This window comes from Heloderma suspectum, chromosome 1, assembly GCF_057233095.1.
Source record: "Heloderma suspectum isolate Gila_16-S chromosome 1, 16-S_ref, whole genome shotgun sequence".
NCBI lineage: Eukaryota > Metazoa > Chordata > Lepidosauria > Squamata > Helodermatidae > Heloderma > Heloderma suspectum.
Window position 1 is genome coordinate 326,951,718 of NC_139458.1, and position 144,179 is coordinate 327,095,896.

A 144,179-nucleotide genomic window follows, 5' to 3' on the forward strand; every position below is an offset into this window, starting at 1 on the left:
GGGATAGTGTTATAGAACGGTACTACATACACACACACGCCCACAATTTCTATGAGAGACATGAAGAAAAAATCATGTGTACACCCATTCCTGTTGAAAGCAGGAACCTAAGAAAGAATACATTAACAAACATAATAAGCAGATCAAACCACCTTTAAGGCAGCTTTTCTTACTTATGGCTAAGCTGTTTATTCTTAAGTGACACCATCTGTTCCCATATACAGTTTTGTGGTGAATTAGCTAACATGAACAAACACCGTAACTCAGTTTTGTGCACGTGTAAAAGTCATACTGAGCTGAGAATATCAGGAAATGGATAAATTAATTTAATAGTGTTCCTTATTCTCCATTAGCAATTTCTTTGCTCAAAATCAGGACTACTACCTGGCCATTGAAAAAGATGCTGAAATGTATGCACGCAGTAGTATATCACACTGCATATTACAAAGAACATTTAACTGAAAGGTTTTTCAGCCTTGTACTAGCATGCTCCTGTAAATTCTAGGGTGTTTTGTTGTTAATAAACCCCGGGCAAAACAAATTTGTTCTGAATTTCATGTGGCAAGAAAATAATGTTAAGTAACTTTCAACATAACTTTACAACCTAATTAGACTGAAGAGTTTTGATTTATGCTAGCTTATATCTCATAGTTCAGTGGGAGCATCAATCATAATGTTGCAATAATCATTATATTCCAACCTTCTCCACACCACAGCAAGCAACAAAAACTGGTTTCAGTCAGTATGACAACAGGTTATTGAACCATTTGCCTTTGCAAGAGCTCATTTTGAAGCCCAAATGAGGTCACAGAGAAGCAGATAGGATTCTATCGTCCCTATGGTGATACATCCCAGAATCAAGCTCAGATAGCTATGCTTCAAAAGAGATCTCTGGCCTTGGAAGACTAAAGAAGGAGCTGCACTAACAAAAGGTTCATAGAGGGTTGCTCTCCACTCTCCTGCTTTGTAACGGTAGCGTCTACTACTTTAATGCAGCCTTTGATGGTACAACACTCAGACAGGGCCTGGGGGGGGGGGGGATAGGATAATTCGGATTCCTGGATCCAAGGTCAGAGACAGGGCTCTGACCACAGATCCAGGAATCCGTGCTCCTTGCCTCTTCCCCCTCGCAGCTGGTGCAGAGAGAACTGCACCAGCTTCCTCTCCAAGGTCGCAAAGGTGACCTCGGAAAGGGGGTAAAGGGGGCGTGCCAGTGAGCAGGGAGGGGAGAGGACTGAGGAAAACCAGGATACAATGTATCCCAAGGCCTCCCCAGCGCCCTTCCCTCCCACCCCAAAGCGCCCTAGCCAGATGAATGAAAAGGCCTGTCTAGCCAAACTGCGGAGCAAGAGGAGTGTGGAGGTGAAGACTGCCTCCAATGCTCCTCTAGCTCTGCATAGGATGCCCATAAGCCTCTGAGTTCAGAGGCTTATGGGCATCACCATAGGATTGCGCCCTTAATGTATTGATGCCTAAAGACATGATTGAGAAGTAAGTCAAAAGTAAGAGAGAACTTTCACTGTCGTTAATACAGTGCTAACAGCACAATCCTACACACGTCTTCTCAGAAGTTAAGTTCCGCTGAATTCACTGGGGCTTATGCCCGGGTAAGTGAGTACAGGGTTGCAGAATAAGTGTTCCATTTGAACAGTTGTAGCATGTTTACTCAGAAGTCCCACTGCAGATGTACTAAAGTGTAAATCTCATTGATTATAGCTCAACTTTGGCGGTGCAATACGCAGACAGCAGTAATTCAATGATCCCCAAGATCACTCCTATAATAAATAGCCAAACAAGTGCACAGTAAATTCTTCAAAACCAGATATATTTTAGCTATTCTAGATGCAAGACATCATGAATTATGTCCCAGCTTCCTAATAGCCCTGTAAGGATGGCTTCAAATATCAATCCTTTCAGACACAGAAAGCACACCAATCTGATACATTGACCACCGCACACTAAATTATAGACACAAGCTCCCAGCACGCACACACACACACACACACACAGAGCGAAGGACACATGGACCATGGTCACCATCAGGCCACGTTGCACAGGGCCTCATGTGTGCGTGCCCAAAGTACTTCCACACGCAAATGGGGGACTCTGCCAGTTTTCACATCTGCCAGTGGCTCCTCCTGCTACACTGCATGCCACTCCAGGTCTCCGGACTATCAGAAGCAGCTTTTCAAGGGCTGTGGAAAGAGAAGTACCTCGGATCTGGCTCAGGATTTGCATGCTTTTCCCTACAAGTGTTTCAGTGGAGGAAATTGGTAACATTTGCTGCCCCCTTCTGACAAATCTCTAAACATATTCAGACTTTGCATTATCTGGAATTTGGAGTCCGCATGGTAACCTAGAAAAGACAATTTTATTTACTATCAGCATCGATATCTTTGCTCTTGCTCCCCAAAAAGTTTCACAAATGTTTTGTTTGCTGCTTCGATCCACTAAGTACTTAGTTTAACCCATCAGCACTAATGGGGTTGCTGTAGACCACAGCAGCTGTTTAAAATATTTGTAAAGCTTTTTTAAAAAATCAAACCTGACTCATTTCATACTTCATGTACTCCTCAACAATTACGGGGTCAATTGCCCTGTAGTGTTACATTTAACTTACTAAACTATCAGGGGTAGGAGGGGGGCGCTTATGCATCGTTAAAAGAGGACGCAGCCATGCATAAAAGGTGCAGCCACTCATTTATATGTGTAGGTGCACATTTAGAAATAATTGCTATATTTTGAATAGAAGTAGAATAATCTTACCCTAGCAGGGAAGACTGACCAAGTGACCTGAGTGCTTGCTCAGGCTGCTGTCCGGGAGGTGCTAACTCTTGCTGGGCAACTTCAAGGACCCTCTTCTTCTTCCTTACAGTTCTTTAAACCAGGCATGGACCAGGCAGACCATCCAGCTGAGGACACCCTCAAATAGGGGACTGCCCTCTGACCACCCTTCAAACAGAAGTAGGACACCTGGCTCTCCTCAGGAGTCTGATGTTCCTCCACTGAAATGAATGGGGAAGTGAAACTGCTAAATGCCTGGCTAAGCTATTTGGGTACATTCTATCCCCAGGACCTTCTCAAAATAGGATAGGCAAAATAACACTTTGCCAGTATCCAAAAATCATTGTTGTGGTTATACTACAAGAGCACTGGAGTATCTTTGTTTTTGTATTTCAAAAAGTGTAAGGGTGTGTGTGTGTGCGCACGCGCGCAGATTCTTGTCTGTTCCTACAGCAAAAAATAAAATAAAAGCAAATGACTGGAAGAGTTCATTGTACCCCAGGAGTAAATAATTACTTTAGGAGGTCAATTCTGCTCCAAGTTGAATTTATCTTGACACAGGAGTTGACACCGTCATAATGTGATCTTGCAACACTGATTTATTTCTAATATTCTTTGCGGAGTGGGGGGATTAGGCTGTTTTGGTGCATTGGAGCCCTCCAATTTACTATCAGTCCAGCATTTTAGATTACTGTTTTATTTTATCTTCTGTTTTGTCCTCTGGAGCTTCCTGATAGCCCAATGAGGATTGCTTAATTGGCAGGTGATGTCTTTTCCCCAGTCACGCCACAGGTTTGCTTGCCCCTAACAAAACAAATAGATTCTCATCTCCAGAGTGGTAATGCCTCACAGTTGCTCAGCACATACTGCCTTCTGTACATGCTTTTGTTGAAGCTGAAATAAGGCAAAAAAACAAATTTCTTTAGAAGAACTCAAGACCTTTAAAGTCTGGTGCTATCACATTTCTTTACTTCTAGGGATTCAGTGATGAGGATGGACCCCAATAATTTGTATTAATCTGCATAAATGGAATGTGAAATCAATACAATCTATTTTTATGTTAAACTGGAGTCATTTTGAAATGAATCTTTTATTTCTCAGCTAGGACTTCAAAGGACCCATTGGACCCCAAGAGCAGGCTGATTCTACCAAAACATGGTGGTGAAACAAGGCTAAGAAGATACCTTAATGAAAATATTTCGTTGTTGTTGTTAAGTTTCCCTACCCCAAAGGATGAAGTTCATTTTCCCCAATAGGTTTTGCTTAGAGAGGCCCATAGATTTTCTTTGTTTAAAAAGACTCACTACCACATCAGACAGTAACTAAGATGCAATTCAGGGAGAGGGAGAAGGATGAGAACTCCAGAGTTGTCCAGCAGTCATAGTAATGTATTTCAATGTGCCCTTATCACACATGTGGTGCATAGCTAGTGTACTCCATTAGTGCTCGGATGGTCTTGCAAAGCCTTCCTCAACCTGGTGCCCTCCTGATAAGTTGGAGTACAACTCCCATCAGTCCAACCACATCTGGGGGGGGGGGTTGGAGGGTACCAGACTGTAGAAGGCAGATCTTGAGAAATAGTGACAATTGCAAGTGAACACTGCTTCTGAGCATGCTGTTGTCTAAACAAAATGCTAGCTTCAGATCCCAGATTTTATCACAAAGGCTTACTTCATCAGCATTATCAAGTGTGTGTGTGTGTGGGCAGGGGGGAGGTTGGACAGGCCAAAAGATTGAACTCTCCTTACAGCTCAGCTTTTATTCAAATCCTATCATAGGTAAAGGCAATTTTCTAATTCTATCCTAGGCATGGACATCTCACTTAATTAGAGTCCACCTTTTGCTAGACTAGCTGATCTGTACTTGTGTTCTTTGTGGGGGGACCTACACTGGAGGAAGAGGATTTTACACCACCTGAAGCTGGGACTTTATTCTCTGAGGGTTCATCATCCCCAGCAACTACGAGGTAAAGCTACCACACCTTTGTTTCAGTTATTATTATTATTTTTTTAACCTAGGAGAACATCTACAATTACCTCCTGCTTGGTTAATATACAGACTGCCTAGTTTCTCTCTGTGATTCACTGGTGAATGGGGCACATTCCTGAATTGACACCTGGCCTTTGTATTTCCAAAATGTGGGATCCAATATTTTTTCCTTTGTTGTTCCCACCTTGTAACCAGCAAATGACCCACAAAGCCAAACGTGAATGTCTGCAGACCCCTCCTTCCCCACTTCATCCTGGGACTCTGGACATGCAGACACCGTGATTTCACCACCAAGTCAGGTTTTTTCCCTCCCCATCCCCACCAAACTTGCTTTTGGTAACATCTTGCCTGATGAAGAGATCTCAAAAGCTTGCACATTTTTAAAAGATCTTTTGGTTAGCCTAACAAAGGTATTACACCAATATGGATTTTGGAATGAATAGAAACTGTTACGAAGGGCCTCAACTCTCTTGCTGATCTCTGTGACTAAAACAGTATTTTATATTGCTTCAGTTTAGAGGCATGGAGTAAATGGATGCCCAGATTTTGTCAACTCTAGTTCCCCCTGTCTATTCACTCAGTTTGCTCTTATATGTCAACAAGCTAATGAACTTTAAGGAGTTTCACAGCAGTATCATCAGCAAAAGCATTATCCATGGCAGGAATAGCTAGCTTCTGTATTATTGGCTGCTACTCTATTCTCCAGTTGCTAGTCCAAGGGCCAGACAATACAACTACCTAAGCCAGGTGTCCCCTACCATTTTGGACCCATGGGCACATTGGGAATTTGGCACACCACAAAATGGCTCCCATGGAAGATGTGGCTAATCACAAAATGGCTGCTGTGGGGGCCCGACTAGTCAAAAGACAAATAATTCACCCAAGAAATAAAGTACAAGCAGAGGAAGGGTCTGTACTCCAAAGCCAATCCACATATTTGACCCCATAGAAGCACAACCAAATACTCATTAAAAGTTGCAATCTTATGCATGCTTACATGCAACCCAGTGGGAATTATGTTTGAGTAGGCCTAGATAGGATTGTTCTGCTCATCCTAACCCCCCCCCCCCCACACACACCCCTTCTCCCAGAACCAAAAAGAAAGGTTTCCCCTACCTTGACCCCAGGCTCAACCACTTCATTCCCAACCTGGAGCTCTAATCTCTTCCTCTGCCACCACAGCCAATACACAGGAAGGCGTGTTGTGTGTGTGGGGGGGGGGGGGCGTGCACATAGAATGAGAGGAAGGGCTGAGAAGGAGAGAAAACGAGCAAGACTAGGGGCTGGAAGAAATAGTGAGATAAGGGTGAAAGGGAGCACGGCTAGGGACTGGGAGGGGGGAGAAGCGTGTGTGTGTTGGGGGGAGAAATAGCAAGGCTAGAGCCTGGGAGGGAGGGGGAAATAGCAAGGCAAAGGGGTAGAAGGAAGACAGAAAGCAAAGCTAGGGGCTGGGAGTGCAGAGGAACAGCAGAATAAAAGGATAAGTGGGAGAAAAAGAGCAAGGCTAAGGGCTTGGAAGAGAGAGATGTAGTGAAGAAAGGGTTAGGAGGGAGGAAAATAGAGAAGCCAGAGGCTGAGAGTGGAGAGAGAGCAAAGGGGAAGATTGTGTGGGTGAAGATTGTGTGGGGTCAGGAAGCAACTCTTTCCTTCTCTTCCTGACCAGCCGCTCAGCAGCAGGTTCAGGAACAGGAAGAAGAACGTAGCACCTTAACATTTTCCAAAGTTTTTTTTTTTAAATTTAAAATTAAAAATACATTTTTGAAGGGGGCAGGATATGGAGAGCTTTGCAGGTGTTGTTGGGAGGTCCCCGCAGTGCCATGATGGGCACCCCTGACCTAACGGATGTTCAGGCTCTATAACCAAGCTGGTATAATCAGCAGTAAGCCTTTCATAGCTTCAGTATACACACACTTAGGTGGTTTGAAGTCATCAACTGATGTACTAAAGAACGATTCTGCTTCTCAGAAGGTCCTCTCAAGAGGCATACTGGCAGTGACCCTTTATCTTTCAAGAATGCAAATGTGATAGCAATACAGAGATTTGTTGCTTCATTTCCAGAGAACTAAACTTGTAAGTTGTCTTTTGTAGCCAAATCCAGCAGCAACAGCTGCCCATAGCCAATACACAGCACTAAGATGTACAGTTATGTTAGATGCCATCCAGGAGCAATGAGGTACTTTAAAGAATTTCACCAAAGTAAAACGCATTAATTTGTAAACATAAAGGAACTCTGAAATGTTTGGTGTAAATTAATGGTTCCAAACCATAGTAATGCAAACCTCTTTATTTACAGGCTAATTAAAAAAACAAACAAACTCAGCTTAAGTAGTATATGTTGAGAAGCTGTTACATCTCCTGCAGGTCTGAAACTGATAGAAGAGTACTTGCAAAGATTACACAAACAAAATCTGGATACTGCATAATGTACAGGTCTATCAGTACATCTGTGACATGTTGGTGCGCATGCAACATAAAACAACCACACTGGAGAAAATGCATTTCTGTTAAACGAAATGCCAACTCCAGGTTCAGCCTCACATTCCTCCAAGACTCAATTATTACTGTCAGGCATCTGAAATCTAGTTTCCGAATGTTGCAGGGGTGTTCTGTCACCTTTAAAAATGGTAACGAATTGCACAAATGGGTTAGATTGATCCTGGAAAACACACTGATGTATGCTTACAATGTAAAATACAAATACGGTTTTTCTATGATAAACTTAAAACTGAATGAAGAATTTATATTGGCTTTTCCTGCAAGCCCCACAAGTGTTCACTTATCCATCCCTTGGAAGCCACAAGATGAATATTTAATTTTATTAGAAGGAAAAATATACAGAATTTACAAACCACAGCTAACAAGCCCAGGATGTTACCAATGACAGTCTTGCAGGTCCACATGGTTAATGAAGTAGTTGTGCAATCACATCCACTCACAAAAGCATCAGAGCAACATTTCAAAAGTTCAGGGCTTCCCTAAGCGTGTCTAGAAAAACTAAGGGTGGTGGTATCAGAGCAAGCCTCTTTCTCTGCTGCTCTTTGTCAGTGCTGATTGTAACCCAATTACTTGCTTGCGCTAATACCGTCACATAAAGAACAAAGTAGCACCAACAAGAAGCATTCAGCAGAAGCCTGATTTTAATAAATACTGCAGTTGTGCAAATGCAATGAAGGAGAAATGACTTCTGCATTTTTGTCACTTCAGACAGAACAACAGCATATGATGTGAAAGAGCACATGCTTCTGGTGCTTCAGAGCAGACAATGATCTGTTCTCTCACATACACCCATATGTAGAATCTCTGGAAAACTATTAACAGAGCGGAGGAAAAATACAGGGCTCTCTTTGGACAGTCAAAAGTTCAACGTCCCAGGAATTAGCCCCCAGATGGAAAGAATATTGAAAGGTTTCATTCTGAAGCCAGAGAGACTAAGGTAATTTACACTGCACACAAAGAGGAGTGTGGAGCAATGTACTCCTATTTAAGTCCCACTTGGAGACAACCCTCTTTCAGAAATCACCCGATTGCCCTATTCAGGAGTTTGAGTGAATGCGTGAAGGCTTCAGCAATGCTTATGCCAGCCCTGCCCCCAACATCCCAACATGCACTGGCTTTACTTCAGACCTTCACACATTTGGCAAAAAGATCTGAAGAGGGGTTCTAAGCACATTCACCTAAGCCAGACACATGTGGCGACTTCAAAAGCAGTACCACCATCCCCTCCCCACTTTAATACATTCCCTCACCTGCATTCACTAAAATTCCTGAAGAGGGGTTCTGTTCCTTCCCATATCAAGGCCCAAGATAAGGGAATGACTAGATTCTGTATTGAAAAAATAAAAGGATACCTGGAAAAACATTACACAGTGAATATTATTTACAAAATACTCCAGAAGATCTCATGCACTGCTTTATAACCTCAGACAGTGGGCAAAGGCACATTCATGAGCAATGGACAATGCGTTGTTTCCAAATTCATTGCTTGCTTCAAATACTTGGTTTTCCTTGGAGGCAGTATTATAGTTAAGATTACTTTAATATACAGTATTAAAGGAGCAGCTATAAAAATTTACTGCAAATGAAATACAGTTCCATCAGCAAGTGAGTGGAATGACACACAGAAATTATCTTATGAGCAACAGTTAAAGAATTTATAAATAGCAAAATCTTTGCATAAAGTATTTACATTTTAAAGATCTTATAAACATATATATAGTGCACCTAGAAGAGACAAGTTGAACTGTGTTCTACAACACAACATTTTTAGCATTAAACGTTAGGTTAACTGACATTACACTAAAGGGCTTTCACTCTTTCTCCATTAATGTACATTCTATAGAAAAAAAACACCTTACAAAGTTTCATTTTACATTATTTCCACTCTCAAAATACATCTTTACATGTTACAGTTTAATGGCCTGCAGAACGGTGAATGGGGGGCAGGCATTTCATGCTTTATCCTATAATAATAAAAGCTATTACATGGTTTTAACTGTTTGCGAATGGACAGTGTGCGTTCTAAGATACATATGTGTATACATATTATACACACACACACACACACACACACACACGTAACAGTAGAAGAACCTAGGCAAGACAATCCCCTTATTATCATTGTATTCTAAAAATGCCTTGGGCCTTCAAGATGAACAATTTTGTAACATTTAGGTGTTGTTGTTTTTTTAATGAATATATAGTTCTGTAAAATACTAGGGTTGTTATGCTGTAACAAATTTGCTGCCTGATACTGCACAGTACTGAAAATGTCCTGGCGCACTTTTACAGGATGCACTTGACTCCCTCTTATGTTGAGCCAATTCACATGACTCTCTTAATATAGCATGGTGAGGGTTGCTGACAACATGGTGAGCATTGAATTTATGGCTGGAAACAACGATAAGTAACTCACGATCATAACCAGAGAATTCTTCCCACAACGGCAACACCCACTTGGAATGCTCATGGTCTATAGGCTCCTAACACATGAAACCAAAATATTGCTACGTCCTTGTTCCCAGTGTTTGATCGTCCGAACCCAGCCTCTCTCGTGCCATGTTGCCAGAAGTCTTCAAAAAGTAGATGAACTATAGGCTGAAGCAGTCAGATGACTACTTAACCACAAATTCAGTGCTTATCATGTGTCCAATAGCTCCCTCCCATCTTACCAAGCTAAGAATCTCATCTGAACCTGCTGTTCTAATAGAATTTTAATAAAAAGCCTGAATTGTTATTCTTAGAACCTCTCATAAAACCATGCCTACAAAAGAATATTCCCCCAAATGTACAGTTAAGAACACATTCAGATGGACATTTCTATCCCAATGCACAGCAACCTCTGCTGTCATCCATAAAGTGGATGGGATATATGTGAAACTCAATTGCTGACAGAGCCTAATGCCATCATATTTTGAATGAGTCAGATTTTTCAGATTGTCAGGAGTGCAGTTGAATCGCAAATCTACTGGGCTTCTTCAGACAACCAGGGTTATATAGATGGCACCATATGATATCTATAACATACACTGTGCAGTGGGAAGAAGAACTGCCTGAATCCAACCCAAATCAGCGTAGAGAGAATGGTACCTACCGAATGATACCAATTGTATGCTTGCCTCATACAACACTAAAAGGACAGACGTAATTCCAACTGGCCAATTTTACATATATTTTGCATTTTAAAATTAATAAACAGAATACTGTTTAATATGTTTGGAGAATATTTCAGATCCAGCACTGATTAGCAAGGAAGTATATATATTTGAATGACACACACTGCATTAAATAATGCTGAAGGAAATCTCAAGAATGAACAGATCACGGAGACCCAATTCAAAGATTTAACTTCACAATAGTTAGCAATCAAAATGTTTTGCATGTGTATTTAAAAGCAAAACTTAGCCCTCCTTATATATGATAGTTGAAGGCTATTTCACTAGGCAATGGATGCCATTTTTTTTGCTTTTGCTATTTGTCAGGAGAAACAAGTATCAACGTTCTTCCACATCATTCTATACCTTTGATCATAAACACAATCCAAAGTAAAATTCAAGAAAAGCCTTTGGAAACAATATGCTTTGGTGCTTATAGTTCAATGGGAAATTCATTTGACATGCAACTTCTTAGAAAAGTGGGAAATTTACACATTTTGATTTGCTCATAATGAAGCCCTGAGGTAACCAATAGAACAGTTTTTTCGGATAATAGTTACACAGCTTCCCTTTACCTTTTAGTCCTTCTTTAGAACTTTCTGTGGCATGTATAATTTAGAACAGTCTACACAACCCATCTTGAGGAAAGGATCAGTTCTGTTGATAATTTAGGGGCTGGATTTTTTTAGGCTAAGCTCTCAGCAGACTGGGCTAATTTAGAGACAGTCTCTTCTGCTTCAATTGAATTTCCTAGGTCTCCATTTTCATGACTATCAATACTTGCTTTCTTATCAAACACTGCAAAGGAGAAAAGACACATTTATTTATTACATTTCTACACTGCCCAATAGCAGTAGAATTTTAACATTTACAAACAAGAGGTACATCCCACATTTTTGTTGGCAAGAAGGACGTTCCCATCATACACAAAGAGCTAAGAACAGGAGCTAGAACAGGAATAACTACAGGCCAAATCACCTATTCCACATCCACACCTGCCCTTGCAGAGACTTAGGAATTAATCTGCTTCCTCTCTAACAAGACCTTCCAACTGGCACAGGGGCTTTTGTGAAGCCCCATGTAAGTTAGAGCACCCCACTAACCAGCAAAGCAAGGCAGTGCTGATGCGATGCAAAAGCACCGTCTTGCCGTGGTGTGTGGAGGGGAGGAGATTTGGCACATTTAGGTTTTGACAATTGTGTTATCCTTATACCTAGATGAACTTCATAAATCTTGAGAATGTCTTTAATTACCTCAGAGAAATAGTGACATGCCCCCTACCCAGCACCCAAAAAAGATAGAAAAAGTCTACCAACATAGAATAAATCAGAGATATGCACCATTTGCCAAGTCAGAGTAGTTCAAATTCAAGACCAGAATCTGCTTCATCAATGCATAGGAAAGGATGGCAATATACTGGCAAAACAGAGGAAACCTACCACTGCCACCCTGATCCTAAATATGGGAAGCGTTTTATTTGTCAATGACATATAAGGCTTAACCTTGTGTTTGATGACACTGAGGTGGCACAATTGTTGGTCCATTCCATCCTAAGGACAGACCATCCATCCTAAGCACACTGGAAAAGCGAGTCTAGGGATAGTACTGCAGGATGCATTTTAAAATGTAACATAAAATGTAAAATTGAAGTGTGAAATGAGACTAATTTAATTTACAAAGCCTTTATGTAAAAGTGTATCTTGAATTTTTATCTTAATTACTTTTCAAGGTTTTACCTTGCATTGGTTTGACATCTCCACTTCCATCTTTTCTACTGGAAGCAGAATTTCCACCTTCTTCCAATTCATCAAGATACAAACGATAACGATGTCCACTCTCATCCTCGTACTCTACATTTTCATCATCTGAGTCTACTTCTGGAGCAACATACACAACTTCAAATTCAATTTCCCCTCTCTAGAATATAAAATGAACATTATGTTGTTTTTAAGAATGAACCATCCAGTGTGGAAAGCAAAAATGGGAGATGAATAATCACTATAAAATAGTAATGAAATGCAGCCTATTTATACCAGTCCTAAAACAAACATACGGGCAACGGAGCCCTAAATTCTCATTTGCACTGTACCGAACAGGCCACAAAGCTCAGGGGAAGTGGCTCATCAACAGCTCAATAGGAGCTTCCTTTTCGTCTTCATCCATAGCCTCTGCCTACTTGCTTTATAACAGGTAAGGTTTAAAAAGATTGAGCAATGAGTGTTGAGAACTATACAAAGTAAATAACAGAATAGAGAAAAAATATTCTAATATAAAAGAAAAACTGCATCAAAGGATATCTTCTAAACTATGCCTGTAAGGCCTTCTTTGAACAGCTTGAACCAAGGCCTAAAATGCATGGACTATGCTCAGCTTTAGTTTCTGTTTTGTATGAATACTTTCAGGATGTGCTTTATAAGTACGAAAACTTTATTTTAGAAAATGGTAACCAAGACAATTTTAAGAGACTCTAAGATTATCATCTAATGAAATTTTCATCTGCAATAACTGAACAAGGCCTTCAGTCAGAATGTTTGTCATATCTTGCCTCAGAATGATCCCAATGACAAATAAAGCCACTCTCTTAGTGTGTGGTTTCTATAAAATTTGAAGAATGGAGCATAACATCTAGTCAAATGATGAAATGGATATCCCAAAGAATAAGGAAATAGCCACCAGATGCATTTTGTTGTTGTTCAGTCGTTCAGTCGTATCCGACTCTTCGTGACCCCATGGACCATAGCACGCCAGGCCTTCCTGTCCTGCGCTCTCTCCCAGAGTGTGCTCAAGTTCATATTCATTGCATACATGTATATTAACAGTCCAGTATAAATAGATTAAAAAAATACCTGCTGGGAAAGAATAGTTACAGCTTCTTTATGTTTGGCATCTCTCAAATTAACTCCATTTACTGCCAGAATGGCATCTCCAACATGTAGACCTCCACATCTATCAGCAGGCTGACCCGGGTGAATTTCAGAGATTAGGATGGGAACACCATGCTCCTTTCCACCCTATTGTAACAATATTTAACAATCAGAGGTTTTGGAAATTTCAAGATATTCTATAGCTGAACACTATAGATCAGTCTTCCCCAACCTAGGGCCTTCCATACTGGCTGAGGAATGCTGGGAGTTGTAGTCCTACACATGAGGTGGGCACCAGGTTGGGGAAAGCTGCTGTAGATGTTCTTCACATTAAGTTTTAAAATGAATTCATGATGATATCCAACAAACACGGAGAAAAAATATTTGCCATTCCGTATAATTTATGCATAGCACAGTTTGTAGTCTTTACCGTGTAATTAAAGATATACTTCTTTCAGTGGCTTTTGTAAGTGTACAACGAGTAAACATTATACAGATAATGTGGGTCAATGTGACACAGAAAATACAAAAGAAAATGTAAGCATCTTGGGAGCACACGATGGGCCAGTTTGCACAATCAAAATAAGCCATGGCGTAACCTACAGCAGCCCATGGGTTATTGGCGGGTTGTTTCCCTCTCCAGAAAGCCATGCCACCTGGGTTCGTATGACAGGACAAGCTACATCCCGGTGGTTATTATGGAAATTGTGCCCCTACACATACTGCGATTTAAATAAGCCACTGTGGTTTAAATAAACAGCGGCTTATTTTGATCATGCAAACCAGGTCAATGAATACTGGGAATAAAAAGAGGAAAATAAATCCAAATATTACCGTTATTGAAATGCCCAGTCCTTCATGATCTTCTTTAACCAAGAGAACTTTTCTGATTGGACCAACACCTTGACTCTTCTTTAAGGAATCTGGATTCTAGTTTTTAAAAAATTATATATGAAAACACTTTCTCAAGGTTTTCAGAAGAGTCATAGGACAGCAGGTAAGATTTATTCTTACAAATCTGTCAGAACTCTTCTCCTGACCTGCTTTTATTTGGATCAGCCGAAACCCAAGACCTATCTTAGGAGTTGAGATACCACTCCTCTAACTAATTAGCATAACCACAAACAAAATAACTTATCTCAAAACACGAATTTAATAAATATACACCTCAATCCTATCCAAGGCTGTAGTTGTTGTAGCAAAACTTTGTACTGCAACAGCTACCAGCACTTCAAGATAAGCAGTTTTAAACAGGCCTGGGGCACTAAAAAACAAGTAAGGAAGCCCCTTGCTACATTAACAGTAGTCACAAGACTGTTCTGAGAGCTCAGGGATAAGCAGTTCCATCCACTCTTCAGACTGGGCATGAGAGGCTGGCAGTGGTCCCACCACCATCTCCCCTTTCCACATCACCCTTGCATTGGCACAGGAATGGGCATCACAAATTCCACCAACACAATCGTATTTTAACTGGAAATTTTAAAATCACATTGGGAGTCTAGTTTCAGGGACAAGTAAGTTACAAATAAATTAAACAGAATACAAGGTGTCCCTTTGTGCCAGCACTAGGAGCTCCAAGAGGAATCCTACACTCTAGTGCCTCAGCACAGCAGCTTTTAAGTTCAGGATACTAGAAAGGGTCAGTAGGAATGTTAGACTGGGACAGGGGACAAGGATTCAAAGCTCTGCTAAGCCATGAAGCTCACTGGTAACCTTACTTTGGACACTAGATCTCAGCCTAGCTTATTTCACAGAGTTGTTGTGAGGATAAAATAGAACTATCTGCACTATCCTGAGCTCCTTAGAGGCAGAGTAGAATATACATGTATAACACCACTTCCAGAATAAATTGGAGATGTTGGTACATGTATTACATTCAAGAATTTTAAAGTGGGATGCCTAATTAATATTCTGACATCTATAAAATGAGACTGATGCAGGAAGTAACCTACTCTGAAGAGATGGCAAGTACCCTGAAGGTTCAGGGAAGGTGATGGTGAATACAGATGCTTTGCACCTTTCAATGCTGGATAAATTTTACTACATCACTAACCAGGGTTCATCTTTTCCATATTCCAATAGAGAATATCAATTATTCCTGAGGTTCCAAATGTGTGCAACATCAACATTTCAGCAGGTTAGCCCATGAGCGTTGCGTCGGCTCGGGGACAAAAAAGAAAAATGCACTCATTGTGGTCAAACATTACTGTAATTTAACCTATAAAAAGGGAGGTACTGTTTTGGCTAAAGTGCCCCAAGCCAAAACAAGATATCACCATTATATGGAAACAGATGTATGAATACATCCAATATAGCTCTCTAAGGTACAAACTGTATGCTGACAAATGCTAAGATCAGCAAACTTACGTGTCCTGGGGGTGCTTGCGTGGGCCGCTTTAGGTCATTGCGACCACGGCATGCCCTTATCACAGTTTTGTGCCGGTGCAGATGGATTTCAGCTTCTAGCTGGTTCCAGAGTTTATCATGTGCAGGTCCTTTCATATCTCTGCCTAGCAACTGAATTTGCTGAACCCTACAAAATGAGAAGAGAACACGATACATATGGACTGATAAAATTCCTCAACTCTTTTGCCTTCTCAGTCTTATATTCTCAAGTCCTATAAAGAGGTAATTGTGTACCTAAGGCCCCATTGTAACAGTAGCAAGAAAATCATTCTGCACCCTTCCACAGCCAGACCATATACAAGTTCTATCTCTCTAAAGACACCCTTGTGAATCATGGTTATCCTCTCCTACCAGTGGCACTGTTCAGAGCAGCCCAGAACTATATCGATAAGAATCTTATATTATACTTTCCCACATTCTCCTCAGAAATACCATCATGTAAGATCAGGCATGCTTTAAGTTGTATACACCAATTCTGACTCAAAATTCCACTGCAAGTAAGTGATTTTTTAAATTTTACACACCTTCCTGCTAGCTCTTTATCTAAGTATTTGGCTGCAAGTCGTGCCCCGTATACTTCAGCCTGGAGCACAGCTATGTGTCGACGAAGTGCCTCATTTTCCTTTCTAAGCAGCTTCACCTCAGCTTCAAGTTGGGCTTCTTTCACCTTTTCTTTTTTGTTGGCTTCAAGTTCTCTCTCCTGGCATATTAAATACATTCGTTATTGTAGTCACAAGCCAAACATTCCTATTATGTGGACATCCAAGCATATTAATAAATATTTACTTTAACAGAAAAAGTATTAACATAACATCTTATTTGATGTTATGTTTTCTACATCAGAAGTACTTAGCTAAGAAATATTCATATTTACAAAACAGTCCTGAGAGTACAGAAATGTACAAGCCCACAAAGAATGTTTTATCAGTCCAAATGCCTACATCTCTCTCTGCATCACAAGGCAATTTGAGTACCAAGTCTGGAAAGCTACTTGTTCACAAAGAGTTAGCTACCTGCAAGCTACAATCTTGTGAAAGTATTATGATGACACAGCAGCTTATTGATAATACAGCATAGCATTAGTTATTAAAAGTACATTAAATAAGAGGAACAAAAGCCAAATAAACAACCAAATGTGAACAGAAAAACAGACCGGATATTTTTAGAAGGTACGACAAGCATTTTAAATGTGCTGATCAAATTAAAATATAACTTTCCTTTAAAAAAAATTTCACACAGAAAAATCATATCCTGTTGCTGGTCCAAGATTGTAGCTAACTTTCTAAGCTCAATTGCTAGAGGAAAACAGTGACAGAGAAAGACTTAAGAATTTGGGGCCTTTTTATTTAGAATAACAACAACAACACCAGAAGGTAGGGTGCTTTATAGGGTGCTTTATAAAGTATGAATGGAAGACAGAATGGAGAGCAACTAGAGCACCTAGGAGGTGGAAAGTAAGGAGAAGGGTTTTTTTCCTGATCAAACATAAATACAGTAGAAAATCTCAACTATGCATAATCACGCATCTCATATTTAAAAGGCATTTGAAAAAGGGACCATAGATTCTTACCAAGTTTGATTTGTTGATTATTTTCAAGTGATATTTAAATACCTATATCCTTGGTTTTAACTGTTAACTTTGATATCCTTCTTTTTATCATTGTTTCATTATGTTTTGTGATTTTTAAATTCTGATGTACACTGCCTTGGGAGGGTTTACCCTAAAAGGCAGGTAATACATTGTTGGAATAAATTAATTTTAAAAAGAAATTGCAGAATTTGAGTTCATGTAGGCATCCAGAACATACATACATACATACATACATATATATATCACTGCGCAACTGGCTTTAGGCATGGAGTCAATGAAGGAATGCTAGGAATACTACCAACCATAGTATCAAATGACAAAACACAGGGCAGTTTTAAACATGATACTTCACACAAAGTATAGGAAAGCTTATAGACTGTAGATATTGGACACAATCCAGACAGCTATTTTAGGATTCACTGCAGCTTGCGTAACGTTTTGGATTTTGAACAGCTGACTGCCATACCATATCGTAACTACTTTTGTTCAAAGTCTGAGTGCATTGTGGAGTTAGTTGCCTGGTTCTCTGGATTGTGACCACTGTCAATTTTAATAACCTGTAAAGTTTAGATACAATTCCAACCATCACTTCAACATTCTCAAGTTAGTCATAGCAATTAACAGCAGCAATTCAGACATGCATGTTGACTGGAAAAGAATCTAATAAAATCTAATAGAAGCACTGAACAAACACAAGTACTTGGCTAAAAAACTGTGGAAAAGAAATAATCTAGCTAAGATTCACTGGCATTAAACATCCAGGCCAAAATGTGCAACTTTGTATAGATCTACTGCACTGTTCTGAACTTATACACAGGTAAAGGCAGCCAGTGAACTTACCATATCCTCCACAGAAGTGGCAGACTTTGGACGGGAGAAAAAAAGTTTCATGATTAGAAATATTGACACAAATATCAAACTTATCAAAAAAGGCCATGCATTAGGTCAAGCTGCAGTAGCTTAGACTCTGCCAAATCTAGTGTGTAAAATCTAGTGAGGCAACTGATAACTTGGAATTTAAGTTATTACTTACTTCACTAGATAAATAAAGAAGTACAATTTCTGGACAAACACCTGGAAAGCTATTATCCAAATGTTCAGTATTTACAGTCTTCATCCCCACAATAAAATTGAATCCAAACCATTCCAATAAGAAATGCAAAAACCATACTTTCAGCCTTGATGGTTACTCAGAAGTGAGTCCCACTTACTAGACTCAGAAGTAAGCCCCACCAAGTTCAGTGGGACATACTCCCATGTAAGTGTGTATAGGATTGAAGCCTTAGTCTCCTTATTGCTTTCTTCTGTTATTTTTTATGGCTGCATCCAAGTACAAACACAACATGATTAATAAAAACTAGAGATGGGCAAGTCCTTTGATACTCTCGTCAGACTGGCTTGGGATTTGAGTTCTCCAGAAAGACACTTCGGAAAACCCGAGCAAATGTTCCTGAGCCAATCTGGGGGCCTGGAAAATGTTGCCCCTACTTCCACCTGGCTCTGCCACCGTTTTCCAGCCCCCAAACATAGTTCCCCCCCTTTTCCCCTTAATTTGGCAGCAGCACAGAAGAGACAAGAGAGAAAAAATAGAGGCTCCCTTCTCCCTTTGACTCTCCATCCCCTGCCTCTATTCCATCAGCTAGCACCCCATCATGCTGTTAGCCAGGTTGCACAGACAGAACAGGTTGGGGCAGAGGTAAAATGGGGGGAAAACCTCTGTTGCTGAGATGGGTGGGAGGAAGCCAGGAATTTCTCTGCTGTTCAGATTTTGATCCAAGTGGTGGAAGTAGTTCAAGGCTTTGAAAACTTTTCTTTCCTTTTGAGGTGCATTTTCCCAGCCCCTGAAGTTCTCCAAGTCAGAGCTTAGAGGATTTTTCTAGCATCCCTAATAAAATTCCTTCTATATCTTTCTTATGTTATTGTAAAACAAAGGAGATAGGGATACTGTAAAACACTGTTGATATTTGCATATCAATTCTAACTTCCTTGAAATCAAGTTCTTGTTAAAGTTCCCCATTTTGCATGCTGAATCTAAGTTGTGGAACTCTACTTGTTTTCCATCCCAGATAGTTGCTTTAACAGTCTCTTAATAAGAAAGCAGACAAACCACATACAGGTGTGTGTGTGTGTGTGTGTAATATTCTATGTCCTAGATACTAGAATGGAAAGGTGGAAGACAAGTTCTATGAACACACACATGTTGGAATAAAAATACTAGAGTTAAAAATACACATATTCACTTTAACAAGAATTCTCACCAATTTTGCCTTTATTGCCCCCGAGTCAACACTCTGACCAGTTTTGGCATGGAGCTGAAGCTGAATAGCATGGAGTTGCAGTAGCTGATCATGCACCTCTTTTTCTAATACTGCTTTTTCAGCCCGTGTTTCCGTCAGTTCCGATTTCAGATCCACTAGCTGCGCCTGGAAGATAGAACGTAGTTCAATAATCTTAATAATACAGTATTTCATGTCACTCAAATTTGTCTAAAACACCAGTATCCATTATGCAGCCCTTAGACTGAAGAATAAATACCACTTGCCTTAAACAAAAATACATTAAAGTTTAGTGCTAGACAGCAATCCACCTAAGTGCCAGATAGTAATCCTTAGGTCTTAAGGAGCAGTAGGGATTCCTCGAAAAGGTATATTCACAAAACCACTTTAGGAGAAGTCTTTTGTGTAAGCTCGCCTATCCTAAACACAGATTGAATCTGTTCAGTATTGATCACATGAATCAGCCACCATTAGAACGAAACAATAGTATGTAAGCAATTGATTGAGAAATGTATACAATCGGTTTGGCATCTTTTTCTTGCCTTGGTAATTCCACACTGTACTAAGCATGCACAGTCTCAGTATGCCACCTTGATTTATTTGGAATAAATTACAACTCCTGGTTCAATCCTTAGTAACACGTTAGAATCTACACTAAGCAATAAACTAAAAGGATGAGAAAATTCCACCCTTTTAAAAACATAAGAGCAGCCATGCTGGATCAGACCAAAAGTCCATCTAGTCCAACATTCCGTTCACACAGTGGCCAACCAGCTGTCAACCGGGAACCCACAAGCAGGGCATGAGCACAACAGCACCCTCTCATCCACGTTCTCCAGCAACTGATGTACATAGGCTCACTGCCTCTGGTACTGGAGGTAGCACATAGCCGTCAAGACTAGTAGCCATTGACAGCCTTTTCCTCCAGGAATTTGTCCAACCCCCTTTTAAAGCCATCCAAATTGGTGGCCATCACTACATCCTGTGGTAGCAAATTCCATAGTTTAACTATGCACTGTGTGAAAAAGTACTTCCTTTTATCTGTCCTGAATCTCCCACCAATCAGCTTCATAGGATGACCCCTCGTTCTAGTATTTTCAGAAAGGGAGAAAGATGTCTCCCTATCCACATTCTCCATACCTCGCATAATTCTGTAGACCTCTATCATGTCTCTCCTTATGCTCCTTTTTTCCAAGCTAAACAATCCCAGCTGTTGTAACCTTCTCTCATAGGGGAAATGCTCCAGCCCCTTGATAATTTTAGTTGCCCTTTTCTGCACTTTTTCCAGCTCTACAATATCTTCTTTTAGGTGTGGTGACCAGAACTGTACACAGTATTCCAAGTGTGGTCGCACCATAGATTTGTATAGGGGCAATATGATATTGGCAGTTTTATTCTCAATTCCTTTTCTAATTATGCCTAACATGGAGTTTGCCTTTTTTACAGTGGCCACACACCCTTTTACAAAACTTTTTCACTATGACAGGGGATTTTAAACTGTCAAGGGATATTTACTTCATGTTAATTGATTTTGGGTATGCACACAAAGATTTTATGGATATGAGAGAAACAGACCTACTGAATCATAGTACAAACCATATAACCAATCAGAAACATCAACAAGAGAAATATATGACATACCAGAAGAGAAAAAGAATGTTTATGTTTAAGTTCCAAACAAGTTTGGCAAATCATATTCCAACAGTTAGAACCATAGAATTCTAAGGCTATGAACTGTTACAGTTTCACCATAACCTCAAAAGCAGATAATCTGCTTCAGTAATGAAAGACCTCTGAGTTGGAATTCAGTTTACTGTCCTTCTGTGTAAAATGTAAATTATCCAATACCAGAGTCCTTGATATTGCCTTTTGTGTGTATATCTAGTAAGTCTCAATATTCAGTTGGATGGTAGGGTCATATGATCAGGCTCACAGCCTGTAATCTTTTAACCCAGCCTATTCTGATTGGCTACTCTTAAAATATATTTCTGGAAATTGTATGATTTCACTGTTTGTATGACCACAGTTTATAGAAGTTTCCCTGTTTGCTTATTGTTACTGGCATGTCAGACTACAGATCTGTGGTGGCTTACCCTACACCTTATTATGCTTTTGGAAAGACTGGAGGTTTGTACTGAACTGTACCTTAACTCTTTACTGACATTTTGGTTACTGCTGAAGGGGGTGGATGGGGAGACTAACTTCCAATTACGCTGGTGCACAAAACATTTACAGTTTATTACTATGAAAGATGAAAGGCCTCCCACAATCTAAACAATGGGCAATTTATTATCACTATTTTCTTTTATGTTGAATACTCTTCTGCAGCTGTAAGAGTTTAGAGGAGACACTCCTACAATTACAAAGAATGACTGAGCATGAATTGCTGTTATAATTGCTATCTTAGACAAACACACTGCCTACGTATATGATTAGCTAACAGGAAGTCAAAATGCTAAGAAAATGACTTCTTACTTTGAACTGCTTAGCAGGGCTGATTTCTTCTCAACGAAAAGCTATTGTAAATATGACATACATATATTCTTCATTACAGAAATCACAGATGGAACACAATCATTTATTTTAACATTGTATTTTATTTAAAATATTATCATGCATTTCAACTCAAAGGTTTCCAAGGCAACCATGTGGATTGTTGGGGGACTGTTGCCTAGTGTTTTTAGAAGTACTCAAGCTCTGAATGAAAATCAGGATATCAGACTTAGCCAGTATCTGGTTCCTGTGGAAAAAAATGATTGTGATTCATTGTAAGTTTTACTGTTCATTAGCACTGGTATATTGCTAAAGACCTGCTCTGAAGTAAAAATTTTAAGTCAACTTAAAAATCTAGACTTCAACAAACTTTGGATTAGAATGCTCCCAACTTCCCCAGGAACTAATAAGGCTTAGTTAGGCTTTTTTTTTTTTTTTTACCATGTATTTGGATGAGCTGCTTTGGATGGCCATTGGCCATGCTGGCTGGGGATTATGGGAGTTGTAGTCTGACACATCTTGTCTACATAAGTTGGGAAGGCTGCCATTTTGTACAGACAATTTCTCAACAGAACTTCACCACTATGCCAACATAGAAATGCCTCAACTTATCACTATTTAGTCTTTCAGTTTCTGTTGCTTTAACTCTGTTACTATATTTTAAATTGTTGCACTGCTGCTAGGTTTCATTTGGTTATTATTTTTATTTTATACTGTAGTTTTAAACTTTTATATTGTATTTTATTCTGTTGTATTTTATGGTTTTAGTTGTTGTGAACTTCCCAGAGAGCTTTGGCTATTGGCGACATAGAAATGTAATAAAGAAAGAAATAAGAGCAGATGGTAATGTGGAATACTTATGGAGAAGGGAGAAGAATATGTCTTATAAAGTATCACTCTCTCACACCGTTCTCAATCAATTTATTCTTAGATATCAGCTATTCTCAACAGGATCCCATCAACAGAATAACTGGAAAACACTTTGTCTAATCTCAGTAAGATAAGTGTCAACTGAAGGTAACTTTACTATTCTCTTACTGCAATGATTTTCACATTTTCTACCCCAAATGTTTAAAGTGATATACATTAGAATAATCAGTCCTAATGCCACATGAATAACATCTGAACTAGCCATGATTATCCAAGAACAAGTTAAGGTTATGATAGATAACTAACTGAAAATGTAAAGTCGATATATAATGGCAGTAAAAAGTAACATTTGCTCTCAGGAATTGAAAATAAAATTGCCAATGATTATACTGGCTAAGGATGATAGGAGTCCAACACATCTGGAGGGCACCAGGTTGAGGAGGGCTGGACTAAAGCATTCAGTGCTCTTCTAAATTTTTGAAGACCACTACAGGGAGACAATATAAAGGTCTATAATATGAATGGAGCAGAAAGTGAGTATTCTTTCACTGCGCTCATCATACTAAAACTCATGGTCATCCAATTGATTGATTGGATGTAGGCTGGCAGTAGGTTCAGGACAATCAGAAGAACATACTTCTTCACAGAACACATAATTTACTTATAGAAGTCACCACAAGATTTAGTTGTCGTCTCTTTAACTGATGACAAATTTATGGAGGACAGACCTGTTAATGGCTGTTTAGCCATTACAACTAAATGGCCAGTTCACATGACACGGCCAGCTCGCTGTGTATTATTTAACTCATGTTGAGTGTAGCATGTGCCAGGTGATATTTTGAATATGAAACCCCAAGCGGAGTTTCTTACATTGTGTAAACCTGGCCATCGAGGGTTATTTGAGGGTTAAACAACTCTTGCATAACCTTACAACAAACTGAGGGTTCTTTGAGGGTTGACTCTCAAATAACAGCTCTGATAGCGCCCAATAATAGTCTTCAGACACATGTAGGAAGAAAGCCAGACTATGAAGCACATGGTCTTCGATGTCTATATACTAATGCCCAGAGTATGGGAAACAAACAGAACAAACTTGAACTCTTAATACAAGAGGGAAATTATGACCTGATAGGTATAACTGAGACTTGGTGGGATGACTCTCATGACTGGAATACAGCAATTGAAGGATATAACTTGTTCAAAAACAACAGGAGGAACAGAAAGGGAGGTGGGGTTGCACTGTATGTGAAAAATACATATCGCTGCACAGAAATACAGGAGGAGGAGCTTGGTAGCCCCATCGAGAGCATCTGGGTTGAAATAAATGGAGCAAAGAATAAAAGGAACCTGGTGGTCGGAGTCTACTACCGGCCACCCAATCAAGGAGAAGACAAGGATGAAATGTTTGAAAAGCAAATAAAGTGGATAAAGTAGCAGTTACAGGAACTCTGGGGGAAAGCGACCATGTTGTACTTGAGTTCTTGGTTCTAAGGGAAGCAAAAGCCGAGTGTAGTCAAACGCGTACCCTGGATTTTAGGAAAGCTGATTTTCATAAACTCAGAACAATGATCAGTAAGGTCCCATGGCAAGCGATGCTAGCGAGAAAAGGAGTCCAAGATGGGTGGGAGCTTTTAAAAAAGGAAATTCTCAAGGCACAATCACAAGCAATTCCAACAAGAAGAAAAGGTGGAAGACAACAGAAGAAGCCAATGTGGCTTCACAAAAAGCTTAGGGATGACCTGAAAACAAAAAAGGACACATATAGGAAGTGGAAAGACGGCCAAGTAACAAAGGAAGAGTACAGGCAGATAGCACAGAATTGCAGGGATGGCGTCAGGAAGGCTAAAGCTGAGAATGAGCTGAGGTTAGCAAGGGATGTTAAAAACAACAAAAAGGCTTTCTTCAGCTACGTGCATAGTAAAAGGCAGAGGAAAGAAATGGTGGTTCAGCTATTAAATAAGGATGGCAAAACGATAACAGATGACAAAGAAAAGGCAGAAGTGCTCAATTCCTATTTGGCTCAGTCTTCTCCCACAAGAAGGTCTATGACCCCCCTGGCAAAGTCGAAGTACAGGCTGAAGGGGCAGGATTGCAGCTTGAGATCGACAGGCGTATGGTCAAGGAACACCTCATTACTTTGAATGAGTTCAAATCTCCAGGGCCAGATGAACTGCATCCTAGAGTCATAAAGGAACTGGCAGAAGAACTCTCAGAACCGCTGTCTATTCTCTTTGAGAAATCATGGAGGACGGGGGAAGTGCCAGATGACTGGAGGAGGGCTAACGTTGTCCCTATCTTCAAAAAGGGTAAAAAGGAGGAACCTGGGAACTACAGACCAGTCAGTCTGACATCAATCCCTGGGAAAATTCTGGAGCAGATGATAAAGCAATCCATCTGGAAGCACCTTGAAAACAATGCCGTGATTACTCGAAGCCAACATGGATTTGTCAAAAACAAGTCCTGCCAGACAAATCTGATCTCATTTTTTGATCAAGTAACCTCCCTTGTAGACTGTGGGAATGCTGTAGACATCATATACTTCGACTTCAGCAAAGCTTTCGACAAAGTGCCCCATGATATCCTGATGAGCAAACTAGCTCGAAGTGGGCTAGATGAAACAACGATCCGGTGGATCCACAGTTGGCTACAGAATCGGACTCAAAGAGTGCTTATCAATAGGACCTTCTCAAACTGGGGAGAGGTAACGAGTGGGGTACCGCAGGGCTCAGTCCTGGGCCCAGTGCTCTTCAACATTTTTATTAATGACTTGGAGGAGGAGGTGCAGGGAATGCTGATCAAATTTGCAGATGACACAAAATTGGGCAGGATAGCTAATACTTTGGAAGACAGAAACAAAATTCAAAGTGATCTGGATAGACTGGAGCCCTGGGCAGAAAACAACAGAATGACATTTAATAGGGACAAATGCCAAGTTCTGCACCTAGGAAAAAGAAACCAAATGCACAGTTACAAGGTGGGGGATATGTGGCTCAACCACACTACAAGCGAGAAGGATCTTGGAATTGTTGTCAATCATAACCTGAATATGAGCCAACAATGTGATGTGGCTGCAAAAAAGGCAAATGCTCTTTTGGGCTGCATTCATAGAAGCATCGCTTCCAAATCCCGGGAAGTACTAGTTCCCCTCTACTCAGCACTGGTTAGGCCTCATCTGGAGTACTGTGTCCAGTTCTGGGCACCACACTTTAAGAAGGATGCAGACAAACTGGAGAGGGTTCAGAGGAGGGCAACAAAGATGATCAGGGGACTGGAAACAAAGCCCTATGAAGAGAGACTGAAAGAACTGGGCATGTTTAGCCTTGAGAAGAGAAGACTGAGGGGAGATATGATAGCACTCTTCAAGTACTTGAAAGGTTGTCACAGAGAAGAAGGCCAGGATCTCTTCTTGATCATCCCAGAGTGCAGGACATGGAATAATGGGCTCAAGTTACAGGAAGCCAGATTCCAGCTGAACGTCAGGAAAAACTTCCTGACTGTAAGAGCAATACGACAATGGAACCAATTATCTGGGGAGGTGGTGGGCTCTCCCACACTGGAGGCCTTCAAGACGAGGCTGGACAGCCATTTGTCAGGGATGCTCTGACTTAGATTCCTGCATTGAGCAGGGGGTTGGACTCGATGGCCTTGTAGGCCCCTTCCAACCCTACTATTCTATGATTCTATGATTCTATAATCCTTGGTGGCCAGGTTTGCATGACATGACAATCCCAGACCAAGGGCTGCATATTCAAAACGTTGCCTGCATGTGCCACAGCTCATTGTGGATTAAACAACCCCTGATGAGCCCACCATGTTGGACAAACTAGGTCATTGAAACCTTCATGATGACAGCCAGGTTAACTCTGATTAGCAGATGCTGGAGACAAACAACTGTGCATTCTTAGCAAGACATGTGTGGGGCAGTGGCTAGCCCTGTTGGGGCAAGCTGTTATCCCATACAGACTGAGATACTCAGCCCTGACCTATAGCTGTGTATTGCAGGAGAAGACTGACAATGGTAGATAAGCTATCTTCCTAGCAGTTTCCCCACCATTACTGATGAACCTAAGAAAAACCCTCAAGTTTCTTAAAAGCCTAGGGGCACAGTTTGAAACAACAATCTTAGGACCTTTTGAAATCATTGTGAAACGAATGTGCAGTTAATATTCCTGTAGCAGAATAGCGAACCATCTGTCCTCAACGTAGTATTTTGTTGTGGGGATATCACATAGTCCTAGCACTCAGTACACAATAACTGGGAAAACACAGTTTTCACAGTTATAGCATCCTCTGCAACAATGGCTGTGTGAGTAGCAGGCACCAATGCCAAAATAAGTGATCCAACTCTTGCCCTTTCTGTTTTTTAATCCCATACTATACCATCCAAACCTGAAAGCATTTATGTTGTCCTTAAAAGGATAAGAGATGAACAAACCTATCTTCTCCCTGTGCAGCTATGTTTCATACTTCTTTCAGGCTTTATTATTATTCCCTTCTCAGCATTTTTATTAAAAAAAAATCATTCCCCCCTCTACATACATTATGCATACATCTCCTGTTTCATTTTAAAGTGGTGAATCAGATCCCTACCACCCATCCCTGTTATAAACCTAACCCATTTTGTGGGAGATACCTCCACTCTTGTGCCAAACAAACAGTACCACAAGTATACTGCTATGAGATGTTTTCCAATAGTGAGGGGCATTTCCCTCTGCCCATGGCTGATTTTAAAAGGATCCATTAAAAACTATTTCAGTGTTTAAGAACTTGCATAAGGCAGTAGAAAGGTGAACTTCAAAGAAGGACAGATGGACAGCTCATACCAGTCTCCTAATCACTACCACATTCCCAAGCCACACACATTCACAACATTGCTCTGAATACTGACAAAATAAGAGAAAGTTTCTTTTCTACAACTTGCTACCAAATATAACATCTTTGTATCAAAATTTAGTTTCATGATGGCAACTCCCACTGGTATTTTTTTTTTTAATACAAAGAGCAGCCACACCAGGAAGGCAATTTGGATCACGACCACAACACAGTCTGGCTCTGTGCTGTGTCTCTGATCCAAATTGCCCACCCTCACCAAACTGGGAAGGGATTATGGGTGCTTCCAGACAAGGCTTTTATTGTGCCACTGCCCTGCCTTAACCACGGAATTTTATGGGGGATCCAGATGATGTTGTCTTGAAACCCTCTTGTGTTTTCCCACAGCTTCTTCAATCTTTTTTCTTATTGCTTAAAATCCATACAGAAAAGACAGAATGGCTGCACAATGCCTTCTCATCACTAGCACTAGGGGCCCTTCATCCTGAAGCACCCTATATCTCAGTAGCCAAGTACAGGCCCCTCCAATTAAAAGGATCAGTCTTTCAAATATGCTGCTACCTACTTGGAGAGCCACTGCCAGTCAGAACAAACAATACTAGCCTAGACGGACAAGTAGCCTGACCTGGTATAAGGCAGCTTCCTATGTTCAGTTATGACAGGGAGAGAAATCAAGCTGCTAGTGGCAACAGAGGGAGAAATATACTGACCTGGTTTGGATGACATGATAGCCCATCATGGATTAATTAACCCTTGAGGGGCCATGGCGCATGCTATCTGCCACTATGAATATGCAACCCCCAAGCAGGGGTTGCCGTATTGTGCGAACCCGGCCAGGGAGGGTTATTTGAGGGTTAAACAACCCTTGCATAACCATAGAACAGACTGTGGATTATGTAAAGGTTGTTTAACCCTCGAATAACCCAGCCAGGTTCACACGATACTACAAACCACAGTAACCCCCGGTCGAGGGTTGCATATTCATAAGGCAGACAGCATGTGCCACAGCCCCTTGAGGATTAATTAACCGAGAATGGGGTGTCATATTGTCTGAACTGGCCCATGGACTTCACAGGGTTAAATTAGCTTCAATATTAAGGCCTCCCACTTAACCATAATTTGAAGCTATTAAGATAAGGGCTCCATTACATGTGCATTGGTACCTGTAAGCAACTATGAATCTCACATAACTCTTTCAATATTAGTATGAGAATTACTGCACAAGTTTGGGAAAGGAACTGAAGGAGAGCACTATCCTGTGACCCAGTCCCAACCCTTTAATCTTACTGAACTGTCATCTAAGACTCCCTAGTCCTAACTAATTTTGTCTTTCCTCTACAGAGTTCTGGGAAAATTATTCCGGTGAAATATGAAGACTCTTTATCTGAAGAAATAAAACCATTTTTTCTTCTTCACCACAGTAAAATTCTGGAATTGTTTGTTGTTAGGATTTCAGAGTACATATACAGAACTACTCTGCAACTGTCACTGGATGATTGTAATCAACTCGCTACCCTTTTTCCCAACATGATGATACCCATGCCTGCTACTACTTATTATCGCTTTATGATTATGATAGTTTGCTTGTTGTTTGTAACCTCTGTCTTGTCCATAATTGTACTTATAATTTGGACTTAGCAGCATGATATTGTAAAGTTATAACTATTTCTTTAGTACACACATATAGTATTTTATGACATTAACACTTTGCTTTCTGCCCTAATAGTATACAGTAATTTTGCCATAGTATATTGCAATTGCTCTAATAGTATAGACTACTTCTAGATGATCAATGTAATTATAACGATACTGATAGTTATACAAAGCACGTAGCCAGAATAAATGTATAACATTAAAACAATGGCATTTCATCATTTATACTTAACATATCTATTATTTTTGTAAGAAGGCCAGTTTTTATTTTGGCATGAGATGGGTGAAGAATTAAGGAAAAACTAACCCAGATCTTACACTTTAAGAGGGTCACCAATATCAACATTCCAAAATTCTAGTGGTGCCTCACGAACAATGGATGCCTTATGACATGTTGCTTAATCCTATCTATGCTTAGTTGTAAGGTAGTTCCATTAAGTTCTATTGAACTTAAACTAACTTTTTCCTCTCCATGTTCTAATCTGTACACTTTGACTTTGGTAGTGTCTTTGCACCACCATGGCGAGATTTAAATATTTCTGGTTTCTCCTGGTCTGTCCAAAAAGGGGGATGCTCAAATATTGGAGATGGAATATTTGATTGAAAAGAGGCACTACCAATTATTTCTGTGGGGGAAGACAGAAGTAGGTACTCAATTCCAGAACTTTCCAGTTCCAGGTTGGGATTAAATTGGGTCCCAGGTCTGGAAAGTTTGAAGACCACTGCAGTGAACATACATGCATACACACAAGTTATAGTTGTCAAAATATATTTCAGCAGAGCACTGCCAGTCTTATCCTGAACTGTAAACCATTTGATAGCACCCATGTCTATAGCAGACCTCCTTTCTTTTTGGTTGTTTAGGTTCCTGGATTCCAGTTCCTTTCAACTGGCTTTTTATTTTTCAACTCTTGAAACACCATGTTTACTTGCTTTGGACATTTTCGAAAAGAAATATCTACCAAGTTAATGCCTATTTTCCTGAAATTCACTAAAGAAACTTGTACAGAGTTCCTAGGCTTGAAATTCGGGTTCATATATATGGATCAGACATGCACTCATTCATAACTTTTACAAAGGTAAGCATATCTTAGTATAGTAGAATTATCAATGCTACAGATGGCTATAAATAGTTCAAGAAGCTAAGAAAAGTAGTAAGAAGGGTAGCATTCAAGTTATAAAATGAGACTTGAAGGGCCTTGCTTTTCAGAAAGTAAAATCATGCTCCATAAATAAATCCTTTCTGCTTCAGTTTTAAAAAATATAGATGAATATTATTCTATAATTTATTGCATCTCTTTTCCATCTAGTCTTCATGTCTACAAAATAAGTCATTGTTTTTAAACCTCTCTCTAGAACCGCAATCACAAGCTTCTAAATTTCTCCCCTTGTGTATGGAGGAAGGGGAGAGTGCACGAGCCCAGGCCTGCTTGTGTCCATATCTAACATTCCCGACATTGTTGTTCAGTCGTTCAGTCGTGTCCGACTCTTCGTGACCCCATGGACCATAGCACGCCAGGCCTTCCTGTCCTGCGCTCTCTCCCGGAGCGTGCTCAAGTTCATATTCATTGCATCCGTGATGCTATCTAGCCATCTCATCCTCTGCCGTCCCCTTCTCCTTTTGCCTTCAGTCTTTCCCAGCATCAGGGTCTTTTCCAGGGAGTTTTCTCTTCGCATTAGGTGGCCAAAATATTGGAGCTTCAGCTTCATTATCTGTCCTTCCAATGAGCACTCAGGGTTGATTTCCTTTAGGATGGACTGATTTGACCTCCTTGCAGTCCAGGGCACTCGTAAGAGTCTTCTCCAGCACCACAGTTCGAAAGCATCAATTCTGCGGCGCTCAGCCTTCCTTATAGTCCAGCTCTCACAGCCATACATTACTACTGGGAAAACCATAGCTTTGATTAGACGGACCTTTGTCGGCAAGGTGATGTCTCTGCTTCTTACTATGCTGTCTAGGTTGGCCATAGCTTTCCTCCCAAGGAGCAAGCGTCTTTTAATTTCATGGCTACAGTCACCGTCTGCGGTGATCTTGGAGCCCAAGAAAGTAAAATCTGTCACTGCTTCCATTTCTTCCCCTTCTATATGCCAGGAAGTGATGGGGCCAGATGCCATGATCTTCGTTTTTTTAATGTTGAGTTTCAAACCAGCTTTTGCACTCTCCTCTTTCACCCTCAACAAGAGGCTCTTGAGATCCTCTTCGCTTTCTGCCATTAGGGTGGTATCGTCTGCATATCGGAGGTTGTTGATAATTCTCCCAGCAATCTTAATTCCGACCTCTGATTCATCCAACCCGGCATTTCTCATGATGTACTCTGCATATAAGTTAAATAAGCAGGGTGACAATATGCAGCCTTGTCGTACTCCTTTCCCAATTTTGAACCAATCGGTTGTTCCATGTCTGGTTCTTACTGTTGCTTCTTGACCCTCGTACAGGTTTCTCAGGAGACAGGTAAGGTGGTCTGGTACTCCCATCACTTTCAGAATTTGCCACAGTTTGTTGTGATCCACACAATCAAAGGCTTTAGCGTAGTCAATGAAGCAGAAATAGACGTTTTTCTGGAATTCCCTTGCTTTCTCCATGATGCAGCGAATGTTGGCGATTTGATCTCTAGTTCCTCTGCCTCTTCTAAACCCAGCTTGTACTTCCGGTAGTTCTCGGTTCGCATACTGCTGAAGCCTAGCTTGTAGGATTTTGAGCATCACCTTGCTAGCATGTGAAATGAGCGCAATTGTGCGGTAGTTTGAACACTCTTTGGCGCTGCCCTTCTTTGGAATTGGAATGTAAACTGACCTTTTCCAGTCTTGTGGCCACTGTTGAGTGTTCCAGATTTGTTGGCATATTGAATGCAGCACTTTAACAGCATCATCTTTTAGGATTTTAAATAGCTCGGCTGGAATACTGTCATCTCCGCTAGCTTTGTTGTTACTAATGCTTCCTAAGGCCCACTTGACTTCACTCTCTAGGATGTCCGGTTCAAGTTCAGTGACCGCACTATCATGGCTATCAGGGACATTCAGATCTTTCCTGTATAGTTCTTCTGTGTATTCTTTCCACCTCTTCTTAATCTCATCTGCTTCTGTTAGGTCCCTGCCTTCTTTGTCCTTGATCATGCCCGTCTTTGCACAAAACGTTCCCCTGAGATCTCCAATTTTCTTGAAGAGATCTCTAGTCTTTCCCATTCTGTTGTTTTCCTCGATTTCTTTGCATTGTTCATTTAAGAAGGCCTTCTTGTCCCTCCTTGCTATTCTCTGGAACTCTGCATTCAGTTGGGTATATCTTCCCCTTTCTCCCTTGCTTTTCGCTTCCCTTCTTTCCTCAGCTACTTGTAAAGCCTCATCAGACAGCCACTTGGCTTTCTTGCATTTCTTTTTCTTTGGGATGGATTTCGTTGCTGCCTCCTGAACAATGTTACGGACCTCCGTCCATAGTTCCTCAGGCACTCTGTCTATCAGGTCTAATCCCTGAAATCTATTCCTCACCTCCACTGTATATTCATCAGGGATATGATTTAGGTCATACCTGAACGGTTTAGTGGTTTTCCCGACGTTCTTCAATTTAAGCCGAAATTTGGCAAGAAGCAGCTCATGATCTGAGCCACAGTCAGCTCCAGGTCTTGTTTTTACTGACTGTATGGAGCTTCTCCACCTTTGGCTGCAAAGGACATAATCAATCTGATTTCGATATTGACCATCTGGTGACGTCCATGTGTAGAGTCGCCTCTTGTGCTGTTGGAAAAGAGTGTTTGCTATGATCAGCATGTTCTCTTGGCAAAACTCTATTAGCTTTTGTCCTGCTTCATTTTGTACACCAAGGCCATGCCTGCCTGTTATCCCGGTGATTTCTTGACTTCCTACTTTAGCATTCCAATCCCCTATGATGAAGAGGACATCTTTTTTTGGTGTTAGTTCTAGAAGGTGTTGTAGGTCTTCATAGAACCGATCAACCTCAGCTTCTTCGGCCTCAGTGGTTGGGGCATAGACTTGAATTACTGTGATGTTGAATGGTTTGCCTTGGATTCGTACTGAGATCATTCTATCATTTTTAAGATTGTACCCCAGTACTGCTTTTCCCACCCTTTTGTTGACTATGAGTGCTACTCCCTTTCTTCTAAGGGATTCTTGCCCACAGTAGTAGATATGATAGTCACCTGAATTAAATTCGCCCATGCCTGTCCATTTTAGTTCGCTGATTCCCAAGATGTCGATGTTCAGTCTTGCCATCTCATGTTTGACCACCTCCAGCTTACCTTGATTCATTGATCTGACATTCCAGGTTCCTAAACAATATTGTTCTTTACAGCATCGGATTTTCTTTTCACCACCAGACACATCCACAGCTGAGTGTCCTTTCGGGTTTGGCCCAGCCGCTTCACTCTTTCTGGCGCTACTTGGAAATACCCTCTGCTCTTCCCCAGTAGCATATTGGACACCTTCCGACCTGAGGGGCTCATCTTCCGGCGTCATATCTTTTAGCCTTGTGATACGTTCCATGGGGTTTTCTTGGCAAGAATACTGGAGTGGGTTGCCATTTCCTTCTCCAGTGGACCACATTTTGTCAGAACTCTCTGCCATGACCTGTCCGTCTTGGGTGGCCCTGCACGGCATAGCTTATGGCTTCATTGAGTTACGCAAACCCCTTCGCCACAACAAGGCAGTGATCCATGAAGGGGCATTATCCCGACATTATCCCACACCTATAAACATAAGGGTGCATTCCTATGCCACAAACCTAGTCCTCACCAAGGATTTACTAAGCCGTGTGAATGTGTAACATGCACATGGTTTTAGAGTCAGACCTTTAAATTTACTACATAATTCTTGTTTATTAAAATTGGGTTCAACTCATACACTACTTCATACGCTTTATGATGTGTAAAAGCACCCCAATAAAGTAACTTGACTAGTTCTCAGGAACATATGTATTTAAGGTCAGAGCTCGAATTTATCAACTTTCACATATAACAAGTTATTTAGCCAGCTTCCTCCCAGGGGCAACCCAAGACATTTTGGCATCTGAGACACAAAATCCAAACAGCATTCTCAAACTCACTGATTACATTTGCTACCCTTCAATGTTACCCAAAGTCTGCCTCAGTAAGTAGCAGCCTCACTGTACTTCCTGGTAGGGCTGGTTGTATCCCCAGTTCTAGCATGTTTTTAAAAGCCCTACAATGGAAAGTAAGACGCTAACTTTTACCTGATGAGCCTAATACTGGGTCTCAGGCAGAGGCCTTTCCCATCACCTGCTACCTGATCCTTTTACCTGAAGATGCCAGGGCCTGAACCTAGGACCTTCTGCATACAAAGGCATGTATGAAACTGGAGATTTATATGTGTTTAACCTACTCTATTCCATCAGGATGGGACAGATAGCATCCTCCTGCCTCACAACCAACCGCTCAACGGACCTAGGAAATGCAATACACCATTTATTCCCGTTTCAGAGATGGGGAAACTGGGCGCGATCATGATTTGCTTCCTCCCAGGGCCCCTAAAGGAAAAGGAAAAGCCAAGTTCTTCCTACACGCCCCTTCTCTCTCTCTCTCTGTCTCTCTCTCTCTCACACACACACACACACGAATCCCAACCCCCCTCCCCTCCCCTCCCCTCCCCTGCCCTCAGTGAGCCCAGGGCGAGCGGCGGCCAGTTCTCTCCCCGCGCCGCTCCTTCCTCAGAGATTTACCTCAAGCTTGTGGTTGATCTGGGAGACGGTCTGCGCCTTGTGGCAGAGCTGGGCGAAGCAGGAGCTCAGGCTGGTCATCTTCTGCCTCCCCTCGTAGGTGATGTCCGCTTGGTCAGGGTCGATCTCACCAAGCAGCAAGTCCACGTCCACGAACGCCTTGTCGAACTCCTTCTCCAGCACCTCCAGCCAGCGGAACATCGACAACCCGCCCGCGCCGGCTCCACTAGGGGACGAGGCGGCGGCGGCCGCCGCTGCCCCGCCACAGGCCCCGGAGCCCGACCCCCCGCAGGAGCCTACCCCCACGCCAGACATGGCTCGCCAGGAAACGCTCCGCGCCTGGCCGAGGCCTGCGCCGCTAGCGCACCGGGGGCCCCAACCCCCGTCGGCGCCCCCTCCCCCTCAGCGCCCGCGAGCCGCGACGGACAGCGTCGGCCTGGCCTCGCGGGGGGAGCGGCGGCTGAGAGGCTCCTTTCCCGAGGCGCATGCGCCAAAAGCCACTTCGCTTCGGTCAGCCGGTAGACAGAAAAACCCCTACCCATAGATCGGCGGTCGGCTTGTTCGGCCTGCCACAACGGAGACCAGCTTGCCAGGGCGCTTGGGTCGATCCCCCAAATCATCGATCCAGGCAGCCGTTCTCGGCCAGAGGGGGCGCTGTTTCGCGATCCCTCGCGGACAACGCGTGCTAAGAGAGCTGAGCGGGGGAAGGGGAGCTCCCTGCCCGTCCGCTCCCAGGAGCACAGTACAAAGAAGGCTCCTGCTCCTGGATCAGACTTTGAAAGGCCAGCTTCCCGCTTGCCGCAGAAGAAGAGCCAGATGCCTCTTGCGAAGCCCGCAAGCGGGAAGCCAAGTGGCACTCGCCCGTGCGTATTAGCCCATTGGGACCTGCTGAAGCAGGCGTGGGGAACGTGTGGCCCCTGAGATGCGGTTGGGCGGCAACTTCCCTCATCCCTCGCTGTTAGCTATGCTGGCTGCGGCAGTCCAACAACATCTGGAGAGCCAAATGTTCCCCACCACGTGGTAGAGCTATGGAAAGGAGAGCGGGAACTGCGGGAGAGCTTTTCCAGATCCCTTCTCATGTTCTGACGTTCTCCCAGAATGTGTAACATCTGAAAACCAAATAGCAATAAAACTAAGGAACAGAGCAATGGGCATCTTGGTGTACTGGGGTGAGACCTCATTAGGCCTATAACGGGTGTAGTAAACATACTTCCTAAAAGCCTCGAGGTTTGTTGCTTTGTTTTTAAAATGTAGTCTCAGAAACCTTTTCCAAAACACCTTTTCTAATGTAAGTAATTAACAAAATTACACTGGTTTTTTGTTGTTATTGTTCAGTCGTGTCCGACTCTTCATGACCCCATGGACCATAGCACACCAGGCCTTCCTGTCCTGCGCTCTCTCCCGGAGCGTGCTCAAGTCCATATTCATTGCATCGGTGATGCATCTAGCCATCTCATCCTCTGCCATCCCCTTCTCCTTTTGCCTTCAATCTTTCCCAGCATCAGGATCTTTTCCAGGGAGTTTTCTCTTCGCATTAGGTGGCCAAAATATTTGAGCTTCAGCTTCAGTATCTGTCCTTCCAATGAGCAGTCAGGGTTGATTTCCTTTAGGATGGACTGATTTGACCTCCTTGCAGTCCAGGGCACTCGTAAGAGTCTTCTCCAGCACCACAGTTCGAAAGCATCAGTTATTCAGCACTCAGCCTTCCTTATAGTCCAGCTCTCACAGCCATATGTTCCTACTGGGAAAACCATAGCTTTGATTAGACGGACCTTTGTTGGCAAGGTGATGTCTCTGCTTCTTACTATGATGTCTAGGTTTGCCATAGCTTTCCTCTCAAGGAGCAAGCGTCTTTTAATTACATGGCTACAGTCCCCGTCTGCGGTGATCTTGGAGCCCAAGAAAATAAAACCTGTCACTCCTTCCATTTCTTCCCCTTCCATATGCCAGGAAGTGATGGGGCCAGATGCCATGATCTTCATTTTTTTAATGTTGAGTTTCAAACCAGCTTTTGCACTCTCCACTTTCACCCTCAACAAGAGGCTCTTTAGATCCTCTTTGCTTTCTGCCATTAGGGTGGAATCATCTGTGTATCTGAGGTTGTTGATAATTCTCCCGGCAATCTTAATTCCGACCTGTGATTCATCCAACCCGGCATTTCTCATGATGTACTCTGCATGTAAGTTAAATAAGCCAGGCGCCAATATACAGCCTTGTCGTACTTTCCCAATTTGGAACCAATCGGTTGTTCCATGTCTGGTTCTTACTGTTGCTTCTTGACCCTCGTACAGGTTTCTCAGGAGACAGGTAAGGTGGTCTGGTACCCCCATCTCTTTCAGAATTTGCCACAGTTTGTTGTGATCCACACAATCAAAGGCTTTAGCGTAGTCAGTGAAGCAGAAATAGACGTTTTTCTGGAATTCTCTTGCTTTCTCCATGATCCAGCGAACGTTGGCGATTTGATCTCTCGTTCCTCTGCCTCTTTGAAACCCAGCTTGTACTTCCGGTAGTTCTCGGTTCGCATACTGCTGAAGCCTAGCTTGTAGGATTTTGAGCATCACCTTGCTGGCATGTGAAATGAGCGCAATTGTACGGTAGTTTGAACACTCTTTGGCATTGCCCTTCCTTGGAATTGGAATGTAAACTGACCTTTCCAGTCTTGTGGCCACTGTTGAGTGTTCCAAATTTGTTGGCATATTGAGTGCAGCACTTTAACAGCATCATCTTTTAGGATTTTAAATAGCTCAGCTGGAATACTGTCATCTACGCTAGCTCTGTTGTTACTAATGCTTCCTAAGGCCCACTTGACTTCACTCTCTAGGATGTCCGGCTCCAGTTCAGTGACCGCACTATCATGGCTATCATGGACATTAAGATCTTTCCTGTATAGGTCTACTGGTTACCTAATCTGTCTGGGAGATTACTGGATTGTATCAGATATTAGCCCTTTTTAGAATAGACCCACTGAAATTAATGGGACTTAGAGAGACTAACAGTAACATACAGCCCACTATGACCCTTGTCTGTCAGCCATATATGCCACTGCTATAAAGGTGATTCTTGTGAATAGTGTAAAGTGGGTGGAGAACCTCAGTCCTGGAGGCAAAAACTGGTCCTTCTCGGGTCCCTATAAGGCACAGTGGGCTGCATGCAACCCCTGCTGTCAAAAAAATCCAAAACAAAACAAGGCCATGTTAGCACTACAGAGTGTTCAACATGCCAAATGTAGCTTGTTTTAAAGATAAACTGGCCAATTACAGGTTAAATTAACTCTCCATAGTGCTAACTTGAACAATTTTTGAAGGGGCACCCCAGAAGGGGCACCCCGTGAGGTGATCTGTGGAGTGCAAAAATAGCCCCTGAACCCACCAACGTTTCCCACCCATGCTATAAGCAGATTCAAATTCCTGCATAGATATGCCCAGGGACTGACAGAAGCAGTGTTCACTGTGCCAGTGGGACCAATATATTGGGTTACCATGACATTGTTTTGCATGTGCTGGGTGGGGTGTCTGTCATCCTGAGTTCATTGATCCCCTCCATGTGTGGCGGAATGTGGCTGTCACCTCGGTAACAGCCCCCAAATGGTGAACATTGGCAGTTTTTCTATGGACGGTGAGTGCACAGCTGCTGTTTTTGAGCTGTTTTCTGATTTTCAGGTTATGTGTTTTTCCCTCCCCTCCTGGGCTGAGCACATATAGGATTTGGTGGCTGTGGCGGCAGCGTATCCCTTCCCCACCCCAGCATAATTAGAGTGCAGGACTGGTTGGCCTGATTCAGATCTGAAACTTACTTGAAAAGTTTGGGACAGCATAATTTGGAGGGAAATCTTGCATACATTTTATTAATTATACTCACCCAAAAACCTGTCACAATATGGACTGCAGGAAAGGAGAGGAGCACATAGCCTCAAAGAATTACCCCTCCCCTCATTAAAATTGGCCATTCATGGAGGTGGGGGTTACTCATCACTATAACATCCCACAGAAACCTCCAAGAGCCATGACACTTGTGCAACCATTCTCTCTGCAGAGCAAACACAATGTGCAATCTGGGGGAAATTTTGCATTTTCCCAAATACAAAAAAAGAACAAAAAAAGTGCATTGTCAGTGCTTGAAATATCCCCAGAAAGTGCAGTCTCAAAGAAAGACATTTCTCATATGGCATTGTACAAAAAGTTCAAATTAAAGCAATTCCTAACGGCAAGCTTACAGTCTCAAGGATTGTATGGCAAGGCCCCTGAACACCACAGAAAGGCATGAAGGCTTTTCTAAACTGTGTTGTGTTTAGAAGAGTCAGGGGACACATAGTGTTGCAGAACCCAGAGTCAGAGAGACCACGGAGTGAAGGAAAAAGAGATTCTTTATTTAACGCGCGGGCTTAAGGCTGGAATCGTTTCCAAAGAGCCAGAAGCCCCGATTTACATTAGCACATTGGTTTTATAGACATTGTGACACATATGAAACGGCTCCTCCTCCCCCTCCCGCATGGGGTTGCAATCCTCAACATTTTTCCTCCTAGCACCATTGTTTATAATACAAGAACTGGGTTATAGGGTAGCCATGATAAGGAGAGAACAGAAGAGAACAGCAGAGAACAAGATATACAATTGTATGACCTTTGACAAGATAAGGAATTCCTGTGTCTCGTCAGCTTACAACAATATATTCAAGGGAGAAAGAGCTCAGCAAGAACATGAAGCATGAGACTGCATGAGGCTACTTAGTCTGACCCCCGATATGGCTGCTACAATAGTTGTTACTCTATAGTCTTCCCTAAGCTGACACCCTCCAGATGTTTTAGAGTACAACTCCCGTCATCCCCTACCAGCATCGCCATTGGTCAGGAATGCTGGGAGTTGTAACCCCAAACATCTGTACTCAGACCACAATACTGAACAACAGAAAAATGCACTTTCCTTCTCCACCCTTGCCCCATGCAACAATTGTGATTATCAGTGCAATTTGGACAGGTGTGCCACTATCACATATATTAATCTCCTCCTCTTCACCCATGCCACTTTTTAAAACTTTCAAGTTTTTAAAAGTCTTCTTTAGAGACTGAACGTTCTTGTTTGTACTACTAAGAAAAGAAACATCCATGCAGTAATTTACAACAAACTACCAAACCCAGCAAGGACAGTCTGTCTCAGCAATGCCCCATCAGCTTGGAAGCATTTTTGTTTCATCCTTGACAGAGCAGTTGTTTGGCTGCTACAGATACCTTCTCTCCACCACTGCAGCGTGTATTACTTAGCAGGTTTAAAAACAGCAAAGCAGGCTTTTACCATCACCAAAGATCTCTACCTAGCAGCAAGGCTACTGCTGCATGAGGTCCAGAGACAGAAAACGCAGCATTGCTGACACTGGAGGGAGCTAGAGTGTAACAGTTCAACCCTGTGTTCATTGGTAAGCCCCACAGTATTCCAGTGTGCACTAGATCACAACCTTAAACAGATGGGGAAAAGGCCTTGAAATTCTGGAATGGCTCCGATTCCTGCAGGCTGCTAGAAGGACAGCCCAGTTCCTTTGGACAGTCTGGAAAGCAGTAGCTTCCTTTGCATTTTTGGAATGGCTTTGTGTGTAGAAGGGTGCAGCATTTGCTCTTGATAAGACAACAAATGCCTTTTCATGAGGAGGCATTGGTTGAACCAGCACAACAAACACTCCCCATGTAATAAAGATTGTTATCACTGACAGGTGCAGCTCAATCATATACCAGAATTCAAGGACAAATGCCTGTTCAACTTTTTTTACGGGCATGGTGTCCCCTATCCTTCCACCCCAAATTCAAGTTGAAAATGCTGGCGTTTTTAATTTAATATCTTTCCAATTAAATTGTCCAAGATGGCTTACATTATCATTGATTTTTATACTTTTTAGATGCCTTATAAAACTAATTTTGGGGGCATCTTACATTAAAAATATATAAATCCATAAAGCAATCCAAAACATTAGCCAACAAAACAGCAATACAACCAGCAGTGAACTCAAGGCCTGGCGTGCTATGGTCCATGGGGTCACGAAGAGTTGGACACGACTTAATGACTGAACAACAACAAGAACTCAAACAAGTGGGGAAAAGAGTGCAGTAGTTTTTATCTGATGCATGAAAGTGAACAGAGCAGGAACACTCCTATAATGCATAGTTTTATAGTGCAATGAACTGGAAATTTGAGGAAAAAGCATTCATGGATAGAAATAACAAGCCAAAAAAGCAATATAGTAATACGGAAATATCACTGCCACCTTAATCAAAGGCTATAGTTATCTTGAGGTAAAGGGGGGATTAGGGAGTCAGCCAAAGAGAACATATGATAATGGATGTTCTCAATTATCCTCAGGTTAACTGGGTAAATGTACATTCAGGCCAACACAGAGAACATTTCTAGCTCCAATAAATGCTTGTGCTTGAGACCAGTTAGTCAAGGAGCCCATAAAAAAGGAGGCAACCCTTAATTTAATACTGATCTGATTGGTGATTTCACTGTAGAACAACCTAATGGGCAAAATTGCCTCAGAAGTTCAACACAATCACATTTAATTTTTAGAAGATGAAATTTATTGAAAATAATGACATTAGGGGAGGAAAGCAGTTTTTTAACAAACAGTCAAAGGGAGCGGCCAGTTCAGAACATGCAACAAGGGAAGCTGCAAGACACATGGTGGCGGCGGGTACCTCCAGTGTCTCACTGCCAAGGCACTGGGTTGGGAAGCAGGAGACAGGAGTTCAAGTCCCACCAGGGGGAAGGAGGGGACAAATCCCCACTCACATTTTGCATGCCTGGACAAAAACAGCCATATCTGGGGCAAAAGAGAGAGAACTCCCTAGCCTTGAACCCACACTGCACTGCAAACACCACAAAGCAGTTCCCTACCCACTCAGTCTCAGCAGTGTACAGGAACAGAGCCCATCATGAGGCATTGATCTCCCTCCCAGCTCCAGGATCCAGTCATATATGCCAGGAGCACAGCGGCTGTAGAAGAGCCCTCACTGGATGGAACAGCTTGCATTTTACATGCTGGAGGTCCAAGGTTTGAAGCCAAGGTTCAGCCCCACAGTAGGAAACCTCACACAGGCACATTGGAGCCAATCACGAAGAGCACTGAATAGGCCAATAGCCTGGCTCTTATATGAGCCAACCAGCACTTTTGGCCCACCCCTCCCCCTGGCAACTCACATGACCGATCCCTCCCCCCCTGCTATTTTGCCCAAAAGGGCAACCCTGCTGAGCAGCATTGCAGCAGCCTTCATCACTCTCCTCCTCATTCCTCCCCAGTCCCAATTGATAGGCTTATGCACCCTAGCAGCAACTGCACCCATCCCACTAGAGCACTCAGAGAGCTTTCCCCTCACAGACTAAGGAATCTAAGTGTGCAGAGAGAGGAGAGACTGCATATCCCGAAGCCCATCTTCCTCCCTGCTTTCCTCATCCTGAGGCCCACTGAGGTCAGATCAAAGTCAGGTGGGAGAAAGGGATCTTGCTCTACCACTTCCAAGCAACACAAAAGCAACCCCTGTGGCAAAGTCGGAGCCTTTCTCAATCAGCATCCAGGATGGAGCAGGTCCTGAAAGGAAAAGTCATGTGTGTGTGGTTGCTAACCACTCACCCCAGCAGGGCTCCGGTGCCTTGGACACTGTCTCAACAGAGAGCAGTGTAGCAGCTGGTGTCGTGTTTCTCATGGCACCAGTTCTATGGTAGTAACATCTTCACCTATGTTAATTTGCAGACAGGGTAGTTAGTCTGTTGCAGCAAAAACAACAAAGAGTTGTGGCACCTTAAGGACGAACACACTTATTCTGGCATAAGCTTTTGTACACCAGAGGCTACTACATCAGATGCATGAAATGTTAACCTCAAGTTGGCCGAGTTAAATACACATGCTGGGGATGGGATGGCGGAGAGGAACTGTAAACAGTGAAGTCAGAGGGGCTTGAAATGTGGTAAGTGGCGCTTGCATAAAAAACGTCTGTCATGGAGCTCGCCTGGAACAAGGAGCCTGCCTGGAACAAGTATTTAGCAACTCCATGGAAGAACAGCCGGAAGCATGCAGATACTGCTGCTTGTTATGAAGTGAGCCTCCCTCATACTCTGGATGGAACGGGATGCAAAGTGGATGCTGTGCTGTGAAAGAATAGTATGTGGCCAATGGTGCAGCTAAGGCTGGATCTTGGGGCCAAAATCCAGAGCCCTGCTGCTGGGGGTGGGGTGGGACAAATGACCTGCCAGAGAGCGACAGATGATGAGGGCATCAGGGTAACAGAAGCAAACTCCATTTTATTCCTATAGTCATGATGGTGCTATGATTTAAGCAAGCTTAAGGTTCAAAACCACATGTGCTCAGAGTATGTTTTTTATTAGGGTTGGCAAGCATTACACATATGGAATGTGGAAGCACTTGTAAGGTATGGGATGGTGAAGAAGAAGAGGAGGAGGAGGAGGAATGTTGGTTGTGTGCTTCTCAACTGAATGTACATGGTCATCTAAAGGGGGCTCCCATAAGACCATCAAGCCCAGGGTGTACTTTTACCTAGCTGTACCACTGTCTGTGGAGAGCAGAGGGAGTACCACACAATAGCCAGCAGCCGGAACACATAGTCCCTGAACCTAGGACCCCAGCAGGTATTTGTGAGGGACAGAGAGATAGAAGAGAGAGTAGTGCCACTGCTGCACAGAGGAGACTGCAGTGACTGTAAACAGTGGGGTCTCCTAAGGATCTGTTTTGGGACCATAAATGATTTGGAGTCCAGAGTGAGCGCTGAAGTAGCCAAGTCTGTGGATAAACAAATGTTATTTAGATTGGTGAGATCCTAACATTTAAAATTATTTACAGTTGTTTTTAGGCCGCCTTTAAGGGTGGAATCCTTTCATATGGCATCCGAACTCAAAAAGAACATTGAAGTCCTTGAAAAGATATAGAAAAGGCAATTAAAATGACGAAGGGGTTGGAACACCTTCCCTATGAGAAAAGATAAAAGTACTTCAGGATATTTAATTTAGAAAATGAAGTATGACTAAGGGCATAATCTTATGCACGTTTAGACAGAAAAAAAAAGACCTACAACTGCCAGCATTCCACAGCCAGCATAGCTGGCTGGGGAATGCTAGGAATTGTAGAACTTTCTGTATAAATGTGAGTAGAATTGCGTCCTAAGGGGAGTCATGATAGAGGTTTCTGAAATTATCATTTCCCTCTAATACAAGACTCAGGTGGTGGGTACCAACTGGGCTACTGAGAAATAAGAGAGAGGTTTCTGCATGCTTGGGAAGGAATTCCGAGGTTTGCAGGAATATAAATGTTTTTGTTTGTTTTTTATGCAACTAAAGGGGGCAACATCTCCTCCCCCAAAAACAACCCAATAAGGACTGAGCTTGTTCAGTAATCGAAAAATTACAAGAGTCAGTTTGGAAAAGAAAATTGGAAAACTTGCAAGGCGCGGGGCGGGGGGCACAGAATGGAGTATCATGGAGGAGGGCAGGGCAAACTGGCTGGCATAAGAAGAGCCAATGGTCCATCTAGTCCAGCATTCTGTTCACACAGTGGCCAACCGGTTGCCCACAGGAAACCCACAAGCAGGACATGAGCGCAACAGCACCCTCCCACCCGTGTTCCCCAGCAAGTGGTGTACACAGGCTCACTGCCTCTGATACTGGAGGTAACATACAGCCATCAGGACTATAGCTATTGATAGCCACCACTTCAGATGGCTTTAAAAGGAGATTGGACAAATCAGTGGAGGAGAAAGCTATCACTTCATCTTGTGGCAGTGAATTTCATAGTTCAACTATGTGCTGTGTGAAGAAGTACTTCCTTTTATCTGTCCTGAATCTCCCACCAGTCAGCTTCATGGGATGACCCCAGGTTCTATTGTTATGAGAGAGGTAGCATCCCAGTTAGGAGGTGAGGATACACTGCAACATTGTGCAGGTCCCACTAACAAAATTCTTATTATGAAAGAGCAGAGGTTAGTAAATGAACTTTCTAGTGTTACAGGTTTTCAGGCCCTAGCAATGCAATCCTTTGCATATCTACTCAAAGTAAGCTCCATTTATTTCAGTGGGGCTTACTCCTGGGTAATTGGGTATAGAATTGCAGCCTCAGAAAACCACAGGGAGGGAAGGGCACGTTTTTTAGTAACAGATTTTTGCACAAGACAGTATCACGCATGAGTTTTTAATCAACCTGTAAAATACATTTTGGTCAGTGATAAGTATTACTGAACTATGTACAATATAATAATTAGGAAACCACTTTTTAAACAAAATAAACAGGCTTGTTTTCTCCTGGAACATTTGAATGGAGGGGGATGAAAGGAGCATCAGAGTCTTTTTTCCTGATAGTTTTTAATACGGGGTTGTTGAAAATCCAAAAATTTTATTGCCCACTATAAAATAGCTCTTTATCTTTTCTCGTGACACTTTCTGTGGTGTCACATTTAACCAAACTAGGAAACTACAGATAGTAGAAATGTTTGCAGACTAGATGTCAGGCAATAAAGAAGATCAATTTCCCATGCCAGCCAAAATAAAGATGCCTTATCATTGTTTAAACCTTTTGCTCTTTGTGATGCCTGCTAATATTTTAACCCAAGGAAGTTAAGATATTGTCTTTTCCGCCCACCCACCCAACGTAGAACACACAGCTGTATTTATCTTTTTATCAGATGTTATGGTATAAAAGAGCACATGGTACCTAAATTCATGCTGTGGATCACAATTCGCTGGCGCTATCTAGGAAGATGCAGCTTTTTTACATTATACTCCCTTTGTTTCATCTTTGCAGGGCTGTAACCCCTGTGTGCCCACGAAAATGCAGCTGTGACCTGGCACAGTCGAGAGTGCAGTGCTTCAGAGTTAGCGAAGTGCCTAAAGAGATCACTTCTACTACCCACAAAATTTACATCTCTCACAGCAAGATCAAACAGCTCCAGGTAGGATAGTTTCCTCATCAAATAACCTATATTTTCAGTTAGGTAGGCCAGATGAAAAAGAGAACAGAGCTATTATATATTTAATAGTTAAACTGAAGAGAAAATTTTGGCAGGGAAAGCTTTATGGGCAGAGGGGGAAACTATCTCTGCAGAAATGCTCTCTTCTACACAGATGTTAAAAGATCAGGAAACCTGTTGTATGCATCCGCTCACTTTAAGGCAGCAGCTTTATGCATCCTTGCATAGGAAATTCAATTCAAGCTTGCTTCTGACTGCATAGGATTGGGCTACAATGTTCACTTTAAATCATCCATACAAGAACATACTGTCTTTTATTTGATCCAGCTAAAAACCACAAAGTTTTTCAAGTTTTACTGAACTCTCCCTCACCTCCTATATTAAAAAAAAAAGAGAGAGTGTGGGGAGGAAAAATGTGGGGGGGGGGCGGGGGTCTTGCTGCAGAAGACATGGTAGAAGCCTAGCTTGAAAACACAAGATCCATTTGTGAAGCCTGATGCTATGTGTATTTATGTGGAAATAAGTTCCGCTACCTTCAGCAGCACCGTGCATGTAGGTGTGTATAGCTTTCGCTTTAAAAAATGAGCGTTGTCAGGCAAAAGCCATGGAGAGGCAATTGGATAAATCTTGTCTCACGTTTGCTAGCCCTCTTGTGAGCTGGCTTGTACACACAAAATGATAAAGTGGAAATAATATACTGTACTCTGTTTTACCCTATACATTGTTGTACTGTCATTCTTTTAAATAAGAATTGGTGGAATCTTCAACACATTTACAGTTATTGTCTAGCCCTTCCACTCAGAGTCATTATTTAATCTGTTCATCCATAGATTTTTGAGACCAGAAGGGAATATGTTAAGCACATTGTTTTGTTGATTGCTTAATGCTATAGGCAATGGACAACTACTCTGTTTAGAAGGCAAAAATACAGTAGCTAAAAGAAAGCTATGAAAAGTTTGGTTGTCAAGGCATAAGCATGCCAGTCCCAAAATAATTTGCCCCTGATCCAACTAATCTTTGTGGAGGCTTGCAGAGCAATCCTATGCATGTCTACTCAAAATTAAATCTCATTGAGTTCAAGGAGACCTCCCCTCAGGTAAACGTGTATAAAATTGCGGTCTAACTCACAATTAACCGTGGCTGGATCTTGCCTTTTAGTGTGAGGCAGCAAAACCCGAGTCCCATTGAAATCAAAAGGTCTCCTCTTTTAAATATTTGCTTACAGACCACTGGCTTAGGTACATCTGCAACTTATTCTGGCTGTGCTCTGCACTGAAATGCAAATCAGCACAAATCCAGTTTTGGATTAATTGGGCTGTGGCTCAGACTGTGTTGCTTCCAAAAATTCAGTGGGCATTTCTGTACATACAGTATAGCTCACAACGACATGGCTGTTTTCCACTGTTTTGTGAGAAATAAATCCAGTTTATTTCAGCATGTGTAAGGGACACCTTTTCTGTACAAGTTCAGTGTCTTGGTGCTAGTGATTTTCTGTGATAGGGTTGCCAAGTGGCCAGGAAAATGAACTGCTTGACTTGTTTCTGCACATTTAATTGATTTCGATATGCAGATCAAGCTTTTCACAGCACAGAGTGAAATATTATCATCTGCTAATTGTTGCAGATCAAGCTACTGTTAGAGGAGCAATTTTATTGTATGGCCAATTTACCGAGTGACACTTGTGTCTGTTTATTGCAAACCTCTCTATGTGGAATCCAGCATGTTCTTAATCTTAATGGGACTAAACTACAGTATGCAGTTTCTGAGTTGCAGTCTTTATTATTTGTACAGTCTGATTATAACTATATTTGTTCAGAAGTTCCACTGAGATCAATGCGAGTTTCTCATAAGTGTATTTAGGGTTTCAGCCATAATAACACCTTTTAATTAAATAAAATATGAAAGAAATTATTTTGGAGCAATATATGTGATTCCCACAGTAATCTCTGCAGTCATGGAAGTATAATGCCCACGTGGGGAGGAAGCGGGGTGGTACCATATTGGATTAAAGATATTATATTTTCTGGATTGAGCCAGGGTTTATAAGGCTTGTTCCTTCAAATCAGATGTGGGCAAGGTTTGTTGCTCCAGATGTTATTGGACTCTCAGCTCCCAGCAGCCCCAGCCAGCATGGCCAGTGGAGAGTCCAGCAACATCTGGGGGGCCACAGGTTGCCCACTCCTGCTTCAAGTGCCTCAAGATAGCAGGGTAATACGTTGCCATGTACCTCCCACCTGGTTTTTCTTTGGTCTACCTTTCTCCCATACTCTCATTGCAGCAAAATGAAAGTTCTACTGCCCATAGCAGATTGGCAATGGGGAGGAGGGCAGGCAGACCAAAAGGACAGACTTGCAATGGCTGCATATGGTCCCCACACATCTATTTTATTTATTTCCATTTATTTTTATGCTAGTTTTCAGGAAAGGGCTTCCAAAGCAGTTCAAATTTACAGTACGATCCTACACACGTATACTCAGCAGTAAATGCCACTGAGTTCAGCACAGCCTACTCCCAGGAAAGTGGGCATAGGATTACAGCTTCAAAGTCTTTAAGAATAGGCAGGATCTTTGGGTGAAAAAAAAAATCCTGCTGAACCGCTCACTCATTTTAGAAATTAAACTTTGCTCCCTTTTCCATCTGCGAAAGGCCTTTGCACACAAAACTCCACAACCTTTTAGCTCAATAAATGCACATCCATGGCTTGGTGGTTCTTTGTATTAAACAAGCTGCATGTGCATTATTAGCCACAATTAAGGGTCCTTAAACAGCAACAAACCTTGGGTTTGCCTCCAGGGTTTGATAAAAAGCCATAGCTGATCCCCAAGTGTATCTCTCTATGATGTATGTGGACAGGTTTGTAGATTGCAGTCAAAATCACTTGACTAGTTCTAATATATTAGCCAGGCCAGTAACTTTTCTTATACAAATAGGTCTCTGTTTGCTCATTAGTATAAAATATACCTACAGTTTCAGGGGCAAGAAAAGTAGTATTTGCATGTCATGCTGAGAAAGAAAAATGGAGGTTCTTTATCAGTGTAATTTACTATTTTGTCAATACTGACCTGACAGCAGTAGCAGCACAAACCTGAATAGTACCTTTGCAAAGAACAGTAACACCCTGTTCCAGCTACTTAAAGCATCTAAAATATGTGCTTATAATTAACATGTAACCCACTGTCCTGTGTTCCTCTGTGAAATAAATATGAGATGAGGCTGATGTTTTATTCTGCCCATTACAAAAATAGAAAAATGTCTCTGAAATAAATTAGGAACAGCACAATGCTATACAGGTCTACTCAGAAGTAAGTCCCACTGAGTTCAGCACAGTATTCCCAGGTTAGTGCATATAAGATCAGAGTCCTATTGACCTTTCTCTATTAGACCGTAAGCATAACCATATACAAAATGTTCCAAGACTTCTTCAACCAGAACCGCTGGAGCATTCCAAGGCCTCCTGTGAGGCCTTGGCAAGGCACTTTGCAGATAAAATTGATTGGATCAGGAGTGTTATTCCATGCGTTGTGGATACACTTAGTGAGCAGGAGGCGGTCTGTGGCACACCGGTTTTGTGGGATCGGTTCCAGCTTCTTCCTTCTGATGAAGTGGACAAGGTGCTTTCATCTGTAAGGCCGACCACCTGCTTACTTGATCCTTACCCATCTTGGCTCATTATGAGCTACAGAGAGAGGTTGGGTGAGGGGATCAAGGCGGTGGTGAACGCCTCCCTTGAGGAGGGAGTGATGCCATCAGCCCTCAAGGAGGCAGTGATAAGACCACTCTTAAAGAAGCCCTCCTTGGATCCCCAAGTTCTGAACAGCTTTCGCCCAGTCTCGAATCTGCCTTTTTTGGGCAAGGTGATTGAGTGAGTGATGGCAATGCAGTTGAAGGCACACTTGGAAGAAGCCAATTATCTAGATCCATTTCAGTCGGGCTTCAGGCCTGGGCATGGGACAGAAACGGCCTTAGTCACTTTGGTGGATGATATGAGGAGAGCTTTGGATAGGGGTGAATGCTCCTTCCTTGTTCTCCTTGACCTCTCAGCGGCTTTTGATACTGTTGACCACAGTATCCTCCTGGACCGCCTAGAGGGGTTGGGCATTGGAGACACCGTATTACAGTGGTTCCAGTCCTTCCTCTCCGGCAGGTACCAGCGGGTAGCACTGGGAGAGGAGGTTTCGGACCCGTGGCCGCTCACTTGTGGGGTGCCACAGGGTTCCATCCTCTCCCCAATGCTATTTAACATCTATGTGAAACCACTGGGGGTTATCATCAGGAGGTTTGGGGTGTGGTGTCATCAGAATGTGGATGACACGCAGCTCAACCTCTCGTACAAATATTCACCAAGGTTGGCAGTAGAATCCCTGTCCAAATGTCTGGAGACGGTGAGTGGCTGGATGGGGAGGAATAAGCTGAAGCTGAACCCTGACAAGACCAAGGTACTTTTGGTGGGAGACAAGAGGAGGTTGGGGGATGTTGACCTGGTGTTGAATGGGGTACGGCTACCCTTGAAAGACCAGGTCCGCAACTAAGGGGTCATCTTAGACTCCCAGCTGCCCATGGAGGCTCAGGTGTCAGCTGTGAGCCGGACAGCGCTGTATCAACTCCATCTGATACGGCGGCTGCGCCCCTACCTTCCCGACCATCTGCTCCCATCGGTAGTACATGCCCTGGTCTCCTCTCGTTTAGACTACTGTAATGCGCTGTATGTGGGGTTACCCTTGAAGATGGTTTGGAAGCTGCAGCTGGTACAGAACGCGGTGGCTCGCCTGATTAAAGGCAGCTGCTGGCGAGATCACATCACTCCAGTGCTGAAAGAGCTGCACTGGTTACCAGTTGTTTTCTGGGCCAAATTCAAGGTGTTGGTTTTGACCTTTAAAACCCTATATGGTTCCAGCCCAGCCTATCTCAAGGAGCGCCTCCAGCAACACCAGATAGGCCGCTCAACAAGATCAGCCTTGGATGGCCTTCTCTCTCTCCCATCAGCCAGGACAGCTAGGCTGGTGAGGATGAGGGAGAGGGCCTTCTCTGTGGTGGCCCCCACTCTGTGGAACTCCCTCCCTAGGGAACTCTGCCATGCCCCCTCTTTAATGAGCTTCCACCACACATTAAAAACGTGGTTGTTCAGGCAGGCATTTGGGGTGGGTTAGGGTAATTTTAGAAATATGATGTTTTTAATGTAGAATTTTATTGTTTTAAACTGTTTTTATTGTTGTACATCGCCCAGAGTGGCTGGGTGACCAGCCAGATGGGCGGTTAATAAATTTAATAACTAACTAACTAACTAGTCTTCTGAAAAGAAACTTGCTCCATCTTTTCACTTGTTGGCCAACTCAATTCTTTGCTGTTATTAAATTGATAATCATTACATTGATAAACTCTTCTTGATGATCTTTTTGCACCAAGCCCTCTACATAACCAAGCACAAGCTCAATGAAACCATAGGTAATGAATATTAAGTTACAAGCGGAGTCTGCAACAAAACGTTTTTCTATTTTTCATTCATTCTATGCCACAGTTATAACTTGATTTAGTGTTTAGTTTTTTTGTGCTTTTCTTTACCATTCAAATCCTTTAAAAAAAAACCTACCAGCTTCCGCATAAATCAAGTAGATACAAATACATGGGGCAGTATCCTATACTGCTGCACTCCTGCTGTTTCTGTTGTGCCAGCAGGATCCACTGCTACAACAGGAAGTCAGAACTTCCAAAAGCAACCTGGAAACCAGTGGAAGCATTTGTTTCCAGAATGGAACAAGTCAGTAGAACTCCCTTCTGCAAGCTCCACTGACCTGCCCTATTCTGGAAACAAGTGTTTCTGCTAGTTTCTATTTGGTTAAGGATCCGCTAGTTTTGCACTGTGCTGCCGGTGAGTCCTGCTAGTGTGTGGGCATTAGATACTGCCCATGAAATTTACATATCAAAAGGAAAAAAAGCTATTATTAAAAATATAGATATCTAAAAATATATGCCATACCAACACATATCCTAAAAGAAGTCAAAAGGTTAAAATGCCTCACATTTCAGGAAACACTATGAGGACATCTACCGAAGAAGAAAAAGCCTTTTACACATCCTATCTTTATGGTTATAAAAGAGAAATATAAAAGGAATAATCAAATCAATGTTTCATACTGCAAACTAAAAAGGATAGGGAGACACAAAAAAGACAGAAGAACCCCCCCCCCCCCGGCAACAACAACAACCCAAATTCTATAAAGTGAATATTCAGCTCCACCATCTCCATTCACACCTTTCTGTATCAAGAAGTATGGCTGGCTGGGGGATGCTGGGAGTTGTAGGACTTTTTTCTGTCTAATCATGCATGGGATTGTGCCCTTAGACAGCAATCCTATCGTCCCTGGGAGGCTGTCCCAGGAACTAAAGGATAGGATGGAGTTCCCCTCATGGGCAAAGAGAGAGAGAGGTTCACCCTCAGAGGCGGAGATCCAGCCATGGATCCTCCTCCCAGCCATTGTGGAAACCTCTGCAGTGGCTTCCTCCCTGAGATTGGAACTCCAACCTTGGGGAGGCGGGGGCGAGGGAAAGAAGAGGTGTGTTGGGGAGTGTTGTGGACAGGGAGGCAGTAGCTATGGATCCAGATCTGCAGGATCCACACCCCTGCCCAGCCCCCAACCACACTCCCAACACAGAGGAACATCTAGACCTGCCTGAAAAACCCCACCGAGGGCAGGTGGTGGTAGTAGAAAAAATGGCTCCTTACTCTCTTTGGCCCTGCTGACAAGAGCCCAGCAGGGCTTAGGAAAGTTTGGAGGCTCCAATATCAGAGCACTCCATCAGAGCTTAGGACTGCTCTCTTAATTTTAATAAAAGCTTTTCAAAACCTGTTAGATTCTTAACTTCATACTTTCTCGCTAATTCTATTATAAAATCCTATATTTGAAAATATTGAAATAATGAGGGTTGATTGACTCACAGGTATCACTATATTGAACTATCTCTCTCTTTTTTAAGGTCCATAATCTTAGTGTATTCACCACAGGCCCACATTTTCAAATAGACTATAATAAGGCCTACAATTGTATCTCCAACTCATACTATTCTAGAAAATGCAAATGTTGGTCCAAAAAACTGACCAGTCATTACAACAACAAATTATGATGCCATTATTAAGCAAATATATTAGGTACATTCATTGTCCTATTCACTTTGTATATATAACATTCAATATGCAACTCTGTACTTTCTTCTGCTGTTAAGAGAAGGAAGTCCCTGATCTTGGATACTCGGATACTCAGATTGGATACTCAGATGCTTCCAGCAGGGCAGGAGGAGTGATGAAGGCGATTTTCACCTCTCTGTCCTCCTTTTACATTTTTTTCCTCTAGATGAGCTTTTGAACGCATCTAGAGAGGGCATGCTGCCAGGGGCTGGGCTGGGGAGGCCATAGGATTTCTCAAATCCTGGCGTCTCTGCTCCCCTCTCCTCCCCATCCACCAGAACGGTGCTCATGGGAAGCAGCCAGCATGGGTCTTTCCAAGGTGGCTTGAAGGGGGCAGGGTATCGGGACTCAGAATTCCCTTCCCAAGGTCGTAGCAGTGTCTATAACTTCGGGAGAGGGGCTCTGAACAATCCGATGTTCCCTGGGATGCTCTCTCACTCTATGAAGTACTTTTAAGGCCACAACCATATAAATATTTTGTTCAGTGGATCTTACTTACAACTAAGTGGGCTTAGTTCTGAATAAAATGCACATAATTAGGGCGCACATCTGCAGTCTTGCCCACTTATTCCCTAATATGTCCCACTGTACTCAGTGTGATTTACTTCCCCATAAACATGCTTGGGGAATTGTGCTATCTGTCCCGCTGATGTCAACAATACAATCCTATTTTTACCCTGAAGTAAATCTCGTTGTGTTCAATGGCGCTTATTCCAGTTGTATTACCTTATTCCTAGGGCTGTGTTGTGTATATTCCATGCTAAGCCTCTAGAGGGCTCCAGTTTGCCATGGAACAGGCACAAAATCCAGTTTGGCTGGAGTATACTCCCCATAACTTGATACTCTTGCATAATTCTCACTCATTGTAATAGCATTTGAATAGATGATGTTCCTAATGAGTTGTGTCCATTCTATGAATGTGTTAATGAAATAAGCTATTACTGAATGAATTTTGCGAAAAAATAATTTTGCTGTGGCTTTTGTCCTTTAGATTGCTGATGTCCACAGAATGTCTGCCCTTGAAGAATTTGTCCTGACCTGCAGTGGGACAGAATCAGTAGAGACTAACACTTTCAAAACTTTGGATGCCTTGAGGACCCTGGAACTCTGGAAAAATAAACTAAGGCACATACCTACTTCACTCCCTGCAAACCTTGAAGTACTGAAACTTGGGGACAATTTAATAAGTGTTCTACATGAATCTGATTTTGAAGGTTTAAAAAAATTAAGAGTACTTGATATCCAAAGCAATTTGATTTTGGCTCTTTCTTTTAGTACTTTTTCCTCCCTTAGCAGTTTACAGAGTTTGACTTTAGATGGAAATAATATGCAATCTGCATCTGGACCATTTCATCTTCCCAACCTAAAATATCTTAGCATGGAGAATAACAAGCTGCAGTCTTTCTCAGGAAGCTTTTTCACATTTCTTCACAATTTGCTATTTCTCAATTTAAATGGCAATTTACTGACAAACATTCCTTTGGATCTGCCTAAATCTTTACTGTTGTTGAAGTTAGAGAGAAATCAATTAAAAATGCTAAGATTTGGAGACATGAAACAATTAGCAAACTTGTCAGAACTTTACTTGTCTGAAAACCAGCTTTCATCAGTTGATGGTGTGCAGTTTCTTTTCAGCTTAACTAGGCTGGAGTTGTCCAGGAATAAACTCCAAACAATACCACACAGATTACCAGCTACATTACAGAAAATTGAATGCAGTGACAATCTGATTGAGATAATTAAAGCAGAAGAATTTTTGGATCTACAGGGCCTCAAGCATTTGTTCCTTGACAACAATATTCTTACCACATTTGAAGATGGGGCACTTCAGACATGCACTCTACTGTCTAATCTAGCACTTGAAAAAAATCTACTTAGTTCTATTCCATTAAGGTAAGCGACTAAAGCAGAGACACAACTAAATACCAGAAGGGGTGGGCGGGGTTGAAAGTAAAGTGTTATATCTCAAGGACTGTCAATGTACTTTTAGCATTTGGATAATGCAACTGCAGTAGACTCCCCTTCTTTGTGCCTACATACTTAAGGGAGCAATCCTATGGCCACTAGACACTGTCTAGAGGGCCATAGGATATGCTCTTTTCTGGGAACTGACCTCGGAGCCTGTGCTCCGAGGTCAGTTCCTAGAAAACCGACTTCCCCCCACATCTGCACTGCTTCAGAGACAGTGTGGAGAAGCCCCGTCCTCTGCACTCGGAAGAGGAGCGTGGAGAAACTGAAAAGGGGCTGGGCTCGGGGTGTTCCAAGGCAGGGAGAGCAGAGCTGTGTGTACGACACATCTATGTGTTGTACATGCAGCCTCCTCTCCCGGTTGGCCCCCCGTGGCTAGTCAGCCAAAGACGGCCATCTAGCGGAAAATAGCAAGGCAGGAGAGGCACGGAGGAAACGACCCCCCCCCCCATTGCCTCTCCTGCCTTTTGTAGGATAGGCAGTTGCCTCCAAATTCAGAGGCGGCCACCTATTTTGACAGGATTGTGCCCTAAGAAAATTCTAATTGTGACACTGCAAAATAATGCAGTGGATGAGATCATAGAAAGCCAGTGTGGTGTAGTGGTTAATGTTGGACTAAGGCAAGGGTGGCCCTCCAGATGTTTTGGCCTACAATGGTGAGGGATGATGGGAGATGGGACCCTCCATATGATTTGGCCTACAGGTTGCCCACCTCTGGACTAGGGCGCTTCCAGACAGACTACTCCTAGCACGACCAATCAAAAGACAATGTGCTGCAGTTCTGTCTTTTCCTTGTCAACAGACTTTTTTGTAGGAGGAAAAAAGATGGAAGAAGCAGTGGAAAAACTGGTAGGGTTACAAATGGAAGATGACATCATCATCTGTGAAATTCCATGAATGAGTCAGAGCAATTGCATGATAAAAGCCTCATCTGGAAGCACACCCTGGTTCAAATCCCCACTTAGTTATGAAGTTCATTGGGTGACCTTGGGAAAGTGGCTAACTCTCGCTTTAAGCTACCTCACAGCTTGTTTTAAGGATAAAAGGGGGTTGGGGTGGAGAATCATGCACCTTGTGCCATGAACCATGAGTTCCATGGCGGAATATAAATGCCACACATAATTGATATTAGTTCTGGACAGATAAAAATGTAAATGGCATTGTTGTTGTTGTTCAATCGTTCAGTCGTGTCCGACTCTTCGTGACCCCATGGACCATAGCACGCCAGGCCCTCCTGTCCTGCGCTCTCTCCCGGAGTGTGCTCAAGTTCATATTCATTGTATCAGTGATGCTATCTAGCCATCTCATCCTCTGCCGTCCCCTTCTCCTTTTGCCTTCAGTCTTTCCCAGCATCAGGGTCTTTTCCAGGGAGTTTTCTCTTCGCATTAGGTGGCCAAAATATTGGAGCTTCAGCTTCAGTATCTGTCCTTCCAATGAGCACTCAGGGTTGATTTCCTTTAGGATTGACTGATTTGACCTCCTTGCAGTCCAGGGGACTCGTAAGAGTCTTCTCCAGCACCACAGTTCGAAGGCATCAATTCTTCGGTGCTCAGCCTTCCTTATAGTCCAGCTCTCACAGCCATACATTACTACTGGGAAAACCATAGCTTTGATTAGATGGACCTTTATTTCAGCATGGTGGCTGAAGAGGTGGTTTAAGTGTCAGGTTTCTAAAAACAAACAAACCGAGACATGCCAGGACTTGAGGGTTCCTGGAAACCAATCCATACTAAACCACCATATTCTAGAGAGGAGTCCTGACTCAGATTACACCCTAGTTTGGTTTGGTGTGTGTGCAAGAAGTCAGGTTCGAGTTCCTGCTCAGCTATAAAGCTAACTGGGTGGCATTAGCTGGGGGCCATATTGCTATTTCTTATCCTAATGACAGGGTTGTTAAAAGGACAAATGGCACAGGCACTGTAAAGTACTTGCCATGCTTGAAGGTACTATAAAAATTATAAACAACATATATTTTTCTTACTTCAGACTCCCACATACACTGGCGAGACTGGATCTGAAAGGAAATAGCATACGAAGAATTAAAGAACAAGAACTGACAAACCTAAGGCACCTACAGGTTTTAAATTTACGGAACAACGAGATATCCACCCTAAATTACAGCCTTTTGAAATATTTGCCTCGACTCAGGTACCTGTATCTGGATGGCAACCCATGGAATTGCACCTGTGATCTCCTCCGAACCAGAAGAGTGCTTATGGCCAAAGGCACAGATGTCAAAGGGGGACAATGCATATCACCAGCAGAAAGCCAGGGTGAAAGCTGGATGTCTTCCAAAAGGATACTGCATATGTGTGTACACAACAATCCGTATTTGGACGAAGAGGGGAAAGAAATTGGAAAGAAAGCAAATGTTGATGAGCCCTCCAATCTCAGAGTAAACACAGATGATTATTACGATTATGAAATAGATTAAGCACATGCCTCCAATAAACTTCTGTGGATACCTTTCCTAGAACTTGGGCTTAATTCAGTCCTCTCCAAAGCAATCACTGAGCCTTTTCTTTTTTAGTCTACAAAGTCCCATGCAGTCAGGTTGCCCTTAAACCAATAGGGTTAACAGTGTCTAAAATTGGTCTGATAGTGTTAGGTGCATAGGATCTGACTGTTAAGAGTCTCCCTTCTTTCAGTTATTAGGATGGGATGCATCTAATGCTAACATAATCCTGACATTACCATATGGGTCACATGTGGGTATCTGATACTACTAATACCAATGAATTATAAACAAGGTATTAGTAGTTGTAGTGGTAGTACTTTGAAATCACAACGTGCTTTGTTAGAAGCCACTTTGCTGTGAATATGAGATGTCATGGGATACAAAAGAATGCAAATATATAGAAATTAGCAATGCATAAATAAATTTTTCCTAAAGTTTGTATGCTTGGTTATTTCTGTAGTGCATGTTCGCTACTGGTGAAAAGAACAAAGCTATTGAACCTTTATATACAATCTCATTTCCAAAGCTGATAGCTCAGACTGTAGTGAAGAAATGGACAAAGCAGAGGTGTTTCGATATGGTGCGTGAGTATTTATTACTAATGTATTCAATATCTATTCCGCCAAAAAAAAAAAAAGGTGCTCCAAGTGGGTAACAAAATCTAGACTAAAAACATAGCATAAAACATAAAGAGAGCTTCGGCTGTTGGGCGGCATAGAAATGTAATAAATAAAATAAAAATACAAAAAAAAGAAAGAAATATAAACAGTCCCAGCCAATTAATACCAATTGTGTGCAAAAAGATCAAAAGGGGAAAAGAGCGTCTTTCAGCATCTGACGCACACTCCCGTCGCTAGATGGCGCTGTGTAAGAGGAAGACACGCGGTAAACGTAGGAGGGCCCCACCGCTGCAGGCGGCCGAGGGTTCCGCTCCTTCTTCTTCGCCGAAATGCATTTAGAGCCGCCCTTTCCTTAAGGGGGCCACGTCATTCGCTCCACCAACCCGGAAATGATGCTGTCGGCGCCGGCAGCGGCTCGGCCAATGGGCAGCTCGCGCGTAGGCAAGAGGGGAAAGGTCAGGGCAGGTATGGCGGTGGCGGCGCTAGCGGTGGCGGCCGGGCAGATAAAACCGTGTCCGTGAGGGGAAGGCAGGCGAGATGGTGCGTGCCCCGCGCCGCAGCTGAGCCTCCCTCGCGCCAGCCGCCTCAGCCACCGGCGCCCCTCTCCGGCCCCCTCGCGCCGCCCTCCGCCCAGTCCAATGAGCGTCGCGTTCGAGCTGCTGTGGCGCCTGCTGCACGCCCTCCTCAGCGTCCAGCGCGCGCTCCTCGTCTGGTTCCGAGGGTGGTTCGCAGGACGCGGCTCGTGGCTCAGCCGTTGGCGGCGGCGCGCGGCTTCGGCCGCTGCCGCCACGCGGGCTCTGCTGGTGCCGGCGGCGGCCACCGGACCGTTCGCCTACCACAAGCCGGCGGCGGCGGGGCGGAAGGTGGCTGGCGGCGGGGCCCGCTGGCGGAGAGAGGTGAAATCCCTGCAGAAGCTGCCGGGCCATGTGGGGCTGGTGGTGACCGAGGAGGAGCAGAGCTACGCGGACGTGGCCAGCCTGGTGGTGTGGTGCATGGCCGTGGGCATCTCCTATGTCAGCGTCTACGACCACGAAGGTGAGCTGTCTTCGAAGGCGCTCTTCTCCCCCCGCTCTGCCGGGGCTCCTGTGACGGTTCTCCCCTTTCGGCTTTTTCCTGCGGAGTAGGTGACCTTGTGCTCCGTGCTGGCTAATCCGGAGGAGTGCCCCTTGCCGTGCTCCGCCAGTCGATGCTACGCACGCTCATTAGGGAGCAAAGTTCACTTCCAAGTGAGCATGTCTAGGATTGCTCCGAAAGAGCCTTCTGTCGCATCGGACACATAGCAGATGTACAGCGCAATCTAGTGCATGTTTATTTGGTGTTCAGTGGTGCTTATTCCTAGGTAAACTTGTGCACAGGACTGCATTCTTATGGCGTAAGCTTTTGATTAAAAGAGTCTGCTTCATCAGTGCTGTAGCTAGTCTTTAAAGTGTGATGTGACTCCTTGTTTTGGTTGCAACAGACTAAGGGAGCAATCCTATGGCCACTAGACACTGTCTAGAGGGCCACAGGATATGCTCTTTTCCAGAAATCCGATCTCCCCCCTCATCTGCACTGCCTCAGAGGCAGTGTGGACAAGCCCCGTCCTCTATGCTCGGGGCGTTCCGGGGCGGGGAGAACGGAGTTGCACATATGAGACATTCAGTGTGTTGTACAACAGCTTCCTCACCCGGTCAGCCCCCCGCTGTCGCTACTAGACAGCTGAAAACAGCTGTCTAGTGAAAAATAGCAAGGCAGGAGAGGCACGGAGGGAACGATCCCCCCCCCCCCCGTGCCTCTCCTGCCTTGCTTAGGATAGGCGGTCGCCTCTGAGATTGGAGGCAGACGCCTATCTAGTTGGGATTGCGCCCTAAATTGGCTATCCCACTGAAATTAAACTTGGGTTAGAGTCCATTGAAGACAGGAGAGAGCAGTGTGTATACTGCAACAGTAGCATGATGCTGAAAGGGTATATAGCTTTGTGAAGTGGTGAGGATATTGGGCAGTCTAGTAGAATGCAATGGCAACCATATGCAGGCTCTATTTCATCTTTTATTTACTCATATACAGTCAGTGTTTTCAGCACACATTTGTAATATTTAGAAGAACACACTTGGGTATATTTGAGAATGGAGTGCGGGAAAGGTGTTCTATAGGGTAGAACAAATGTGAATTGGCCTAAGCGAAATAGTGAAGGTTTGGGGTATCATTTTAAATGGAGTAATTTTATCTACCATGAACTTTATTTGATTAATGTGTTTAAAACTGTGGTTAGATGTATCTTGATCCAGTGACATCAGTGTTCCTAAAAACCTTCAAACTTTGGCCCTCCATCTTAACTTGATACATTCGGAGACATCCTTAATCCATACTGACCACCTGTTTGGCAGGTGAGTATGTGTAAATCTTTGAGCATAGCTGTGTGCATCCTACTGACTGTATTGTGGCAAATGGACATTAAAGATTATTTCAGCAGAATGGTCTCAGTCCTGTTGCCCACTGCTTTGCTTTTCAAGGTATTGACCCCAAAGCCCCAAACTAAAAATGTTTCAGGTGATGTGCCCCTGTCCCATTCATATATTAAAGGATGCTATGGGAGCTGGATTTATCAATATATACAGCTCTCATTCTATAAGGATTGCATCCTGACTTCTGGAATATGAGGAACTTTTTTCCCCCTTAGCAGTCAATAAATAACAAATTAGAATCCCATTGTTCATGTGTCTCAAGTCAAGTACATACAAGGCTCAAAGGTAATGCCAGTAGCCAGTGTGAAATATATTTTAAGAACCTTAGAAGAACCATGTTGAATCAGACCAAAGGCATATCTAGCCCAACATTCTGTTGGCATAGTGGCCAACCAGCTGCCTGTGGAAATCCACATGCAGGACAGAAGTGCAATAACCTCCTCCTGCTTGGGTTCCCCAGCATATACTGAAGTAACCCAGGAGTGGTGGGCTTGTAGCCAGATGCTGTTGAACTCCAGTTCCCATCAGCCCCGTCAACATGACCTCTGGTCAAGGACGAGGGGAATTGTTGTCCAGCAACATGTGCAGGGCCACAGGTTTACCACTCCAGCTTTATAGATGCTTCACATCTGTTGTTTCCAAAAAATGTCTGTGTCAGTTGGAGTACGTATTAGTGTTCCTTAGGGAGCAATCCTGTGGCTCCTAGACAGTGTCTTGGGGGAGCCATAAGATTTTTTTGACTCCTGGATCTGAGGTCAGAGACAGTGCTCTGACCTCGGACCCAGGGGTTCGAGCTCCCCTTCCCCTCACAGCCACCATAGGAAGAACTGCTCTGGCTGCCTCTCCAAGGTCGCAAAAGGAGGGAGAGGGGGCGGTTCTGTGGGTGGGGAGGGAACTGGGGAGCCTGGCTTACAAAGAATTATCTGGCCTCCCCAGCCTTCTTCCCTCTCACTCTGCAGAGAAAAAGCCCATCCAGCAAAAATTTAGAGCAGGAGGAGCCTCCACGCTTCTCCTGCTCTGCATAGGATGCCCATCAGCCTCTCAAGTTTGCAGGCTGATGGGCACTCTGATAGGACTGAGCCCTTAAACAGTTAATAGTAATAGTAGTCAATTATTTCAAGATGTGTGTACTTAATATAGTGAGGTTACAGAGAAATGGGAAGTAGTTAGTGATGGTTGTTTAGGACTTTGGCTACAGTGGTTGCCTTAATTATTTAAAATATTTTTTTCTTTTTCTTTAACTTAAAACTCTGGGGAGGGAAATATCTCTGATTCTGTCAGTATTTTATTTTGAACTTGAAATTTTGAAAGGCCTGGAGCATCAGCAAATTATGCAACTGTCTGTAGGCTTTAATTTCATTTGTTAATGTAAGCATGTTATTAAAACTCACGTGACTATTTAGTCTCGAGTTAACAGGCTGATGTTTGTCATATTTTGAAGTGAATCACTGGAATTATTTGGGAAGCAGAAGCTTTTTTCCACCTTGTTGATAATGTTTAAAGCCAAAGATAAGCACTTTATGTTTCAGGATGCTGTACTGAAGCATACATATTCAACAGTTCAGTTATATGCAAGAACTGTAAAAACACACACACACACACACACAACTTTCAACCTTGCAACAAATTGTAGTTAGGTTGTTTTAATAATCAGTTCTAAGTAAAAAGATAGTCAACCTACAAAACAATATTATACATCCATGCTTTCTGTTTATAGCTACTTCTTTGCATGATAAGCAAGACAGAGTTGGCTGGCTCTGGTGTGTTCAGTGTGACTCTTGGGAATAAGAATTGCACCTGTAGTTGCCATGGGGTTGGAAGTCTCAAGGAGGTCATGCTGCACAAGTGCCTTTATGTGGCAATTTAGGCTGCTGGAAGGTCATTCTGTCAGTGAAACACAAGTCTCTGCTGCTGTGGTGATGCTGGATTATAGCATTGATTCACGGACACCTGTTGCTGAAGTACTGAAATTATTTGTAGTCAGTTGTGGTATGGTGGATCATAGAGCAAAGATAACTTTGTTTCTCTTGGGTGGTATTGAACCTTAGTTTTAAGGTCCTCTAATAACATAAGCATAGCCTCATGGTGTGGAGTAGGAGAGATGGGAAATGTGAGCTCATTCATCTGATATTTCCTCCAGCACCCTTCTATGGCATTGTAGTTCCTTGCTCCATTCTTCAGTTGTGAAGGCTGATCCAGAGTACCAAGTGGGAGGAAACCCAAAATCTCTTTTCACATAAAGCAGGGGAGAGCAAAATGCAGCCCATGGGCCACATGTGGCCCTTGCTGTGCCTGAATTAGGTTTTAAAAAATGGGAAAAATTGCATCCTTAGCAGCTATAGAGCACCAACAGTGTCAAAATTAGCTTGTTTGCAAGCTAGTTTTTACCCTTTTGGTGCTCCATAGCTGCTAAAGATGCAGCTGCTATGAATGCCTTTCCATTCCTGGTTTGGTGAGTGAGGTGTTGCCCGTGGGAGGGTCCAGCCCACAGTTGCCCACCCAATATAAAGGGTGTTGAGGCTGTGTCTCTGCCATTGCCCAGTCTGGTCGATAAGTGCACACTTTTAAAAAACACTGGAGAGAGGATTGTTGGTTTTCTCCTATGAGATTTCCTAATCAGAAGTTTAATTGTACATTTAAGACTAAATTATAGAAAACTCAAGTAATGGATTGAACAAATGTGGTATGACTCAGTACTTCCTTAGACCCTCCTTTCCCAAGAAGTCATCTTACAGGTTAGCAAGTTACATTGAGTGGCTATTTAAGAACGTAAGAAGAGCCACGCTAGATCAGACCAAGATCCATGTCATCCGGCATTCTCTTCATCAGCTGTCTATGGGAAATCTATCAGCAGAACATGAGTCCATCAGCACTCTCCCACCCATGTTCCCCAGCAACTGGTGTACATATGTGTACTGCCTCTGATACTGGAGGTAGCATATAGCCATCAGGACTAGGAGCTATCAATAGCCATTGATAGCTCCTCCATGAATTTGTCCAGTCCCCTTTTAAAGCCATCCAAATTGGTGGCGATCGCTACGTCTTGTGGAAGTGATCTTCACAGTTCAACTATGTGCTGTGTGTGCTGAATGTGCTGTGTGTGCTGAATCAGCTTCATGGGATGACTCCCAGGTTCTAGTATTACAAAAGAGAGAGAAAAATGTTTCTCTGTCCACTTCCTCCATACCTTGCATAATTTGGTATGTCTCTATCATGTCCACCCTTACTTGCCTTTTTTCCATGCTAAACAATCCCAGCTGCTGTAACGTTGCCTTATATGGGAGATGCTCCAGCCCCTTGATCATGGAGAGAGCAATCCTATGGGATCGATGGTCACTTGTGAACCGGGGGCGACTGCCTATCCACTGCAGGGTGGGAGGAGTGGTGAGGAGTGCATCTCCTCCATGCTCCCGCTTCCCTGCTTTTGTGGCTAGACAGTCAATTTTGGCTGTCTAGCTGTGGGACCTCAGAGCACAGGGTGGGGAGGCCAGACAACACATGGGAAATGTCGTACTGGGACATACCGGGACTTCCGACCTCCCCACCCCACCCCACCCCACCCCCAGGAATGCCCCATTTCCCCCACTCTGCTCTTAAGAGGACGGAGCACAGGGCCAATCCATGCTGCCTACGAGGTGGTGAGGTAGGGGGTGGAGGTCGGTTCTCTGAGAACTGACCAATCCTATGGCCATCTAGCTGCTGACTAGCGGCCATAGGATTGCACCTTAAGTTACCGTTTTCTGCACTTTTTCCAACTCCGCAATATCCTTTCTTAGGTGTGGTGACCAGAACTGTATTAGTAAAGTGTTAGAAAAGTGTTTCTAAGTACTTCTTTCTTAAGGTATTTTAGAGTGTGTTCCTAGGCATATTTACACAGAAAAAAGTTCTATGACTCTCAGCATGCCCCAGCCAGCCATGCTTTTTCTGTCTAAACATCCATAGGATTGCACCCTTAATGTGTTTTTAATTGATGTTTTGTTTTAATTGTGTCATATTTCAAATATATCGTTAGCCAGCTTGAGTACTATGTTAGATGGAAAGCTAGGATGTAAATTAAATAAGTTAGGGTGCCTCTTATACCAGTGTGGGGTGTCATCTGTGAAAACAACTTTAACTGAACACCATTTGGGGGGACATCACATTGCTATGTGGTGTTTGATAGGACCCCACCACCAAGACTAAAACAGCTGCTATTACTCTACCAAAATAAATTTGGCTTAATTTATCTTCTGAGATTATTTATGCGTGTGTCATTTGAAACAAGACTGTTAATCTTATTTTCAGTCAGTTTGGCAATATCTGTGCAAATTACTTGATTTGAAGTTATTAATTAGAGGCTTTAAAATGTAAAAAGACTCTATTCATAATTTGGAAGTATTATTATGGGTTTCATAATATATAATTAAGATGTAAAGGAATAATAATTGGGGAATTCAGTATTTATTGAACTGTAGTGATTTCAGCTAGATTGTGCAACTCTGGACAGTGTGTTCAATATCACTGAATTACATATTAATTTAATCTAAACTGAAATACTTTTGAGCAATACTTAAATCTGGGTGGTAAAATTATTATCGTTAGTGCAATTAATATTAATTTACTATGCAATTTATATTGGGGGGTGCAGTTAGTTCAGTTTATAAGGGAGCAATCCTATGGCTGCTAGACAGCGGCTAGATGGCCATAGGATATCATGTTATCCGGGAACCAACCTCCCCCCAGTTCCGCACTGCCTCGCAGGCAACACGGAACAGCCCTGTCCTCCATGCTCGCAAGAGGAGTGCGGAGCGGCTGAAAAGGGACGTTCCTGGGCAGAAATGCCTGTACGACACATCTTTGTCATACAGCAGCCTCCTTCCCCGCTGTCCTCCCACGGCTAGACAGCCGCAATTGGCTATTTAGCCAAAAATGCAGGGTAGGAGACGCACGGAGGGAATGATCCCCTCCGTGCTTCTCCTGCCCTGCTTTGGATAGGCGGTCGTCTCCGAGCTCGGGGGCGGCCACCCATCTGGATAGGACTGTACCCTAAATAATAAATTATTTTAATTTAATAATAAATTATTAACTGGGAAACATATCCAAACTACCAGTTTGGGATGCACAAACTAAATGTTGTATGTTGATAGCCTGCCATGAATTAAAAATATATGGAAATCAGTGCTTCCAATTTAAACAAGAGCTCAAGGAGGATGAAAAAAAGGAAATTACATCTCCTTTATTAAGCAATTTAAAAAGTTATGAATTATTCAAATATATCTTTTGAAAATAATTTTGAGGATTTTAAGCAAGAAATTCAAAGACAAAAGAGAAGACGAAACATGTTACAAACCAAAGAATAGATACAATGGGGAAAATATTTGTGGATTTTTAGGAAAATATAATAAACAACGTGAAAATTTGGGGGGAAACTGGAGATAAGTAAGAAATACATGAAAAAACAAAATCTGCTATAAATGATGGCTGCATTCGGGTGTCGCTAAACTATGATTTAGCAAGACATGAATGAGCCTAACCCTCCCCCTGCCCCTTGCTGTCTTCCCTCTTTTCCTCTGTGGCTGAAAGAGTTCAGAAGCCTTCACTAATACTAAATTTAAAGAATTGAAAAGTAAATTCAATTGAATAATTGAATAACCTGCAGAAAGAAATATATGAGTACTCAAAGGACTAATGACTTCCAAGGTCCCTTCAAACGCTAAGATACTATTCAAAAATTAAAGGAGACAAACCACTGCAGTATTTTAACAGTTCTGTTTTAGTGAGAACAAATGGGAGTAACCTACCAGGTGAGATAATACCAAGAAGGTAGAAACTAGCTGAGATTCTGTACATACTAACAATGTAGTCATGCACAGTTTGAGAAAATCTGGATTAGAAGGCAGTCTAGAGATGCACAATTTTCAAAATTGTTGTATCTCTGTAACATCTGCCTCTTTCATAGAGTTAAAATTCCATGCAGAGAGCAAAACAATTTAAAATGGGGAATCCCTGTGTGTGCTGTATCTTTAAGATATTAGTGGAAAATGTAAGCATCGGAACCAAGGAAGAAACCCAGGACATCAGACAGATCTTGAAGATACACTAGCAGAAGTGTGAAATTGAAGCCTTAGGGAATAGCTTAAGTATAGAAAAGATATTGTTCCTATTTATAGGCTAGTAAATGCATAATTATATTACTTGACTGTGTATTGTCTTTTTTTAATATTAATGAGTCAGTCAAGTTCATAACACTAAATATTAGAGCTGTGTGCAAATGGCCTCTCAAAATTCTCCACCCTATTTGTGTGCAGAGAAATTAGGTGGACAATTTCACCTAATTTCTCCAGGGGGAGGAGAAATTCTCCAGCAGTTTCTCACAGGTGGGGCTCACCATCAGCAGGGGTTAGCACAGCTTCTTCCTTTTTTCCTAAGGGTTTTGGTGTTTTTGTGCAAGCGGCAACAGCATCAACTGCACTGGCCTCCATTTTGCATCCTCCACAATGCAGGTGTGTGTGGGAGGGGGCAGTGTTGTATCCAGCTCCAGAGAAGACATGGAGCTAGTGCTGTGCCAAAAATCTATCTTCCAATTTCCTGAAAGTGTTCTTTCCCCATGAAGAATGCTTCCATTTTTCTGCCTCATTCTCGGGGCATTTTATAACTTATTTTGAATTTATCTTCATGGTGTTTTGGAGCATACCTAAGCACTAAGAGGTGGCCAAGGGTGCTGTTTCTTCTTCTTTCTATTTCGCATCTCTCTATTGTTCTGCAGCCTTCTAGGCTGCCTATACTTCCTGATCTGAAAAAGCTCTGTGCTAGGAACTACCTCATGATGTCTTCCACTGCCCTTTAATTGAAGTGCAGGAAGCCGAGGAGGCTACAGCTTGCAGGAGAGATGATTGTACAATGAAAGAAAGGACACTCATGCACACAGGACTGTCACTGTAGGGTTTGCACTCTGTGACTGGGTTCACACGACACTCCATCCCATTGTGGGTAACAAGCCGTGATGGGTTGTTGTGTCATGCGAACCCGGACCAATTCCTGCAGGGTGGCTTATGCATGGGCAACAAGCCGCCCTAACAATTCCTGCAGGGTGGCTTGTTTGTGGGGTTGTTCAACCCACGATAGGTTGGCATACCGTCCAAACCCATTGTGGGTTGCAGGCATCAGGCAGCGAGCCGCTTGGCAAGAGGAGCAGAAACCCCTGCAGCTCTTCCTGAGCGCTGCTACAGTCGCTCTTCATGATCATGACCAAGCCACTTCAAGCACCCCTTGCCAGTGATAGCCCCTCCAACTGTGCCCAAGAGGCACTTCGGAGGGGCTGTCACAGGCTCCCTGGGTTTTTTGTTTGTTTTTGGCCTGACATTTGCGCATAATGGGAACAAAGTTTTTGTGGGTTTTTTAGCCCCAGAAATGTGTATAAATGTCCCCTTTTTTAAAATTATTATTTTTTGTTGGGTTTTCAGAGTCGAAACTCTGACCGTCAAAAATATATAGGCTTGTGTTGTCTGCAGCCTTGTATGTTTCAGCTGTCAAACATACAAGGTAACATTTGACAGCCTTTGACAGTTGACAGGTGGGGAAAGGGGGTCTGGATCACCGTGTTAGCAAGGTTATCCCCAGGTTTTTAAGTATTGCCCCAACCCTTGGGCAGGGGGGTGCCCTGCTTCGAATCCTCACTTGCCCCACTGTCCAGCAAGTGTTTTTCAGGGAGATATACACGCCAGGGATGCCTAGCAGAGTACCAGGGAAGAGTGTATGCTTGTGTGTTAGTGTGAATAGATGGGGTGATATGTGCGACAGAGAAGGGGTGGATGGATAAATGGGGTGTGTGTGTGTGTGTGAGAGAGAGAGAGAGAGAGAGAGAGAGAGAGAGAGAAGGTGTGTTAATCTCACTTTTGGATTTGGCCCTACCCACCACTGGTGTGCAGCCTTTGACCACTTTCTGCTGAGGGCTGCAAAAAGATTGCCTGCTCATGCTTGGCCATCAACACACACCACATACCCTTGATAGCCTTAGTAAAGAAAAAGTTTTAATCCTCTGCACAAGACTTCTTTAGAGGACTGTATAACTGGCAACTGAAAAACTGACGGGTACTTCTCTATTTAACATAAAAGCAGCTATATAGTACATTCTGCTCCAACTCAAAGTTAAATCAAGGACTGAAAAGTGACGTCTTCTACAACTTGTGAAAATAAAGTGGAGATTGGAATACAGTGTATATGAAGACATTTCTGTAAACATGGGAAACTATTCTGAAATGCTCCCATAGAGAGTTGAAAATGAAATACCTTTTACTCCACAATGTGGTACCCACCCCCCATACTATTTTCACATTAACATTACATCTGATTTCTCAACTGGAATCAGATTTGGGATGAAAGTGATGCTTTTATCAGGATAGGTCTAAGAAATAAGCAGGAATTTATTCAGAACACAAGAGTAATTTGAGTACTACATTAGAGGATCTTAAAATCTTAGAAAGTAGTTGGGCCCACTCAATACTCAGAGCAGCATGAACCATACACCATCTTCTTGAGGAGGATTATGAAGCTAACAAATCGCTTGCTAGGAGGCAAATGGGGGAACACTGCTTCCACTTTTTAGAAACCTAAGACAATAATTCTGTAATAGTAATGAATAGCTCTCAAAACTAGAAAACTTGCATCTTCTCTTGCCTTTCTTGGGTGCTTTTTCTATTGCGGTGGCAGTAGTTGCTGTTGGTTGGAACAGTGCCATTCCTATATAGGCACATACTTACAGCTGTGCTTCAACTTGGATACTAATGTTTGACAAAGAAAATAATTTGAAATGTGCATATCAAGTTCAGCTGAAAGACCTGTGCGAATCATAAAATCATGTGCAAAGTCACCTCTGCAGCTACCACTACTGGTTCAGACAAGTATAGCTTGCATAATGGTAGTTCTCACCTGTGCCCAAGAGCATGTGCTTGTTTTTCTTTAAAACAAAAGCCTAGACTTAGCTAGCTTTAATATTTGTTGATCATGTATATGACAGTTCAATCCTGTTTTTAAGGTGGAAAAAATAACACAACTCATTGTGCTCTAAAGTTAAACTTTGGGAAATTACTGGTTGAAAATGTTGCAGCTATTGGCTGGGCTCCACATAGATGCGTGAAAGTCCACATATATAGCTACAAGGTGCTTCTGTGTGATCACATGTGGTAGCATGTGAAGCAATGGTGTAATCCAAGATGTCTTACAGTCAGCAATCTCTGGGATGATACTAAAGTTAAACCTGGAAAAGTACATTAATGTAAAGAGAAGTTACTAAACCAATTTTACTTGTGTGGTTTTCATTATTTCATCATGGTCAGGCATTCATTGGCTTTAAAACCCTTTCTCCTATCCTAGAGGGTACCAGGGAAGAAACTAGCTTTGTCTAAACAGTTGATAAAGCAAGATTAAAACATATGAACATCTTGCATATTAGTCTGGGAAAGGTATGAGAAAAAAGCAATGAACATAGGCAAAATTGTAACAGAAGGATTTGAAAGTGTTTTCCATTCAAATGATAGCTAATTAACAAAATTTGACAAAATCAAAGCACGGGAACACCCTCAAATTTGCATTTCAAAATGGTGGCTATGTACTAATCTGCAGGTAAGTGTAACGAACAGAGCACAGTTTACACCTCATATGGGTCGGTGGGCACATTCAGAATCTTGTGAGGCTGTCATGGGCACTCTCACAAAATGGCTGTCATGGGGGCTTGCTTATTCATAAAATGACTGCCATGCTAGGCATGGCTAGTCACAAAACATTCATTTCCCGGAAGGCAAACTGGTGAGACTAAAGAAAAGTAACTTACCCAAGTACAAGGCAGAGGTGGAGTCTGAGCTCCAAAACACAAAATTACTGTTTTGAACCTGAATAAAGATGGTGCTGGAGGGGGCAGCTCTTTGCTTTGACAGCTTGACAGCCTCCCTGTTTAAAATATATATTTTTAAAAATCTTAAGAAATAAAATTAAAATCAGGAGGGGCAAGGAAACTGGTATGTGCCAAGGGAGATGTCCACAAGCACCACATTGGAGACCCCACCCTCATGGAAATTACTCATGTTTTTGAGTAATTTATGGAAAACTGTAGTCTTTCAATCCCAAGAAGTCATGAGATGGTGTCTGAGCTTTATCTGTAAAGTCTTGGAGAAAGAGTAGATAGTAGCATGTATCATCACTGAGTTGCTGTCAAATGCTATAAATGTTGGTTAACGTATGTCATTATACTTGAATATTGTTGAATCTCTCATATAAGTGTCTGTCTTTCTACCTATCTACCTAGCTATCATGCAGTGAGAATGGCACCATGTGGTGGAGCCTTCAGGGTCTGAAGACACTTGCGGGGAGAGAGAAATATGGGTGATTCAGTCAGGAAAGGGGATCTACTGAGGAGAAGGGAGAGCAAAGGAGACAGCAGTTGCCCCCTGATATAGCTCACATTCTGAGGCAACAGCTCTACAGGCAGGCAGCAAGTGACTAACTGAAGGCCTTTCACCGACATCTAATCAAGGATAGCTCTGAGAGCCTTATTGTTAGCCTGTGATAAAAAATAATGACTGGGTTGTCAGAAGTCTGCATAATCCGTAAAGAGATATTATATCTGCAGGAAGAGATCTCAACACTAACAGAAAAGGGGTCAGATGGGATCAATTCTGCAAGCTTTCAAGATCTCCAGATCTTTTATCAGACAAGATGTTACAAGAAGCAGGTTGGATGGCAGGGGATGGGATGAAGAAAACCCTGACTTAATGGGTCAGTAGCCCTATTCAGATCTTTACCTGCTTGTGTGTAGGGCTAAAGCATGGAGCGGGACGTAGGTGCACATAAAAGCCCTGCCCCCAGCATCCCTGCATGCCCAGTACCCAAATAGACCTTCGCTTTGGGTGTGTCTGTCTGTAGAGGGCTGTATAAGCAGGTTCAGCTGCTGGTCATGTGATGGTACACATGAAGACCAGATAGCCTCAGATATTTTTTTTTAAGAAAAGGAATGTATATTGGTTTCCCTAAAAACATTTTCTGAATCTAGAGAGCTATAAAAGTAATCATCAGAGATTTCTTCAAAGACAAGAGTAAACTACCAATACATCTTTCTCTCTTCTCCATTTCCAAGGTATTTTCAAAAGAAATAATTCAAGGCTGATGGATGAAATCCTAAAACAGCAGCAGGAGTTGTTAAACCTTGACTGTTCCAAATATACAGTGAAATTTGCAGATCAAGACAAAACAGATCAAGGTAAGATTGTGTTTTAAAAATCTTACACTATTAAAAGAGGGATAGAGAACTCCTGGACACCCAAATATCCAGAAATACTGATTAGTTCCCTCCATAGGAATTAATGGACATCCCTTTGAGCACAAGCGATACTATGGACATCTGAGCACATGCAGACCACTGGAGTGGAGTGTGCCTGCATACATTTTCACAAATATACGGGTTTTTTTAGATGAATGTTTAGGCATTGATATCAAACTTGTATTGAACTATTGATGTTTTAGCAAACATGTTTTTAGAGTTTTTCTGCAAAAACTCAGTTGTAAGAACATTTGAAAAAATCTAATTTATTGGAGTTTTCTATTCAAGGAATTCCTCAGCTGTGGGAGATGGGAGTGGGGAAGACCACAGAGTGAAGAATGATGTGGTTCTATACCACTTGGGATAAGGGATGGGCATTGGCACCTTTTTTTCTACCTACAGTTAAATTGCTTAAAATTTTGTATTGCAGTTTTAAATTGCCAATCTGCACTGAACGTCTTGTCTTCAGAGGATGGAAAGACAGATATAGTAAGAGCAGCTCAGAAATTTTGCCACTTAGTAGCACAAAAGCAAAAAAAATGCACAGATCTGGATATGAATGTCTTGGAGAACTTATTAAGTAGTAAGTATGTTGGTGGAAGCTGTTTACCTCTCATGAAGAACAGTTGTGGGTGGGAAATGGCTCATCCAATGGCAGTAATGTTTCCAAACCAAATCAAACACATTTATATCTAGATTTGAATTTCATACCCACAGTTAAATTTCCACAGTCTTCGTTTTGGCAAACAGAAGGGCTGCTTCATGGAAGACCTATTTCCCACATACATATTTGTTTATCCTTCACGAGTATTACCATAGTGGTAAAATAGCCATAAGTGCATTAATTGCATGTGATGGTGTGCATGCAAGGTATATGGGCTGTCCTACATAGGAGTATTTGTGTAAAAGATTCATTTCTGGTGAGAAGTACTATTTATCGTCTTGAGCAGTTGTATCTTTCAAAGAAACAAGTTGTTTGAGACTTGAGTGGTACAGTAATTGCTATAGCACACAGTAAATTAAAGGAGAAAATTCCTTCATCCAACCAATGCAAGTGGAAATTTGATTGCCGATGTAGCTCAAAAAGAATTGTAAGGGCAAGGGTCCAAAACTCAGTGGAGCTGCATCCTTTCAGCAGTGTCAGGAGATGGTTACATTTGTTGCTGTTACAGGTATTTATAGGTATAAATGTAAATGTTGAGACTTGGCTGATAAAACTGATTTGCATTTATTTGCATATGGCCATTTGAGGAGAGTTTGCTTTGTGTATTCTAAGTGAATCAAGTAATGACTCACTACATTTACTGTCTGGCTGTCTGCTCTAAAGCCCAGATGTCGAGCTGTGTGTTAGGGCATAAAGAGGAAAGGTTCCATTTTACTGTGGATTTCTGCGCAGGCATCCACAAATGTGCCTCTCTCACTGCTTGTAGCAGCCTGGTCAGGTCAAAGGAGCTGTGCCACAGCACAAAGTGAAATACAAGTGAGGGCTTATTTTGTTCACTGGGTTTGGAGGCACTTGGAAGCAGTGGGACTCTTTACTGCTTTGGAAGGCTTCTGAAATTCAACATGTTAGAGAAAATATACTTCTTCACTCGGGAGAGATGAGGTCCGTGGCAACAATAGGTTCTGGCTATTCAGTTTGTGGATGCCTGCATGTGGAAATCAGCTTTGAGCAGGGATGTGTGAAACAGTAACAGCAACTACTGTTGTAGACACAAATACCCTTAATATTTCCAAGATAATGTCTGTGATTCAAAGAAGCCATATGTGCAATATAGGAAAGAATTGTGCAAGCTGCTGAGGAGTTTCTTGAAACTTCTGAAGCAGCTACTCTTTGCTGCTGAAGCGAGAAGTATTTTTCCTTAAATTGAACAGTAGCTTATACTTGCTTCATTAATGGGAACTTCTGCAACAAAATCTTTAATATGTCTCCATCTGTATTTGTGGTTCTCAAAGCAGCTTAAATGTGTACTTTGAATTGCAGCTAGTGTATGTTGGGTCTAAAAACACTGAAAGTTTAAAAATTGATTGAAAATTTGTTGTTCTATCTTTCACCCTAAGGTATTTATTTATTTATTTACTTACTTACTTACTTACTTACTTACTATATTTGTGTACCGCTCCACATCCAAAGATCTTGGAGCGGTGAACAGACAGATAAAAGAATAAAAACACCCTGTTAAAACAATTAATATTTTTTAAAAGAAAGAGTTCTGACAAACCAAGTTTTGATAAACCACAGCTGGTCACTCAAGGAAGGCCTCCCGAAATAACAGTGTCTTCAGGAGGTGCCGGAAGTAACACAACTTTGGCACCTGCCTGATCTCCAAAGTTAGGGAATTCCATTGGAAGGGGGCCACCACACTGAAGGCTCTTTTCCTGGTGGACTTCAGTCGGGCCTTGGATCCATATGGAACCACCAGGAGCATGACCTCAGTGACTGGGCAGGTTGGTAAGGGAGACAGTGCTCTCTCAGGTATCCTGGCCTGACATTGTTTAGAGCTTTGTACAATAGTACTAAAACCTTAAACCTGGCCCGGTAGCGAATAAGTAGCCAGTGCAGTTCCCTCAGCAAAGGAGTTTCATGCTGAAAAGGGGCAGCTCCCGACAATACCAATGCTGCTGCATTCTGCACTAGCTCCAACTTCCGGACCAGCCTTAAGGGCAGCCCCACATAGAGTGCAGTTCAGTAATCCAGTCTTGAGGCTACTAACACCTCTACTACCATGGCCAAGCTATCCCTGTTCAGAAGAGGCCAGTGGTACAGGCATTACTACCCTCTTGCTATTTCTAGAAATATTTCTAGCGACCTCTTCGCTATTTCTAGAAATAGCAAGAAAATAAAGCTAATATTAGATCCAAATTTTCTTAGCTCACTTAAACTTTAGAGCTAAGCATTTTTGCTCATAGTAAGTTAGATTAAAATCAGTAGAATTTACTACCTGTTACAGGGTTTCAGTGCAACTACCACATAAACCAGAGGTATGTAACCTAAAATTTCCAGAAATTTTGAAGCCATGGGAAGAAAATGTTTTGTTTTTCTTGCGGGGGGGGGGGGGAGCAAGGGTCAGACATTTTCAGAAAAATATGTAGTCTTTATTTTTTAGTGCTCTTCACAGATATGAAGTTGTTTTGTTACGTTAAGAACATAAAATTTATTACATACAACTTGATTTGCTTATTAAAATTATGGTATATTACATTTAAAAGTATAGTTCATTCATGCAATCATTACAAATTGACTAATTGAATTTACTTAAATATTTTAAATTTTTGTTACAAATCTATAAGGGCGCAATCCTATGGCCGCTAGTCAGCGGCTAGACGACCATAGGATAGTTCGGTTCCTGGGAACCGACCTCAGAGCCCACACTCCAAGGTTGGTTCCCTGAGAACCCCATCCCGCGCTGCCTCGTAGGCAACATGGAACAGCTCTGCGCTCAGAAGAGGAGCATGGAGCAGCGAAAACGAGGCATTTCTGGGGCTGTGCCAGGGCGGGGAGGGCGGAAGTGCCATTCCAACACTTCCAATGCGTCAGCCAGTGTCCGTCCATCCCCTGCCTTCCTGCAACTAGACAGCTGAAATTGGCTGTCTAGCCACGAATGCAGGGCGGCTGAAGCGCGGAGGGGGCAATCCCCTCTGCGCTTCTCCTGCCCTGCATTGGATAGGCGCCGCCTGTCCTGATAGGACATTTAACCCTCCATTGCTTAACTCTAAGGAATTCGATGAAGTTTTGGGTATATTTGCAGCTCTTATATTTTTTTCTTTTGTTTTTAGTGCAGGTTTGTATTGGTGCAGTTGACTTTTCTCCTGGTCAACCCTACTAGATTGTTATCTCTCCCTTATTTTTATTCTTGTCGCTCTTAACCCTTTGATTTATTAAAGGGATAGGCTCATCACCAGATTTGAGGCAAAAGCAAATCTTGATCTCATGCATAGGGTCATTTTCCGTTGAGTTATCTAAGGTTGCTCTTTCAGGTCTTCTCACTTTGGGAGGTCCAGGGGCCATTTTTGCACTCTGCAAAACACCGTAGCAACAACAAAAAAAACATTTCTTTAAAGGCCTCTGTAGCTACTACAGGGTGCCGAGAAGGTAAAATTAACTTGTTTGCAAGCTAATTTTGACCCTTTGGGTGCTCTGTAGCTGCTAAAAGTGTTAAGTGGGTTAACTTGGGTAAATTCCTGGCTACACTGGGAGCCAGTGGCCACATGTTGCTTAGCACTGTTGTACAGCAATTGTAATGATTTGATATGGTACGTGGTGTTACATAAAAGTCTTCTTGTTACAAATAGTTTTTAGAAACTATTTTGTGGGGAGTAAAGGACAGGTAGCAATATATTATCACCTTGTCTTAAACCGTTTTATTCATCATTCTAAAGAAAATATTTCATAATCCAAAATTGTACAATGGGGGGGGGGGGGAGACACAAAGAAAAGGTGAGGGGAACCAAAAAAAACATTTTTCCCTGAGTGTTTATGTGTGTTTTTCTTGGCCTTCACATCTCTAGATCCTCCAGATGTTGTCAAAGTGCAGCTCTCCTCTGCCCCAGCCAGCATAGCCAATGCGCAGGGATGATTTAGTCCAACAACATCTGAAGGGCCACAGGTTCCCCACCACTGATATAGACCCAATAATTATCTTCAGTGTCTACCGCTATGTTGTAACCAGATAAATGCTAAGATTTTAGCTTTTGTTATATTTATACCAGATAAATTGATAAACAGCTGTGAAATTCTTTTTGGTAGCATTTGTCTAGGGCCTGTATGTTGTATTGTCCAGAATCTTTGGTATCTTTCTATTCTATTGCAAACAGTTTGCAACAAATGCATGTTGCTTGTGACAGTGAAGATGTGCTAATGAGCCGAGGTAGTCCTGGCTCTACAAACACAAAACTATTGTATTCATTCTGTCTCTATCTCTCTAGGTACTAATGGCTTCCCTGACCCAGACTTGATAATAAAGTTTGGTCCTGTGGACAGTGTATTGGGATTTCTTCCCTGGCAGATCAGATTGACAGAGATCGTGTAAGTGGGCTGTACATAAATAATATGCAACTTAAAACAAATTGGTCTTTGAATTACCAGTAGAATTGACCCTTTGTGTTTAAACCTAATTAGGTGTGTGCGAATATCAGTAGTTACATTAAGCAAAGAACACACTATTCCTGCCATCATGCCCCAGACAATAAAAATTCCCTAAAGCTTCCATTAAACATGTGTTGACAGTTTTTTTTTCCTTCAGCTCATGGAGATATAAGGTCTACATTTTTATAAAGGTACAAAATGCATGGACACCTTGTACAGGTAAAAATTAATAGAAAAAACATGTATTAAGAAGAGGAAAACATATAGTTTTTACGACATTTTAGCCAGTCTGTGAGTATGAGAAGTAGTTAAAAGGTGTCAAGAGTTAATGGGCTTGCATTTTGACCCTAAGTATGCACTTCAAGATCACCTCCTTGTATTCCTTGTTAATGGATGCAAAATAACTGCCGTCCCCTGGCCCTGTACTTGCAATCACTTACAAAGATTGGTATCCCTATCTTAACCCCTGAGCATGAATTTAAATAGTTGGAAAAAATACTATTTTAAAATTACTGCAAAACTAGGGTCAGCAGCAGGCTTAGCTCTATAGCAGTACTGTCGATCTTCCTTCTATATAAATGAGTATCTACCATTCGAGGAAAGTAACTACTGCATTTGGGGCCTCGGCTCTTTGTGTGTGTGTGTGTGTGCGCGCGCGCGCATGCGCACATGTATATGTATGTGCATGCGTGTAGTGAGAGCAGTGTGTCTGTCACCTTAACGGATCTCTTGAATATATGGGTCCCCTCTTCACTCCCTAGAGCCTCATGTGGCGCAGAGTGGTAGGCGGCAGTAATGCAACCGAAACTCTCCCCACAACCTGAGTTCGATCCCAGCGGAAGCTGGTTTTCAGGTAACTGGCTCAGGTTGACTCAGCCCTCCATCCTTCCGAGGTCAGTAAAATGAGTACCCAGCTTGCTGGGGGAAAGGTAGTTAGGACTGGGGAAAGCAATGGCAAACCACCCCACTATACAGTCTGCCAGGAAAATGCCGAGGAAAAACAGCGTCCCTCTAGGGGTCAGTAATGACTCGGTGCTTGCACAAGAGGAACCTTTCCTTTCCTCCACTCCCTGTCTATCATAATGATGAGTATTTTGCCAGTATATATTAAAAAACCAAGGAGATCCTACAAAGCCTTATTATACACTACAAAACAGTAGTCTGTTGCTGGCATCTGGCCAGAAAGGTTTGATTGATCTGACTTCATGGTTTAGTCAAAGTTACGTCTGTGATGATCTATATATCAAATGTTATAAAATAATAGAGTAATTGTTCAAACCAAGGTTTAGGATAATGATACCATGGCTTGTCCTGTACACACCTTGCATGTGATACTTAGTTTTTCCTTTCCAATTATTTTTTCTCAGTTCTTTGCCTTCACATGTGAACGTCAGCTATGAAGAATTCTTTTCTGCCCTCTGTCACTATGCAGACTGTGAACAGCGTGTGGGAAAATGACTTCTTGCAGAATATTATCAGGATTTCCATGGAAAGGACCCAGTGTCTCTGTTTACAAGTACCTGTGATACATACAAGTCCAGTACATAGTCTCTTAATTTATCAAATTCAATAAAGTGTCTTACCTTTTTAGAATTTGTACGTGTGTGTACTCATAGTCTGTGGAGGTGTGGGATAGCAATGGTATACTGCTGTGGCATATGGCATACCACAAATGTTATAAAAGAGCTGCTTAAAGGCTTCAGGCCTCTCCTCCTTCCAATGACCAAATCCTTAATACAAGAATACTTCTAACTCTGTGGAAACCAATCAAAGTAGCACTACAATCAATAGTACTATTGCACCACATAAAACCTGTCACAGAATCTTCTGTTGTCACACCTTTGTCCTCCTCTATCACCTCATCGGACTTCCATAGCTGAACATCTAGGAGCTTAATTATCCTTAAATGCTTCTAGAGATGCATTTTAAATGGAATTAATATTGCTGCTTAAAAAGAATATAAGCATAACAGCTCAATTAAGCTGTTTCTGGAATGTGGGAGTACTTTTAAATCGCAAGTTAAATGCATTCTAAAATAAGACCTTTAACAACTAATGGCTGCAAATCTTAATAGCGATGGTCTCTTCTCCCTTTCTCTCTTGGGAAGGTGAGAATGAGATGCATAAAATCTTCAGTAGAAGTAAGTGGATGTTATTTTGAATCATCATGTCATGCAGGCCTATAAGCTAAATATTCCAAAATGTAACATGAACTATAAGACATTCTATATCATAGAGTTTAGAATGGCATATTAACTTCTCAAATTGTAAAGTAAGTAAGACATAAGGCTTATAAGTTCCCTTTTTAAAAATGGTTTGATTCCATTTTTATAATACGTAAAGTCCACCATGCTGTCTTCATTATAAACCCAAGTACACTTGTGAATTTCCATTTTGGGGAAATGTAGTAGGAGTAGGTTAAGTTTGTGTTTGGCTGCCGATAGCAGAGGGGTGGGGAGAAGTATTAACTCATTATGCACTGATGACTTTTTCCAATTTTGAAATCATCATCCATATACTATCTGCATAAATGATTGTGACAATTAATTGTATGGCAGTGTGATAATAGACCTAATTATAAAACAAATATACAGAAAAATAAAATCCACAGACTGTTTTTTGTCAACTAACTTTCTGCAGCTCCGTTTAGGTGTTGCGTAATGTATATGGTATACTACTTCAACATTCTGTCCTAATTTCATGTCCCTAAACTTTGATTGGCAAGCTTTCTAAATAAGTGTCTGTTCAGTGTTCCTTTTTAAAAGCATATTTTCTTAAGGATGGTGAAGCCAGTTTATTGGAACTTTTTGGTTTAAAAGGGAACTGAAACATGGCTTTTTTTTATTTTTATTTTTATTTTTTTAAATGGCTTTTTATAACTGCCACAGATTAGTGGAGTCAAATATTGCAGATTATACTATTATTAAACAGTATTTTTCTCCTTTTTAAAGTATCAAATATGTAATGGGTTCAAAAAGCCTGTAACAAGAAAATGAACAGATTTCATGTTGCTTGTTTTTGAGAAAAGAATGCTTTCTGCTGTGAGCGAATGATATAAAAGGGCATCGGGATAATCCTATTAATTGGAATGCCAGAAGTTTGCTTCTGCTTCGGTAGTCCTCCAGCTTCTACTAAGAAGATCACATGCAGTATATTTCATGTACTCCGATGAAGTCATTTGGAAGTTTCTCCTTTATTAGGGACACAGGATTTAGAGTATATCCTGAAAGAGGGATGCAAAGTACTAACCGTGTGAATGGATGTATCTAGAGCAGTGGTGGGTAGGCTGGAGTTCTCGAAATGTTTTGGACTACAACTCCCATCATTGCTGACCATCACCATTATGATGGGCTGGTGGGAGTTATAGTTCAAAACATCTGGAGGGCACCAGGTTGTTTACCGCCTGATCTAGAGAGAATTTTCCTGAACTTCAGAACAATGAATTTACCAAAGCAATTCTGGTACAGCACATGATGCAAATTATGATAGCAAGGGGTGAGGGTTTTTGTCCCATTTTCCTACTTGTCCATTCTTTTTCCTGCTCACATCAGTCTGCTGCAAATTGCCAAAGAATATTTACAGTACCCACCCTCATTTGGTCCTCCGTAGTGACATTCCTTGACATAAGGCTACTTTCTGTATTAGGGTCAGAACTTAACATGGAGTTAGCTGTGCCAAAAACACTGTGCATATCCACAATTCACTCTTTGAATGTATGTCATTGCAGTAAGCTCCTCCATCTTTGTCTTGTCTTGTGAAAAGGTGTAGTCTACAGCAGTGACATTCTGTATATCTTTGGATACCTGTAAATAATATGTAAAGCAAGTTTTTATGATGAAGAAATTGACTTATTGGATTTCATTACTGAGAGTAAAATCTGAACCTATAAAACAAATAAATATATCTTTCTACAGGCAAAGGTGTTGTATGGAGATATATATATATTGGTTCTGCATACAAAGGTGTCCTTGTTGCTCATGCTGGCTAAGTGTATAAGGAGAAAGGTGTTAGCTTTGTTCAAAGAAGCCTTCAGGAATTTTTTTTTAGATGGATAATGAGTGCTGAAAAGTAATCTTGTCCAGAAAGATCTGGAATATACTTGCTATTACATATCAGCCTTAGCACAGTGTGTGTGTCTATTTAAAAACTGAGAAACACGTTTTAGCAGAATTAATCCATCCCTGGAGAAGTGGGGGGAGACTGATCTGCAAGCACTCTCTGAACCTCTGGAAGTCATTACCTTGCCCAACAAGAAGCAGAAGTAGGTGAGCAAAACAATCTGAAGAGCTAGTTTAAATGTTGGAAAGTCATGCAAACATGCATTTGGCATAGGCAGGCGCTTTTAGAGAAACACAGCTCCAAATAGGTTTTGGGCTGTAATCTTATGCACACTTACATAGAAATAAGCCTCATTAAACGCAGTGGGACTTGCATCTAAGTAAAGTTGCATAGAGTTGCTCTACAAGACTCGCAGAACAATGCTTACTAATATTCCAGTAGAGTGAGTACATACATGCTGAATGTCAGAACTACCTTTTGAGTAAATTATTTTGTTCTTTGTTGATTTTACTAGCTCAGGCCTGCTTGTTATTGTTGCTATTGTCAACCAGGTACAGATTGATATCAGGTCATGGCAGAGAGTTCTGACAAAATGTGGTCCACTGGAGAAGGAAATGGCAACCCACTCCAGTATTCTAGCCAAGAAAACCCCATGGAACGTATCACAAGGCTAAAAGATAAGACGCCGGAAGATGAGCCCCTGAGGTCGGAAGGTGTCCAATATACTACTGGGGAAGAGCAGAGGGTATTTCCAAGTAGTGCCAGAAAGAGTGAAGCGGCTGGGCCAAAGCCGAAAGGACACTCAGCTGTGGATGTGTCTGGTGGTGAAAAGAAAATCCGATGCTGTAAAGAACAATATTGTTTAGGAACCTGGAATGTCAGATCAATGAATCAAGGTAAGCTGGAGGTGGTCCAACATGAGATGGCAAGATTGAACATTGACATCTTGGGAATCAGCGAACTAAAATGGACAGGCATGGGCGAATTTAATTCAGGTGACCATCATATCTACTCCTGTGGGCAAGAATCCCTTAGAAGAAAGGGAGTAGCACTCATAGTCAACAAAAGGGTGGGAAAAGCAATACTGGGGTACAATCTTAAAAACGATAGAATGATCTCAGTACGAATCCAAGGCAAACCATTCAACATCACAGTAATTCAAGTCCATGCCCCAACCACTGATGCCGAAGAAGCTGAGGTTGATGGGTTCTATGAAGACCTACAACACCTTCTAGAACTAACACCAAAAAAAGATGTCCTCTTCATCAGAGGGGATTGGAATTCTAAAGTAGGAAGTCAAGAAATCACCGGGATAACAGGCAAGCATGGCCTTGGTGTACAAAATGAAGCAGGACAAAAGCTAATAGAGTTTTGCCAAGAGAACATGCTGATCATAGCAAACACTCTTTTCCAACAGCACAAGAGGCGACTCTACACATGGACATCACCAGATGGTCAATATCGAAATCAGATTGATTATGTCCTTTGCAGCCAAAGATGGAGAAGCTCCATACAGTCAGTAAAAACAAGACCTGGAGCTGACTGTGGCTCAGATCATGAGCTTCTTGTTGCAAAATTTCACCTTAAATTGAAGAACGTAGGGAAAACCACTAAACCATTCAGGTATGACCTAAATCATATCCCTGATGAATATACAGTGGAGGTGAGGAATAGATTTCAGGGATTAGACCTGATAGACAGAGTGCCTGAGGAACTATGGACGGAGGTCCGTAACATTGTTCAGGAGGCAGCAACGAAATCCATCCCAAAGAAAAAGAAATGCAAGAAAGCCAAGTGGCTGTCTGATGAGGCTTTACAACTAGCTGAGGAAAGAAGGGAAGCAAAAAGCAAGGGAGAAAGGGGAAGATATATCCAACTGAATGCAGAGTTCCAGAGAATAGCAAGGAGAGACAAGAAGGCCTTCTTAAATGAACAATGCAAAGAAATCGAGGAAAACAACAGAATGGGAAAGACTAGAGATCTCTTCAAGAAAATTGGAGATCTCAAGGGAACGTTTTGTGCAAAGACGGGCATGATAAAGGACAAAGAAGGCAGGGACCTAACAGAAGCAGATGAGATTAAGAAGAGGTGGAAAGAATACACAGAAGAACTCTACAGGAAAGATCTGAATGTCCCTGATAGCCATGATAGTGCGGTCACTGAACTTGAGCCGGACATCCTCGAGAGTGAAGTCAAGTGGGCCTTAAGAAGCATTAGTAACAACAAAGCCAGCGGAGATGACAGTATTGCAGCTGAGCTATTTAAAATCCTAAAAGATAATGCTGTTGAAGTGCTCCATTCAATATGCCTACAAATTTGGAACACTCAACAATGGCCGCAAGACTGGAAAAGGTCAGTTTACATTCCAATTCCAAAGAAGGGCAACGTCAAAGAGTGTTCAAACTACCGCACAATTGCGCTCATTTCACATGCCAGCAAGGTGATGCTCAAAATCCTACAAGCTAGGCTTCAGCAGTATGCGAACCGAGAACTACCGGAAGTACAAGCTGGGTTTCAAAGAGGCAGAGGAACGAGAGATCAAATCGCCAACGTTCGCTGGATCATGGAGAAAGCAAGAGAATTCCAGAAAAACGTCTATTTCTGCTTCATTGACTACGCTAAAGCCTTTGATTGTGTGGATCACAACAAAATGTGGCAAATTCTGAAAGTGATGGGAGGACCAGACCACCTTACCTGTCCCCTGAGAAACCTGTACCAGGGTCAAGAAGCAACAGTAAGAACCAGACATGGAACAACCGAGTGGTTCCAAATTGGGAAAGGAGTACGACAAGGCTGCATATTGTCACCCTGCTTATTTAACTTATATGCAGAGTACATCATGAGAAACACTGGGTTGGATGAATCACAGGTCGGAATTAAGATTGCCGGGAGAATTATCAACAACCTCAGATATGCAGACGATACCACCCTAATGGCAGAAAGCGAAGAGGATCTCAAGAGCCTCTTGTTGAGGGTGAAAGAGGAGAGTGCAAAAGCTGGTTTGAAACTCAACATTAAAAAAACTAAGATCATGGCATCTGGCCCCATCACTTCCTGGCATGTGGAAGGGGAAGAAATGGAAGCAGTGACAGGTTTTATTTTCTCGGGCTCCAAGATCACCGCAGATGGTGACTGTAGCCATGAAATTAAAAGACGCTTGCTCCTTGGGAGGAAAGCTATGGCAAACCTAGACAGCATAGTAAGAAGCAGAGACATCACCTTGCCGACAAAGGTCCGTCTAATCAAAGCTATGGTTTTCCCAGTAGTAATGTATGGCTGTGAGAGCTGAACTATAAGGAAGGCTGAGCGCCGAATAATTGATGCTTTCGAACTGTGGTGCTGGAGAAGACTCTTACGAGTCCCCTGGACTGCAAGGAGGTCCAATCAGTCAATCCTAGAGGAAATCAACCCTGAGTGCTCATTGGAAGGACAGATACTGAAGCTGAAGCTGAAATATTTTGGCCACCTAATGCGAAGAGAAAACTCCCTGGAAAAGACCCTGATGCTGGGAAAGACTGAAGGCAAAAGGAGAAGGGGACGGCAGAGGATGAGATGGCTAGATAGCATCACCAATGCAATGAATATGAACTTGAGCACACTCCGGGAGAGAGCGCAGGACAGGAAGGCCTGGCGTGCTATGGTCCATGGGGTCACGAAGAGTCGGACACGACTGAACAACAACAACAAAAATTAGGATGGAATTCCCATCAGAAGTCCAAGGTGGTAGTGTCCTCAGACTATGATTTTGGTCTCCAGCCAAGCTTCTCCTTTGACACTTGTGCTTGAATCCTCTTCTGTCTGATTTGCTTAGGCTGCTTCCCTGTTGTTTGCCTTTCCTTGAAAGCTGGTATGTTGCTCTTAGGTAGTAAATCAGGTTTTTGGTTTGCTTCTGACACAATGTAGAATTATTGGTTCTAAAAGTAACCCCAGAATAAGCAGAAACACTCCCTTCTGTGGGCTCTACTCACCTGTCCCATTCTGGAAAAAAACATTTCCATTCATTCTGGTTTGCTTTTATTTATTTTATTTCTATACCGCCCAATAGCCGAAGCTTTCTTTTAGAACCAATAATTCCCTGTTGGGCAAGTGGTCGCTCCTGCTGGCACATAGGCAAAGTAGGATACTGCCTATTATGCTTTGCTTCTAAATGCTGTATTGAAGTACAAATAGTTGTATCCTCCTGGTCAGATTCCCTATCCAACAGTCAGCCAGTTTTGAGTTTCTGTACCTAGGGTTGGGCACCTCAGACAGGTTAGGGATTCTGTTGGTGTACCGCCCACCCCTCTACCCAACAGTCTCCCTGCCTGAGCTGATAGAGGTGGTTTTGAACGTGACATTGAGGACCCCAAGGCTTATGGTCTTGGGGGATTTCAATATTCATGCCAAGGCTACTTTGTCAGGAGTAGCTCAGGATTTCCTGGCCACCATGTCAACCATGGGCCTGTCTTAGATAACATCTTGCCCAACACAGGTGGCAGGACACATTTTGGACCTGGTCTTCTGTGCTGGATTGGGAAAAAATGTGATCTGAGGGTGGGGAGCAAGTAGTGACTCCGTTGACATGGACAGATCATTGTCTGATCAGTTTTGACCTTCAGGCCACCTGTAACCTCTGCAGGGGTGGGGGACCAAATTTGATGGTCTGTCCCCAGAGACTGATGAAACTGGATGGACATTTGAGGTCTCTTAGGGATTTTCCTGCAGGCTTAGCCAGTGGTCCTGCCGAGGTCCTGGTCACAACTTGGAATGAGGAGATGACCCAGGCTATCAATGTGATTGCTCCCAAATGTCCTTAACCTAGTTGTAGAACTGTGTCAGTTCCTTGGTATTCCAAGGAGCTGAGAGTGATGAAATGACTGTGTTGACAATTAGACTGCAAATGGCGGAAGACTCAGAATTAATACAATCAAACACAGGTAAGAATCCACTTGTGATCTTATTCTGTGGCGGTGATGGTAGCGAAGAAATCTTCTCTGCCACCATTGCATCTGCTCAGTGTCGTCCAGCAGCACTTTTTCATGTGGTTAAGGGCCTCTTGGGTGTAGGCCTTGGAACACAACAACTCAAACCCTCAAAGGTCCACTGTGAACAATTTGCCAGACACGTTGCAGATAAAACAATTCATATTCATGCTGACTTGGATGCCATTGTTTTGACAGAGTCTGATATGGATGGGGCTGGTGCACCATGTAGTCATGTTATGGATACCTTTCAGCTTGTGCAACCTGAGAATGTGGACAAACTGCTTGGAGGCCTGAGGCTTTTAGTCCCTTGTCCATCCTGGCTTGTGAAATCTGCCAGAACTGGGCTGGATATCTGGACCTCCTTGAGGGATAGTGAGGTCCCTGCAGCTTAGAGAGAAGCTGTGATGAGGCCCTTGTTGAAGAAACCAAATTTAGATCCTATGGTTTTGGATAACTACTCTCCTGTGTCAAATTTGCCATTCCTGGGCAAGGTGCTGGAGCATGTGGTAGCCTCACAACTCCAAGCTGTTTTGGATGAAACATTACCTAGATCCTTTCCAATCAGATTTCAGGCTTGATTATGGGATGGAAACAGCCTTGGTTGCCCTGGTTGATGACTTACACCGGGGAATGGATGGGGCGAGCACAACCCTGTTAGTTCTTCTGGATCTCTCAGTGGCTTTCGATACCATTGACCATAGTATCTGTCTGGATCGTTTATCTGGATTGGGCTTGGGAGGCACAGTTTTTTTTAATCTATTTTTATTTTGATTTTACAAACAAAATAAACACTACCAACCATATAATCAAAATCTTCAGTTTCCAACATTATAGTATTCTAAAAAAAAGAAAAGAAAGGGAAAATAGCAAAAGAAGGAAGAGGAAAAAAGAAAAAAAACAGAATTATATTAAACTTCAATAAGAACAAACCAAATATCCAAACAGTCTTATAGCACAGAAATAGAAGCAAACAATCCATTTCCATTAGCCATAAATTACTATTCAGTTAACACGTGTTAATAAACATTAAAGGTTTAGCTGGCAAGGAACAGCAACAACAATAATCCCATAGTGATATTAATAGTAATAATACTAATAAAGGGGAAAAAGAGAAGTTTAACAGAAAGACAAAAACAGGAACAAATCATTTATACATTTTAAGTAGTATATCTAAAATAGATTTATATGTGTACTCACACATACACACAAATAAGCACTTTATTACAATATAACATAAAGAGGACAAAGAAGAAAAAATGCAAGCATTTATCTTTGGCCTACTGCCAACCGCTTATCAGCTAAAATTCAAACAACACTTCAAAAGAACAGTGAAAATGGCTAAGTTCCAACTCCAGAGGCTGAGAGAGTTGGTTCCCTGAATTTAATTTTAATACCAATTAAAAATGTTTCTGCAGCATCAGGATCTAAGAATCTTTTCATCTGATCTTCAAAACAAACACAAAATGTAGCCGGATATTTAATATGATATTGCTGGTTAATGTGCTTTGCCAAACTTCTTGCCTTCGCAAAATGCCTTCTTCTGTCAGCAATTTCTTTAGTATAATCAATGAAAGAGCATAATCTTGTCATTTGCTGGTCCCCACCAGAGCGCACCTTGTTCTCTTGCCAGATGCATAAGGTAGTTTTTTGTGGAGACTCGTGAAAATTGAACAATAACAGTCCCAGAAGTCCCTTTAGGGACATGCATTGAAACAGGAACATGATATGCATGCTCAATATCAAGTAAAAAATCAGATGGTAAAGCAAATAGCTCATGCAAAAGTTTATCCATAAATTCTGCCAAGCCTATATCAGTAACCACGTCTTTAATACCAAGGATACGTAGATTCGATCTGTGTGTGAAGGCCTCAAGTTAAGAGATTCGCGCAGACAAAACATTATGATACACTTTCATAGCTGTTTCATGCGCAACAATCCGATCTTCAAGGTCATTAACCTTCACTTCCATCTTTTGAAAAGAGATATTAATTAAATCCACAGCTCCCTGAAGGGCTGTTATTGAGTCCTGAATTGTTTCAAGTTTCTTTGACTGCTCTTGTAGCTGCAAAGACATAGTTTTTATCAAAGCAAGCAATTCTTCATCTCTGGCATTTCTAGAAACCTTTGCTGGGGGAGCCATTGGGGGGGGTAGGTGGCGTTTTCAAGCCTTTCCTTTTTTCCTTTGGTACTGCCATCCCCCACTTTCCAAAGCACAACAAACAAATATAATTGCAGAAACAAGAAAAACAAACTTTACACAGATTTAATTACAAGTCCTCAGATAATGCTGGTAGTTTAAATTCAGAGATGTTTGGAGCCGTTTGTCCTTGTGTCTCCTAATTGATTAGAAGTTTCAAACAGAGTGCAGTAGTTGGCACTCGGGCGTCTATTCTTAGATTTCAGCCCTTCTGTTTCTTCACAAAAGCAGCTGTTCTTCCAAGATTTCATCTGGATGCTACTGTAAGCTTCCCCTTTTAATTCCAGGGGAAGATAAGGTTTCTCAACCTTTTCCCCACTGTTTGAGATAAGCAACCTGCAGAGCTCTGCAAGTCACTGCCGGATGCCATGGCTCCAACTGGATGTCGGGATGCACAGTTTTAAAGCGGTTGCAGTCCTTTCTGGAAGGGTGCTCTCAGAAGGTGGTGCTGGGGGATTTCGGTTCCACCCCATGGCCGTTAGCCTGTGGGGTGCCACAAGGTTCTATCTTGTCCCCCATGCTTTTTAGCATCTACATGAAACTGCTGGGGGAAGTCATGAGGAGGTTTGGGCTGAAATGTCATCAGTATGCAGATAATACTCAGCTCTACCTCTTGTTTCCTTCTGCACATTCCAGGGAGGCTATGGAACTCTTGAACCAGTGTCTGGAGGCTGTTTTGGGATGGATGAGGGTGAATAAACTGAAACTTAATCCAGACAAGACAGAGGTACTGTAGATTGGGAAACCAACTACTCTGGAGGGAGGTTTACAACTGGTCTTAACTGGGTTCCACTCCCCCTAAAAGATCAAGTTTGTGGTCTGGGAGTCCTCCTGGACTCTGACCTAACTGGGGAAGCCCAGGTGGCTGCGGTGTCCAGGAGTGCTTTTTACCAGCTTAGGCTGGTACGCCAGCTGTGGAGAGACGGACCTTGCCTCAGTTATCCACACACTAGTCATGTCCAGGCTGGACTACTGTAATGCACTGTATATGGAGCTGCCTTTGAAGACAGTTCAGAAACTTCAGCTGTGCAGAATGCAGCTGCCTGAGTGTTGGTGGAGGTAAGGCGATTTGATCACATGATGCCTATACATGATGCAGTTGCACTGGTTACCAGTGTGTTTCTGAGCCCAATTTAAAGTGCTGGTTTTGACCTTTAAAGCCTTAAATGGTTTGGGACCAAGTTACTTGAAGGGCCGCCTTTTCCCATATCAGCCTGCCCACACTGTGAGATCAGAAAGAGGGGCCCTTCTCATCTGCCCACCTGTGAGAGCAGTTAAGTGGGTGACCACACGTGAGAGGGCCTTCTCTGCAGTGGCCCCACACCTTTGGAACAAGTTGCCATTGCAGGTCTGCCATGTTCCATCATTGCAGGCTTTTAAGAAGGCTTTAAAAAGGTATTATTTTACTGTGGCCTTCTCTTGATATGACTGCTGTTGTTGCTGCTTTTGCTGCTGTTGTTGGTTTTACTGTCGGCTTTTATTGTTGCATTCATTTCCTATTTATTGAGTTTGTTTTTATCGCTTTTAACATTTTAACTGTTTTTATGTATTTTATTTCTGTGAGCTGCCTGGGGGAGGGCTTCTGCCCTGAAAGGCAGCCAATTTTTTTTTTAAATAAATAAAATAGTTTCACTGTTCTCATCTCTTATTTTATTTATTTATTTATTCATCTGTAAAGCCGACCACCTGCTTATTTGATCCTTGCCCATCTTGGCTCATTATGAGCGCAGAGAGGGATTGGGTGAGGGGAGCAGGGCAGTGGTGAATGCCTCCCTTGAGGAGGAAGTGATAAGACCACTCTTAAAGAAGCCCTCCTTGGATCCCCAAGTTTTGAACAACTTTCACCCAGTCTCAAATCTGCCATTTTGGGGCAAGTTCATTGAGCAGGTGGTGGCAATGCAGTTGAAGGCACACTTGGAAGAAGCCAGTTATCTAGATCCATTTTAATTGGGTTTCAGGCCTGGGCATGGGACAGAAACGGCCTTGGTCGCTTTGGTAGATGATATGAGGAGGGCTTTGGATAGGAGTGAATGCTCCTTCCTTGTTCTCCTTGATCTCTCAGCAGCTTTTGATACCGTTGACCACAGTATCCTCCTGGACCGCCTGGAGGGGTTGGGCTTTGGAGACACTGTATTACGGTGGTTCCAGTCCTTCCTCTCCGGCAGGTACCAGAGGGTAGCACTGGGAGAGGAGGTTTCGGACCCATGGCCACTTACTTGTGGGGTGCCACAGGGTTCCATCCTCTCCCCAGTGCTATTTAACATCTATGTGAAGCCGCTGGGGGCTATCATCAGGAGGTTTGGGGTGCAGTGTCATCAATATGCAGATGACATGCAGCTCTACCTCTCGTTCAAATCTTCACCAAGGTTGGCCGTAGAATCCCTGTCCAAATGTCTGGAGACGGTGAGTGGCTGGATGGGGAGGGATAAGCTGAAGCTGAACCATGACAAGACCGAGGTACTTTTGGTGGGAGACAAGAGGAGGCTAGGGGATGTTGACCTGGTGTTGAATGGGGTACGGCTACCCTTGAAAGACCAGGTCCGCAGCCTGGGGGTCATTTTGGACTCCCAGCTGTCCATGGAGGCTCAGGTGTCAGCAGTGAGCCGGACAGTGCTGTATCAACTCCATCTGATACGGTGGCTGCGCCCCTTCCTTCCTGACCATCTGCTCCCATCAGTAGTACATGCCCTGGTCTCCTCTCGTTTAGACCACTGTAATGCGCTCTACGTGGGGTTACCCTTGAAGACGGTTTGGAAACTGCAGCTGGTACAGAACGCGGCAGCTCGCCTGATTAAAGGCACCTGTGGCCGCTCATGTATGGGGTGCCACAGGGTTCCATCCTCTCCCTGATGCTATTTAACATCTACTTGAAGCCACTGAGGGCTATCATCAGAAGGTTTGGGGTACGGTGTCATCAATATGTTGATGATTCGCAGCTCTACCTCTCATTCAAATCTTCACCAAGGTTGGCCGTGGAATCCCTGTCTAAATGCCTAGAGATGGTGAGTGGCTGGATGGGGAGGAACAAGCTGGAGCTGAACCCTGACAAGACCAAGGTACTTTTGGTGGGAGACAAGAGGAGGTTGGGGGATGTTGACCTGGTGTTGAATGGGGTATGGCTACCCTTGAAAGACCAGGTCCGCAGCCTGGGGTCATTTTGGACTGCCAGCTGTCCATGGAGGCTCAGGTGTCAGCCCATGAGCCAGACAGCGTTGTACCAACTCCATCTGATATGGCCGCTGCGCCCCTACCTTCCCGACCATGTGCTCCCATTGGTAGTTGGTTTTGATCTTTAAAACCCTATGTGGTTCCGGCCCAGCCTATCTCAAGGAGCGCCTCCAGAAACACCAGACAGGCCACTTAAGATCAGCCTCGGATGGCCTTCTCTCTGTCCCATCAGCCAGGACAGCTAGGCTGGTGAGGATGAGGGAGAGGGCCTTCTCTGTGGTGGCCCCCACTCTGTGGAACTCCCTCCCTAGAGAACTCCGCCATGCCCCCTCTTTAATGAGCTTCTGCCCACACTGAAAATTTGGTTATTCAGGCAGGCATTTGGGGTGGGTTAGGGTATTTTTAAATAATGTTTTAATGTATAATTTTACTGTTTTAAATTGTACCATTGTACATCACCCAGAGTGGCCGGGTGCCTGGCCAGATGGACAATTAAGCAATTTAATAAATAAATAAAATAAATAAAAATCAATTCAGTTACCATTTTGTGATCTGCATATAGAGGATCCCTTGCTGACAATCCAGCATTGCAATGACAGAACTGTGGCTTATGGGAAGGAATAAGATGGCAATTGTAGACCCAGGAAAAGTTCTGAAGGCATGTGTTGGACCCTAGGTCTGTATGCTCCCTCCCTTGAAGACCCTCTGGAAGCCAATGTAAGCTGGTCAGAGATCCTGGGAGGAAGCACATGGTAGAAGTACAAACATAAAATAAAAATGAATTAACGGAAGGAAGAATCTGAAATACTGGATGTGTGACACTGAGAACTCATTAATGCTGGACTTCAGGAGTAAGCAATGTTAGCCCAAAGCTAGATGTTATGACATGTGTACTTCTTTAAATGGCAGCTATGTGTCTCTTTCCCTTAGCTACTGTATAACAGTTCTCTGGGCAGCTTAAACACATATACTATTAAAAATACAACATATATCAATAATAAACTATGAAAAATGAAAATATAATTAAAATGTATATTCCTAGTCAGTCCTTTTGCCCTATGAAGTCCCACAGGCCTCCACTTTATTCCTCATGTTGTTTATCTTCATGAAAATGCTGGGACAGGTCTATAGGTTTAGAGTGTCATCAGTATGTGGGTGACATAGTTGGAACTCTCTTTTCTTTCCTACCCCACCCCCACTCCTGCATAAGGAGTAAGTGGAAACACTTAATGATTGTCAAGAGCCTGTAATGGGCTGGATATTGGCTAATAAACTGGCTTTAGTCCAGACAAGACAGAAGTGCTGTTATTCAGTAGGAAAACTGCTTGCCCTGTTCTTGATGGAGCACTCCCTCTGAAAGATCAGGTGCACAGTACGGGGGTTTGGTCAAACCGTGATTTTGTTCAATCAGGACAGATAACTTGTCTTCTTCTGGCTGGTGGTTAGGGCAAGCCATCATATAGAAACAGTGTACACATTTTAAAGGGATGTGTAGTACTGATGACATAAAATGAGCTGTTCCCCATTCTTGCCATGTTCCTGTTGTTCTAAATTCCATGGTCTGCACGTAGAGTTGGTGGCTGTTGCTGATAGCACAACTTGCAAAATGAAGACATCACGACATGGGCCTCATCTTAAATACTAATGGAGTTTATCATGAGATCAGATTACTAATGGGTAAAGAATACTGGCCCTTATTTACTATTACCTCTTCACTCTCTTAAACTTCAATTATTAGGTGTTAAGTTTGTGTTGGATGTTTGTATGCAGTGGTGCAATAAACATGGTAAATACATACTGTATCCTTTATTGTGCTTAATCCTCTGGCATGACAGCATGGGATGTTTTGAAAGCTGATTTTGCCAGTCTTATTGTAATAAAACTGTAATATCAGTTTTATAAAAGCAAAGAAACACTCTTAATAGTGCTGGAGCATGAACCAACTTCTGGTAGTTCCAAACTGTTGTTAAATATGCACAAAAAGACATTTTAATTTTACGATTAGAAAGAAAGCCAGTAGCTTTTCCACTGCCAAGCACAGGAGCATCAAAATTAAAGGACAAATCCACAGGAGAATACCATTTCTGTGCAATATCACCCTTAAGACTCAGTCATTACGTAGTAACAAACAACAAAATATTCACAAATTGTAAGTCTGTTGGCAAAATTGGAAAGCTGGGATGAGCAGAACCAAATATCTATCATCATTCTCTTTATTGTTAAACCTTCATGAAACAAAGAGCTAAGAGAAAAGTAGGATATTACATTTTAAAAAACAAAACAAATCATTGGAGTTCAACAGGAGCAGAGAATACTTTCAAATCTCACACCTTTTTTCATTTTTTAAAAGTGTTCATCAAAATACAATGTGGATTGGATCTAAAAAGATTTAGGTTTGTGCAACAGAGCTGGTGGAAGCATTCCCTGCCCCCTCCTCCAGCCCCCTGAAAATGCTTCACAGAGGGTTGGGAGTTGCTGCTGATGGGGTAGAACTGTGGTACAGGGGGGAAAGGGGGGAGGAATCCCTGAAAATCTGGCAAGGCAACTTCTGTGAGCACAGCTGTGCTCATGGAAGGTATGTCTGCCCAATTTTCAGGGATTCCCCCTGTGCCACACCCTGCTCTATTTGTCAATTTCCCAGTCCTCTATGTAGCATTTCAGAGAGCTAGACAGACTTCCATGGGGAAGAGAAGACAGTAAAGTCTGCTTCTGCAGACATTGTTGCATGCACCCAAATCTGGATCCAACCCTATAAGACGCCCTCCATTCATGTGACAAAGCATAGCATCTTAGATGACGTACAAGCACCATGTTTTACTGGAAATAAGGCAGAATAACATGACAAGCCTTTTCCTTTACTCATACTTTCCATATAACTGGAATGAGGGCTGAAAGAGTGATGGTGGTGTTGTCTCATGGAAATGAAGGCTTATCACTTGTATCTCAGGTCCCTCTCCTTTTCAGAGGCAGGTCCATGTGCTGTGTGCTACAGTAATCCAATCTGGATTTGTTCGAAGCATGTGTGACAGTGGCCAGAACTGCTTTATCCAGGAAGGAACACAGCTGGCACACCAGCCAAAACTGTGTAAAAGCACTTCTAGCTATGACTGCCACCTGGTCAACTAGGAGCAAGGCTGGGTTCAGAACCATTCACAAGCTGCATACCTGTTCTTTCAAGGGGAGTGCAGCCCTATTCAGAACAGGGCGCACCCCCCACTACTGGTTCAGTTCTCCAACTGATCAACAGCACCTCTATCTTGTCTGACTTAAACCACAACTTATTTGTCCATATTGAATCCATTACTGTGCCCAGACCATAGTTCTGAACCTCCATGGCTTCCTTGGCAGATGAAAAGAGGAGAGAGAGAGAGAGGTATCATCCATATCATGATGACACTCATCTCCAATCTGCAGACATCTCAGTGGTTTCATGTAGATTAGGGCTGAGGAACCTGTGGCCCTCCAGACATTGTTGGACTGCAACTCCCATCATCCCTGGCCACTGGCCATCCTGGCTAGGGTTGATGGGAGTTGGAGTACAACTTCTGGAGGACAACAGGTTCCCCAGCTCTGATGTAGATGCTAAATAGCATGGGAGGCCAAGATGGAAATTAAAACTAATAAAACAATAAAACAACAATAAAAATGAAAAACATGTACAAGGCATACACCAATCACTAACATTACAGTTTTTCATGAACACACTAGTTAAAATCATCCCCTTCTTAGTTCAATAAAAATTATTTTATTTCTTTAACCAACCTAAGGGGAAGGGGAAAAAACCCATTATAACTAAAACTCTCCCTTGGTAATAGCTAGAGTTTTTCCAGATTAAAAGAAACATTTTGTTCTAATACACAACAAAAAGAGGTCTACCAGGCCAAAATAAAAAGAACAAAAACATAAGGTCCTCGGTCAGGAATGAATGCTGAGCCAAGGAGGCTTGCTCAGGCCCGAAAAAGGACACAGCATGATGGTCCTTAGCCAATTCCCATAGCTGGCACAGCTGAGTGAATAACAGTGAGGAGAGGAAAGCAACCTCGGCCCTTAACAAATCTAATGAGCCCCAAAGCTCCCTCCCCAGCATCCGCTGAGCAGGGGGGAAAACTCAAACTCTCTAGAGACACATCTTCTTCAGCAAAAAGCAGAAACTGCAGGGCTAGGTCTCCCTCGACAGGATGCCTGGCAAAGTTATCTTGAATTACCCTGCCCAACATCTGACTAAGCCATGCCACCAACCCTGCAATCAAAAAATAAGGGGGCACTGTAGAAGGTTTCCACCCCGCTTATTGACAGCAGCCCTAAAAAAACCCTGGAGCCCCAGTTGGGAACACTAGTCTGGGGCATTCCCAAGCAGGAACAAACAAAAAGCAAGGTTGTAGCCAGCATCATCACAGTAATATAGAACAGAGGGGTAAGTCTTTCCCTCATTGTAGGGGCTCGAGAAAAACCCAACAGGTCAGTGCCTATCCGCTCTAAAGGAACCTCAATCAGAGGGAGCGGGTAGAACGGTGCCCCGAGTGATCACAAATAAAGCCCATGTTCTGGCACACCTCACAGGACTTGCAGAAGTTTTCCCCAGCTATAACCACTGGGGGCCGAGAAAAGCTTCTGGCCACCCGGCACTGAATCTCGTTAGCGCCTAACTGCCCACCCCCAGCAGCTTTGGGGCTAAGCAACGAGCCTGATCGCGAAGGACTGTCTCGGCAGAGTCCACTTCGCCCCACTGTCCCCTAAGGCAAATCCTCGATCCGAAGTCCCAAGTGCCCTAAAGGGGTGCACAGGAGGGGCAGGGGGCACGATCGGATCGCCCCACACCACTTCTTCTTGGTGCTTCTGCAGTGTAGACTCGGAGGCTTGAACAGGGTTAGGAGTTGGGCTGAGCGCAGTCTCTATGGGCAGCGTCTCTCTTTCCTCCTCAGCCCTTGACTCCCGCCCCACAGTCCCGGCTGCTTGCTCCGACCTTTCCCACACAGCCAGCGGGGCTTGAGGAGCAGCCCCACTCCCCCCAGGGGGGTAGCAGCCTTCTCCCTCCCACCGCCTGCTTCCTCCAGCAGTTCGACAGCTCGGCTGTGGGTACTGTCTTCCATGTGGGCAAGCCTAAACAATAAGTCCAGCCCCACGGTGCCACTGTGGGGGACACCAGGCGGAGCACCTTCGCCGACCAAGGCATCTAACGCTCCGGTCCAGCCCGCTATTCCGCTTTCACCCGCGCACGAGGAGCCCCCAGACTCGGGAAGTCACAAGAAGCTGCAGGGAGAGTTTGCCTTTCCCACAGCTGATCTTCCTCCACGTGCTTCCGGTCAACTCTAGTAACATGCACTCCTGTCTCTAGACGCCCCGCCAGCTCCACTCCTGAACTGCCTCTGGCTCCACTCTCTCTGTCCAGCCCGCAGCAGTTGCGCCGACACCGAAGGAGCGGCCTTCTGCGCTCCCCGGCAGCTCTCAACGAAAGCAAGGCCGCTTCGCTCGCTCTCCCCGCTCCCATCAGCATCAAAAGCCTCAACTGTCTCGGCTTGGGCAGAGGCGCTACTGAGCGGATTGGTAAGGGGCCGACTGCCTCATTGAGCGGCAGCAGGTCGCTGCTTCTCGGTTCACTGGAACTAAGCAAACTTTCTCTCGTCTCACTCCAGCCGGACGTCTAGGCTGGACAAGGGCTTCTCAGAGCAAAGACTCCCTCCCACCTTGGGCTGGGCTATGCTCTGCCTCCCCTTTGCCAGCTTCAAACAGTCTCTTGGCCGGTGTCCAGTTGCTTTGCAGCCCCCAACCTGGGGAACGCAAGCAGTTGAAGGCCGCTGCCCTTCCGTTGCTAACTGCCAGCAGTCTCCTTTAAGGTGTCCGATTTCCTTCCAGCTCTCCCAGCTAGCAACCGCGGGAGAGCTACTACATTTTTCTTCAGCCAAGTTCACTCCTCCCCCGTCCCCAGGGCACTGAGCATTAGCAAAACATGAGGAATCACGCTGCTGGTCTACGCTCACTTGGTCCGCCAGGGGCTCAGCATTTTTCAGAGCCCCAAAGCTTCTGTCACCAACCAGGGCAACAGTCTTGTCAGGAAAGCCAGAGGGAAGTTGTTCTTCCAAAAGACGTACCTGGAGCCCCAGAATTTCAATCTGGAGCATCATCAGTCTTTCCTCCCATTCATGAGCTTCCCTCGAGGCATGCTTCCAACTTTCCCTGCACTCCTGCCAGCTGCTGCTGCTGCTGTCGGGGCCAGGCGTCAGGCTCTCCCGCCTTCTCCCTGCCGGCCGATAATCTCCAGCCATTGCAACAGCCACAGGGGGTGGCCCGCCACTCTGCTCCAGTCCGGAGAGAAAGGCATCCAGCCTCCGCACTATGGTAAGAGGGCAGAATGGCCCCGTATGTCATGTCTAGTGCTGTTCCAATGAAGCCATAGACACCAGGTAAAGTCCAACACATTTTATGGCTGCAGCAAGGCTGAGAACAAGAAAATATACTCCAGCCCCAAGGAAATCTCAGGGTGGGCTTTTATAGCTAGCTGGAGTTACATAGGCAAAAGCACGCATGCGTCAGTAATTTTCTACACTGCTGCATAGACTATAGTTAATGTACTGTGCACAGTAAATGAAACTGTTACTTTAGCACTTAGCAGGTATTACAAACTGTTAGGCAGACTTTTCTCAACTTGGCCATAAGCTTAAGACATGTGGTTATCATGGGGACGGGGGGTGGGTGGGTGGATTGTGGTTACATGTTCTCACTCAAACAGTTCATTTCTTGGAACATTTCTTGCTACTGTGACAGCTAAAAGTGCATAAACAGCATAACAATCCCATCAGCCTTAGCTAAAGTTATATAATGAACAAAGATGGAGTCACTCTGGTCAAGCTAATAACAGTTCTAAACTTATATGGTCAAGCCTCTGAACCCTAACTGTTGAAATTATACAAGGGAATGGGGAAGGAGCTTCTTTGCGCTTCTCAGCACCTGGAACAAAACTTTACCGTCCTGTCCTGAACCTACCCTAGCTGGAAACTGCACAGTTCCTAACTAGCAAAATAACAAACCTTGGGGTGCAGTTCAAAAGCTCTCATATTTCACTGTCTCCGAATCCCTCTATACCAAAACCCAACCTGAATAACCTCTGTGTCTTATCCCACCCCTACCACCATGTCAAGGAAAAGAGAGGAAAGGAGGATCCCTGCCGCCGGGACCGGCCCCGACCTCCCTGCAAGGGAGGACCATCCAGAACCCAATCCTGGGACCCCTTCCCCAAAAACAAGACTGGCCAAACCTGGCCTTTCAGTCCCCCAAAATACCTAGTTGCCACCCTTTTAAGCCAAGAGGCACTGAAATTAGCACTGAGGTTATGCAGAGAGATCACACCAACTAAAGGTTGGATAACGGTTTATTAAGATCAACATAAAGGGGAAGAGGGAAAGGGAAGAATGGAAGTAGCAAGTTACACAGAGGGTACAAAGTTTAACTATAAACAGAGAGCTTCATGAACACACACCCAAGCCAAAATAATAAACCTACCTGGCCTGTCCTTACATACCTAAGCATGGATCTCCCCGGATAGCAACCAGCCGTCTGCAGGTCCAGGACCACCAGGATGAAGGGAGGCCCCATGCCTCGGCCTCAGCCCACTTTCAAAGCCAAGCCCTGGCAAGCCAGGGCAGATTTTGCCTCAGCCAATCACTGGCTCAGTCCCTGTGTGGGCCGCCCTGGCCTTCGAGAGGCTGGAAGTCCCCACCACCTCCAGTTGTTGGCATTTTCTAGTGATCAGGGGCTGCATCTGGCCTTGGGCAAAGGGCCGAGGAGCCTCTAGATTACAAACCATTCCAGGTGGTTACATCCGACGTGACAGCCTGACCAGATCTTATGGTGGAAAGCAGGCTGTTATCCTTGACAAACATAATTTCCTAGACCAGGAATGGGGAACCCTTTTCAGCCCAAGGTCAGATTGCCCCCTGGGAAAAAACCTGGGGCCCGCATGTCAGCGGGAGTGTGGCCAGAGCCCAAAGTGGGCCCGTTCTCTCTTTCTCACAGACACATGTGCGTACACACACACACCATCCACTCCAATCAAATCACTAATTCACACTCTACCTCTGACGCACATGCTATGAAAAGAGGTCAATTGCTCTGTCCAATCTTTGGTGATGCATGTCCTCTTATTTGGCAATTCACAAGTGGCCACTCTAATTCCCATTGATTGGGTGGGGAGATTTCAAACTGTGAGCAGTGAGTGTGGCCAGAGCCCAAAGTGGACCCATTCTCTCTCTCTCTCTCTCTCTCTCTCTCCCCCTCCCTCCCTCCCTCCCTCTCTCTCTCTCTCTCTCTCTCTCTCTCATACACACACACACACACACACCATCCACTCCAATCAAATCATTAATTCACTCTCTCTCTCTCTCTCTCTGACACACACACCGTTCCCAGGCTCACCCCTCCTCAGCTAATTCATGCACTTGATTATAATGTGAGGAAATGTTTAACAGGGGCAACCTCCCCACCCAGTGGGAATGAAGATCAAGCCTTCTCCACTCCACTCCTGTCATCTGGGGAGAATAGAGTGGCCATATGTCTTCTTTTATAAAGGACAGTCCTCTATTTGAAAGTGTCCTCTCATTGGAGGGCTGTCTGGTCCAAGTCCAGTTTGAAGATAAAGAACTATCAGAAGGATGAGCTGAGCCTGAGACGGAAGAGCTGCCCATCAACAACACCTGGACAGCAGACTGAGCAAGATACACAGGTCACCTGGTAACAGTCTTCCACACTATGGTAAGATGTACTGTATTTATATTAAATTATAATAATTATTTCTAAATGTGCATCTATACACGCACACACGCACATTAGCACGTGCAAATTTTATGCAAATCACAATCCCCCTTTGTCCTCTTTTTCGTGCTGCATTTCCTCTTCTTTGGTGATCCATAATTGGCCACTTGTCAGGTTTCCCGATTCCCCCAGCACACATGCTCAGGCAATCTGACACTAGACACCCAAATCAGTGAGATTTCTTTATTGCAGGGAATCCCATGGCAAAAGCTTAATGGTTACACTCTTCAGAAATCATATAGCTGATGGTCAGTAGCTACAGGCTGTATGTAATTCCAGAACAGTCCAAAGCTAAACACTACTACCGTGACTGAGATCCTCGACATGGTTTCTACGTTGCCATCACCACGGTTCTGACCACAAGGGAAGGGATTTCTGGGTACCTAACCCAGACAATCCTTTCACGGGGCTCCAACCCCAGACATGGAAAGGGAATGATTCCTGGAATGAACCGATCAGGCAATCAGAGGATATCTTCTTGAAAGGCCTAAACAACCCACACCCATAGAAAGTCCAACTTTGAATCTTTTGTTGATACTCCAGGCTACATGGTCAAGGCCCATCAAGATCAAGGGAAGAGCATGCCCACACACGCAAGGAGTTCTAGGCCACCGCTTTTGCATTGGCAACTCTGTGCTGCATGAGTTCTGGCAGAGGGAAGTCCAAAAGTCGTAGATCAAACCCAGCCTGCCATACACTGAGCTGACTACAAACAGACACACAATCCATAGCAACGAGAGTTCAAGTCTATGAAAAGCCTCACAGTACTTTTCATGGCAAGTCCTTAACAATCCAAAGTTCCAGTCCATGTGCAGAGTGCCTCCAAAAGTGCAGATGATGAAGGATCCAAACAGAGAAGCCTTCGGGCAATGAAGACGAGATGTTCTTAGCAAAGGCTCTTCACCTTTGCATCAGCTTAAAAGGGAAGGTATGACTGTAGGACACCCCCTCCAGATCCCATGACAGACAAGGGCCTTTCGCCTTTCAGCAAGGCCCCTGTCTAAACAGAGTGGCACTGCTCAGCCCTCCAGCAGTGATGGTACAACCTGGGCAACCCCTCTGCAAATCCCACCCTACCTCTGTTAGGTTGTCACGGACAGCTTCCAGCCTCCCTGCTTGCAAAGGCCAGACCAGCTGGTGGACAGGGAGTCGGGTGACTCCCCCGGCTCTGCTCTGAGAACATTGACAGAGATAAGCTCACACAGCTTCTGACATTCCAGAAACTGAATAGGCCCAAGCCTTTCCAGACTACTTCTAATTAAATCCTGGCTATAATCTACAAGGCCCACTGCAGTACTGAAGCTGGGCCCTGACACCACCCTAGGCACTGCCCCCGCCCCCCCCAACCCAAAGTCAGCACTGCTCCCTAAGTACCTGCTGCTGTCTGGGCTAGTATTGTTGTAGGTTTGCTGTCTGGTTGCTATAAAAAGAGGTCAATTGCTCTGGATCTGCCTCTGTCCTCTCTTTGGTGATGCATGTCCTCTTATCTGGCAATTCACAAGTGGCTGCTCTAATCCCCATTGATTGGGTGGGGAGGTTTCAAACTGTGAGCAGTGAGTGTGGCCAGAGCCCAAAGTGGACGCCCCCACTCTCAATCTCTCTCTCTCTCTCACCCCCCCCACATACACCATCCACTTCATTCATGCGTGCGTGCGTGCGTGCGCGCGCGCACACACACACACACACCATCCACTCCACTCCACTCCACTCCACTCCACTCATTAATTCACACTCTATCTCTCTATCTCTATCTCACACACACCCTTCCCAGGCTCACTCCTCCTCAGCCGATTCATGCACTTGATCATAATGTGAGGAAATGTTTAACAGGGACAACATCACTGTGGCTGGGCATGCCACAGCAATGATGAAAATCATGCCAGGGGAGGGGAGAGCCTGCTAGAGGTCCTTGTGAGTTGCATGAAAAGTGTTCAAACTTCTGGCCTTCAGGCCAGAAGTTCCCCATCCCTGATCCAGACCTATGCAAGGAGAGAGCATGGAGCAGTACATAATCAGCCATGTACTTTACTAGATGAATAACTTGTGGGAACAAACATTTCTGGATCCTTAAGGCTGCAATCCTATGGTCCATGGAAGGGGGTCCCCTGGAGAGGGAGGCCCGTGGGTGGAGGAGGAAGACTGCCTTTGCAAGCCTTGCTATGGTGGGCATGGCAACCTTGGACACCCTTGTTGCGCCGCTGTCAGCACTGCAATGGTGATAACAGGACAAAAGAGCTGGGCTGGGCTGAATCTGCTGGACACCCGCCCAGAATGGTGGGGAAGTACACCAGCCCTGGAGTAGACGTGCTTGGCTTCGCATCTATGGTCTTTTAATTTAAGCGTCTTTTAATTTCATGGCTGCAGTCATCGTCTGCGGTGATCTTGGAGCCTAAGAAAATAGGCTGGGGCATTAGATCAGGTGGCTCCGAAACGCCCTCTCCCCCTGAACAGGGCTCGGACTGCACCATGGTTCAATCCGCGGTTACGAGCTCTGAAACAGGAGGTGAGACGGCTAGAGCGCCAGTGGCGGAAGTCTCGCTCCTAAGACGATCAGACACGGGCTAGAGCTGTATCTTCAGCCGATCACGTGGCGGTGAAGGCAGCAAAAAAGGAATATTATGCTGCCTCCATCGCGTCTGCAGAGTGCTGTCCCAGGAGGCTGTTCCAAGTGGTTCGGAGCCTGGTCGGTCCTGTGGCTCCGGAACCACTGGAGCATTCTAAGGCCTCCTGTGAGGCCTTGGCAAGGCACTTTGCAGATAAAATTGATCAGATTAGGTGTGTTACTCTGCACACTGTGGATACACTTAGTGAGCAAGAGGCGGCCAATGGCAAACCGGTTTTGTGGGATCGGTTCCAGCTTCTTCCACCTGATGAAGTGGACAAGGTGCTTTCATCTGTATGGCCGACCACATGCTTACTTGATCCTTGCCCATCTTGGCTCATTATGGGCTGCAGAGAGAGACTGGGTGAGGGGATCAAGGCGGTGGTGAACGCCTCCCTTGAGGAGGGAGCGATGCCATCAGCCCTCAAGGAGGTAGTGATAAGACCGCTCTTAAAGAAGCCCTCCTTGGATCCTCAAGTTCTGAACAACTTTCGCCCAGTCTCAAATCTGCCATTTTTGGGCAAGGTGATTGAGCGGGTGGTGGCGGTGCAGTTGAAGGCACACTTGGAAGAAACTGATTATCTAGACCCATTTCAGTCGGGCTTCAGGCCTGGGCATGGGACAGAAACGGCCTTGGTCGCCTTGGTAGATGATATGAGGAGGGCTCTGGATAAGGGTGAATGCTTGTTCTCTTGTTCTCCTCGACCTCTCAGCAGCTTTTGATACCTTCCTTGTTCTCCTCGACCTCTCAGCAGCTTTTGATACCGTTGACCACGTTGACCGCCTGGAGGGGTTGGGCATTGGAGACACCGTATTGCGGTGGTTCCGGTCCTTCCTCTCCGGCAGGTACCAGAGGGTAGCACTGGGAGAGGAGGTTTCGGACCCATGGCCACTTACTTGTGGGGTGCCACAGGGTTCCATCCTCTCCCCGATGCTATTTAACATCTATGTGAAGCCGCTGGGGGCTATCATCAGGAGGTTTGGGGTGCACTGTCATCAATATGCAGATGACATGCAGCTCTACCTCTCGTTCAAATCTTCACCAAGGTTGGCCGTAGAATCCCTGTCCAAATGTCTGGAGACGGTGAGTGGCTGGATGGGGAGGGATAAGCTGAAGCTGAACCCTGACAAGACCGAGGTACTTTTGGTGGGAGACAAGAGGAGGCTAGGGGATGTTGACCTGGTGTTGAATGGGGTACGGCTACCCTTGAAAGACCAGGTCCGCAGCCTGGGGGTCATTTTGGACTCCCAGCTGTCCATGGAGGCTCAGGTGTCAGCAGTGAGCCGGACAGTGCTGTATCAACTCCATCTGATACGGTGGCTGCGCCCCTTCCTTCCTGACCATCTGCTCCCATCAGTAGTACATGCCCTGGTCTCCTCTCATTTAGACCACTGTAATGCGCTCTACGTGGGGTTACCCTTGAAGACGGTTTGGAAACTGCAGCTGGTACAGAATGCGGCAGCTCGCCTGATTAAAGGCAGACACCGGCGAGATCACATCACTCCAGTGCTGAAGGAGTTGCACTGGTTACCAGTTGTTTTCCGGGCCAAATTCAAGGTGTTGTTTTTGACCTTTAAAACCCTATATGGTTCTGGCCCAGCCTATCTTAAGGAACGCCTCCAGCAGCACCAGACAGGCTGCTTAACAAGATCAGCCTCGGATGGCCTTCTCTCTGTCCCATCAGCCAGCACAGCTAGACTGGTGGGGACAAGGGAGAGGGCCTTTTCTGTGTTGGCCCCCACTCTGTGGAACTCCCTCCCTAGGGAACTCTGTCATGCCCCCTCTTTAATGAGCTTCCGTCGTGCATTAAAAATGTGGTTGTTCAGGCAGGCATTTGGGATGGGTTAGGGTATTTTAGGAAATGTTTTTATTGTAGAATTTTATTGTTTTAAACTGTTTTTATTGTATGTTGTGCATCGCCCAGAGTGGCTGGGTGACCAGCCAGATGGGCGATTAATAAATTTAATAATAAATTAAATAAATAAATAAGAAAATAAAATCTGTCACTGCTTCCATTTCTTCCCCTTCTAGATGCCAGGCAGTGATGGGGCCAGATGCCATGATCTTCGTTCTTTTAATGTTGAATTTCAAACCTGCTTTTGCACTCTCCACTTTCACCCTCAACAAGAGGCTCTTTAGATGCTCTTCGCTTTCTGCCATTAGGGTGGTATCGTCTGCGTATCTGACGTTGCTGATAATTCTCCCGGCTATCTTAATTCAGACGTGCTTGGCTTCCCACCTATGGTGACCAAGAGGAAGGAAAATCTGGAGGTTTCCTCTGAAAACTGATGACCAAAACATGGGAGAACAACAACACCCACCTTCTATCCTGCTGGCATGAGCCTGGCAGGGCTTTGGATTTGTCAGTTCCTCCTAGGGATGTCGGAGAATTTCTCCACGAATCTCCGGGAGGCCGAATGCCAACGCATTTGGCCCCCCGAAATTGGTGGGGAAATTCTCCGACACCCCCCCCCCCGGGATGGGGGGACTTGCCTTGTGCGAATGTCCCTCGCGGTGGCGGGTCCCGTCGCCGCCACTTCCATGTAAAGTAAAAAAAAAACCAACGTGATAGGCTACGTAAAGATTTGCATAGCCTATCACAGCTAGATTTTCAAAGTCAGCCATGAGAGGCTACATAAATCTTTACGTAGCCTATCACGGCTGACTTTGGGGGAAAAAAAAAGCGCGTACGCAAATGCGTTCCTTATTTGTGTTCCTTATTTGGGCACGGGTAGTCTATGTAAAGATTTATGTAGACTACGGCGAAAATAAGGGCAACGCAAATAGCGCCGTAGTCTTCATAAATCTTTACGTAGACTACGTACCAGGAAAATCTGGGGGTTTCCTCTGAAAACTGACCAAAACATGGGAGAACAACAACACCCACTTTCTATCCTGCTGGCATGATAAGATTTTATTTTCTTATTTATTTAATTAATTTATTATTAAATTTATTAATCGCCCATCCCCTGCCCCTTTTTCTGCCTAGCCATGGATAGCCAGCCGGGAATTGTAGGGAAAGCTGTGAGTTGTAGGACTTTTTTCTGTCTAAATGTGCATAAGATTGTACGTGCATAAGATTGTACGTGCATAAGATTGAAAGAGAAATAGAAGTCTGACTCTGAGCCGAGACTCTCTAAAGCTCCTTCGCGCTCCTTTCTTTCCTCTGAGAAGTGCAGCGCCTGCGGAGGGGCGGGGAGGCCAAGGAAGTGTCCAGTCAATCTGCTTTTCCCCTTGGGCTTGTGAGGCACACCAGGACCGAGCTAAGTCAAGGCGCAGCCCTTTTGGAGGGCAGAGTTAGAGCCGCTGTCTCCTGCAGAAGGGAATAAAGATTCTAGTAGTGACTATATTTTATAAATAAAGGAACACACACAGAAATAACATACACCGTTGTATTTTCCTCAGTGCCACAGTAGGAAGTGTGAATTAGTGCTAAGTGGCAGGAAAAGAAGCCTAATCCTGTGTCCAAAAAAGCATGCTGCTGCCAATGGTGGGAAAAAGGAATTTTTTGGGGGAGGGAGGAATAGCCCCACCCCTTGACCTGGTCACAGCCAGGTCACAGACACACCCCTAGGCATACCCAGGATGCACACCCAGCGTGCAGGATTTAATTTGGGGGAATGGGGCACACTGCACAGGAACCGTGTGGGAGCCGCACTAAGGAAAAAACACGTTGTAAAACGACTTTTCGAAAATGCGCCGTTTTCAGCAGAAAGCTGCAGGATTGCTGCGGAGCAGGGACAACATCATGTATCACAAACAACCCTGCTGTGTTCTTGCTCCACACTAAATTACCTGTGTAGATTGGGTCCAGAACTGGCTCAGTGCTTAAGCAATCCAAACAGCCACTTGGAGCATCACACTGTGTGTGCGGGAGACAGGGACGGTAGGCCTACCTGTGCGTGTTCGCCGACTAGCATCTCCATAGCATGGTGGCAAGCAACCAGCGAAGCTATCGGCCGCTTGCTTGAACTTTGCCTTCATCTCTTTCTTCCTGCCCCCTTTCAGAACTCCTGATGGTCCTTCCTCTTACCTGATCTCTTTCCACCCATCTACTAGGAAAACAACAAAAAACCTGTGAGAGATATCCCTTTGGGGCAGCATTTTTGGGTTTGTGTATTTTATTTAATTTCCTGCATTTGCATGCCATATTTTCTTCAACGGGTTCAAGGCACAGGGATTGTTCTCTTCCCTCCCCAACATTTTATGCTCACAACCACCCTGTGAAGTGAACTGGGCTGAGAGATTGTGACAGGCCAAAGCCACTCAGCGAGCTTTGTGGCTAAGTGGGCATTGGAAACCGGATCTCCCAAGTCCTAATCCGACATGCAAACCACTGCACTGGTTCTGTTTAGTTCTGGGGCCATTTTCTCCCTGCCTGCTCAACAGGCAAAGGAGCATACTGTGTAAAGATGGTACCACAGGTTAGATCTAGACTTAGGCACACTGAGATGGACGGGGCTTAAATAGTAATGCCTCGTTGATTTCAGTGGGTCTGCTTTAGGTATGAGCAGGTCTGGATCCAGCCCCATGTCTTTTTTTTCTGTATTGTTTTGGCCATGCCAGCAAAAAGTGGCACCTGGCTTATTTTCCTTTTTAGGGAAGTCCTAATCAGAGCTCTTGGTGAAAGGTATGCTGGCAGTGATTTCTATAGAGCTGTGTGGAGCATCCCTTCCTTTGATCCCTTTCCAGTCAGAGCAAGGCTCTTTCCAATCTCATGTAAATCTGAACTTGCAGGTTGCCTGTGGGGGAGTGGCGGCTGGTGGATCCAATGTCAGTGGGGCGGTGCAACTGCTCCAGGTTTCAGGGCAGGTTTCAGCATCTTGGATAGCCCTTTTAGAGTTCTGACTGAAACCTGGAGTGGATTCACTGCCCCACTGACATCGGAGCCACCAGCTTCCACTGCTGTGGAGCATAGGCACGCCCAAATCATTTCAAAGCACGCTCAGTCTGCCGTGAGCAGGAACGTGGAGACAATTCTGTCGCTTTCTACATTTTGGCTCTTGTAGCCAGTTTTGTTCTTGAAGTGATAACATACTGGGCAAGAGGGAACAGCGGTCTTATGTCCCTGGTTTTAAGAGGTAAAATGCTTGCTTCAGTTCTAGATCGATATAAACTGCAGGGAATATTCCTTATGTTGCAACCCGTCTCTTCAACAGCTTGTAGATTAGAACTTCTGAGAACCTTGAGGAAGGAACACGTCTAAGTAGGTTAATTACATAGTACAGAAGTGACAACACATTCACATCTTCACACCCTTACTTCCTAAAGGCACATTTTATCTAAATGGTGTGAGGAAAAAGGAGAACATAATGATGATGATGATAGCTTGTATAATCAAAAAATAAGTTTCAAACCGCTGTGTAACTTCAGATTACAAAGTAATTTTAAATTTAGATTGCAAGCTTCTAGGGGCAGAGACCTGTCTTTTTTGCTTATGATTCTCTGTAAGGTACCACATATATTGTAAACATCAAAGTCTGTGCATCTTCTGGAAGCAGCTGAAGATATGTTTTATCCAAACTGTCTTTTGGAGAGCAGCAACAGGGAAAAATAAAGTAGATTGATTCGCATATTGTTACCAGCCCTGAGCCTTTGGGATGAAGTAGACGATGTTGTTGTTCAGTCATTCAGTCGTGTCCGTCTCTTCATGACCCCATGGACCATAGCACGCCAGGCCTTCCTGTCCTCTGATCTCTCCCAGAGTGTGCTCAAGACAAGTTCATATTCATTGCATCGGTGATGCTATCCAGCCATCTCATCCTCTGCCGTCCCCTTCTCCTTTGGCCTTCAGTCTTTCCCAGCATCAGGGTCTTTTCCAGGGAGTTTTCTCTTCGCATTAGGTGGCCAAAATATTGGAGCTTCAGCTTCAGTATCCGTCCTTCCAATGAGCAGTCAGGGTTGATTTCCTTTAGGATTGACTGATTTGACCTCCTTGCAGTCCAGGGGACGTGTAAGAGTCTTCTCCAGCACCACAGTTCGAAAGCATCAGTTCTTCGGCACTCAGCCTTCCTTATAGTCCAGCCCTCACGGCCATACGTTGCTACTGGGAAAACCATAGCTTTGGTTAAACGGACCTTTGTCGGCAAGGTGATGTCTCTGCTTCTTACTATGCTGTCTAGGTTTGCCATAGCTTTCCTCCCAAGGAGCAAGCGTCTTTTAATTTCATGGTTGCAGTCACCGTCTGTGGTGATCTTGGAGCCGAAGAAAATAAAACCTGTCACTGCTTCCATTTCTTCCCCTTCTGTATGCCAGGAAGTGATGGGGCCAGATGCCATGATCTTAGTTCTTTTAATGTTGAGTTTCAAACCAGCTTTTCCACTCTCCACTTTCGCCCTCATCAAGAAGCTCTTCACATCCTCTTCGCTTTCTGCCATTAGGGTGGTATCGTCTGCGTATCTGAGGTTGTTGATAATTCTCTCGGCAACGTTAATTCAGACGTGCTTGGCTTCCCACCTATGGTGACCAAGAGGAAGGAAAATCTGGGGGTTTCCTCTGAAAACTGATGACCAAAACATGGGAGAACAACAACACCCACCTTCTACCCTGCTGGCATGAGCCTGGCAGGGCTTTGGATTCGTCAGTTCCTCCAGCTTGGATTCTCCATCCCCTGCCCCTTTTTCTGCCTAGCCATGGATAGCCAGCCGGGAATTGTAGGGAAAGCTGTGAGTTGTAGGACTTTTTTCTGTCTAAATGTGCATAAGATTGTACGTGCATAAGATTGTACGTGCATAAGACTGAAAGAGAAATAGAAGTCTGACTCTGAGCCGAGACTCTCTAAAGCTCCTTCACGCTCCTTTCTTTGCTCTGAGAAGTGCAGCACCTGCGGAGGGGCAGGGAGGCCAAGGAAGTGTCCAGTCAATCTGCTTTTCCCCTTGGGCTTGTGAGGCACACCAGGACCGAGCTAAGCCAGGGCGCAGCCCTTTTGGAGGGCAGAGTTAGAGCCGCTGTCTCCTGCAGAAGGGAATAAAGATTCTAGTAGTGACTATATTTTATAAATAAAGGAACACACACAGAAATAACATACACCGTTGTATTTTCCTCAGTGCCACAGTAGGAAGTGTGAATTAGTGCTAAGTGGCAGGAAAAGAAGCCTAATCCTGTGTCCAAAAAAGCATGCTGCTGCCAATGGTGGGAAAAAGGAATTTTTTTGGGGAGGGAGGAATAGCCCCACCCCTTGACCTGGTCACAGCCAGGTCACAGACACACCCCTAGGCATACCCAGGATGCACACCCAGCGTGCAGGATTTAATTTGGGGGAATGGGGCACACTGCACAGGAACCGTGCGGGAGCCGCACTAAGGAAAAAACACGTTGTAAAACGACTTTCTGAAAATGCGCCCATTTCAGCAGAAAGCTGCAGGATTGCTGTGGAGCAGGGACAACATCATGTATCACAAACAACCCTGCTGTGTTCTTGCTCCACACTAAATTACCTGTGTAGATTGGGTCCAGAACTGGCTCAGTGCTTAAGCAATCCAAACAGCCACTTGGAGCATCACACTGTGTGTGCGGGAGACAGGGACGGTAGGCCTACCTGTGCGTGTTCGCCGACTAGCATCTCCATAGCATGGTGGCAAGCAACCAGCGAAGCTATCGGCCGCTTGCTTGAACTTTGCCTTCATCTCTTTCTTCCTGCCCCCTTTCAGAACTCCTGATGGTCCTTCCTCTTACCTGATCTCTTTCCACCCATCTACTAGGAAAACAACAAAAAACCTGTGAGAGATATCCCTTTGGGGCAGCATTTTTGGGTTTGTGTATTTTATTTAATTTCCTGCATTTGCATGCCATATTTTCTTCAACGGGTTCAAGGCATAGGGACTGTTCTCTTCCCTCCCCAACATTTTATGCTCACAACCACCCTGTGAAGTGAACTGGGCTGAGAGATTGTGACAGGCCAAAGCCACTCAGCGAGCTTTGTGGCTAAGTGGGCATTGGAAACCGGATCTCCCAAGTCCTAATCCGACATGCAAACCACTGCACTGGTTCTGTTTAGTTCTGGGGCCATTTTCTCCCTGCCTGCTCAACAGGCAAAGGAGCATACTGTGTAAAGATGGTACCACAGGTTAGATCTAGACTTAGGCACACTGAGATGGACGGGGCTTAAATAGTAATGCCTCGTTGATTTCAGTGGGTCTGCTTTAGGTATGAGCAGGTCTGGATCCAGCCCCATGTCTTTTTTTTCTGTATTGTTTTGGCCATGCCAGCAAAAAGTGGCACCTGGCTTATTTTCCTTTTTAGGGAAGTCCTAATCAGAGCTCTTGGTGAAAGGTATGCTGGCAGTGATTTCTATAGAGCTGTGTGGAGCATCCCTTCCTTTGATCCCTTTCCAGTCAGAGCAAGGCTCTTTCCAATCTCATGTAAATCTGAACTTGCAGGTTGCCTGTGGGGGAGTGGCGGCTGGTGGATCCAATGTCAGTGGGGCGGTGCAACTGCTCCAGGTTTCAGGGCAGGTTTCAGCATCTTGGATAGCCCTTTTAGAGTTCTGACTGAAACCTGGAGTGGATTCACTGCCCCACTGACATCGGAGCCACCAGCTTCCACTGCTGTGGAGCATAGGCACGCCCAAATCATTTCAAAGCACGCTCAGTCTGCCGTGAGCAGGAACGTGGAGACAATTCTGTCGCTTTCTACATTTTGGCTCTTGTAGCCAATTTTGTTCTTGAAGTGATAACATACTGGGCAAGAGGGAACAGCGGTCTTATGTCCCTGGTTTTAAGAGGTAAAATGCTTGCTTCAGTTCTAGATCGATATAAACTGCAGGGAATATTCCTTATGTTGCAACCCGTCTCTTCAACAGCTTGTAGATTAGAACTTCTGAGAACCTTGAGGAAGGAACACGTCTAAGTAGGTTAATTACATAGTACAGAAGTGACAACACATTCACATCTTCACACCCTTACTTCCTAAAGGCACATTTTATCTAAATGGTGTGAGGAAAAAGGAGAACATAATGATGATGATGATAGCTTGTATAATCAAAAAATAAGTTTCAAACCGCTGTGTAACTTCAGATTACAAAGTAATTTTAAATTTAGATTGCAAGCTTCTAGGGGCAGAGACCTGTCTTTTTTGCTTATGATTCTCTGTAAGGTACCACATATATTGTAAACATCAAAGTCTGTGCATCTTCTGGAAGCAGCTGAAGATATGTTTTATCCAAACTGTCTTTTGGAGAGCAGCAACAGGGAAAAATAAAGTAGATTGATTCGCATATTGTTACCAGCCCTGAGCCTTTGGGATGAAGTAGACGATGTTGTTGTTCAGTCATTCAGTCGTGTCCGTCTCTTCATGACCCCATGGACCATAGCACGCCAGGCCTTCCTGTCCTCTGATCTCTCCCAGAGTGTGCTCAAGACAAGTTCATATTCATTGCATCGGTGATGCTATCCAGCCATCTCATCCTCTGCCGTCCCCTTCTCCTTTGGCCTTCAGTCTTTCCCAGCATCAGGGTCTTTTCCAGGGAGTTTTCTCTTCGCATTAGGTGGCCAAAATATTGGAGCTTCAGCTTCAGTATCCGTCCTTCCAATGAGCAGTCAGGGTTGATTTCCTTTAGGATTGACTGATTTGACCTCCTTGCAGTCCAGGGGACGTGTAAGAGTCTTCTCCAGCACCACAGTTCGAAAGCATCAGTTCTTCGGCACTCAGCCTTCCTTATAGTCCAGCCCTCACGGCCATACGTTGCTACTGGGAAAACCATAGCTTTGGTTAAACGGACCTTTGTCGGCAAGGTGATGTCTCTGCTTCTTACTATGCTGTCTAGGTTTGCCATAGCTTTCCTCCCAAGGAGCAAGCGTCTTTTAATTTCATGGTTGCAGTCACCGTCTGTGGTGATCTTGGAGCCGAAGAAAATAAAACCTGTCACTGCTTCCATTTCTTCCCCTTCTGTATGCCAGGAAGTGATGGGGCCAGATGCCATGATCTTAGTTCTTTTAATGTTGAGTTTCAAACCAGCTTTTCCACTCTCCACTTTCGCCCTCATCAAGAAGCTCTTCACATCCTCTTCGCTTTCTGCCATTAGGGTGGTATCGTCTGCGTATCTGAGGTTGTTGATAATTCTCTCGGCAACGTTAATTCAGACGTGCTTGGCTTCCCACCTATGGTGACCAAGAGGAAGGAAAATCTGGGGGTTTCCTCTGAAAACTGATGACCAAAACATGGGAGAACAACAACACCCACCTTCTACCCTGCTGGCATGAGCCTGGCAGGGCTTTGGATTCGTCAGTTCCTCCAGCTTGGATTCTCCATCCCCTGCCCCTTTTTCTGCCTAGCCATGGATAGCCAGCCGGGAATTGTAGGGAAAGCTGTGAGTTGTAGGACTTTTTTCTGTCTAAATGTGCATAAGATTGTACGTGCATAAGATTGTACGTGCATAAGACTGAAAGAGAAATAGAAGTCTGACTCTGAGCCGAGACTCTCTAAAGCTCCTTCACGCTCCTTTCTTTGCTCTGAGAAGTGCAGCACCTGCGGAGGGGCAGGGAGGCCAAGGAAGTGTCCAGTCAATCTGCTTTTCCCCTTGGGCTTGTGAGGCACACCAGGACCGAGCTAAGCCAGGGCGCAGCCCTTTTGGAGGGCAGAGTTAGAGCCGCTGTCTCCTGCAGAAGGGAATAAAGATTCTAGTAGTGACTATATTTTATAAATAAAGGAACACACACAGAAATAACATACACCGTTGTATTTTCCTCAGTGCCACAGTAGGAAGTGTGAATTAGTGCTAAGTGGCAGGAAAAGAAGCCTAATCCTGTGTCCAAAAAAGCATGCTGCTGCCAATGGTGGGAAAAAGGAATTTTTTGGGGGAGGGAGGAATAGCCCCACCCCTTGACCTGGTCACAGCCAGGTCACAGACACACCCCTAGGCATACCCAGGATGCACACCCAGCGTGCAGGATTTAATTTGGGGGAATGGGGCACACTGCACAGGAACCGTGCGGGATCCGCACTAAGGAAAAAACACGTTGTAAAACGACTTTCTGAAAATGCGCCCATTTCAGCAGAAAGCTGCAGGATTGCTGTGGAGCAGGGACAACATCATGTATCACAAACAACCCTGCTGTGTTCTTGCTCCACACTAAATTACCTGTGTAGATTGGGTCCAGAACTGGCTCAGTGCTTAAGCAATCCAAACAGCCACTTGGAGCATCACACTGTGTGTGCGGGAGACAGGGACGGTAGGCCTACCTGTGCGTGTTCGCCGACTAGCATCTCCATAGCATGGTGGCAAGCAACCAGCGAAGCTATCGGCCGCTTGCTTGAACTTTGCCTTCATCTCTTTCTTCCTGCCCCCTTTCAGAACTCCTGATGGTCCTTCCTCTTACCTGATCTCTTTCCACCCATCTACTAGGAAAACAACAAAAAACCTGTGAGAGATATCCCTTTGGGGCAGCATTTTTGGGTTTGTGTATTTTATTTAATTTCCTGCATTTGCATGCCATATTTTCTTCAACGGGTTCAAGGCATAGGGACTGTTCTCTTCCCTCCCCAACATTTTATGCTCACAACCACCCTGTGAAGTGAACTGGGCTGAGAGATTGTGACAGGCCAAAGCCACTCAGCGAGCTTTGTGGCTAAGTGGGCATTGGAAACCGGATCTCCCCAGTCCTAATCCGACATGCAAACCACTGCACTGGTTCTGTTTAGTTCTGGGGCCATTTTCTCCCTGCCTGCTCAACAGGCAAAGGAGCATACTGTGTAAAGATGGTACCACAGGTTAGATCTAGACTTAGGCACACTGAGATGGACGGGGCTTAAATAGTAATGCCTCGTTGATTTCAGTGGGTCTGCTTTAGGTATGAGCAGGTCTGGATCCAGCCCCATGTCTTTTTTTTCTGTATTGTTTTGGCCATGCCAGCAAAAAGTGGCACCTGGCTTATTTTCCTTTTTAGGGAAGTCCTAATCAGAGCTCTTGGTGAAAGGTATGCTGGCAGTGATTTCTATAGAGCTGTGTGGAGCATCCCTTCCTTTGATCCCTTTCCAGTCAGAGCAAGGCTCTTTCCAATCTCATGTAAATCTGAACTTGCAGGTTGCCTGTGGGGGAGTGGCGGCTGGTGGATCCAATGTCAGTGGGGCGGTGCAACTGCTCCAGGTTTCAGGGCAGGTTTCAGCATCTTGGATAGCCCTTTTAGAGTTCTGACTGAAACCTGGAGTGGATTCACTGCCCCACTGACATCGGAGCCACCAGCTTCCACTGCTGTGGAGCATAGGCACGCCCAAATCATTTCAAAGCACGCTCAGTCTGCCGTGAGCAGGAACGTGGAGACAATTCTGTCGCTTTCTACATTTTGGCTCTTGTAGCCAATTTTGTTCTTGAAGTGATAACATACTGGGCAAGAGGGAACAGCGGTCTTATGTCCCTGGTTTTAAGAGGTAAAATGCTTGCTTCAGTTCTAGATCGATATAAACTGCAGGGAATATTCCTTATGTTGCAACCCGTCTCTTCAACAGCTTGTAGATTAGAACTTCTGAGAACCTTGAGGAAGGAACACGTCTAAGTAGGTTAATTACATAGTACAGAAGTGACAACACATTCACATCTTCACACCCTTACTTCCTAAAGGCACATTTTATCTAAATGGTGTGAGGAAAAAGGAGAACATAATGATGATGATGATAGCTTGTATAATCAAAAAATAAGTTTCAAACCGCTGTGTAACTTCAGATTACAAAGTAATTTTAAATTTAGATTGCAAGCTTCTAGGGGCAGAGACCTGTCTTTTTTGCTTATGATTCTCTGTAAGGTACCACATATATTGTAAACATCAAAGTCTGTGCATCTTCTGGAAGCAGCTGAAGATATGTTTTATCCAAACTGTCTTTTGGAGAGCAGCAACAGGGAAAAATAAAGTAGATTGATTCGCATATTGTTACCAGCCCTGAGCCTTTGGGATGAAGTAGACGATGTTGTTGTTCAGTCATTCAGTCGTGTCCGTCTCTTCATGACCCCATGGACCATAGCACGCCAGGCCTTCCTGTCCTCTGATCTCTCCCAGAGTGTGCTCAAGACAAGTTCATATTCATTGCATCGGTGATGCTATCCAGCCATCTCATCCTCTGCCGTCCCCTTCTCCTTTGGCCTTCAGTCTTTCCCAGCATCAGGGTCTTTTCCAGGGAGTTTTCTCTTCGCATTAGGTGGCCAAAATATTGGAGCTTCAGCTTCAGTATCCGTCCTTCCAATGAGCAGTCAGGGTTGATTTCCTTTAGGATTGACTGATTTGACCTCCTTGCAGTCCAGGGGACGTGTAAGAGTCTTCTCCAGCACCACAGTTCGAAAGCATCAGTTCTTCGGCACTCAGCCTTCCTTATAGTCCAGCCCTCACGGCCATACGTTGCTACTGGGAAAACCATAGCTTTGGTTAAACGGACCTTTGTCGGCAAGGTGATGTCTCTGCTTCTTACTATGCTGTCTAGGTTTGCCATAGCTTTCCTCCCAAGGAGCAAGCGTCTTTTAATTTCATGGTTGCAGTCACCGTCTGTGGTGATCTTGGAGCCGAAGAAAATAAAACCTGTCACTGCTTCCATTTCTTCCCCTTCTGTATGCCAGGAAGTGATGGGGCCAGATGCCATGATCTTAGTTCTTTTAATGTTGAGTTTCAAACCAGCTTTTCCACTCTCCACTTTCGCCCTCATCAAGAAGCTCTTCACATCCTCTTCGCTTTCTGCCATTAGGGTGGTATCGTCTGCGTATCTGAGGTTGTTGATAATTCTCTCGGCAACGTTAATTCAGACGTGCTTGGCTTCCCACCTATGGTGACCAAGAGGAAGGAAAATCTGGGGGTTTCCTCTGAAAACTGATGACCAAAACATGGGAGAACAACAACACCCACCTTCTACCCTGCTGGCATGAGCCTGGCAGGGCTTTGGATTCGTCAGTTCCTCCAGCTTGGATTCTCCATCCCCTGCCCCTTTTTCTGCCTAGCCATGGATAGCCAGCCGGGAATTGTAGGGAAAGCTGTGAGTTGTAGGACTTTTTTCTGTCTAAATGTGCATAAGATTGTACGTGCATAAGATTGTACGTGCATAAGACTGAAAGAGAAATAGAAGTCTGACTCTGAGCCGAGACTCTCTAAAGCTCCTTCACGCTCCTTTCTTTGCTCTGAGAAGTGCAGCACCTGCGGAGGGGCAGGGAGGCCAAGGAAGTGTCCTGTCAATCTGCTTTTCCCCTTGGGCTTGTGAGGCACACCAGGACCGAGCTAAGCCAGGGCGCAGCCCTTTTGGAGGGCAGAGTTAGAGCCGCTGTCTCCTGCAGAAGGGAATAAAGATTCTAGTAGTGACTATATTTTATAAATAAAGGAACACACACAGAAATAACATACACCGTTGTATTTTCCTCAGTGCCACAGTAGGAAGTGTGAATTAGTGCTAAGTGGCAGGAAAAGAAGCCTAATCCTGTGTCCAAAAAAGCATGCTGCTGCCAATGGTGGGAAAAAGGAATTTTTTTGGGGAGGGAGGAATAGCCCCACCCCTTGACCTGGTCACAGCCAGGTCACAGACACACCCCTAGGCATACCCAGGATGCACACCCAGCGTGCAGGATTTAATTTGGGGGAATGGGGCACACTGCACAGGAACCGTGCGGGAGCCGCACTAAGGAAAAAACACGTTGTAAAACGACTTTCTGAAAATGCGCCCATTTCAGCAGAAAGCTGCAGGATTGCTGTGGAGCAGGGACAACATCATGTATCACAAACAACCCTGCTGTGTTCTTGCTCCACACTAAATTACCTGTGTAGATTGGGTCCAGAACTGGCTCAGTGCTTAAGCAATCCAAACAGCCACTTGGAGCATCACACTGTGTGTGCGGGAGACAGGGACGGTAGGCCTACCTGTGCGTGTTCGCCGACTAGCATCTCCATAGCATGGTGGCAAGCAACCAGCGAAGCTATCGGCCGCTTGCTTGAACTTTGCCTTCATCTCTTTCTTCCTGCCCCCTTTCAGAACTCCTGATGGTCCTTCCTCTTACCTGATCTCTTTCCACCCATCTACTAGGAAAACAACAAAAAACCTGTGAGAGATATCCCTTTGGGGCAGCATTTTTGGGTTTGTGTATTTTATTTAATTTCCTGCATTTGCATGCCATATTTTCTTCAACGGGTTCAAGGCATAGGGACTGTTCTCTTCCCTCCCCAACATTTTATGCTCACAACCACCCTGTGAAGTGAACTGGGCTGAGAGATTGTGACAGGCCAAAGCCACTCAGCGAGCTTTGTGGCTAAGTGGGCATTGGAAACCGGATCTCCCCAGTCCTAATCCGACATGCAAACCACTGCACTGGTTCTGTTTAGTTCTGGGGCCATTTTCTCCCTGCCTGCTCAACAGGCAAAGGAGCATACTGTGTAAAAATGGTACCACAGGTTAGATCTAGACTTAGGCACACTGAGATCGATGGGTCTTTAATAGGGCAGAGCAGATTACAAATTAATTTTAAATTTAGATTGTAAGCTTCTAGGGGCAGAGACCTGACTTTTTTGCTTATGATTCTCTGTAAAGTACCGCATATATTGTAAACTTCAAAGTCTGTGCATCTTCTGGAAGCAGCTGAAGATATGTTCAGCCAGGTCACAGACACACCCCTAGGCACACCCAGTATGCACACCCAGCTTAGCAAGTTGTTTAAAGTTACATCTACAGGTATTAAATCTTTCAAAGAGATCTTATCTCTTGGACTGATGTCATGATGAAAAGCTAGTTTATGAAGATTATGACATTTATGTAGGTTTGCCAACTTTTTCTCTGGCCCCATGTCTGGGCCTTTAAGAGGGGCTTGACCAATAGTGTAGTGGCAAATTCAGAAGCGCAGGGTCCTTTTGTGACAGTCGCAGCCATGCCCCCTTCTCAGATTGTGCAACCTTGTAAGATATACCGCCTTCAATTGGGATCCAAAAACAGTGCAGCTGAGGGTAAGGCAGGGGTATTTCAATTGGATGTCTGAGAAAAAATGCAGGGGTGTTAATCTTTTGCACCCACCCACCCACTCACTCACTCACTCACTCACACACAAACATTTTAGGTTTTCAAAATATGATACTCTGTGGAGGCTTCACCCTCTCAACTCAGCGCTCATGGACAGATCCGTTCTCATTTAAACAGCCCCTTTGCACACTCCCTTAGCGCCCCAACATTACCCATTAGCCTTTCCTAAGCTCCTTCATTCTATCTCTCCCATCCCACAACAGAAACCCCAGTACTTTAGAAGAAATGGAGTAGCACTCATAGTCAACAAAAGGGTGGGAAAAGCAGTACTGGGGTACAATCTTAAAAATGATAGAATGATCTCAGTACGAATCCAAGGCAAACCATTCAACATCACAGTAATTCAAGTCTATGCCCCAAGCCCCCAACCACTGAGGCCGAAGAAGCTGAGGTTGATCGGTTCTATGAAGACCTACAACACCTTCTAGAACTAACACCAAAAAAAGATGTCCTCTTCATCATAGGGGATTGGAATGCTAAAGTAGGAAGTCAAGAAATCACCGGGATAACAGGCAGGCATGGCCTTGGTGTACAAAATGAAGCAGGACAAAAGCTAATAGAGTTTTGCCAAGAGAACATGCTGATCATAGCAAACACTCTTTTCCAACAGCACAAGAGGCGACTCTACACATGGACGTCACCAGATGGTCAATATCGAAATCAGATTGATTATGTCCTTTGCAGCCAAAGATGGAGAAGCTCCATACAGTCAGTAAAAACAAGACCTGGAGCTGACTGTGGCTCAGATCATGAGCTGCTTCTTGCAAAATTTTGGCTTAAATTGAAGAACGTCGGGAAAACCACTAAACCGTTCAGGTATGACCTAAATCATATCCCTGATGAATATACAGTGGAGGTGAGGAATAGATTTCAGGGATTAGACCTGATAGACAGAGTGCCTGAAGAACTATGGACGGAGGTCCGTAACATTGTTCAGGAGGCAGCAACGAAATCCATCCCAAAGAAAAAGAAATGCAAGAAAGCCAAGTGGCTGTCTGATGAGGCTTTACAAGTAGCTGAGGAAAGAAGGGAAGCGAAAAGCAAGGGAGAAAGGGGAAGATATACCCAACTGAATGCAGAGTTCCAGAGAATAGCAAGGAGAGACAAGAAGGCCTTCTTAAATGAACAATGCAAAGAAATCGAGGAAAACAACAGAATGGGAAAGACTAGAGATCTCTTCAAGAAAATTGGAGATCTCAAGGGAACGTTTTGTGCAAAGACGGGCATGATAAAGGACAAAGAAGGCAGGGACCTAACAGAAGCAGATGAGATTAAGAAGAGGTGGCAAGAATACACAGAAGAACTATACAGGAAAGATCGTAATGTCCCTGATAGCCATGATAGTGCGGTCACTGAACTTGAGCCGGACATCCTCGAGAGTGAAGTCAAGTGGGCCTTAGGAAGCATTAGTAACAACAAAGCTAGCGGAGATGACAGTATCCCAGCCGAGTTATTTAAAATCCTAAAAGATGATGCTGTTAAAGTGCTGCATTCAATATGCCAACAAATCTGGAACACTCAACAGTGGCCACAAGACTGGAAAAGGTCAGTTTACATTCCAGTTCCAAAGAAGGGCAACGCCAAAGAGTGTTCAAACTACCGCACCATTGCGCTCATTTCACATGCCAGCAAGGTGATGCTCAAAATCCTACAAGCTAGGCTTCAGCAGTATGCGAACCGAGAACTACCGGAAGTACAAGCTGGGTTTCAAAGAGGCAGAGGAACTAGAGATCAAATTGCCAACATTCGCTGGATCATGGAGAAAGCAAGAGAATTCCAGAAAAACGTCTATTTCTGCTTCATTGACTACGCTAAAGCCTTTGATTGTGTGGATCACAACAAACTGTGGCAAATTCTTAAAGTGATGGGAGTACCAGACCACCTTACCTGTCTCCTGAGAAACCTGTACGAGGGTCAAGAAGCAACAGTAAGAACCAGAGATGGAACAACCGATTGGTTCCAAATTGGGAAAGGAGTACGACAAGGCTGCATATTGTCACCCTGCTTATTTAACTTATATGCAGAGTACATCATGAGAAATGCCGGGTTGGATGAATCACAGGTCGGAATTAAGATTGCTGGGAGAATTATCAACAACCTCCGATATGCAGACGATACCACCCTAATGGCAGAAAGCGAAGAGGATCTCAAGAGCCTCTTGTTGACGGTGAAAGAGGAGAGTGCAAAAGCTGGTTTGAAACTCAACATTAAAAAAACTAAGATCATGGCATCTGGCCCCATCACTTCCTGGCATATAGAAGGGGAAGAAATGGAAGCAGTGACAGATTTTACTTTCTTGGGCTCCAAGATCACCGCAGACGGTGACTGTAGCCCTGAAATTAAAAGACGCTTGCTCCTTGGGAGGAAAGCTATGGCCAACCTAGACAGCATAGTAAGAAGCAGAGACATCACCTTGCCGACAAAGGTCCGTCTAATCAAAGCTATGGTTTTCCCAGTAGTAATGTATGGTTGTGAGAGCTGGACTATAAGGAAGGCTGAGCGCCGAAGAATTGATGCTTTCGAACTGTGGTGCTGGAGAAGACTCTTACGAGTCCCCTGGACTGCAAGGAGGTCCAATCAGTCCATCCTAAAGGAAATCAACCCTGACTGCTCATTGGAAGGACAGATACTGAAGCTGAAGCTCAAATATTTTGGCCACCTAATGCGAAGAGAAAACTCCCTGGAAAAGACCCTGATGCTGGGAAAGACTGAAGGCAAAAGGCGAAGGGGACGGCAGAGGATGAGATGGCTAGATAGCATCACGGATGCAATGAATATGAACTTGAGCACGCTCCGGGAGAGAGCGCAGGACAGGAAGGCCTGGCGTGCTATGGTCCATGGGGTCACGAGGAGTCGGACACGACTGAACGACTGAACAACTCCAGTACTGCTTTTCTCACCCTTTTGTTGACTATGAGTACTACTCAATTTCTTCTAAGAGATTCTTGCCCACAATAGTAGATATGATGGTCACCTGAATTAAATTCGCCCATGCTTATCCATTTTCGTTCGCTGATTCCCAAGATGTCGATGTTCAATCTTGCCATCTCATGTTTGAACACCTCCAGCTTGCCTTGATTCATTGATCTTACATTCCAGGTTCCTAACCAATATTGTTCTTTACAGCATCGGATTTTCTTTTCACCACCAGACACATCCACAGCTGAGTGTCCTTTCGGCTTTGGCCAAGCCGCTTCACTCTTTCTGGCGCTACCCTCTGCTCTTCCCCAGTAGTATATTGGACACCTTCCGACCTGAGGGGCTCATCTTCCGGCATCATCTCTTTTAGCCTTGTGATACGTTCCATGGGGTTTTCTTGGCAAGAATACTGGAGAAAGTTGCCATTTCCTTCTCCAGTGGACCACATTTTGTCAGAACTCTCAGCCATGACCTGTCCGTCTTGGGTCCTGCACGGCATAGCTTATGGCTTCACTGAGTTACGCAAGCCCCTTCGCCACAACAAGGCAGTGATCCATGAGAAGTAGACATTCATACATCTAATGAATTAATTAATTAAATAATACATCACATATGGACAACAGTGATTATATTTTTTTTTCTACCTCAGATAAAATAGTAACCCTATCATATGGAGAGAATAAAGCCTCATGGCCATGGGGCTTACTCTCAGTTCTGGGGACTTACTCTCAAGTCAGCAAAAGCAAATATATGGAAGAAATGTGTGTGTGTGTGTGTGTGTGTGTGTGTGAAGAGGGAGAACAAGAAAAAAGCTGCTTTTCTTAACAAATGTATTTAAAGACCATCAGGGTTGCTGGCAATGTTCACTACAGCCAAGAAGAAACGCAGCAGGCTGCAGCCGCCTTCCCCAACCTGGCGCCCGCTAGATTTGCTGGACGACAACTCATCTTGGCTCAAGGCAGCATACTGTCTGTGCTGTTTGGGAGGGGGGATGATAGGATTTGCAGTCCAACACATCTGGAGGGCACAAGGTTGGGAAAGGCTGGGTGAGAGAAATTCTGCAGCCCCTGCCCAGAGCTGTGCGGAGGCAGGCGAGGCGGCCGCTGCGTCAGGGCTCCCAATATCCATGTTCATGTCTTCTTGGAAGTAAGCATATAGATTTCAATGGGGTTTATTGCCAGGTATTTCTTATCCTTTTAATTTAATTTTTAAAATTTAATTTATTTTTCACTCATAAAGACTTCCTCCTTCTTCTCTCTGCTCCTGCCACGCCCCACCCCGCTGCCTTTTTTGGCTGCCGCCCCCACCCCACGCGGCCCCCCCAGGCCCCAACAAACTGACTGAGCTGACCTATCTGAGTCTGCCGGCTACCGTGTTCTCTGGCAAATTGTGGTGTCTGCGTGCTGGGTTGCCGCCGCTGCTCTGGCTGGGCTTGCTGGGGGTACGGCAGTGATGATCACGACCAGCGTCTCCAGTAAGCAATTTAACCTGGCGCACGTGCTCCCACCCTTCCCTGAAACCAGATGGCGCCCGGCGCCATCTCAGGCACAGGCGTGGCGGCAGCTCCTCCATCCCTCCCTCTCAGAGCAAGAGAAGGCGGGCTGCAAGAGAGGGCAAATTAACCTTTTGCCAGGTGAAGCTGCCTTGCCCAGGCAGCCTCTCAGGCCAGAGGTGGGGGGAATTTGCCGTTCTCCCTGCCCCATGCCTGGAGCTTTGGGGAGAGTAGCTGCTGTAGCAGCAGCAGCAGCACCCGCCCCACTCACAACAGCATCTCAGGCTCTTCCAGCCACCTGCCCCCCACCGCGGTAGGCTGGGAGTTGGAGGGACCCGGTTGAGACCTGGATCTAAAAAGTCCCGAGTCTTCGTCCCGGCGCAACCTGCCACCACTGCACCCCTGGGCCTGTCTTAGTGTCAAGATTCCTTTAGCCTCCACTTTATTTCAGTGCTGAAAACAAACACAGACGAGAGGCTTCAGTCTACAGCTTTTAATCTATTACTTCACAGGGTCATACATATGCAAATTCTCAGTGACTCTCAGTCTACAAAGGAAAGCCTTCAGGGGAATTCAAAAGGAAGTTAGGAGAGTTGCCTGCCGTTTGAAGAGGAAGGCAGTCTCACTAGCCTAACTTAAAGGGGGGAGGTCCCTCTCTCTAACGTGAGGCCTCTGAGCGCAGCTTTTCACGCAAGGCCAATCGGGCAGACTGTCTAAGTTCCCCCCCTGCCTTCTCTCTCTTTGCTCTGCACCTGCGCCTGGCATCTATTAGATCAGACTCCCCAAATCCCACCTCCTTCTGTTCGCTGTCTCTCACAGATGTGTGTGTGTGAAGAGGGACCTGCATCCTCAGCCAGCCGGACATTTGTAACCTGAGAAGCCGGCCCAGTCATGTCTGGACTAGCCTGGGAAAACACCTCCCCCGTGTCTGGTGGTTCTCCTTCAGAATCTGAACTGCTATCCCACTCCCTGTGTTCAGAAACACACAGAAATTAAGCCAGGGAAGCTCTTCCTTCCCCTGCCCATCTCTATGCCAGGAATCAATATTTTTTCACCATACTTTGCATTTGTATACAGTGTTTTGAACTGTTGAAAGATACATACATTATCTCAGTAACAACAGGAAGAATCTAGTGACACCTTAAAAACTAACCAGAGGTCCAGTGGTAAATCTTGAAGGGCAGGCACTCATCATGACAGTCTCCATAGCCACATCCCCAAGGACTGTCCAAAACTTCAGGCAACTGTGTTGATCCATATCAACAAACCAATTCTAGCAGTTTTTCATCTCTACCAGAATGAGTCTTTTGGAAAACTAATGGGTCTTTATTGCCCAGTTAAAACCAAGCATTACTTTGCATTACAACAAGGAACAATATATTGTTTTGGGGGGAAATTATTTCCTGCTCCCACCCCCAGCCATTGTGAGAATTACAGCTAAGCTCAGAGGGAACAGGGAACTCTAGAACTCTGGGGGAAAGCGACCATGTTGTACTTGAGTTCCTGGTTCTAAGGGAATCAAAAGCGGAGGGTAGTCAAACGCGTACCCTGGATTTTAGGAAAGCTGATTTTCATAAACTCAGAACAATGATCAGTAAGATCCCATGGCAAGCAACACTAACAAGAAAAGGAGTCCAAGATGGGTGGGAGCTTTTTAAAAAAGGAAATTCTCAAGGCACAATTACAAACAATTCCAACAAGAAGAAAAGGTGGAAGACAACAGACGAAGCCAATGTGGCTTCACAAAAAGCTTAGGGATGACCTGAAAACAAAAAAGGACACATATAGGAAGTGGAAAGAAGGCCAAGTAACAAAGGAAGAGTACAGGCAGATAGCACAGAATTGCAGGGATGGAGTCAGGAAGGCTAAAGCTGAGAACGAGCTGAGGTTAGCGAGGGATGTTAAAAACAACAAAAAGGCTTTCTTCAGCTACGTGCATAGTAAAAGGCAGAGGAAAGAAATGGTTGTTCAACTATTAAATAAGGATGGCAAAACGATAACAGATGACAAAGAAAAGGCAGAAGTGCTCAATTCCTATTTGGCTCAGTCTTCTCCCAAAAGAGGGTCTATGACCCCCCTGGCAAAGTCGAAGTACAGGCTGAAGGGGCAGGATTGCAGCTTGAGATCGATAAGCATATGGTCAAGGAACACCTAATTACTTTGAATGAGTTCAAATCTCCAGGGCCAGATGAACTGCATCCTAGAGTAATAAAGGAACTGGCAGAAGAACTCTCAGAACCGCTGTCTGTTCTCTTTGAGAAATCATGGAGGACGGGGGAAGTGCCAGATGACTGGAGGAGGGCTAATGTTGTCCCTATCTTCAAAAAGGGTAAAGGAGGAACCTGGGAACTACAGACCAGTCAGTCTGACATCAATCCCTGGGAAAATTCTGGAGCAGATCATAAAGCAATCCATCTGGAAGCACCTTGAAAACAATGCCGTGATTACTCGAAGCCAACATGGACTTGTCAAAAACAAGTCCTGCCAGACAAATCTGATCTCATTTTTTGATCAAGTCACCTCCCTTGTAGACCGTGGGAATGCTGTAGACATCATATACCTCGACTTCAGCAAAGCTTTCGACAAAGTGCCCCATGATATCCTGATGAGCAAACTAGCTCAAAGCGGGCTAGATGAAACAATGATCCGGTGGATCCACAGTTGGCTACAGAATCGGACTCAAAGAGTGCTTATCAATGGGACCTTCTCAAACTGGGGAGAGGTAACGAGTGGCGTACCGCAAGGCTCAGTCCTGGGCCCAGTGCTCTTCAACATTTTTATTTATGACTTGGAGGAGGAGGTGCAGGGAATGCTGATCACATTTGCAGATGACACAAAATTGGGAGGGATAGCTAATACTTTGGAAGACAGAAACAAAATTCAAAGTGATCTGGATAGACTGGAGTGCTGGGCAGAAAACAACAGAATGACATTTAATAGGGATAAATGCCAAGTTCTGCACCTAGGAAAAAGAAACCAAATGCACAGTTACAAGATGGGGGATACGTGGCTCAACAACACTACAAGCGAGAAGGATCTTGGAATTGTTGTCGATCACAAGCTGAATATGAGCCAACAATGTGATGTGGCTGCAAAAAAGGCCAATGCTATTTTGGGCTGCATTAATAGAAGCATAGCTTCCAAATCCCGGGAAGTACTAGTTCCCCTCTACTCAGCACTGGTTAGGCCTCATCTGGACTACTGTGTCCAGTTCTGGGCACCACACTTTAAGAAGGATGCAGAGAAACTGGAGAGGATTCAGAGGAGGGCAACAAAGATGATCAGGGGACTGGAAACAAAGCCCTATGAAGAGAGACTGAAAGAACTGGGCATGTTTAGCCTTGAGAAGAGAAGACTGAGGGGAGATATGATAGCGCTCTTCAAGTACTTGAAAGGTTGTCACAGAGAGGAAGGCCAGGATCCGTTCTTGATCATCCCAGAGTGCAGGACACGGAATAATGGGCTCAAATTACATGAAGCCAGATTCCGGCTGAACATCAGGGAAAACCTCCTGACTGTTAGAGCAATACAACAATGGAACCAATTCCCTAGGGAGGTGGTGGGCTCTCCCACACTGGAGGCGTTCAAGACGAGGCTGGACAGCCATTTGTCGGGGATGCTCTGACTTGGATTCCTGCATTGAGCAGGGGGTTGGACTCGATGGCCTTGTAGGCCCCTTCCAACCCTACTATTCTATGATTCTATGATTCTATTCTATGGTGGGGCGGGGGCAGATGACATCAGTGTCCCTGCTAATAAAAAAAAGTGCCAGTGTTGTGTCACTGTGAGCCCTGCCTCCACTACACTGCTGAGACTAACAGGGTTTTTTGTTTGTTTGTTGAAAGAATTTCTATACTGCTCTTCGATATAAAAACAAAACAGGACAGTTTTCACAACCATCATAAAAAAGCACAGAGCAAAATCCATTGTCATGTAAATGGACTTTTGCTCATGCAGTGGGACTTTCCCCTCCTGTCCTCCCCTCCTTCTGCAGACCCCTGCAACCCCCACTCCCCAATCTACTCCAAAATGTCTCCAACTCTGGAGCAGGTTTTGAGGGTTCATGGGGGGCTGCAGGGGGAGGGAGAATGTCCCCTCCCTTTTCTGTCATCAGGAGGAATTAACTGGACACCACCACAGTAAACATAAAACAGCAATAATAATAGTAAAAAAAACACCAAACTGACTGATTAAAAAAAGGGGGGGGCTAAAACAATAAAGCAATCCCAATTGTTAAAAAACCCATCAGCGGTTAAATCCTGGGAGAATAAAAAAGGTGTTTACTCAGCTTCTAAGTAGGGTGGCCACTTATGCATCACCAGGAAAGAGGAGAAAAGAGGACAGCGCTTGGCATACAATTTACATATGCTAATTTGTATGAAGAGATGCAAATTTAGAAACGGCTATTATAATTTAAATAGTAATCCAGTCCAGCTCACCACAGAGGAGAAGGCCGCGACCAGGTGTCCTGTGTGCTCCTGCCTGTTCAGCCTGCTGTCCAGGTGCTAATTGTTGATGGGCAACAGTCCTTAGAGTTCTTTATCTTTAAACTGGAATTGGACATGGCAGCCCTTCAAACAGAGGACACCTTCAAATAGGGGACAGTCTTCTGGCAGCCCTTCAAACAGAGGACTGTCCTCTGTAAAAGAACAGGTCCTACTTCTAAAAGACATTGACACAGGTGCCAGGTGAGTCTTCCTGGAGAGAGTGCCACAAGCCGGGCGCCACTGCCATTGCCAAAGTCCTCTCTGCAGTTCCCCCTCACGTGGGCACCCAGAAGAAGGCCTCTGAAGAAGATCTCAGAATACAAGCAGGTTGATGGGGGGGGAAGGTACTTGGGTCCCAAGCTGCATGACGCTATTGTGGCATAAGCTCTGATGGGCCAGGCGAACCTGTAGTTCTAGTAGTGCATTTTGAAGTGCAGGTGCTCCTCGTGACAGCCCACAAGGAGAGTCCAAACCTGTAGGCAGCTGTATTGATTCATATCAACAAACCAGTCCTAGCAGTTTTCATCTCCACCAGGAGCAGGTCTTTTGTAGAGCTAATAGGTATTAATTGCCCTTCCAAGCCCAAGCCACCCCCAAAATACTTTGTGGTACAACAGAGAGCAATATATTGTGGCTGGGAAAATTCCTGCCTGGCCGCCAGCTATTGTGAGGGCTTCAGCTAAGCTCAGAAGAAACAGGAATTCTGAGGGTGGAGTGGCAGATGATGTCAGCGTCCCCGCTAATCAAACAGTGCTGTGCTGCATCCCTGTGAGCTCTGACTCCACTACACCACTGGGGCCACGGCCTGCCTCATCCGATGCATAAAGCAATGCCACAGTGAGTGGGTATATGTACAGAGTGGAGAATGGGGGAGTGTTTTTGCAGACAGCCCAAAAGAATACAAGAGAGAGGTGAGTGACATTTCTCTGCAGAGCACAGATGAAAAAATGAGATGTGGTCAAAAGAGTGGAAAGTCTACTTCTAACCAGTGAGGAGTTCCCAAAGCAAGATGAATAGCTTTGCATAAACACCACAAGAGTGATCATAGAATAGTAGGGTTGGAAGGGGCCTATAAGACCATCGAGTCCAATCCCCAAATGAACACTGATGAACACTTTCCATAGTGAACTAGCTACTCCCAGTTTCTACTGAACCGGGGCGGGGGGGATGTCTCCATGACAATGGAAGGAGAAGCAAATGGAGGAGTACTGGATTTTTTAAAAAAGGAATCAGCTTTGCTGCGCTTTGGTCCATGCAGGGCTCCACAAGTGAGTGCTCTGCACCAGTCAAAATGACTTCACAGAACATACTTCTGGATGGAGGTGGGGGTTGGATTGACTGTCATCTGACTGGCAGGGGCTGCTCAACCACTAAAAGAGGCTTCCCACCAGGCTCCCCCCCCCTTTCTCCTGTCCCCTGAAACTCCAGATGCACCTGCATTTCAGGAACAAGCCTCATTGACCACAATGGGAGTTACTTCTGAGTAGACACACATATGTTTGTGCTGGGGAATGGGAAACACCTTTTGTCTCCATTAAAAATCACTCTCTCCCCTCCCTGCACCTGCATTAAGTACTTTTTTAAAGTGACAATCATTAAAAGAACAGAGTGTTCTCCCTGCTGAACAATCTCTTTCTCTCTCTCTTTCTGCCATGCATTAATTGCTTCATTAAATAAACAATCAGTAGAGGAGGAATACAGTGTTCTAGCTGCTGTGCTGGATCAATTGAAACTTCGACATTAAGGCTCCTAATTGCATTATTTCAATTCTTGGGAATTTCAGTGACTCTCTGTAGTGCGCATTTTGGGAACAAGCCTCATTGAGCACAATGGGAGTTACTTCCAAGTAGGCACATGTATGCTTATGCTAGGAAAGATGGGCGGGCGGGGGGGGGGGACGACAGGCATGGGAAACCAGCTGCCTTTCTAACCCGATGCTGCACAGGATCTCTATAACGAAGGTGTGAAGTAGTTACTTCCTAAGGCAATAAAGCAAACAATGGAGAATAGGAACCTCGAGATCACACTTTACAGCCTTTAGGGGATTTGTGCTTTAAACTGTGCCATTTCAATTGAGGGGGATATCTGTAAATTCTGATGTGTGCATTCAGGGGACAAGCCTCATTAAGCACAATGGGAATTACTTCTGAGTAGACACTAACTGGTTTGTGCTGGGAAACACAGGGACAGGAAACACCCCTTGACCAAGGTCATGGTGAAAGGCATAGCTCTGGGCAGGACTAGCAGACCCAAGGTAAATGCAGGGGTTGGGGCATACAGCAACTATACCTGGGAGAACTCGATTTGAGGAAAATAATCAGCCTTTAAGTAGTCTCAGGAAATCAGTTTTTTCCCTGATAAGCTCCGGGGTGGCTGCTGAATGGTCATGACGTCATGTAACCCTAATGATCACCAAATGCATCCAACTTGGAGTAAATCACTTGTGGAGAAACCCCACAGGTCTGAGAAAAATGAATTTCAAGTCAGCCATTTCATGCTGGAAGCCTCATGCTGAAACTCTTCTGTTGTTGTTGAAGTAGTATGGCAACTTTGAGGTCTGTTGCAGAATGTTTAGGCTGATTGAAATGTTCCCTTCCAGGTGTCTGGGTGTTACCATTTTTAGTAACTCAGTAATCTACACAACAACCATGTAAGGCAAGACCATTCTGTTATTGCAAATGCCAGAGTGGGGGAGGTGATGCTGAGAGAATAGTAGCCTGAATGTATTAATGCTACTGAATAAACTTCTGTCTGCTGAATTTCTCTTGAGGCAGATGCATCACTTGGAAGCTAAGAGGTGCCAGCAGTTGCTTATCCCAACCCTCTTTAAAGTGCTGGTTTTGACCTTTAGAGCCTCAAATGGTTTGGGACCAAGTTACTTGACGGACCGCCTTCACCCATATCAGCCTGCCCACACTTTAAGATCAGAAAGAGAGGCCCTTCTCATCTGCCCACCTGTGAGAGCAGTCAGGTGGGTGACCACATGTGAGAGGGCCTTCTCTGCAGTGGCCCCACACCTTTGGAACAAGTTGCCATACTCTGTCAGTGAAGGCTTTTAGGAAAGCCTTGAAAAATGTATTATTTTACCACAGTCTTCTCTTGATATGAATGCTGTTGTTGTTGATTTTATTCTCAACTTTTATTGTTGCTTTTATCACTATTTTATTGTGTTTATGTTTTGATCGCTTTTAATATTTTAACTGTTTTTATGTATTTTATTGCTGTGAGCTGCTTTGGGAGGGCTTCTGCCTGAAAGGTGGCCAAGAAATTTTTAAAATAAAATAATAAAAATAAATACTCAGGACAGCCTTGTATTTTCTTTTAGTTAGGGTTAAGATTCTGCAGCAACAGATCATGAGTTTTTAAACTTGGCCCCCTGTTAGAATAAGAAAGAAAGATTTCCCTCAAATGGGCCAGCAGGTGGCACTCAAAGGTTTGAAATTTATTGGTTGATGGTGCTCAATAGAATCTGATAGCAACATGGCTCAGGACATTGCACCTTGTGCTTGTTAGGGTAATGTTGCTTCTTAGGGCTCTTTGGAGGAAAGGCAAGATATAAATGTAACAAATAAATAAAACATAAATGAGAAAACAGAGTAGTGGTGATGATGATGATAATTTCAGAAGGGGAAGTTAATTCCATCACTGCATCATGGGGGGAGGTGCTAAAAGCAAATGAACATGGTTAGAAGAAAAATAAAATGAAACAGCATTATTGTACTCAAATGAATTAGGGCACAATCTTGTCCATTTTTAGACAGAAAAATGGCCTACAATTTTCAGCATTCCCTTGCCAGCCATGCTGGGTGAAGAATGCATGGAGTTGTAGGACTTTTTACTCTCTAAACATGCATAGGATTGCATCCTTATTGGGTTTAAGAAAGGTTGTCACATGGCTGGTTTTGAATTGTTCTTTTTTTTAAAGCAGCCCCCCGGCGATTTTTTTAAAACTCAGTCTTAATGAAAAGTGATTAGCTATTCATACAGTAACTGAAATGATTTACCAAACAATTTGTTAAACCTGATAACATCTCTCTATGATAACATAGCTGGATGAAAAATTCTAATTAAAAGAACTATGCAGTCATTTAAAGCAGCACAGATTTAGCCTGCAGGAAAAATGTTCTGAACAACCAGGTTTCTACTTGGTGAACCTGTCCCCTCCAAATCATCAGCAAGGGGTCTAAATCATCAGGATTATCTAATGTAATCCTGTTTAGACGGCATGACTGGCTGGGGAATGCTGGGAGTTGTAGGACATTTTTCTGTCTAAACATGTATAGGATTATGCCCTAAGATGTTCTGAATGAACATCTAAGGCTGTCACCCTAAACATACTTACTTGGAAGTAAAACCCCATTGAGCCCAATAGGAATTACTTCGGATTAACATGTTCAAGATTGCTCTGTTAAATTTTGTGGTATTGGCTCTCGATAAATGTGAAATAAAATGTATGTTGATCAAAACATGAGATATTAACACATAGATCAGGAGAAATGTATGTGCTTGAAAAACTTCTAAGTACAAGTTTGATAGATGCATCAGTTTCACACATCACATTCTTGCACATCTCTCAGATACGGATGTCCATGAAGGAAGCAATCCGAGACTGGGAATTGGAATTTGCCACTTGAGGAAACTGTCTATGTTCGTTTTTGAGGATGGTTTTATGAACAGACTGAATTTTCCTTGGCACAGCTCAAAATACTCAGTGCCAGCTATATTACTTCTGAGTGCTGATTCAGCACCTTCTGTGATGAGGCTTCTGCTGCAAATAGTCTCAAGTGTTACAAGAGCAGGTTTCAGTTGATTTAGTATGCCAATTAGCCTCGTAGCAAACTCCTGCTTGTAATGATAATTATTTAAATACAAATACCCTGTTTGGGGGTGGGAGTAGGGTGGGGAATCTTGCTGTTTGTTATGTATAGCTATATTTGTTAAAACAGCAGCCCTAGGATTTGTTTCTAGATGCAACATACAGTATGTTGGGGAAAAGATGCAACATCCAGTATGCTGATTTGTTGTGAGACCTGTTGCACAACAAATCAGCAGTCATGCCAAAGAAGCTTGAACAACCTATTTCAAAAAAATTTAGGGTGCAATCCTCTGTGTGTTTAGACAGAAAAAAAGTCCTACAACTCCCAGCATGCGCCAGCCAGCTGGCTGGGGCATGCTGGGAGTTGTAGGACTTTTTTTCTGTCTAAACAGGCAGAGAATTGCACCTTTAATTCTGGTGGCTACAAACTCCCTGCCTTGGAAATATTTCCTGCAGAAAAACCAACACTTTTGAAGAGGGGAATAGAATAAAAAAGAACTTCTGGATCCCTGGCCTTAATAGCCCACGGCCTCAGTCTGGAAGCTAACCATTTCTATCCAGCCTTTTGATTTTTCTTTTAAAAACCCCTGACCTCCACACGTTGATGGAAGGTCTGAACCAGCTGTCCTTGTGAAAGGATTCGGAGAAGAGCAATAGGATCAATGCCTTGTTGTGGCGAAGGGGCTTGCTTAACTCAGTGAAGCCATAAGCTATGCCGTGCAGGGCCACCCAAGACGGACAGGTCATGGCGGAGAGTTCTGACAAAATGTGGTCCACTGGAGAAGGAAATGGCAACCCACTCCAGTATTCTTGCCAAGAAAACCCCATGGAACGTATCACAAGGCTAAAAGAGATGACGCCAGAAGATGAGCCCCTCAGGTCGGAAGGTGTCCAATATGCTACTGGGGAAGAGCAGAGGGTATTTCCAAGTAGCGCCAGAAAGAGTGAAGCGGCTGGGCCAAACCCGAAAGGACACTCAGCTGTGGATGTGTCTGGTGGTGAAAAGAAAATCCGATGCTGTAAAGAACAATATTGTTTAGGAACCTGGAATGTCAGATCAATGAATTAAGGTAAGCTGGAGGTGGTCCAACATGAGATGGCAAGATTGAACATCGACATCTTGGGAATCAGCGAACTAAAATGGACAGGCATAGGCGAATTTAATTCAGGGGACCATCGTATCTACTACTGTGGGCAAGAATCCCTTAGAAGAAATGGAGTAGCACTCATAGTCAACAAAAGGGTGGGAAAAGCAGTACTGGGGTACAATATCAAAAACGATCAAATGATCTCAGTACGAATCCAAGGCAAACCATTCAACATCACAGTAATTCAAGTCTATGCCCCAACCACTGAGGCCGAAGAAGCTGAGGTTGATTGGTTCTATGAAGACCTACAACACCTTCTAGAACTAACACCAAAAAAAGATGTCCTCTTCATCATAGGGCATTGGAATTCTAAAGTAGAAAGTCAAGAAATCACCGGGATAACAGGCAGGCATGGCCTTGGTGTACAAAATGAAGCAGGACAAAAGCTAATAGAGTTTTGCCAAGAGAACACACTGATCATAGCGAACACTCTTTTCCAACAGCACAAGAGGCGACTCTACACATGGACATCACCAGATGGTCAATATCGAAATCAGATTGATTATGTCCTTTGCAGCCAAAGATGGAGAAGCTCTATACAGTCAGTAAAAACAAGACCTGGAGCTGACTGTGGCTCAGATCATGAGCTTCTTATTGCAAAATTTCGGCTTAAGTGAAGAACGTCGGGAAAACCACTAAACCATTCAGGTATGACCTAAATCATATCCCTTATGAATATACAGTGGAGGTGAGGAATAGATTTCAGGGATTAGACCTGATCGACAGAGTGCCTGAGGAACTATGGACGGAGGTCCGTAACATTGTTCAGGAGGCAGCAACTCAATCCATCCCAAAGAAAAAGAACTGCAAGAAAGCCAAGTGGCTGTCTGATGAGGCTTTACAAGTAGCTGAGGAAAGAAGGGAAGCGAAAAGCAAGGGAGAAAGGGAAGATATATCCAACTGAATGCAGAGTTCCAGAGAATAGCAAGGAGAGACGAGAAGGCCTTCTTAAATGAACAATGCAAGGAAATCGAGGAAAACAACAGAATGGGAAAGACTAGAGATCTCTTCAAGAAAATCGGAGATCTAAAGGGAACGTTTTGTGCAAAGACGGGCATGATAAAGGACAAAGAAGGCAGGGACCTAACAGAAGCAGATGAGATTAAGAAGAGGTGGAAAGAATACACCGACTATACAGGAAAGATCTGAATGTCCCTGATAGCCATGATAGTGCGGTCACTGAACTTGAGCCGGACATCCTCGTGAGTGAAGTCAAGTGGGCCTTAGGAAGCATTACTAACAACAAAGCTAGCGGAGATGACAGTATTCCAGCTGACCTATTGAAAATCCTAAAAGATGATGCTGTTAAAGTGCTGCACTCAATATGCCAACAAATTTGGAACACTCAACAATGGCTGCAAGACTGGAAAAGGTCAGTTTACATTCCAATTCCAAAGAAGGGCAACACCAAAGAGTGTTCAAACTACCGCACAATTGCGCTCATTTCACATGCCAGCAAGGTGATACTCAAAATCCTACAAGCTAGGCTTCAGCAGTATGCGAATCGAGAACTACAGGAAGTACAAGCTGGGTTTCGAAGAGGCAGAGGAACTAGAGATCAAATTGCCAACATTCGCTGGATCATGGAGAAAGCAAGAGAATTCCAGAAAAACGTCTATTTCTGCTTCATTGACTACGCTAAAGCCTTTGATTGTGTGGATCACAACAAACTGTGGCAAACCTAGACAGCATAGTAAGAAGCAGAGACATCACCTTGCCGACAAAGGTCCGTCTAATCAAAGCTATGGTTTTCCCAGTAGTAAGGTATGGCTGTGAGAGCTGGACTATAAGGAAGGCTGAGCACCGAATAATTGATGCTTTCGAACTGTGGTGCTGGAGAAGACTCTTACACGTCCCCTGGACTGCCAGGAGGTCAAATCAGTCAATCCTAAAGGAAATCAACCCTGAGTGCTCACTGGAAGGACAGATACTGAAGCTGAAGCTCAAATATTTTGGCCACCTAATGCGAAGAGAAAACTCCCTGGAAAAGACCCTGATGCTGGGAAAGACTGAAGGCAAAAGGAGAAGGGGATGGCAGAGGATGAGATGGCTAGATAGCATCACCGATGCAATGAATATGAACTTGAGCACGCTCCGGGAGAGAGCGCAGGACAGGAAGGCCTGGCGTGCTATGGTCCATGGGGTCACGAAGAGTCAGACACGACTGAACGACTGAACAACAACAAAGAGCCCCTGCTTTTCATACAGAAGGTCTCAGGTTCAATCCAGCATCTCCACGCAGGGCTGGAAAAACTCCTGCCTGAAAGCCAGGAAAGCCACTGCTGGTCAGTGTCAACAATACTGGGCTTGATGGACCATAGGGCAGCTTCTTCTGTTGCTGTGATGGGCTCCTGCTCATTGGGAGGGGTTTCCATGAATACAACCAGCTCCTCTTTGGACCTTCTCTCAGCGCATGAGGCTGGGGCGGACCAAGGTCAGCCCTGGCCACTCTTTAAACAGGGATAGGGAATCTGTGGTCCTCCAGATATTGTTGGACTACAGCACCCATCATCCCTGGCCATTGGCCACACTGGCTGGGGCTGATAGGAGTTAGAGGACCACTAGTCCCCTTCCCCCCTGCTTTAGAAAGAAGGAGAATGCAGCATATCTGTGGCAAGGAGAAGCGCTGTTCCACTCTCAAGCACACACTGACATTTACTTGTTTATTTTGAAATGCAAATGCAGCAAACGTATGCAGAATGTTTGCAGCGCTCACTGTCTTATTAGCGATCGTGCTGATAAGCCACATTTCTGAAACATTGTTGCTAAGCAATACAACTTCAGGCATGTAATGAGGCTTCCCAGTGGCTACTTGAAGATTAAGAAAATTATCTCAGCTTCACAGGTTGTTTTATCCTCAGCCACATTATAAAGCTTGTGTGATAAACAGGCTTTCAACGGGGATATGTGCCCCCCCCCCTTGAGGACTTCCTCTTCCTCTTCAGAAATTTGGTACAGGCTGCAATGACATCAGAAGGTAAGGTGTATGTTTGAACTGGATTGGAAGATAGATGTTGTTTAGCTCTGTTAACTTCCTTTGTTAGATACAAAATAATTCCAGGAAGCCCCAAACAGGCAAGATGATGGAAGATCTGTGATCTCCCACATTTTCTTTCTCCTTTTTCCCTTCAAGCAGCTGCACAGGCTCCAGAACTACAGTGGGGAAGTCACAGAATCATAGAATAGTAGGGTTGGAAGGGGCCTAGAAGGCCATTGAGTCCAACCCCCTGCTCAATGCAGGAATCCAAGTCAGAGCATCCCCGACAAATGGCTGTCCAGCCTCGTCTTGAAGGCCTCCAGTGTGGGAGAGCCCACCACCTCCCCAGGTAATTGGTTCCATTGTCGTATTGCTCTGACACTCAGGAAGTTTTTCCTGATGTTCAGCCGGAATCTGGCTTCCTGTAATTTGAGCCCATTATTCTGTGTCCTGCACTCTGGGATGATCAAGAACAGATCCTGGCCTTCCTCTCTGTGACAACCTTTCAAGTACTTGAAGAGTGCTATCATATCTCCCCTCAGTCTTCTCTTCTCAAGGCTAAACATGCCCAGTTCTTTCAGTCTCTCTTCATAGGGCTTTGTTTCCAGTCCCCTGATCATCTTTGTTGCCCTCCTCTGAACCCTCTCCAGTTTGTCTGCATCCTTCTTAAAGTGTGGTGCCCAGAACTGGACACAGTACACCAGATGAGGCCTAACCAGTGCTGAGTAGAGGGGAACTAGTACTTCCCGGGATTTGGAAGCGATGCTTCTATGAATGCAGCCCAAAATAGCATTTGCCTTTTTTGCAGCCACATCACATTGTTGGCTCATATTCAGCTTGTGATCGACAACAATTCCAAGATCCTTCTCGCTCGTAGTGTGGTTGAGCCACGTATCCCCCATCTTGTAACTGTGCATTTGGTTTCTTTTTCCTAGGTGCAGAACTTGGCATTTGTCCCTATTAAATGCCACTCTGTTGTTTTCTGCCCAGCGCTCCAGTCTATCCAGATCACTTTGAATTTTGTTTCAGTCTTCCAAAGTATTAGCTATCCCTCCCAATTTTGTGTCATCTGCAAATGTGATCAGCATTCCCTGCACCTCCTCCTCCAAGTCATTAATAAAAACGTTGAAGAGCACTGGGCCCAGGACTGAGCCCTGCGGTACCCCACTCGTTACCTCTCCCAGCTTGAGAAGGTCCCATTGATAAGCACTCTTTGAGTCCGATTCTGTAGCCAACTGTGGATCCACCAGATCGTTGTTTCATCTAGCCCACTTCGAGCTAGTTTGCTCATCAGGATATCATGGGGCACTTTGTCGAAAGCTTTGCTGAAGTCGAGGTATATGATGTCTACAGCATTCCCACGGTCTACAAGGGAGGTGACTTGATCAAAAAATGAGATCAGATTTGTCTGGCAGGACTTGTTTTTGACAAATCCATGTTGGCTTCGAGTAATCACAGCATTGTTGTCAAGGTGCTTCCAGATGGATTGCTTTATCATCTGCTCCAGAATTTTCTCAGGGATTGATGTCAGACTGACTGGTCTGTAGTTCCCAGGTTCCTCCTTTTTACCCTTTTTGAAGATAGGGACAACGTTAGCCCTCCTCCAGTCATCTGGCACTTCCCCGGTCCTCCATGATTTCTCAAAGAGAATAGACAGCGGTTCTGAGAGTTCTTCTGCCAGTTCCTTTATGACTCTAGGATGCAGTTCATCTGGCCCTGGAGATTTGAACTCATTCAAAGTAATGAGGTGTTCCTTGACCATATGCCTGTCAATCTCAAGCTGCAATCCTGCCCCTTCAGCCTGTACTTCTCCTTTGCCAGGGGGGTCATAGACCCTCTTTTGGGAGAAGACTGAGCCAAAGTAGGAATTGAGCACCTCTGCCTTTTCTTTGTCATCTGTTATCATTTTTCCATCCTTATTTAATAGCTGAACCACCATTTCTTTCCTCTGCCTTTTACTATGCACGTAGCTGAAGAAAGCCTTTTTGTTGTTTTTAACATCCTTTGCTAACCTCAGCTCATTCTCAGCTTTAGCCTTCCTGACGCCATCCCTGCAATTCTGTGCTATCTGCCTGTACTCTTCCTTTGTTACTTGGCCTTCTTTCCACTTCCTATATGTGTCCTTTTTTGTTTTCAGGTCATCCCTAAGCTTTTTGTGAAGCCACATTGGCTTCTTCTGTTGTCTTCCACCTTTTCTTCTTGTTGGAATTGTTTGTGATTGTGCCTTGAGAATTTCCTTTTTTAAAAGCTCCCACCCATCTTGGACTCCTTTTCTCGCTAGCATCGCTTGCCATGGGACCTTACTGATCATTGTTCTGAGTTTATGAAAATCAGCTTTCCTAAAATCCAGGGTACGCATTTGACTACACTCGGCTTTTGCTTCCCTTAGAACCAAGAACTCAAGTACAACATGGTTGCTTTCCCCCAGAGTTCCTGTAACTGCTACTTTATCCACTAAGTCATCTCTGTTGGTTAGGATCAAGTCAAGGATAGCCGATCCTCTAGTTCCTTCCTCTACTTTCTGTAGGAGGAAGTTATCCGCCACACAAGTCAGGAATTTCCTGGAGGGGCCATGTTTTGCAGAATTTGTCTCCCAACAAATATCGGGGAAATTGAAATCCCCCATTATTACTACATCATGCTTCCTTAAAACATTGGCTATTTGCTTTTCAAACGTTTCATCCTTGTCTTCTCCTTGATTGGGTGGCCGGTAGTAGACTCCGACCACCAGGTTCCTTTTATTCTTTGCTCCATTTATTTCAACCCAGATGCTCTCGATGGGGCTACCAAGCTCCTCCTCCTGTATTTCTGTGCAGCGATATATATTTTTCACATACAGTGCAACCCCACCTCCCTTTCTGTTCCTCCTGTTCTTTCTGAACAACTTATATCCTTCAATTGCTGTATTCCAGTCATGAGAGTCATCCCACCAAGTCTCAGTTATACCTATCAGGTCATAATTTCCCTTTTGTATTAAGAGTTCAAGTTCGTTCTGTTTGTTTCCCATACTCTGGGCATTAGTATATAGACATCGAAGACCATGTGCTTCATAGTCTGGCTTTCTTCCTACATGTGTCTGAAGACTATTATTGGGCGCTATCAGAGCTGTTCTCTCCATTGCAGTGCATGCGCCTATGTCCATTGTTACCCCCTACATTACATCTCCCTTCCCCGTAGAATTCAGTTTAAAGCCCTCCTAATGAAGTTCTTCATGCTGTGGCCAAACACATTCTTCCCAGCCTTTGTGAGGTGCAACCCATCCCTAGCCAACAGCCCATCTTCCAGGAAGTATAGCCCGTGGTCCCAGAATCCAAATCTCTCTCGTCGGCACCACCTTTGTAGCCAGTCATTCACCTGGAGTACTTTTCGTTCCCTTTCTATCCCTCTTCTAACTACTGGAAGGATGGATGAGAAAACTATCTGGGCCCCAAAGTTCTTGAGTTTCCTTCCCAAAGCTTCAAAGTCTGACGTGATCTCTTCGTAGCTCCGCTTGGCGGTATCATTTGTTCCCACATGGATGAGAAGAAAGGGATACCTGTCAGTGGACTTTATGAGTGCAGGCAACCTTTCAGTCACGTCTCTAATCTGTCCTCCCGGGAGACAACATACCTGGTGAGTCCATGGGTCTTCGCGACATACTTGGGTCTCGATCCCACGCAGCAAGGAGTCTCCCACTACTACCACTCTTCTCTTCTCTTCTTCTTCTTGTAGGCCTGGGTTTCATCGCCTCTGTTTGACTGACCTTTAGCCTCTTGCTCACTCTCATGCAGGTTCCCCTGTGATTCTTCCTCTGCAGGCTGTCCTCCAGTCTCATCTGCAAGTACCTGGAATCGGTTCCACAGCTCCACTGCTTCCACTGGTGCAGAGTGGCGTCTAGTTCTTCTTCTCCTAACTGTCACCGTTTTCCAAGGAGTATCATCTATTCCATTTTTCTTCACCTCAGCATTTCCCACTGCCTCATCTTGCTGTAGCTCTTCAAGCTTCTGGTCTGCCCTTTGCTGCTGTAGTTCCCCCATTCTGTCCAAGAACTCTTCGTGTTCTCTTATTCCCCGGAGGGTCGACAGTCGCCGCTCCAGTCCACTTACTTTTTCCTCCAGCAGCGTGATCAACTTGCACTTGTTGCAGGTGTAGGCCATGTTGTTCTCAGGCAAGAAAACAAACATTGCACACACCTTGCAGGTCACTACCACTGGAGAGTCTTGTCCTTCCATAGCCTCTTTTCCCTTTTGTGTCTAGCTTTGTGATTGTTCTAGACTAGCCTGTGCCTGCTCCTCTACTCAGTAGAGGTTAAAAGCAGAGTCCCACTGGTGTGGAAGTGTGTGCTACAAGTCAAATAAATGAAAAAAAGTTAGTAAAAAAAAATTAAAAAAATGTTAGGGGCCTCCCCCTTGACCTCCCCTGCTGAACTCCCCTGGCCAACTCCTGTTTGCTCCCCCTGTCTGCTCACTCTGTTCGCTCGCTCTCTGGGAGCTTGCCTGCTTCTGTAGTCCCTGGACCAGCTGGAGCAGCTTGCTCTGCTCTGCTCTGCTCAGCTGGGAGGCAGGAAACAGACTTATGCTGGGGAAAGGTGGTGTTTAAGTTATGCTGGGGTTATGCTGGGGAAGGTGATGTTTAACCCCTTCCCCATTACCATTTCCCCAGTCTAAGTCATTCCCCAAAGCTGAAGGGGAATGCATCCAGGCATGCAAACAGAGGCCCCAAATAAACAAAAGATCATGTCTCTGTGCCACTTAAAGAATATTTGCCACTTAAAGTGAAGCACCACAGCAGCTGCTCCCCCAGGAGAATCCCCTTGCTACCTCCAATTACAGATAACAACGGGTTTTTCTCCCTGCTTCCTCCCAAAGCTCCTGTAGCCTCCAGGGCAGAGGGTGGAGCTTAAGTGGGCAGTGGGCTGGGCTTGCGGAGGGAGCCCAACCATTCACAGGCTGATGGGCAGCCTCATTAGGCCTATGGGCTGGAAGTCGCCCACCCATGTTTTAAAGGAACTAGGACATAGGGCATTTCTACACCAGCCTAAAATCCTGCATTTAAAATGGGGCTTTCTGCTTCCGTTTTAAATGCAGGATCACCACTGACTCCTTCTACACGTGCTTCCTCCCCGCCCCCTTCCCTCCTCCTTCTCCTGGTATCCGAGTCGTCCATTATCTTTCATTGATCTCGCTCCTCTTCTTGCCGCTTTAACTCTTTTCACGGAGGAAACTGAAGTAGAACACAATAGGGTAATTTGATAGCTCATTATCTATTTAAAAACAGAACAAAGGGCATTTAGTGTAGGAGGGAAACGGCAGGGTCACAGCATCGTGTAAAGAGCCTGCAAACTTCCCTGAAGGAGCAATCTTAATCGCAGGATAAAAGCCTGGTGTGATGAAGCCCATAGTCCCCTGCTTCCCTTAAAGAAGCTTCTACAACCTCTACCGCCTAACTGGCTAGTCCCCCTCTACCAGCAAAGTGCAAATGACTAATCCATATTTTTAAAATAAATATATTAGGCCCTGTTCATGTTTACTCCAAAGTAAATCCCACTGAGTTTAATGCTGCTTGTTTCAAGGGAAGTAGGCCAAGGATTGCAGTCTCTGTGTGCAAACCTATGCATGTCTACTCAGGAATAAGCCCCATTATGTTTAATGGAACTTGTTGTTGTTGTTCAGTCGTTCAGTCGTGTCCGACTCTTCATGACCCCATGGACCATAGCACGCCAGGCCTTCCTGTCCTGCGCTCTCTCCCGGAGCGTGCTCAAGTTCATATTCATTGCATCGGTGATGCTATCTAGCCATCTCATCCTCTGCCATCCCCTTCTCCTTTTGCCTTCAGTCTTTCCCAGCATCAGGGTCTTTTCCAGAGAGTTTTCTCTTCGCATTAGGTGGCCAAAATATTTGAGCTTCAGCTTCAGTATCTGTCCTTCCAATGAGCACTCAGGGTTGATTTCCTTTAGGATTGACTGATTGGACCTCCTTGCAGTCCAGGGGACTCGTAAGAGTCTTCTCCAGCACCACAGTTCGAAAGCATCAATTCTTCAGCGCTCAGCCTTCCTTATAGTCCAGCTCTCACAGCCATACATTACTACTGGGAAAACCATAGCTTTGACTAGACGGACCTTTGTCGGCAAGGTGATATCTCTGCTTCTTAATATGCTGTCTAGGTTTGCCATAGCTTTCCTCCCAAGGAGCAAGCGTCTTTTAATTTCATGGAAATAGTCACCGTCTGCGGTGATCTTGGAGCCCAAGAAAATAAAACCTGTCACAGCTTCCAATTCTTCCCCTTCTATACGCCAGGAAGTGATGGGGCCAGATGCCATGATCTTAGTTTTTTTAATGTTGAGTTTCAAACCAGCTTTTGCACTCTCCTCTTTCACCCTCAACAAGAGGCTCTTTAGATCCTCTTCGCTTTCTGCCATTAGGGTGGTATCATCTGCATATCGGAGGTTGTTGATAATTCTCCCGGCAATCTTAATTCTGACCTGTGATTCATCCAACCCGGCGTTTCTCATGATGTACTCTGCATATAAGTTAAATAAGCAGAGTGACAATATGCAGCCTTGTCGTACTCCTTTCCCAATTTTGAACCACTCAGTTGTTCCATGTCTGGTTCTTACTGTTGCTTCTTGACCCTCGTACAGGTTTCTCAGGAGACAGGTAAGGTGGTCTGGTATTTCCATCACTTTTAGAATTTGCCACAGTTTGTTGTGATCCACACAATCAAATGCTTTAGCGTAGTCAATGAAGCAGAAATAGACGTTTTTCTGGAATTCTCTTGCTTTCTCCATGATCCAGCCAACGTTGGCGATTTGATCTCTAGTTCCTCTGCCTCTTCGAAACCCCGCTTGTACTTCCGGTAGTTCTCAGTTCGCATGCTGCTGAAGTCTAGCTTGTAGGATTTTGAGCATCACCTTGCTGGCATGTGAAATGAGCGCAATTGTGCGGTAGTTTGAACACTCTTTGGCGTTGCCCTTCTTTGGAATTGGAATGTAAACTGACCTTTTCCAGTCTTGTGGCCACTGTTGAGTGTTCCAAATTTGTTGGCATATTGAGTGCAGCACTTTAACAGCATCATCTTTTAGGATTTTAAATAGGTCAGCTGGAATACTGTCATCTCCGCTAGCTTTGTTGTTAGTAATGCTTCCTAAGGCCCACTTGACTTCACTCTCGAGGATGTCCGGCTCAAGTTCAGTGACCGCACTATCATGGCTATCAGGGACATTCAGATCTTTCCTGTATAGTTCTTCTGTGTATTCTTGCCACCTCTTCTTAATCTCATCTGCTTCTGTTAGGTCCCTGCCTTCTTTGTCCTTTATCATGCCCGTCTTTGCACAAAACGTTCCCTTGAGATCTCTGATTTTCTTGAAAAGATCTCTAGTCTTTCCCATTCTGTTGTTTTCCTCGATTTCTTTTCATTGTTCATTTAAGAAGGCCTCCTTGTCTCTCCTTGCTATTCTCTGGAACTCTGCATTCAGTTGGATATATCTTCCCCTTTCTCCCTTGCTTTTCGCTTC

General features: G+C 44.1%; 3 protein-coding genes across 5 annotated transcripts; 2 read left to right on the top strand and 1 right to left on the bottom strand.

Annotated features, from left to right (window-relative positions):
• Positions 1 to 10,417: 10,417 nt before the first annotated feature.
• On the bottom strand, positions 10,418 to 35,591 carry GOPC (golgi associated PDZ and coiled-coil motif containing). 2 transcript variants are annotated; one of them, XM_084827377.1, is made up of 9 exons: positions 35,094 to 35,591; positions 19,544 to 19,708; positions 18,126 to 18,149; positions 16,219 to 16,394; positions 15,656 to 15,821; positions 14,123 to 14,218; positions 13,271 to 13,435; positions 12,161 to 12,341; positions 10,418 to 11,222 (listed from the first exon to the last, which is right to left on the bottom strand). In XM_084827377.1, exons 1-9 carry the CDS (start codon positions 35,403 to 35,405, stop codon positions 11,110 to 11,112), a joined length of 1,398 nt encoding a protein of 465 aa, XP_084683503.1. In that variant the 5' UTR covers positions 35,406 to 35,591; the 3' UTR covers positions 10,418 to 11,109. The 2 variants fall into 2 exon arrangements, with proteins under 2 accessions (XP_084683503.1, XP_084683504.1); XM_084827378.1 differs by lacking the exon at positions 18,126 to 18,149.
• Positions 35,592 to 45,831: 10,240 nt separating this feature from the next.
• Positions 45,832 to 57,623, top strand: LOC146359468 (nephrocan-like). Its single transcript, XM_084831472.1, has 3 exons — positions 45,832 to 46,023; positions 54,213 to 55,114; positions 57,176 to 57,623. Exons 1-3 carry the CDS (start codon positions 45,832 to 45,834, stop codon positions 57,621 to 57,623), a joined length of 1,542 nt encoding a protein of 513 aa, XP_084687598.1.
• Positions 57,624 to 58,714: 1,091 nt separating this feature from the next.
• NUS1 (NUS1 dehydrodolichyl diphosphate synthase subunit) lies at positions 58,715 to 82,912 on the top strand. 2 transcript variants are annotated; one of them, XM_084827388.1, is made up of 5 exons: positions 58,715 to 59,302; positions 71,819 to 71,941; positions 72,432 to 72,584; positions 76,928 to 77,027; positions 78,455 to 82,912. In XM_084827388.1, the coding sequence occupies exons 1-5, from the start codon at positions 58,906 to 58,908 to the stop codon at positions 78,543 to 78,545; spliced, it is 864 nt and encodes a 287-aa protein (XP_084683514.1). In that variant the 5' UTR covers positions 58,715 to 58,905; the 3' UTR covers positions 78,546 to 82,912. The 2 variants fall into 2 exon arrangements, with proteins under 2 accessions (XP_084683514.1, XP_084683515.1); XM_084827389.1 differs by lacking the exon at positions 72,432 to 72,584 and having other exon boundaries at positions 78,455 to 81,002.
• Positions 82,913 to 144,179: the final 61,267 nt, after the last annotated feature.

What these genes read in the sequence shown, in the direction of transcription:
- NUS1 (XM_084827388.1), top strand. Translation starts at nt 58,906, where the DNA reads ATGAGCGTCGCGTTCGAGCTGCTGTGGCGCCTGCTGCACGCCCTCCTC. An exon ending in CAGCGTCTACGACCACGAAG is followed by an intron (nt 59,303 to 71,818) that starts GTGAGCTGTCTT and finishes TCCATTTCCAAG; the next exon opens with GTATTTTCAAAAGAAATAAT. An exon ending in TCAAGACAAAACAGATCAAG is followed by an intron (nt 71,942 to 72,431) that starts GTAAGATTGTGT and finishes TTTGTATTGCAG; the next exon opens with TTTTAAATTGCCAATCTGCA.
- LOC146359468 (XM_084831472.1), top strand. Translation starts at nt 45,832, where the DNA reads ATGCAGCTTTTTTACATTATACTCCCTTTGTTTCATCTTTGCAGGGCT. An exon ending in GCAAGATCAAACAGCTCCAG is followed by an intron (nt 46,024 to 54,212) that starts GTAGGATAGTTT and finishes TTTGTCCTTTAG; the next exon opens with ATTGCTGATGTCCACAGAAT. An exon ending in CTTAGTTCTATTCCATTAAG is followed by an intron (nt 55,115 to 57,175) that starts GTAAGCGACTAA and finishes TTCTTACTTCAG; the next exon opens with ACTCCCACATACACTGGCGA.
- GOPC (XM_084827377.1), bottom strand. Translation starts at nt 35,405, where the DNA reads ATGTCTGGCGTGGGGGTAGGCTCCTGCGGGGGGTCGGGCTCCGGGGCC. An exon ending in CCACTTCTGTGGAGGATATG is followed by an intron (nt 16,395 to 18,125) that starts GTAAGTTCACTG and finishes TTAATATGCCAG; the next exon opens with GAGAGAGAACTTGAAGCCAA. An exon ending in AGATGTCAAACCAATGCAAG is followed by an intron (nt 11,223 to 12,160) that starts GTAAAACCTTGA and finishes TCTCCTTTGCAG; the next exon opens with TGTTTGATAAGAAAGCAAGT.